Genomic DNA, 144,179 nt, shown 5'->3' on the forward strand with positions numbered 1-144,179 from the left:
AGATTTTATTTATCCAAATTCAATCCCCATCACTGATCTAGAAAACCTGCTTCAGTAGTTTTAAAAGGTGTCATATCATTCCACTCATAATGTTAGATTAAATTAAAATGGCTAGTTTTTTGCTACTGTGCATTTTAGAACTTTGTAAATGTCTTCGCAAATAAAATGAGCAACAACGATCCTGTGTGCTCTCACATGGACTGTGGGTTTGCGCTGCCCCTTTATTTAATACAGTGTTTCCGTACCACTGTGCCGCGGCACACTAGTGTGCTGTGAAAGATTGTCAGGTGTGCCGTGGAAAATTATCAAATTCCACAAAATAAATAAATGCATGAAAAAAAGATATAATTTCAGGGATCCAAGCTCCTCACCTTTCGGAGAAATTCGCAGTTTTGAAAGCATAATCGGTCACTTTTGTTATTGTGAAGAGCAATGAAAGTGGCTGATATTTATACACGTTAAGCAGGGCTGGACTGGAAAGAGAAATCGGCCTGGGATATTACATGGCAACTGGGTTCAGCCTCAAGAACCAAATTAAAAATTCCACGAGAAGTCGTCTGTCCGAGGCAAAGACGCAAAATCTAATGACAATTGCATCAGCATCTTACCCCCTTGATGTTTTTCACTACACACAACGAGCACCCAGTTTAAGTCGATGCGGTCCAGGAGGAAGATTTGAGTTGTTGATTGAGTTCTGTTCAGTTAATTTTTTATGTGTTAATATTTTAATCGTATTTGTTTTTTGTAATATTGCGTTGTTCATATGTCGTGTTTTAGTGGCCTCCCCTGTCACTGCGGGGAGAAAAAAACATTCCTCTGCTTTGTGTGGTGACTCTCTTGTTCAGCTGTACTCTTCATAAATAAATATATGCATAATCTGCTATATGCTCATCCTGTAAATTCATTATTAAAAATGTGAACTAAAATAAAAGCTATTAAATCTGTTATTATCATTAAAATATGAAAATTAAAATGCCAGGTAATAATAGATTATGACAGAATTTGTACGACCCTGTCCGTCAAAATGACGGAGAAAAAAAAACTGGTCATAGACGAATTTCAAACATTACAAGTAAACACGCTACTAAGACAGACAGAAGACATGGACAGGTTCTTGAAAAGGAAAAATATTGATGATAGTTAGCCTATGTGGGATTGTTGTGTGCCGTAAAATAATTTTGTCATAAAAAGTGTGCCGTGGCAGAAAAAAGTTGGGAAACGCTGATTTAATAATAAACTTTTTGCAAAGCCTACATAAAATTTTGACGGCTTCACAAAACAATAAATGCTGAAATGTGCCACCAAACTGTTAAGATCAGATGTAACTGTTAAAAACAATGTTAAAAATAAGCTTCAGTCTTTTATTGCTAACATTGGGATCCTTCAGAAGGATATGTAGAGCTGTAGGTTCTACACAGCCAGAAACTGCTTAAGGAATACTGCGTTTTCACACATTTTACTCTTATCTTGTCGGGCAGGGCGATATATAGAATATTAATGATATAATCGAGATAATTTTGCTGACGATGTAAATTTGACCAATATCATGAAATTCGCTATGATTTTAATGTGCTTTCATCTAAAAGACTTATTCACATAATGTTTATCAAAGCCATGGTTCAGTATTTTAAAGTTTAGTGCAATACAGTATACAAGTATACAGTAGGTGCAATATGTACCAGTATGTGCATGTATAAAACAAAAACAAAAAAAACAAAAAACACATGAAAAAACATGAAAATTCATATTTAATCTACTGCCTCTACAAACCCATACCCATTTAAACATAATTTAATTTGCACATTCCTGTATAAAAACTCTGCATACATACAATATACTATTCGTCTATAAATTAATCTATACAATACAGAAATACAACAGCTAGACACAGAATTACAGGATATATAATCAAAGGCCAGATTGTGTGTGTGTGTGTGTGTGTGTGTGTGTGTGTGAGAGAGAGAGAGAGCGAGCGAGCGAGAGAGAGAGCACATCTGGGCAATAACAATGTGTTTTCTGATGGTATCAGATGGTAATACCATGGTACTTTGATTTACCATATTTATGTATCATTCTGTATTTGCATGGTGCTTGAAAGTACTTCAAGAATACCATGTTACTACCATGGTAAATTGATATATGATTACCATATTCATATAGCTTACCATTGTATTAATATAGTGCATCCAGGTAATGGTGCATGTACCTAAAACCTGGTACTTTTATGTGTGTTTTTGTGTAGGCTAATATGTGTTTTGATACTATTTTGGTTGTAAAATGTATTTACCTGCAGAAGTTATTTACAAGCTGCAAACGTGTTGAACTTTATAAAGACATTCTTCATTACTGGCAAATGATTGGACACATTTGCAGGTTTCCTTTTCAATAATTGTAGATCCACTGCAACCAGCATTATCTTTATTTTCTGTGTTATAAAATACTCTGTGATGGTATTGTAAAGTGAGAGTGTGCACAAATGATTCAGCAGATCATTCAGATTGAGTCGCAAACCAATTCTGACTGCTTTCCTATCACGGGTGACCAATTCATTTTAAAGAACTGACTCAGATGAGCGATTAATTTGTTATAGGACATCTTAGTTTTGAATAAAAACTGCCAAAAGTAAACACCGGGTGCAAGTCATGATGTAGCGGTGTAGCTTTTGTCAACGCTACGACGCTACTTAGTCAGAACTATAGCTTTGCTACTGAAAAGCTACTTGATTTAAAAACTAGCGAAGCTACCACCTCGCTACTCAGAAATGAAGTTAAGCTATTGCTTATCACTGTAGCTTAGTTGTAATAAATGTTCTTTTTCAACATGATCACACAAGTAGTCTGCATGTTGTTCCCAAGAGCTCCTGTCAGACATGATTGTATTGGCTCCAGTGTGTTTATTTTCCCCTGTGGCGTAACTAGAAATGCATTGTGTCAACAGCATGGGAGACCCCGATTCGTATCCTGCATTGAAACCAGGAAGCAATCGTGTTCGCATGATTATTGATTAGCACGAATCAGAGGTTGCATTTTCCCTCTAACATTACATTCTTACTCCACTGATGTTTAGGTTTTGGTTGGGGGCCACAGTTTATAAAATATGCATTTTTCCTCACTGTATTATAGCCAGTAAAGCTAAAAACAGCTCGCTTCAAAAATTGCTTTTGGCGCCTGCTCGTTGACATAACACCTGAAAAATAGAGCTCACACATGCCCATTCGGGCAACATCAGTTACCACTTTGGCCCATGGGGCAGTGTTTTGCATTTTGGTAAGGACAGATTGAATTTAGCTAAAGAAAAGTCAACCTACTGTTTCTGCTTCACTGATTCACTGTCTTTTTTGTACTTATGTTGTCAAAGTTTATGGAAGTCTTGTATTTAAAAAGATAAGAAGAAGTGTAACTTTTCCAGTGGTGAAATACTTTCTCTTACCCCAGCTAAATATGCTGAAACAACTATAAGTAAGCCATTCATGATTAATTTTCTCGAAAATCTATAAACACTGTGTCAAATTCCTCTGTTTTTGTTTTAGTGACCCATCCAGCCCGACACAATAACACTGACTCAACCAATGGCATGAGTTGGGGGCAAGACTAACTATTTCTTTGAACAACATCAAACAGTGACAAATTTGGAAGGTTGTTGGAAAACAAATGTTTCTTTTTGCAATTCCTTTTGGGGGCGCTAGAGGTGCAGAAGTTAGCCTTAAAAAGAAGTTAGAACTTCAGCCTTAAAAGCCCAAGAACCTCTTGCTAATGCCAAATAAAGCTTCCTTTTCATATGATACAGATGGTTATAGATAGAGTACACAGTCCTTACACAACCTAATGTACTACATCAATATCTTTTAGCCTTGTAGGCCACTTTAAACCAACAATAATTTGTGCTAAAGTTCAGCATTGTAAACAAAATATATAATCCGAAGGGCCCAGGATCTTTTAGGTTTCTTTATTGATTACAGATGCACTATAGCGCATGTCCCTATAAACATGGCATCTTTACAACACAAATAAAACTTAAGGAATAAAGTTGCTCTTTTGTGAACTAGTAGATTTGAATTGCCTCAGTTTGACCTTTTATGAGTCTTTGATGAACTGGATTGTTGTAAAAGAGATGAGAATGTCAAATATACCTCACAGCTGGATTGCCAGTTACAGTTCTCTGTACTTTAAGATAGTCCATGTTCATGCTTGTGTCTAAACAATTTAACTAGCTTCCATCAAATGGCAGATAAATATGTGCAAAAATACCATAGAGTTTGATTGGATGCACAAACTCTGACGTCAACAACAAAATATATGTGAACCACTGCCAAAAGACATTCAAGTAGAGGTGTCAACTCCTTCAAGGAAATTATCTTTTACCTCTCATGCATGCTTGTTAGGCCAGACAGCCAGAATACTGCAGCTCTTCTGTTGTCCAGTCCTGCAGAAGGGTTTTCTTTAGATTCTTGGCACGCTGGCCCATGTTTGCATGCTCTGCTGTGCTCTGATGTGTCCGATTTGCCTGCTAACACTAAAGGATGACAGGAGGGGCCTCTGGGGCCTAGCTGGAGAGAGTGCTAGCCTTAGTATTCTGAGACCATCTTCAGAGATCTGAGCAGAAGTAACCGGGATAGCTTGTTTACAATGATGTGATGTTTGCCTGCAGGGTCCAAAATTAACATTTTGCCACAATGGAGAGTGAATTGAGAATTTACCACCCATAAATATTTTTACCAGCATTGAAACTGTATTTCCCCTTCTGTCACTCACTCAACGTTGTATCGATGTAGTGACAATAGTGGTCGCTCTTGAGAGCCCAAAAACACCTCATATCTTTGAGAATTGGAAATGACATGCCACTCCCCTGGACATACCAGTATAAAATGGAGCTGGAATGCGGAGTTCATTCAGATTTTTTCTTCGGAGAGAGCAGTTGTGTATCAGCGAGCTGAATTCCATTGCTGTTCCATTCACCTCTACAGAAGCGATTGCTGAAGGATATACAGTGCATTTCATTGGCTTTCTCTCCATCTGCACAATCAGTGCAGAGTACGCCTCTGGGCATAGAGTGTATTTCTCTAAAGAGTAATGTTATGTCTGCATCGATATGCTATAATAACATATATTGTTCTGTTGTGTTTCAGAGTATACACGAGGGGAAACCGGAGACACGTCTGCACTGTTTATAGACTGGTTTTTAATCGGCACATTGCAACAACAACAACCAAAAGTACGGGGATGCCCTCTAGTGGCCATCAGGTATTGTAACATCAACCCAAATACATTACATCTGTCCCTCCTTAATTCAGTCTAACCCGTGTTTTTCTTTTGAACATAATAACCTCCATTTCTTAAGGAATAACAGTTAGGAGTCCACAATTAGTAGACCACCCTCAAGCAATATTAAGTGACATGTCAACTCAACTACTCACTCACAAGTAACACTTTAAACGCATTCAACTGTGTATAGAACCTTTACACATTTTATAGATCAAGTCTGTTAGGTGGTTTACGGGTTCTAGCAGGAAATCTTCTCACATTTGGGGAAGAAGCAGTAGCTGGCTCAACAAGCTTGGTTACCTGCTGATCTAAAGCATTTGGTTCGGTGTCATTGGATGTTAAAGGCAGTTCTTGCCCCTTAACATCCAGTGTTTGTGATGTACTGTTCTCTGATAACAGTGGTTCTGTGTTTTCTGTAATTTCTGGGTGACAGTCTAACATTTGATCTGCATGTCATTTCCAGCTTTGTGAACCGTCCACCTGAACCGTGTACGACACTGGTCCTGACTGAGAAGAAACAGTACCGGTTTTCCACTTCTCCTCTCCCTGTCGATAATCTCTGACCAGCACTGAATCACCCACCTTGAAGTCTCTGTGTTTGGCGTGGAGCGCACGGTAAGAACATTGAACTTTTTGTGCTTGCTCCACAGTCAGCTTCACACTTTGTTTCAGTAGATCCAGCCGTGTTCTCAATCTGCGATGCAAGAATAACATAGCAGGTGTTTCCTTTGTCGTGCTATGTGGTGTATTCCTGTACTGTAACAAGAAAGAGTCTAATCTCTGCTGTAATGGTACTGGTTCTTTGGATGCTTTCAGTGAATGTTTAAAGGTCTGAACAAAATGCTCAGCCAGCCCGTTGGTGGCTGGGTGAAACGGTGCAGAGCGAACGTGTTTAACACCATTTGTTTTCAGAAAACATCCAAACTCCTCTGAAGTAAATTGTGGGCCATTGTCGCTAACTAGTGTTTCAGGTATACCGTAGCGACTGAATAACCCACGCAGCACTTGAATTGTCTTGAAGTTGTCGAATCCATCACATGAACTTCTGGCCATTTTGAGTGTGCGTCAACAACTACCAGAAACATTCGTGACCAGCAAAGTCGATGTGGATTCGGTGCCAAGGAGCTTCTGGCCATGCCCAGGGATGTAGAGGTGAGAGACATGGAGATTTTTGGATTTTGTTGACAGGACATTCATGTCTTTGATTTTTCCTCAATTTGTGAGTCAATATTTGGCCACCAGATGTAGCTACGTGCTAGAGCCTTCATTTTCACTACACCTGGATGTCCTGTGTGTAAATCCTCCAACACTCGTTGTCTCAGATTTGATGGAACGATAACTCGTTGTCCCCACATCAGACAGTCCTGCATCAGAGAGAGTTCCTCCTTCCTTGTGAGGTATGGTTTTAGTACATTTTCTGAGTCTTTTGCAGATGGAAATGATCCAGTGGATACCATCTCCTTCACACGACAGAGGATTGGGTCTGCTCTGGTTCCTTTACTGATGTCGCTGCTACACACTGGAAGTGCATCCATTTTCTTAATGAGGTAAGCGTCCACTGCATCTTTCCTGTCTCTGTGTTGTACAGGCAGTGGCAATCGCGATAATGCATCTGCATTCCCATGGTCAGTAGCACTTCTATGTTGAATTGTGTAGTTATGTGCAGCCAGCAGAAGTGCCCACCTCTGAAGTCTTGCAGCAGCCATGGATGGAGTTGCTTTATTAGGATGGAGTATGGTGGGAAGTGGACGATGGTCTGTTAATAATGTGAAGTGACGTCCATATAGATAAGTATGAAACTTCCTTACTCCAAAGATGATTCCTAGCGCTTCACGTTCTAGTTGCGCATAGTTTTGCTCAGGTTTACTCAGAGTTCGGGACGCAAAGGCTATGGGTCTTTCCTGCCCATCCGGCATCCTGTGGGAAAGTACGGCTCCCACCCCGTACGGTGAAGCGTCACAGGCTAAATGAACTGGGAGTCTTGGATCATAGTGTGTGAGTACACTGGGTGTTAACAGCTGTGTTTTAGCATCTTGAAACGCTTTCTCACACTCCGGCAACCACTTCCATTTTACATCCTTTTGTAACATTGCATTCAGGGGGTGAAGAACTGTGGCCATATTTGGCACAAATCTTGCATAATAATTAACCAGTCCCAAAAAAGATCGAAGTTGGTTAACATTAACAGGAGCTGGTGCTTCGGCGATGGCACGCAGTTTGTCTGGGGACTTGTGAAGCCCTGATGCATCGATCACATGTCCCAAATACTCCAATGAAATTTTGAAAACTCACTCTTCTCTCTTTTCACACGAAGTCCGCATTTCTCCAGCCGACTCAACACAGCCTCCAGGTTAGCTAAGTGATGAGCATTGTCTTTTCCTGTGACCAGGATATCATCCAAAAAACAATGTACACCCGATAGTCCTTGAAACACTTGTTCCATGACACGTTGAAATATCGATGGAGCTGAAGTGATGCCGAACGGTAATCTGTTGTATACAAACATCCCCTTGTGGGTTGTGATGGTAAGATATTTACGTGAATCTTCATGCACAGGAACCTGCAAGTAGGCATGATCTAGTTTGCTAAATCTCTGTCCCCCAGCCAGTGAAGCAAACAAATCTTCAATTCGGGGTAATGGATAATGTTCTGCACACAGAGCTGGATTCACTGTTATTTTGAAATCGCCACAGATCCTAACATTGCCACCTTTTTTTATTACAGGTACAATCGGGGTTGCCCATTCACTGAATCACACAGGTGAAATGATTCCTTGTTTCAGTAAGCGATCGATTTCTTCTTCTACCTTAGGTCTGATGGCATACGGTACCACTCGAGCTTGGAAAAATCTTGGTTGGATTCCCGGTTTCAGACTTAAGGTAGCTGTATACTTACTGAATGTCCCTAGATCTTCTCTGAATAATTTGGCGTACCTTTTTAAAAGACTGTCAAATGTCCCTTCATTAACTTGATGCACTGCTCGTACAGTTTTGATCTCACGCCAATCTAGACGAATTCTGCGAAGCCATTCTCATACCAACAGAGGAGCTGCGTTTCCTGTAACAACATACAAGGGTAAGCGTACGCTTTGTCTGTTTAGCTTATCACGCACTTTGATGACGCCTTCTGGCGGAATGACTTCGCCTGTATACGTCTTGAGAACAACGTTCGTCCGGCGTAGTCGAACATGACTTAGTTTATCTCTGTACAGTTCACTTGAGATAATGGAAACCGCCGCCCCTGTATCCACTTCCATATCAATTGGCAATCCCACAATTTTTGGTTGTACTTTTATCACCGATGACACTAAATCAGTTCCACTTTTCATTTTGTTCACCCGTGGAGAATTGTGCAGTGTTGCTGTCACTTTGTGTAGTGTCAGTTCCGTATCCGTGTCCGAATTTGTCTCTTCCTCACTCTTTTCCATATTAGCATCCACTCTGTGAATTGGTCTTTTCTTGGTCTGTCCCTTCCATTTTGCACTTTTCCCTTTTACAGTAGTTCTAAGTGTTTTCTCCTCTGTCTTATTACCTTTACACATATGTGAAATGTGGCCTTTCTTCCCACACTTGTGACACACTTGATCTTTGTAAAAGCACTCACTTTGGATATGATTGGACTTTCCACATCTATAACATTTCTCTTTGGACGATTCTGATGACAGAGACATGGCATTTACCTTCAGTGAGTTGCTCAAGTGCTGTGATTCTCTAGATACAGCCTCCATTGACATCGCTATATCCACAGCCTTTTTATACGTGAGCTCTGATTCAGTCAATAGTTTCCTTTGTATTGACTCGCTACTCAGGCCACACACGAATCGGTCTCGCAGTGCGTCATTTAGATTGTCGCCAAACTCACAGTGCTCCGCCAGTTTCTTTAACACTGCCACGTATTGTGCGACACCTTCCCCCTCAGCTTGATTTCGTTTGTGAAATTTGAACCTCTCTGCAATCACAATGGGCCTGGGGGTAAAATGTGCTTGGAGGGTGTTCACAATCGCATCATATTCCATAGTCCCGGGCTTAACTGGTGCAATGAGACTACGCAAAAGTCCATAAGTCGACGCCCCCATTACACTGAGAAAAACTGGTACTCTTTTTTTTTTCTTCGCTAATGTCATTAGCCTCCACAAAGTGTTCAAAACGTTCAACATACGTAGGCCATTGCTCACTTGCCTCGTCGAATGCCTCGACCTGTCCGATGATCGTAGCCATCCTTTTCGCTCGACCCAAATACATTACAAGTAATATTTCATCTTTTAGTTCAAGCACATTGACATGAACGTCTTTTTAAAGATGCATCTTCCGTCTCTGTGCAGTCCTGGGTGTGGTCGTTACCTCTCCACCTCTGACGGCCACGATCATTGCCTCACGTGTCTGGGTCAGAATCACATCGAGGAAGCGTTCATGGATGGTTCATGTTCTCACTGTGAGAACATGACTATGGCATCGTTGTGGTCACGGCTTTCCTTCTTCCGGGGGAAAGCCCCTTCAGCTGACCCCGGTCCTTCTACCTATGGGTATGAGGCCACCACGGTTGACGCTGAAAGGGATTCTGGGTCTTCAATAGGTACGATTCTGATGGGTAATCCCCCATGGGCCACTCATTTCCCAACATGCTAGTTCGCTCCCGTCCAGTTCTGGGATAAGGCATGCAGCTCGTATCAGTGCCGGCCTAATGTCTCTTTCGGAGCTCGCAGTTTGGATGAGATGTCGATTGCTACATCAATCGACATCTCATCCAAATATTAATACTTTTAAATAATACATAATTTAAAGTATTAATATTACTTTAAATATACATTTTTAATATTACATTTACATTTATGCATTTGGCAGATGCTTTTATCCAAAGCGACTTACAGTGCACTTATTACAGGGACAATCCCCCCAGAGCAACCTGGAGTTAAGTGCCTTGCTCAAGGACACAATGGTGGTGGCTGTGGGGTTAGAACCTGCGACCTTCTGATTACCAGCCCTGTGCTTTAACCACTACGCCACCACCACTCCATACATATTAATGTGTAATTTTAACTTGCACATTAGTGACAAACAGCACAGGTGATTAGGCAGTTTGGCATCCTAGAAAAACATTATTTTCTAATTAAGTTCTCGGCCAACTTGCGAGCAACTCTGTTTGGATAAAGCCAGTTATTGCTCACATTTGGTGCTTGGTGAGTTCATGCCAAAAATGTCAGACTACCTATAAGCTAAGTGAGTGGTTTGTCTCCTAATTGTGCTGCTAAACAAAAGCTAATTTTCTTTCAAATTGTTTTTTAAGGAAGTTTAAGGGATCACTGGCATAATTCCGTGTGAAAAAGGCATGTGAAGGCAAGCAAGTTTTAAACCTCCAAACGATCCCTCATTTAAAAAAATAAATTAGGAAAGACCCAAAGCTCACTGTAGGCGTTCTACATTTGTGAGATATTTAAGCTCCCTGCTTAATTTAGTGCAAATATAATTAATCATATTGTCAAACGGATGAGCTAATTGGCATTCTGCAGGCTTATTTCTAAATTTTTACAATGCAGTCAGCAGAGATGAAATGATCTGAATAGGATTGACATCAAAACCATCCCAAAGTGTATTAGCCTTGGTCCGTTGCTAATCTTCACCTCTGGCACGGCAAAGGGGAGGTTCAGTGAATGTTCAGCTGCAAAGCTGATAAAGAGTGTCTGTAATTAGATTGGGCATGTCTGAATTCCAGCAGGGCTGGGAAAAATGTGCATGATGCCTTGTCCTGAACACCACTGACAGTTATTTGAGCATTTACCGTAAAGGGATGATTTTGTGGGATCAATGAAGTGATACAGATTAAATTATCCCTAGAAATCTATTAAACTCAATGACTATAGAATTATAATATCTATACTAATATTTACTCCCCAAAACAAATCTTTTTCTATATGAAGAATAAAATTCTGAGTGTTTTGGTTTCATGTATCTAGGTCAAATGGTCATATCTAGGTCAAACAGAGTTGAATGGAATTAGAATATCACAAACATTTACACTATTTATTTGACAACATATAGAATGTAAATTCCACAAACAGCCTTGTGTCATGAAAGGGATATTTTAAGTTAAAGTTAATTTCAAACTTGCGCTGAGAATGATAACAAAGCAACTGTTTGTCAGATCCAGGTCACAGGACACAGAAGCTCCAATGGTCAAAAATGCAGTGCTTTGCAACACAGACAGGGTGAATTTATAAATGAAAGTGTGAAAATTCTGTTACAAAACGATGTCGTTACTAATACTTGTGATTTTTTTTAAGTGGGTATACTGAAGTCCTTGACCTTTCCTAGTAGGTATACGGCGTATATCTGCATATCACGTAGACTATACCACTGGATGGTACATAGAAACAGAAGAGCTACGTTCACACATTTAGTGTTTGAGATTGACAACCATATTTACTTACAGGTGTGAGTCTTGAAATGTTCCGTTCATACAACAGCGTACAGTAGCAGTTTGTATGCTGTCTGAATGAACGAACAACCGAAGTCACAACTGTATTCTAACACCTGTAACCATAGTGACAGAGACTAAAAGATGCTGACGTCCATAACACGGCATGTCTTACACAACTGCTGCTGTGTTATTAAATAAATTAGTCCAATTGACGTGCTAGTTCATCCATCAGATCATAATTAACCAACAGCAGCTTTTGTGTTGTGCAGCTCACGCCCGTGAACAGCCGGTGGAAGACAGTGGCTGAATCTTCAGAATGCACACAGCCATAGGTGAATTAAAGACTGGGCCAATGTTCAATGCCCTGGGGCCCTTTGCTACCAGGGGCCTGGGGGGGGCCCGGGACTGCAAGTCCTCGTGGCTCATCAACTTTGGAAACAAATGTTTGAATATGCTTAAATATGTGGGCCCCACAGCTTATATTCATATGGTAATGTAATGAGACGATCCGTACAAATGGTAAACGCCCCTGACTGTGCCTTAAAAACATCAAGTTCATTCACTTTTATGCGCGTTTGGAAGATGGAATGATACACTGATTAGGAATAGTCCACATTTTCCTCAGAAGAAGAATGGGACTCTGATGAATGTTTGCATTTTGAAGAAAGACTTGATCCAGCCGAGGATACAATTTCAGATGAGTAAGTCATTTAGTTTATATAAACATGTTCATATTATACTATTGGGACTGTATTCAGACTTGCCAGCCAGGATTCAGAGTATTGACATTTAAAATAGACTTTAGCCATTACTATGTTTTTAAGCAACTGAAAAAAGCCCAAATGTCAAGGCATGTCAAAATTCTCCAGGGCCCAAAACACCCTCAGACTCCATAGGGTTGTGACTATGAGGGGTCTCTGTCCTTTATAGAACCCTTTTTCCTTCCTGTTTCTAATTACATTTTTGAGCCTTTAATCTTATAATATTGCCTGGTGAAAGATGTGTATGTTGCATACTTTTCCATGAAAAAAAAACAAATCGCTTACAGCACATTTAAGCTGCTTTAAGGTGCTCAATTCTTTCTTACTGTTAAACCTGTTAAACTGTTTAAACTTTCAGACACAGTTTTGTCAGACCAACATTAGTTTGTCTCACCAAACTTCATGTATCTAGTTTATCATAAATCTACGTTCTTCTGGAAATAGAAGACCTTGTAAAATAGCTACATTCATATTTTGATGCACATAATTTTATATGTGAAATCTTTGCTGATTTTTATACAGTAAAATTAACAAGATTTATATTGTTACTGATATTTCAAAATGAGTATTTATTAAATTCAACCGTACTTTAAATGTACTTCAAATCATTTTGCTCTTTCTCATAGTGTTGTATTTGAAGCAGATAACTGATGCTATGATTCATAATGTTTGTCAGTTGAGGGTGCTATTGTGCCACTGTTGAATTTTACAGCCACAGGAACAAACAATGCTGCTCTTTTTCTTGTTTTGTTCTCAAAATGATCTTTGGAGGGCGAGTTTTGAATGAGGGGGTGTGGCTAATTCAACGGCTCAGTCACGTGAAAGCTTCATAATGCTAAAATCACTTACAGCACCTTTAAATGGCTTTCATTAATGTTTTGACAGCTGAAATTTGAAATTATGAATATTCAAAAACAGATTTGTAGCTCATTTAAATATTCTGTCAATGTAATGTAGTCTAGGGGATTTTTGGACACTTTGAAAAGGCTTAAGTTATGCCTTATCAGGGCTCTTCGATGAAAGAATAATAATGGTAGCAAAGCTGTAGAGACGTCCCAAACAGAATTTCCCCCAAAATGACCAAATGACCACTATTTTTGAGCCCTACACCTTTCAGCCCTTCAAAGCTCTCACAATGGAGGGTAAAGTCTTTGAAGGAAATAGTAACATGCCCCATCATTCAGATGAGTTAGAAAAGATAAATCAGTGAGAGCCAGAACTGCCTGAACTCTTTGCCAAATTTCACCATAACCCTTGCTTAGATACTGTAGGAGACTATTGTATTTGTTAAATTCATCAAAATTAAGTGTTTGATGAAGATAAAATATTTCATAATTTATTATGGCCCCTTTAAATATATGCATTTTGTATGCATAATTTGTAGTATTTACATTTATTTTACATTATGTATAACAAACGTTAAAATGGTACTGTCTTTTTAACATCAGGGGCTGTTCTGCGACCTTGTATGGGTTGAGTGGTTTCTTTACAACTTCTGTGCTGTGTGTTTGAATTGATCTGACTGTAAATAACAGAACAGGTATTAAAAGAGACTTAAATCAATGAAAATTGAGTGCGTAGATCTAAACTTTTAAAGATAATTGGACCGGGTGGGGGCCCTAAAAGGCCTCGGGGAGATGTGGCCCCTTCCTTCACCAAGAGCATAGTTTGAGTTCCGCAAAGTAAATCAACTTAAACTGCACTCTAAAAATTCTTGTCACTATTAAATTTTTGTTGTAAAACAGCTGCCAAATATCAAAGCTTGGGTCTTAGACTTTGTGGCAGGGCGGAGGGCGGGGCCGGGTCGTGATCCTACACACCCGGTCCCGTATTAGGCTAATCAAGCCTTCGAGAGGCATAAGGGTCGACTGCAGAATATTGTGCAGGAGAGAGAGAATTAAACTATTATTTATATTATCATGCCGGTTCTCGCCTCCTTTCCATTGATCCCTTTACACTGGTGCCAAAACCCGGGAAGGAGGAGAATTACACCGTAGTAGAGTTCTCGCCACTACTGTCCATCCCAACTGAGCGGCAATCTGCCGGGGGACGAGGAGCCCAGCCGCCTGGAAGAGGACGATGGCCGCCGACCGCGAGGGGAGAAGGGGCTCCTAACCGACTGCCTGGAGCAGTCAGGGCCACTGCCAGGGGCACAGGAGTCGCCTACCGGCCGCTGAAACGCACCAGGGTTTGAGACCGCCGACCGCGAGTGGGGAGGGGCACTCTGCCGACCACCTGGAGCGGGAAAACCTCTGACAGGGGCGGGGGAGACCCCTTCTGTTCCCCGAGAAAGCGGCGGGGCGTTCTGTCCGCCAGGGGCTGGAGGTATGCCTCTGATCCGCCCGGAGAGGCGCGGCTGTCATCCGATAGAGGGTGGAGGAGTGGCCGAGGAACAAGCTGCGGCTTATCAGAGAACTGCCGAGTAAGAGTTTTGTTTTTTTTTCATCTCTCTCTCTCTCCTCTCTCTCTCACTGCGGCTCTGCGTTAGCCTTTTCCCTCTCTTTTAAATTTTACAGTGTTTTTTGGGGGGTACTACACTGTTACAGGAAGTTCCCCCAGTTTAATTATTTCTGTTTCCCTCCCCTTGTCCCCTCCCTCATCCAGGTAGACGGGGATGACCTGCCGGCAGACGGGGCTTAGGGCACGCCCTACCCCAGGGAAAGGGGGATGTACATCATGCTGAACCTCCCCAGCCTGAGAGAACGAGGGAGGAATGTGGCAGGGCGGAGGTGATTCTACACACCCGGTCCTGTATTAGGCTAATCAAGCCTTCGAGAGGCATAAGGGTCGACTGCAGAGGATCGTGCGGGAGAGAGAGAGATTACGGACATGTCTGTCATGTGTGTTTGTGTCTTCTGTTTTAGTTTGAAATGAAACTATTATTTATATTATCATGCTGGTTCTCGCCTCCTCCTTTCCATTGATCCCTTTACAGACCTCAAATTATATACAATTTGCTGACTGTAAAATTCAGCAGTAAATGTAAACAAGCATATTTTGTTTCCCTTGTGCGTGCCGAAAGGTTAAAACGTTGCCCCCCAAAACTATCTGCATAATTTTCACACTGGAGGGCACAACTTATCCCTCTCCTGCCTTCTCCTCCCCACCAACCTGCTTGATTTCTTTAACATGAGACCTTGTTTTTTGCTTGCCCCCTGGCTTCCCGAACTTCTGACCCTGTTTTTCAGACCTCTGAATGTTCAAGAGCCGTAAAGCAGAAAACACCTTTCATGCCTCATCAGTCCCAATCTTGCTGATAGGTCATTTAACCACCAGCATTTTATCAGGGCATGAAAAGACATTTTGTTTTACCGTAATTTATTTTTTATGTGTAGTAGCTTCTAGAGGACCAATGTCATGTCAGAAGATTGCAAAACATACAGTACAGTACATAATGCATGTAAAGGAAGAATACTATTACTGTCTAAATACTTAAATAATTAAGAACACACCTTTTATTCCATATGATCAACAATAAATCAGACATAAAATATATATTTTTTCTATACAGAATAGAAATGTTACATTATTTTAGTAGCTCTTTTTATCTGCTGATAAGAGGAATGATGAGCACACAGAAAGATAACCTTTAGAAAAAAAAATGTATCACTGTGACAGCAAAGCAGCTGATGCTGCACAAAAGTACAGTATATACACAATAAATAATCATAAATGATAAAAATATACAGTACAGTATGACAGAAGAGACCCAACAGAGTCACCGCTTAATTCACATGGCCCCCATGCCAAATGAATAGGCTAACTTAACCCTTCCCAATCCTGTAAAATTAGCCTAAAACGCCTAATCAAGGCATACCCAAAGTAAATTTAAAGCTGTTCTTGAACCTTTTGGAGTACATGCATGGTTTTGGTCACATTTGAAAGGGGACACTCTGAAGTTTTTTACCCAGCAGTCAGAATTACTGTAAGTGCTACTGATTTTGAGTAATAGAAGTTTGAACACAATGAAATAGAAGTTTGTTTTTCCGCCTGAAATTTTTTTTTGCATACAGATGCCTGCAGATGACTATAACTTGTAGCTATTAGCTTGAGAACACAATGGGATCACAGCATGAAGCCTTACCTAGTCCAAGTTCAAATGTTATAACAGTACCATAAAAAATGAATATTTTACACATGTTTTTCTAAGGGTACACCCAGGCGTTTTACAAAAGTGCCTTTTGGATACTCCAAAAGGACCCTTTGGTAACCTAGGACAAAAAGGCTACTACTTTTGAACGCTTCAACGTACAGTCATAATTTTGGGCTCTAATGAAAGATGACACTTAGAGCTATCATATTCCATATCCAGATCCACTATTAGTTTTGCTGACACAGAGTAACTGATGCATAAACACATTAGAGTGCCTTTTCCCTTCTTGAAACTAAATGTTGTGCATATAAAAGAGTCAAAACTAGTGCTATGGTGGACAATTTGTTTATATAAAAAATACACAACAAACTATTTACATGAATTTTTACACAAAGTATTTACAAACCATTATAAAATTGTACATGTTTCTAGCAACATGCCAGTCATTGTAGCAGTCACATTTGGGTACAAAGCACAAAGGCACATCACAGGAGGAGTACTTCACTGGTGTCTTTGCATGACACTGCCTGCAATTCAGACGACCAGCGGTGCAAGATTTGGTGATGTGCAACGGCCTGTGATGTGCTCTTCGTGGAGCAGGAGATACGGGTCTGGCTGTGGAGTGAGACCCCAACTCTGCCAGCTCCTCAGCAAGGGTCTCTCTGAAAGCCCTCCTCTCTTGATGAGGTGCTGTCCTGCTGCTCCACTTTATGTGGCCGCTTGCTGAGTGGGGGAGAAGTATCCGGCTCCCAATCGCTATCTGATTCAGTGAGAATAAATAAATGTAATTTACAAAGCTAGACACAACTTTTCCATCTTTTCTGTATTCTATATATATATATATATATATATATATATATATATATATATATATATATTAGTTTTTCTTTTCGACTGTGTAAATATGTATTATTGTATGTATATTTACTGTAAATACTGTATACTTTGCCAATGTACTATGGAACAAATAGATGGGCCTACACCTCCCCCCATGAATTCAGCATTGTAACAAATAGATGGGCCTACACCTCCCACACCTCCCCGCATTGTAACAAATAGACTCTCAAACACAACATATATTCTTATTTTCAACTTATATTTATTGATTTATTTATATATATATTTCAGCATCCATTTATATATATATATATATATATATATATATATATATAAATACATATTTACAGTAAATATACAAAACATCTATATAGCATGTCAATAGATCTGAAACAAACAATGAACTAAAACCTCACACACGCACAAACAAATACAAAAACACGCACAAACGGTTCAAACACTCACTGAGGAAACACACGACAAAGGGTAATTACAAAATTTGTATTCATTATTCAAACTAAAGCTTATTTATGCGGAATATACAGTAATATATGTTGTAAAACACAAGAAAACACTTACTTGTCCAGAGCCATGTCTCATCTCTCCATCTGCCTCTGAATCATCTGTATTGTTTTCAGAAATTTCATCTCCAAACTCAGAATTTTCACAATGAATGCCTTCTTATATCACATCCTGGGGTGAAATCCTGTTTTTTGCATCCGTTTCACCATATTTAAATCTCCAAATGTGTAAACAGTTCCAAAACAACACTTCACCTTTTACGCACGGATGCACAAAACACTCGGTAATGGCAAGGCAACTTTGCGCACACACATTACAGAACCGTGCTCTAATCGTCCCACTAAAGCCGCATATCACTGTTTTCAGAATTTCATTGGCTATACGATGCATCAGTCATTTCCACTCTTCGATGTAATTGGTTTGATCAGTAAACAAAGGAAAGTGGGTATGCCCTTACATTCGACACAGACAGTGGTTGGCTATTGAAGGCTTTGGACAGGACATGGAAGCTCCTATTGGGTCAAATGAGGTGTCAATCAAATGGTCAGAGTGCGTGCTTCCATTTTGATACCGGATATAGGAAATGTTTACATCTGAACTGAAGTTATTACCGATAATATGTGAAAGATTAGGTACAGCTGCCAGGTGCTTTGAAATGATGCAACAAGAGTCTGTGGATATTTATTGATGTAATAATGTGATTTTGACTAAACATTTTCTTGATTTGATCGTTTGGACATTTGACAATGAAACAACACTGTTTTTGTCGGGAAGTTATGGATCAGTGGACTACTATGAGGCTTCATAGGTGAGTTGCATAAATTTTGTTATTGGTTGTTTATATGTTGGTGGTCTGACAAAGATATAGATTGTACCTGCTGTTGTGATTGTATCTTAAAATGGTTTATATCAATAGAAAATCAAGAAATGTAGCTTTCCAAAGATATGTGGCATGTGTACCAATGTACACACAGCAGTTTTGTTTATCGCATACTTTTATTTTGTACATTGAAGGGCCCGTCCGCGGGCTGTCTCAGTCCATAAAGTTAATGATATGATGGAAAAACAGCTCACAACAAAATTATATTGTTGTACAAATAAAATAAAAATAAAGATTTAATCTTATAATAGGTATACTCTCACTTTTATTGACTTGGAACATGCATGTACACTGGAGCTTGCTGATCTGTGACACAGCTGACCCCCAGACTCATCTAGTGATTTCCGCTTCACTAAAATATAATGATTCTCTTTTGCCCTGATGAGAATGTGACCTGTGTTAGCCATGGTACACACAGAAACAATGGGCTGATGTTGTATATTGAAGAAGACACATATTAAAAGCAAATTCTAGGAAAAGTAATCTGTGTCTTGCACTTTGACTATTCCAGGTTAAAGCACATTTGGAGGATATTGGACAAAAAAAGCATTGCTGCATGCAGAAAAAATTTCAATAAAATAACTGCAATCAGCGACTACGGTGCCATCGCCACCTGGTGGCTCTAGGAAAATAAAACATGGTCGGTACATGCATTTGAGATGGTACATATAAGAGGACTATTTCAAAATCACACTAAGTGTCACACTTCCTATTGTCAATTGGTGGTGCTACGGCAGTGACCCACAATAACCACATGAATGCGATTAGCCGATATGACCAAACATACTGCTCAAATTTGAGATGCTAAATCTGTAAATGCACACAAAAGATATGAGACACTTCCTATTTAACTTTTTTCGCCATAAATGTATTGCCTCACCATGGCTACACCATTCGAAGTTAACAAAAATCTGTTCACAATTTAGCATCTAGAATGTCATAGCATCAGGTTGACCAAATTTGGTTAGAATCGTAAGAATCCCCTCAGAGGGGTATTTAAAAGTTCATGGCCTGAAATTTTCAAAAAATACCCATTTGATCCAAAATGGCTGACTTCCTGTGGGGTGGAGCTAATAACTGTAATTTTGAAAGCTTGATGTGAAAAATTGGTGACCATAGAAGAACTGACCCCACCACTTTTGTCAAAAGGTGGTGCTATAGATCTCCCCAGCCATGCCCATGTATTAACTTTTGCCCAGGCGTAATGGCCGACAACTCTGATGTGTGTGCAGAATATCATGACAATTCAAGCATGCCAAGTACCTCAAAAACATTTGAATATTTATAAAAGGAATAATGATATTTAATGCATTGCCATGGCAACAGTATTTAAGATATCAAGAATCCCTTCAGAATTTTAAATCTGCACAAATAAATCTGCAGAATAATGTCTTAACATTATTCTAAAAAACTATAGGGTCTCCACACTTTTAGTTCTTGGGCCCTAATAATCTTTAGAAGAACAATAGGGCCGCTGAACTTTCAGTGCTTGGGCCCTAATAATAAAAGCTGACTGGCATGGTCTTGCCTCAGGAGTCATGAAATCAATATATTTGTATTATTTATTATGATCATGTTGTCTTTTGCCAGTGCAAGATTGTTCCCATTTAGCATCCTGGATTTTCTGAGCCTCATTATGTTCAGTTACTGTCTAATGCATATTATACACAAAAGTGGAAAGCAATTGTGAAATTAGGAAGTTTCAATCATATTGTCTGATGAAAATATCTAAATATACTTAAAACAAGATATATTTTGGTGAGAAGCTAAATTTTATAAGATATAAGTGTCACAATGATGAGTCACAAATCCAAGTGCAAGTGAACAGTTTATTAAAGACTGACAGCACAGGGAAATACTTCAATGGTCATGAGCAGGCGGCTCTAGAAGTGACAATCTCGAGAAAAGATAAGCAGGCTGGAATATAGCGCTGAACTCAGGTCAGCGTCAGGAACCAAACTCCTAGAGGTGTCCTCAGTGGACTGGAGGTAAAGGGAAATCGGGTTGCACCCGTAAGGAACTAGGACACAAGACTGGGTAACAAAGCACAAACATGAATAACGAACCGACACCATGCATGACAATTTCCAGCTAGATAAAGGCAGCTAACAAGCAGTAGTGATTAATAGCAGCTGACGGCAGTGGAGTAATCAGCTGGTGCTAAGCAACAAACAAGCACTACTCACACACACGCACACACATACACCCCGCACCTATAACACCCCAACAGATGACAAAATGAACACACGGATCGATGAACTGTGACAGTACCCCCTCCCCTACGAGTGCCTCCTGGCACTCCCAGGGGAGCTTACCTGACGATTGAAATCCTCGATAAGGGAGCGATCCAGTATGTCCCTAGCAGGAACCCAACTCCTCTCCTCCGGACCGTAACCCTCCCAGTCCACCAAGTACTGGAATCGCGTCCCCTCCGTCTAGAGTCCAGAATACGATTAACTGAATATGTAGGCTCCCGTCTCACGAGTCTCGGTGGTGGGGGAACCGGCATCGGCGGATTAAGGTTAGACCGAAAAACCGGTTTCAATTTGGAGACATGAAAGGCGGGGTGAATTCTCCTGTACACTGGAGGAAGCTTGAGGCGGACTGCCACCGGACTAATGATCTTGGTGACAATGAACGGGCCGATGAATTTGGGAGCTAGTTTATTAGACACGGAACGGAGGGGAATATTCTTAGTAGAAAGCCACACCTTTTGACCCACAACGTACACATGAGGCTTTGACCAGTGGCGATCAGCCTTAGCCTTAGTGCGCGCCCCCACCTGGAGCAGAGTCTCGCGGGCTCTGGTCCAAGTGCGGTGGCACCTCTGGACTAAGGCGTGAGCAGAGGGACCGCGACTTGGATTCCAGACTGGGAAAAATAGGTGGCTGGTACCCTACGCTACCCTCAAATGAAGATAGGCCCGTGGATGACACTGGTAACGAGTTGTGTGTGTACTCCACCCATGAGAGTTTCTGGCTCCAGGAGGAAGGATTCTGAGAAACCAAACATCGCAATACTCTCTCTAAGTCTTGGTTGGCATGCTCGGTCTGCCCGTTGCTCTGAGGGTGAAACCCAGAAGAAAGACTGACTCTCGCCCCCAATAAGCGGCAAAACTCTCTCCAAAATTTGGAAATAAATTGGGGACCCCTGTCAGAGACCACGTCTATCGGGAGGCCATGTAATAGTAAGACGTGATCTATAACAGCAACCGCTGTCTCCTTGGCAGACGGTAATTTAGGCAAGGGAATGAAATGGGCCGCCTTCGAGAACCGGTCCACTACGGTCAAAACGACCGAATTGCCCTGGGAGGGCGGGAGGGCAGTGACAAAATCTAGCGCGATGTGGGACCAGGGTCTAGAAGGGACAGGCAGCGGTTGGAGTAACCCATCTGGTGGACGATTGGAAGTCTTACCACGAGCACAGACCGAACATGCCAATACATAACTCCGAATGTCACGAGCCATAGAGGGCCACCAGAATCGTTGCCTGACCAAAAAACTGGTGCGATTAGCTCCTGGGTGACATGCTATAGTGGAACAATGACCCCACCGGATTACGCCGGACCTTGACCCTTCCGGTACAAATAAGCGACTCGGTGGACAACCGGGCGGAGGTGTTACCCCTTCTAAGGCCGCATGGACCTTCGACTCGATCTCCCAAACGAGTGTGGAGACAATGAGTCTCTCAGGAAAAATGCACTTGGGAGTAGACGGGCGAACGGAGCGATCAAAAATGCGAGATAAAGCATCAGGCTTGATGTTTCTGGAGCCCGGACGATATGACAAGGAAAACTTCGAAGCGACAGAAAAAAGTGCCCATCGAGCCTGCCTGGAGTTGAGTCGTTTAGCTGATCTGATATACTCAAGGTTCTTATGATCAGTCCAGACGATAAAGGGTACCCCTGAACCCTCTAACCAATGATGCCATTGCTCCAACGCTAACTTGACTGCCAGCAGCTCTCTGTTACCAATGTCATAGTTACATTCCACAGGAGACAAACGATGAGAAAAAACGCGCAAGGATGCATCTTGTCGTCCGTGGCGAGCGCTGGGAAAGAACCGCTCCTACCCCCACCTCTGACGCGTCGACCTCCACCACAAACTGACGTGAAGGATCAGGGGCTATAAGAATGGGAGCCGAAACGGCGGCTTTTGAGGTTGGTAAACGTCATATATATATATATATATATATATATATATATATATATATATATATATATATATATATATATATATTAGTTTTTCTTTTCGACTGTGTAAATATGTATTATTGTATGTATATTTAGTGTAAATACTGTATACTTTGCCAATGTACTATGGAACAAATAGATGGGCCTACACCTCCCCCATGAATTCAGCATTGTAACAAATAGATGGGCCTACCCTCCCCCACCTCCCCGCATTGTAACAAATAGACTCTCAAACACAACATATATTCTTATTTTCAACTTATATTTATTGATTTATTTATATATGTATTTCGCGTCCATTTATATATATATAAATACATATTTACAGTAAATATACAAAACATCTATATAGCATGTCAATAGATCTGAAACAAACAATGAACTAAAACCTCACACATGCACAAACAAATACAAAAAACACGCACAAACGGTTCAAACACTCACTGAGGAAACACACGACAAAGGGTAATTACAAAATGTGAATTCATTATTCAAACTAAAGCTTATTTATGCGGAATATACAGTAATATATGTTATAAAACACAAGAAAACACTTACTTGTCCAGAGCAATGTCTCATCTCTCCATAAACATTTCCTCTGCCTCCGAATCACCCGTATTGTTTTCAGAAATTTCATCTCCAAACTCATCATTTTCACAATGAATGCCTTCTTATATCACATCCTGGGGTGAAAATCCTGTTTTTTGCATCCGTTTCACCATATTTAAATCTCCAAATGTGTAAACAGTTCCAAAACAACACTTCACCTTTTACGCACAGACGCACAAAACACTCGGTAATGGCAAGGCAACTTTGCGCACACACATTACAGAACCGTGCTCTAATCGTCCCACTAAAGCCGCATATCACTGTTTTCAGAATTTCATTGGCTGTACGATGCATCAGTCATTTCCACTCTTCGATGTAATTGGTTTGATCAGGGAACAAAGGAAAGGGGGGAGTCCCTTACATTCGACACAGACAGTGGTTGGCTATTGAAGGCTTTGGACAGGACATGGAAGCTCCTATTGGGTCAATTGAGGTGTCAATCAAATGGTCAGAGTGCTTGCTTCCATTTTGATACCGGATATAGGAAATGTTTACATCTGAACTGAAGTTATTACCGATAATATGTGAAAGATTAGGTACAGCTGCCAGGTGCTTTGAAATGATGCAACAAGAGTCTGTGGATATTTATTGATGTAATAATGTGATTTTGACTAAACATTTTCTTGATTTGATCGTTTGGACATTTGACAATGAAACAACACCATTTTTGTCGGGAAGTTATGGATCAGTGGACTACTATGAGGCTTCATAGGTGAGTTGCCTAAATTTTGTTATTGGTTGTTTATATGTTGGTGGTCTGACAAAGATATAGATTGTACCTGCTGTTGTGATTGTATCTTAAAATGGTTTATATCAATAGAAAATCAAGAAATGTAGCTTTCCAAAGATATGTGGCATGTGTACCAATGTACACACAGCAGTTTTGTTTATCGCATACTTTTATTTTGTACATTTAAGGGCCCGTCCGCGGGCTGTCTCAGTCCATAAAGTTAATGATATGATGGAAAAACAGCTCACAACAAAATTATATTGTTGTACAAATAAAATAAAAATAAAGATTTAATCTTATAATAGGTATACTCTCACTTTTATTGACTTGGAACATGCATGTACACTGGAGCTTGCTGATCTGTGACACAGCTGACCCCCAGACTCATCTAGTGATTTCCGCTTCACTGAAATATCATGCCGCGACCCTGTACACAGGATAAGCGGTTGACGATGGATGGATGGATGGATGGATGAAATATCATGATTCTCTTTTGCCCTGATGAGAATGTGACCTGTGTTAGCCATGGTACACACAGAAACAATGGGCTGATGTTGTATATTGAAGAAGACACATATTAAAAGCAAATTCTAGGAAAAGTAATCTGTGTCTTGGACTTTGACTATTCCAGGTTAAAGCACTTTTGGAGGATATTAGACAAAAAAAGCATTGCTGCATGCAGAAAAAATTTCAATAAAATAACTGCAATCAGCGACTACGGTGCCATCGCCACCTGGTGGCTCTAGGAAAATAAAACATGGTCGGTACATGCATTTGAGATGGTACATATAAGAGGACTATTTCAAAATCACACTAAGTGTCACACTTCCTATTTTCAATTGGTGGTGCTACGGCAGTGACCCACAATAACCACATGAATGCGATTAGCCGATATGACCAAACATACTGCTCAAATTTGAGATGCTAAATCTGTAAATGCACACAAAAGATATGAGACACTTCCTATTTAACTTTTTTCGCCATAAATGTATTGCCTCACCATGGCTACACCATTCGAGTTAACAAAAATCTGTTCACAATTTAGCATCTAGAATGTCATAGCATCAGGTTGACCAAATTTGGTTAGAATCGTAAGAATCCCCTCAGAGGGGTATTTAAAAGTTCATGGCCTGAAATTTTCAAAAAATACCCATTTGATCCAAAATGGCTGACTTCCTGTGGGGTGGAGCTAATAACTGTAATTTTGAAAGCTTGATGTGAAAAATTGGTGACCATAGAAGAAACTGACCCCACCACTTTTGTCAAAAGGTGGTGCTATAGATCTCCCCAGCCATGCCCATGTATTAACTTTTGCCCAGGCGTAATGGCCGACAACTCTGATGTGTGTGCAGAATATCATGACAATTCAAGCATGCCAAGTACCTCAAAAACATTTGAATATTTATAAAAGGAATAATGATATTTAATGCATTGCCATGGCAACAGTATTTAAGATATCAAGAATCCCTTCAGAATTTTAAATCTGCACAAATAAATCTGCAGAATAATGTCTTAACATTATTCTAAAAAAACTATAGGGTCTCCACACTTTTAGTTCTTGGGCCCTAATAATCTTTAGAAGAACAATAGGGCCGCTGAACTTTCAGTGCTTGGGCCCTAATAATAAAAGCTGACTGGCATGGTCTTGCCTCAGGAGTCATGAAATCAATATATTTGTATTATTTATTATGATCATGTTGTCTTTTGCCAGTGCAAGATTGTTCCCATTTAGCATCCTGGATTTTCTGAGCCTCATTATGTTCAGTTACTGTCTAATGCATATTATACACAAAAGTGGAAAGCAATTGTGAAATTAGGAAGTTTCAATCATATTGTCTGATGAAAATATCTAAATATACTTAAAACAAGATATATTTTGGTGAGAAGCTAAATTTTATAAGATATAAGTGTCACAATGATGAGTCACAAATCCAAGTGCAAGTGAACAGTTTATTAAAGACTGACAGCACAGGGAAATACTTCAATGGCCGCGAGCAGGCGGGCGCTCTAGAAGTGACAATCTCGAGAAAAGATAAGCAGGCTGGAATATAGCGCGAACTCAGGTCAGCGTCAGGAACCAAACTCCTAGAGGTGTCCTCAGTAGACTGGAGGTAAAGGGGAAATCGGGTTGCACCCGTAAGGAACTAGGACACAAGACTGGGTAACAAAGCACAAACATGAATAACGAACCGACACCATGCATGACAATTTCCAGCTAGATAAAGGCAGCTAACAAGCAGTAGTGATTAATAGCAGCTGACGGCAGTGGAGTAATCAGCTGGTGCTAAGCAACAAACAAGCACTACTCACACACACGCACACACATACACCCCGCACCTATAACACCCCAACAGATGACAAAATGAACACACGGATCGATGAACCGTGACAGTACCCCCTCCCCTACGAGTGCCTCCTGGCACTCCCAGGGGAGCTTACCTGACGATTGAAATCCTCGATAAGGGAGCGATCCAGTATGTCCCTAGCAGGAACCCAACTCCTCTCCTCCGGACCGTAACCCTCCCAGTCCACCAAGTACTGGAATCCGCGTCCCCTCCGTCTAGAGTCCAGAATACGATTAACTGAATATGTAGGCTCCCCGTCTACGAGTCTCGGCGGTGGGGGAACCGGCATCGGCGGATTAAGGTTAGACCGAAAAACCGGTTTCAATTTGGAGACATGAAAGGCGGGGTGAATTCTCCTGTACGCTGGAGGAAGCTTGAGGCGGACTGCCACCGGACTAATGATCTTGGTGACAATGAACGGGCCGATGAATTTGGGAGCTAGTTTATTAGACACGGAACGGAGGGGAATATTCTTAGTAGAAAGCCACACCTTTTGACCCACAACGTACACATGAGGCTTTGACCAGTGGCGATCAGCCTTAGCCTTAGTGCGCGCCCCCACCTGGAGCAGAGTCTCGCGGGCTCTGGTCCAAGTGCGGTGGCACCTCTGGACGAAGGCGTGAGCAGAGGGGACCGCGACTTCGGATTCCAGACTGGGAAAAATAGGTGGCTGGTACCCTACGCTACCCTCAAATGAAGATAGGCCCGTGGATGACACTGGTAACGAGTTGTGTGCGTACTCCACCCATGAGAGTTTCTGGCTCCAGGAGGAAGGATTCTGAGAAACCAAACATCGCAATACTCTCTCTAAGTCTTGGTTGGCATGCTCGGTCTGCCCGTTGCTCTGAGGGTGAAACCCAGAAGAAAGACTGACTCTCGCCCCCTATAAGCGGCAAAACTCTCTCCAAAATTTGGAAATAAATTGGGGACCCCTGTCAGAGACCACGTCTATCGGGAGGCCATGTAATAGTAAGACGTGATCTATAACAGCAACCGCTGTCTCCTTGGCAGACGGTAATTTAGGCAAGGGAATGAAATGGGCCGCCTTCGAGAACCGGTCCACTACGGTCAGAACGACCGAATTGCCCTGGGAGGGCGGGAGGGCAGTGACAAAATCTAGCGCGATGTGGGACCAGGGTCTAGAAGGGACAGGCAGCGGTTGGAGTAACCCATCTGGTGGACGATTGGAAGTCTTACCACGAGCACAGACCGAACATGCCAATACATAACTCCGAATGTCACGAGCCATAGAGGGCCACCAGAATCGTTGCCTGACCAAAAAACTGGTGCGATTAGCTCCTGGGTGACATGCTATAGTGGAACAATGACCCCACCGGATTACGTCGGACCTTGACCCTTCCGGTACAAATAAGCGACTCGGTGGACAACCGGGCGGAGGTGTTACCCCTTCTAAGGCCGCATGGACCTTCGACTCGATCTCCCAAACGAGTGTGGAGACAATGAGTCTCTCAGGAAAAATGCACTTGGGAGTAGACGGGCGAACGGAGCGATCAAAAATGCGAGATAAAGCATCAGGCTTGATGTTTCTGGAGCCCGGACGATATGACAAGGAAAACTCGAAACGACAGAAAAAAAGTGCCCATCGAGCCTGCCTGGAGTTGAGTCGTTTAGCTGATCTGATATACTCAAGGTTCTTATGATCAGTCCAGACGATAAAGGGTACCCCTGAACCCTCTAACCAATGACGCCATTGCTCCAACGCTAACTTGACTGCCAGCAGCTCTCTGTTACCTATGTCATAGTTACATTCCACAGGAGACAAACGATGAGAAAAAAACGCGCAAGGATGCATCTTGTCGTCCGCGGGCGAGCGCTGGGAAAGAACCGCTCCTACCCCCACCTCTGACGCGTCGACCTCCACCACAAACTGACGTGAAGGATCAGGGGCTATAAGAATGGGAGCCGAAACGAAGCGGCTTTTGAGGTTGGTAAACGCAGCTTCAGCTACACCAGACCACCTGAACGTAGTCTTGGAAGAGGTCAAGGTGGTCAGAGGAGCGGCTAGTTGGCTGAAATTGCGAATGAAACGCCGGTAAAAATTGGCGAACCCCAGAAACCTCTGTAGGGCCTTACGGGAATCTGGAGTTGGCCAATCCACCACAGCCTTAACCTTGACGGGATCCATGCGCACCCCCTCGGAGGAGATGATATAACCCAGAAATGGAACCGACTGAGCGTGGAACGAATATTTCTCCACCTTGACAAAAAGCCCATTCTCTAACAGTCTCCGGAGCACTCGCCTGACGTGCTGAACGTGTTCCTGGAGAGAAGAAGAAAATATCAGTATGTCATCCAGGTAGACATATATGAACTGATCTACCATATCTCTCAGCACGTCATTAACGAGTGCCTGGAAAACCGCGAACGGCATGACCAAATATTCAAAATGACCCCTGGGGGTGTTAAAAGCAGTTTTCCATTCATCCCCCTTCCTCATGCGGACCAAATGATAAGCGTTGCGTAAATCCAATTTTGTGAAGATGGATGCTCCCTGCAACCTCTCAAAAGCCGAAGACATCAACGGCAAAGGATAAGTATTCTTTACCGTGATGTTGTTCAACCCTCGGTAGTCAATAGGCCGCAGAGAGCCATCCTTCTTACCCACAAAAAAGAACCCTGCCCCCGCTGGAGAAGAGGAGGGACGGATGAACCCAGAGGCTAGAGAATCAGAAATATACTTCTCCATGTCCTCCCTTTCCAGAATGGAAAGTGAGTATAACTTGCCTTTCGGCGGAGACATACCTGTCAGTAAATCTATGGCACAGTCATAGGGACGATGCGGAGGGAGAGAAGCAGCCCGAGACTTACTGAACACTTCCTTCAGGTCGAGATACTCACGTGGCACATTAGATAAATCCATGTGTTCATCCTGAAACACAACACAAGACACAGGAGAACATGCAGACATTAAACAAGACATGACAATATTCACTCCAAGACAAAACAGAATTCTTGCACCAATTAATATGCGGGTTATGGAGTGCCAGCCAAGGATGGCCAAGTACCACAGGAGTGGAAGGAGAGTGGATTAAGAGAAACTTAATCTCCTCTGAATGGTTACCAGAGGTAACGAGTCTCACTAAGGCCGTGGAATGAGTAACAGAGGGTAACAGTTGGCCGTTAAGCGCTACTACAGAAATGGGTTGAGGGAGTGTCCTCACAGGTATCAAGAGTTTCTGAGCCGAAGTTAAAGTCTAAAAATTACCCTCTGCCCCGAGTCTATCAGAGCTTCACAGTCAACGCTCTGAGCAGAAAGTCTTAAACTGACAGTGAGATGAGTGGCAGAAAAAGGGGATTTAGTCAAAATAGATCCACCCGTCAGTAACCTCTTACCTACTGGCAGGCGCTGGCTTTTACTGGACATTGGAGAGCAATGTGGCCAGCGGCTCCACAATATAAGCACAGTCCTCTCTCTCTCCTTCTCTGCTTCTCCCTTTGCGATAGGCGAGATCTGTCCATCTGCATCGGCTCAGGACCTGAAAAAGAGTCTGCAGTGTCCACCGCAGGAAAAGATACATTAGACTGAGCAGTAACCAGCCAACCTCGCTGTGTTCGTGGTCCCCGTCGTCGTAGTCGCGAGTCCACCAGAATGGCTAGGTCGATGAGTTTATCCACCCCCGTGGGTAAATCCAAGGCATAAATCTCGTCTTTGATGTGCTCAGAGAGTCCGTGTAAGAACATGTCCCATTGAGCCTCCGAATTCCAGCCACACTCCGCAGACAAGGTGCGGAACTCAATGGAATAGTCCGTGACTGGACGATCTCCTTGACGCAACTCCGTGAGAATGCGCGCCGCGTCTCTACCGGAGGCTGCGCGATCAAAGACCTTTCTGAGCTCGTGTGAAAAACTATCAAACGAGTCACAACAAGGAAGTCGCTGTTCCCACACAGTAGTTCCCCAAGTCGCGGCTCTCCCCGATAAAAGTGTGATAACAAAAGCCACCTTAGATTCCTCAGTGGGGAAAGAATAGGGTTGAAGAGAGATGTGTAGTGAACACTTCGCCAGAAAGGATTGAGGCTCACCAGAATAAAACGCTGGAGGTGGAAGACGTGGTTCACTGGCTCGAATGGTCTGCGCGACCGAGGCAGGTGGAGGTGTAGTTGCTTGACTTCGCACTGAAGTCGACTCGGTTCTCAGCTGTTGCAACTGAGTAGTTACCTCGGAGACCTGGGTTACCAGCGCCTGTATAGCGTGACCCGTGGCTACCGCCTGTTGTTGCATACGAGCCTCACTCCTAGACAGAATCTCTGTCAATTCGGTCACACTTTACTGCACACGGCAGTAAAATAATCTGTACTTTTTAGTTATGTGCAGAGTAATTCTGATATCAAATTTATAAACATTTCCTCTCATTTATTTGCTTTCTGTACAAACTTTTGCTGAACTGTATTTTTAATTTGTTTTTATTTGTGTCTGTTCATTGTGTCATCTATTTCAGATTTGTCTGACCCTAAGGGGCATGTAAAACAAGACAAACTATGATTGGTTGTTTACAGGTATATCATTCAGAATGTCACTTCCTGTCTATATGGGCAAAATAAGGTGCAGAATGGACCACACTCGAAGCTGCAATTCCAAAATGTTGCTACATTAGACTAGGGCCAGGGTAAATTACAGAATAGCCATCTTAATTACGCATTTTGATTTTACTATTGTAAATGCAATGTCTATTTTTAATTAGTCTAGATAATTAGGCTTCAAAAACTAGTATGGGATAAGTACTGTAAATAGTAAGTAATCACCTCATGTGGCAAATCCAGGATAATTTTACATTCTTTACAACCAGCTATTGTTAAATTCATCAGAAATAAACAATCACATTCTGATACATATATTTAATTGAGCATTCAAGCCTAAATTGTAGATTATATGTTGGTTAAGTGCTATATAAAAAAAAGAAACACAAGACTTCCATTTAAATGAATATATTCATCAGTTTGTTAATTATGGTGGGGGCTGGTGAAATTATCCATACGACAGTAGACAATAGAAAAGAAGCTGTGAAGGGGAGAGGGAGAGACTAATTTTGTCATTACACTGATAAAAATAATAGGATATTCAAGAGGTGTTGTCATTTTCTTAAGTTAATTTTCACCCCTTTTAGATTGGAATATAAACCTCTGTCGCTGATAGAAACTTCTTTCAATTTAATGCATGGCCAGCTTATAAGGGTTTTAGAAATAGTTAATAAAATATATGAAAATGTATGACTTATGAATACTGATTTCATTTTTACAATAAATGGCAGTTTCATTTGGGCCTGAATAGGACCAATCAAGGGAACAGCATGAATAGACTAACCAATAACTGATACTGCATATCTGTTCAGGCATTTTTTACTTCTGCCTAAAGGATTTATGTGTGTCTTAAAACATGAAGTACACATGGATGTATGAGAATATAGTGTTATGGTATCATATATTACATTCTAATTATAAAGTGCCAATGATTGCTGGGGTTGTCAAGAAATGTCTTGTTTGCACTTTACTGTTTTTCTTTAAAAAAATTAATAATTTATTGGTCTGAATGTAAATCGTGCAAGGAAACAGTTTAACATGTTTCATATGCTCGCAGGGTTTGAACCTACAGCCTTTCAGTTACCAGCACAGAAATCATTAACCACCTGAGACTCAAGCACGACTGCTGTGTGTATTTGTCATTTCTCTTTTTCATTTGTAACTAGCAGCCCGTAATAAACATGCGGAAAATAGAGCAAACAGTTTTTCTAAAAATCTATATCCTCATATGGGAACATCACGACTAAGTTGTGAAATTTTAAATAATACCATATAGAAAGTCACCTTTTTAAAAATCGAATTGTTTATGTTTCCAGCAGTGTTGGTTATTGGTTTTTGAGACATTATAGACATTACAACTGATTTTCTGAAAGCTGCTTTGGAACAATGTTTATTGGGAAAAGCCCAATAAAAATCTATGCAAATACATTTTATTTGACTTGATTTGCCTTTTTTTTTGACAAATATTTCTTTACTTGGCAACAGAATCTCAATGTTCTCTCTTTGCACTGTCAAACAATCAAGTAATAGCCAGTGCTGATTAGCATTATGATACAAGTAATGGCCAGCATCGTCCAATCACTGACAACAATTTAAAAATGACACTTAGCATTATACATTCTGAATCTATGTACTGATTAGAATTTTCCCATGTCTGCCAATCATGTTGAGTGGTGCAAACATCAGCTCTAGCCTGAAACTGAACTTTTGGATGGATGTTATGGGTGCGTTCCATTCAGAAGTGATAATCCCTATGCCCTATAAGTAGTCCTCGTAAGTAGTCATTGTGTTTAACAGCGTGCTGTTTTGTGATTAATTGCTCCAATTTTCAAAATGGCTTACCGAATTAAACTAGAGTCTAGTCTTTTGACTTCAACAGGTTTCAATGCAAAAACTTAATGAGATTTAATTTTAACTAAATGTAGTTTTGTTGGTCTTTCTCCCAAAGACAAACTTCACTGAGATCGGTGCAATTTTTTGTTTTGTCACATGAATCTGTGCATCAAAATTGTAACTCTTTATTGACCACGTTTACATGCATTTAATAAAACAGCTTATTTACAACATGTAAACAAGAATTCCACTATTACAGTGCAATGTTACCGACAGCATTCTACTGCAGGTCGCTAAGGAAAGTGAAGGAAAATACACAGCAACAAAAAACAATAATAAAATGAAATAAAATTTCACATATTAAAAGATGTTATATAGAATTTAGCTACATATTTTAATATAATGTATGTATTTAAATAGGCTTTATATATATATGTGTGTGTGTGTGTGTGTGTGTGTGTGTGTGTGTGTGTGTGTGTGTGTGTGTGTGTGTGTGTGTGTGTATCATGAACCCTCCATGTGTCCCATTTTGAGACTTTCAAAATCTGGTCACTCTATAGAAAATGCACTAGCCGTGCCTGGGACTTCAATTATGACACTTTTAAAACTTTACTGAAATTTTATGTTCATTGTGTTGCCAATGCATGATGTTAAAACAAAGAGAACAGAAACAATATAACATCCTTCAATTTACTCTGACTCTTTATTACTATGACAATGTATTCTCTCTCTCTCTCTCTCTCTCTCTCTCACACACACACACACCATCAATCAGTTATTTGTTTTACATTTCATTTGGAATTGGTATAGAGCATTGTTTGATGTTTAGTTTTCAGAGTCTCCAACAAGAATTACTTTTCTCATGTCAGATGCACTAAAGAGGGCTTTGTAGTTAAAGTTCAATTAAAAAGAAGCTTTCTTTAATCAAAATGATGTGTTTTCTACTGTAAAATCAGTAATGAAATTCAGCTGGTCTTATTAAAATGAAGATTTTAAATATTATAAGTATTATTTACAAACTGTACATTTGGGTGTCCAGCTATACGACCCACATTGCAAAAATGCCTATTTTCCCCATTCTATATGAATCACTTGATATAAAAACTAAAACTAAAATAAAATAAATATGATGAAAAACTTAACTATAAAATATTTTAAAACAAAGACTAAAAAAGTACTAACAAAAAAAAAAAAAAAAAAATTTAAACGAAAGTAAATTGGAGCGAAAAAATTTAAAATGAAATTGAAATAAAAATGAAATAAAACATTTAAATATAACCTACTATCTGGCAACAAGCTGCTTTCTGTTGTCCATGTAAACATAGTCAATGATAGCCCAGAGTGTTCTAAACTGAGTTCAGTCAGTCAGTTAAATTAATTTAAAGTATGCATAGCGTACAGTGAAGACAAAACACAATGACCTTGTAGAAGCACACTGGATCGCATGAGGTTAAAGCCAAAATGTGTCATTTCTGCACTACAATATTGGTTTTATATAATTATAACTGTTTTCAAAACAAATTTCAGAAAATGCATCCCATTTTTCATTGGTTGTCTGGCCCCAAACTCACCTAACTGGTCTAGCCAATGTAGCTGTGTCAGGCTGGATGGGCCACTCAAACCAACAGAGAAATGTTTTAAACAATTTAACGTCAGTTTGAGCCTTTATAAATCTAAATAACTCCTCATTTTTAATCTAAAATCAAATCTGTTGAATACTCCACATTTTAAGATGCCTCATTGCTGATTAAATCAGAATGGCATAATGCAATCTTCAATTTTTAGGATAATGACTCAATGTGTCTTCAAGCATTCACCCCAATTCCGCCATCCGTCTGGTTTTATTTGTGTCTGCATACGTGTCTCTGCCTTTTATTTGCGTGTTTTGTGTATGTGCTTTTTGCACATCTGAGAGTGACAAAATGCAAGTTTGCTGGGGCGCCTCCAACATTTTCGAACAATTAGTTTTAGACTTTATATTCTCACTCACCAGGAGTGGCACAAGCCACAGGCATATGTGACTCACAGTTAGAAGTCTGTGAGCAGACGAATGTGATTATAGCAGGATAACATTATAATATGAGGATATAAACAGAGGCCTAAGACTATTTTCTTTCCTGCCATCAACAGGCTGGAAAACCTACCAAGAAAATGTCTCACTTACTGTCGTAACCTCCATTCCCTGATGGAGAGAATGAGATGTTGTGTCGATTTAGTGATACTAGGGGTCACTCTTGGGAGCCCCAAACACCTCAAAAAGATGCGTCTTTAAAAAGACGTTCAAGTCTATGTGTTTTGCTCTAATAGATTAAATATACTCTTTGGCAGGAATATATACACTTTTAGCGCTGTCAAAGAAACCAGGGGCGTACTCTACACTAATCGTGAAGGAGAGAAACCACTGGAATGCGCTGTATATCCAACAGCATATGCTTATTCTTAGAGGTGAAAGGACTGGCAGTGGAATTCAGCTCGCTGACACACAACTGCTCGGCTCTGAAGAAAAAATCTGAATGAGTGGTTGCGAGTCAGCTCCTTTAATGGGGAGTGACATGCAAATTCCAAAATTGTCATTGGCCTTTTCTCAAAGATCAGAGGTGTTTGGGGCTCCCAAGAGTGACCCCTAGTGTCACTACATCGACACAACTTTTAGTGAGTGACATAAGGGGAACCCTGGATCCTGTACTTCAATTGTAGTGTATGGCAGATATATGTACTATTGAATTGAATTTAGTAAATATCAACATTAGAATGGACAACAGGCTCTAAATGTAATTTTGGTTCCCACTGGGTGCTGTGCTTAACTGAAAGTCTGATAGATCATCATGAGCGCTATTTACATTAAAAAAAGCTTGTTTATGTGAACAAGTAAGTGGCTCTTTTACCTTTAACGTTGATTGTATGAAATGGAAAAGATGCAATGAACATGAAAGTTGTGTTCCATGCAGCACTCGAAGTGCACTGCAATGATGTGACAATGACGTCACAGTACCGGCAAGTATTTTTGCATAGGTGTCCTGCTCCTGCATACGCTAAGGGGGGTGATTCCAGCTAATTGAAACCTCTTCTCTTCTGCTTCATTGGAAATCCCTACCATGCACTGTCAGTGTTCAGGGTGAATTCTATAGTTAGAAGTAGATCAGGGCAGGTCTTTACTTTGACTGTCTGAGATGGGCTGGCATCTAAGTGTTTCCCTGCTTGGAGAGATGTCAGCAAATGCCGCTCTAATGCTGAAAAATGATGGTGCTCTGGCTGATGAAGGCAGCCCAAGTGCTAACTTGCTTCCTCGTTTATCAGGCTTTGCCTACACCCACATGTAGACACACAAGCTGATGAGGAAGACCAGACAATCTTTTGTGTGGCCTCATTAGTGTACCAAGATCTGTTGGGGAAGTTGCTTTAAAACTATAGCGTCTCAAGCTTCAAGCTACTCAGAACTTAAAGTAGTTAAACAAAGCCAAGCTACCCTTTTGAAAAGGATGTTAGCTATGCTACAAGTTTCTAACATAAAGGAGCTTACTACATTGATGCTATGTAAAGAGGCATTCTCTTTTTAACTATATAACTATTATATTACGTTAATAATATGTTTTAAGAGACTTTAGGCACTTATGAGCTGATCAGGCTGAGAGATAGTTGACTGGCTAAACCAGCTGAACGCTAACATGGCAAGGCTGGGAGACCAGCTAGACCAGCTTAAACCAGCTAAGACTAGCAAACCTGCTTGGTTGAAACTTTTTTTTTGCTTATTAACACTGGCTCAAACCACACAAGATAAAGGTTGGCTGAATTCATCATTGTGCTTAGATAATTAATATGTATAGTGTAACTTATGGCAAAGTGGCCACAGATTGGATTAATTAATTATGTCTGCTGCAATGGATGGGCCAGCACTGAAGGTCTGTGCCCTGACTAAAAGTGAAAAACTGAGCTTGCATTGAAATCATAGTCAATAGTATAAGACAGAGTGTTGATTTGCATTGTCTTCTGTTTATAAACACTATTCATTAAAATAAAGAATTCATCCATATAAACAGTCCATCCTCAGTGTTCCCTTGATTTGTTATAAACACTATGGGAGGTTGAAAGATGCCTAATGGCCCAATCACTCATCAACTTCAGTGTAACTTTTCTCCATTTCAGCAGGGCAGCTCCCAATTGAAAGTCACTAACATGTAAAATGGAAAGGTATGGCCTTGCTCCGCCATGCAATGGTATGGGCTCTTAATCTCATCTGATATTTTGACAGAAAAATGTTATCCAAGACGAAAGTAGCCAGCTAATGAACTATATCAGTACACCTTCTCACAATCTCATAGATTCAGAGACACCCCCAACCTTTTCTTCTCTCCCAGTTGAGTTGTTGTCTTAATAAAAAAGCAAACCATAAAAGTCAGTGAAGGAAAACTTCAGTTACTGAATACTCCATGGCTCAATACCTACGTTTTTTTCCATAAGCTATGCTCTTCATACCAGATATAGCAAATAAAAAAACAATTAGCTGATTTATTTAACCCTCATTAGAGACCTGAAAACCCATTTTAATAGTTTTAAAAGCATGCTTGATTGTTAAGTATCAAGTTCTTCATGACTCTTCCTAATCGTATAATTGATTATGAACAAAAATTCAAAAGAAATGAACATTTGAAATGTTAAAATGTTTCAAATAATAACTTGTTTAATTTGACAAAAAAAACGCGTTAAAAAAAATTCATCATGAGAACTGCGTTTTCTGTCTGGGCCGCGCCCACAGACTGTCCTCACCGTGAAGACATGAGTCTCAAGTCACTTCGCTCACAAATCACCCTCAAACTGAGGAACGATTCAACCTCTCGCGCCCTCCCACCTGCCTCTTCTGTGATACCCGAGGATTCACACGAGGAGACAAGGCTGGGCTGTGAGATCGAGCAAGATCAATTTGAGATGGATCTCATGCCAGCACATGCCTGCAAGCCCCTCAATCTCCATGAAGTGCACGTTTCCCAATATGCTAAGTGCGAATTAAACTCCGGCCCTCTGAAGGAGCATGCGGCCTGCCGCTCGTTCGGTGGATCAGATGCTGGAGATGATATGGAGGATAATGAAGATGTCATGTCTCTCGCTGCATCAGGCAAGTAGTGCTACCGCATCTCCACCCAGCAAGGGCAAGGACCGTGTACACGCCACTGACAGGGAGATGCTACGTGTCCTTACAAGGGCGGTCGAATAACTCAAGCTTGAGTGGTCTCCCTCAGAGGAACCTGGGCAGTCTTGCCTTGATGAGTTGTTGTTACAGTCCGGACACCATCAAGAGGCCGCATTCCATAGATCTGCCACTTTTTTCGCGCCCCTCAAAGTACGTACACGCACATTATTCGTACACCTACATGGTCCACGTTCGTGGGGAAAAGAACGCTATGCCCAACTACCCCCTGTGGAGGAGGAGGTAGTGGCACATCTCTGTGCTACGAATAACAGGGCATGGAAATCACACCCCATACATTCTTCTAAGCTGTGTAGACAGATGTCCACACTTGTGGGAAAAGCCTTCTCGGAGGCAGGAATGCTGGATCAGCTCTGACAATGGGAGTGCCCCAGGTATTGCAAGCAAAGCTCCTCAGACAAATGGACGAGCAAGGCTTTGATGCAGAGACTTTCAAAGAGCTACGGGCCACTACAGACTTAGCGCTGCACGCCACGATTGGCTGTTACTGCCACAATCAGAGGCTTTGTTTTGCCAGCACAGAGACTTACTGCTTCAGCATCTAAACATCTTGGGCCTCAATGTAAACTGGGGGAAGAGCACACTCTCCTCCAGCCAACGAATCTCCCTTTTGGGAGTCTACCTCGATTCAATGTGCTAACTAAGCCCTGTACTGGGGTAGGTGCTCCGCATGTGTTGGTTCCCCATAGGTGACCCCATGCGACAAATATAATTCGCTAAATCATTTCCCTGTTGGTAAACTGTGTCTTCCTTGGGCAGAGGCCCCTCTGCTCCAGTCACCATGTTTGAAGAAACTCCTCCCCCATTGGGTAGGACCTACCATGGGACTTCTCCACATGCCATACATCCGACAAGGCTCAGCAAGGCCATGTAACATATTTCTCAAAGATCAGAGGTGTCTCGGGCTCTCAAGAGTGACCCCTAGTGTCACTACACTGACACAATGTCTCGTTCCCTCAATCAGGGAACGGAGGTTACGAAAGTAACCAGGACATAAATGACAGTAACTTGAGTATTTTTAGTTCGTTTCTTTACACCCCTGCGTCTGATGTACCAGTCTGAGAGTCAGAAAAAAGAAAGAGGTGGAGGAAAAGAGGCATGACAGTGCTGACTGGTATATAATCTGTAATGTTTACTGAATTATCCCTTCTAATGAAAAGATTGCCAACGGCTGCGCTAGTCATGATGAGTATTGTTTACATTCACTGCATGTTATTCTCCATACAATTCGTATATAATCGCAACAAAATATACATCATTAGAAAGGCATAATATCCAGATTTGATATCTCACCATTGTTTTATGATATAAATTTTACAGTGAAAGTAATTCCTTAAGTTATATAAGGAGTACAAATCTGACATCCAAAATCTAAATTCAGAAGCCGTCTTTTTTTTTTTTTTTTTGCCTAGGGCCCCCAGAGTCCCTAGGATTGGCTCTGTCAGCAGGGAAGGTACTGAATGATTTAAAGGGTTAGAGAGAGGGCTGGGTAACTTGTCAATGTAATATCCCTGAGTGCAGTTTGGGTGAGTGGATATGACACCCTGTCATTCAGTCCATGCCGTGTGGGTCTGCAAACCCCAAAATATCCATCCTCTCGCTCCGTTATACATATGTTTGTTCATGGCGTGGTTGAGGAACTATTATAATATGGAATATTATAATGGCCAGTTTTCAACTATCCAATGAAAGAAGGGAATCTCAATGTAGTAGGTGAATTGTGTAAAGTGATTGAAAAATGCCCATCCCGGTTTGAAAACACCTACTGATTGGAAATGTTTTGTTCTGCAGAGACACACGTCTCAAAACATAAGATAGAAATATGTCAGAGTCAGAAATATCTAATTAAGTGTCCTAACACATAAATGACCAAGCAAAGTCATGACTTGAGTTGATAAGCCCAGCTTATGTTGACATTAAAGATGATGGAAAGCAATGATTTAGTAAAATTGTTTTAATTTCAGTGCTTTGTTTCAATAATATTATTTTGTTTTATGACAGATCATATAGTCAACTAATGTAAAGCCGATGACCATGCATTAAGCAACACCCTAGCAACCACATAGCAACATGCTAAAACTCCGACTGGCTTAACTCAGATTCTTTTCTTCCAGTTTGCAGGTTCCAATGTGTTTGACAGAGTCCCATCTTTCAAAAACAGACCAACTAAAGTTTTTTTGAGGCTTGTAGCCATGTTGAAAATGTGTTGATCTCACTGATGTTTGTGAAAGAGGCATGAGTTAACCAATTAATGTCAGAAGATATGTAAACATTTAATTCACATCTGTATGGATGTGTTAAAAATTATGATCATCCATCCATCCATCCATCCATCCATCCATCCATCCATCCATCCATCCATCGTCAACCGCTTATCCTGTGTACAGGGTCGCGGGGGGCTGGAGCCTATCCCAGCTAACATTGGGCGAAAGGCAGGGAAAAATTATGATCACATCCATATAAATATTTCAGGCAAAAAGGCCAAAATAACACATACTACCATCTGTCAAGGAAAACATACAGGATAGCTAGATGCTATTACCTATCATAATCATAACCCTAAAGGCTGTTGTGCTTTAAAAGGATAGTTCACCAAAACATGAAAATTCTGTCATCGTTTACTCACCTTGATCCAATCCCATATGACCACTATTGATTTTCTTCTGTGGAGCACAAAAGGAGATGTTAGACAGTGTTAGTTTCAGTCACCATTCACTTTAAATGCATCTTTTTCATTCAATGAAAGCGAATGATGACTGACACTAACATTGTTTCTAACACCTCCTCTTATTGTTCCACTGAAGAGAGAAAGTCGTACAGGTTTAGAACAACATGACGGTAAGTAAATGTTGACAGAATATTCATTTTTGGGATAACTTAAATGTGCGCTCGTTCTACAGTTCATGCAAGGATCTGCTCTCCTATGCCTGACCTAGTCTCCTGGGCTGCTTTCACAGACTGAGTGAACTTTTCAACCACTCTGTAGTTACTGTGTGGCTTGTATTCTGGTCAGCTGGCATGTGGAGAGCTCCTTCAGGGTTTTTCATTCAGATCATAACTCTTTCAAATCCCTTCACATCTGTGGCATAATGCATTGTGTTTGTGTGTGTTCAGCCAAGCATAGTGGAAAATGAGCCGAGGGTATCCGGGTGAATTGCAATAAACCTGGCAAGAACTCAACACACCATGGTCTTGTTTCACCTCAAAATCAATAGAAAGAAATAGGAAAATATATTGTGTAAAATGAAGCCTATTTTAAAGGACTGTTAAGATTTTGAGCATTGTTACATTATTTTATATAATTAAGACTGAAATTGTGGCATGATGTTGAATACCATAATAATTCCTTTAGACTTTTTAAAAAAAGTTGAATTCGCGGTTACTGTGAGGCACGTGAAATGGAAGTGAATGGGGACATTTTTTAGAGGGTTTAAAAGAAATGTGAAGCTTATACATTTCTATCAGCACTTACACTGTTAAAACTTGTGTATTATTTGAGCAGTGAAGTTTAAATGGTCACTTTTGCAAGATTACAGCATTACGTGTTCATGGCAATAAAGTTGTAAAGTGTAATGTATTTATTTTGGTAATCTTTCTTTCTTTCTTACTTATACTACTAATTGAATGGATGAATGAATATCTGAATTGGCAAAACATAAATCATGGTTACTGCTCTCTAATACAACTGTATTTCTGAACAGAACATCTAGTACTTCCCCTTTGCTTCCAGCTGTATAATAAACTGGGTCATATCTTTATTATGATCTCCTAAGAGGCAATCATAGAGATATCTGATGCTAATACACATTTTAAATCTACAGTTGCCTTGAGAAGCCATTGGGACTGCATTCTTATTTAAGGCAGCAGGCACATGTTTGCAATAGCATACTGCAATGGCCGTTCAGACACTATTATACTGATTGTTAAACTTAACTCAGGATTTTTATGGATAGCTCAAGGATGCACTGTTATGACTAAAATCACCAGAGCAGGTACAATCTGTTTTATAAATTAACTGAATTTATACTTGAGGGAAACAATTGTCCTTTTTATTTTCCAAACAGCACTATTGCATCCATGCATGCCGGTTTTAAACATCTTTTAAACTTATTGGTTTATGGCAGTAATGGATATTAAAAGGAATAGTTCATACCAAAATATATAATAATACAGTTGATAATAATTTAGCAATAATCCAACCTCATAATTACTGTAATTTCCGCCATGAAACACAAAAGGGGATCTTAGGTAGAATGTCTTAGCTGCTCTTTACAGTAGAGGAAAAGTGTATGGTGATGTATACTATCAGACTCCAAAAAGGACATAAATGCACCATTAAAATAACAAAGTAGTACAAACTATATGAATACTATATTCCAATTCTTTTGTGGCCATATGATAACTTTGTATGATGAATAGACTGTGATTTAATTTGTTAGCGGAACGAGATGCTGCGCAGAACTTTGGGAACTGTTTAGCTGGCGCGACCTCAGGTTGATTAACTAATTTAATTCTGTAGCCCTTTCCTACTGTCTTTAGGACCCACATAGAACTACCCAGCAGTAGCCTCCACGCTGCCAGGTTCTCTGAAATGGGTACCAATTTTGATACTTCCCATTGTAGGGGATGAAGCAACGGAACACCCAACATTTCCCTAGAAACTGCTGCCCACTGAAACACCAGAGGTGGTGGCGATGGAGAGGTTTCGTGGGTGTGTCGGGAAGGAGCAGGTAGATGTTTTGCGCACCCCGTCCCGAGGGGGGCTACCCTCACAATGCTGGGTGCAAGACCCCCAGGACTTCTTTTTGGAAATAATGGTCCTGAGGTCTTGCTTTGGAGGCTGCTGAGGGCGACGAAGTGGTCCCTAATCTTTTCGAGGGGGAGCGCAACTTGCCACACTTTGTTTTTGAGCCTCTCTTCTAGAAGGACTGGGGACAGCCCCTCTCCTAAGTGCGACGAGGAAGGAATTGCACAAAGGCTTCCTCAAGTTTTTTCACCTCACGAAACCTGGTGAGGACTGTATTCACCGAGTCGCCAAACAGGCCGGAAGGTGAGACCGGGACATCAAGTAGGAACACTATGTCCTCATCCTTGAAGCCCGTGAGGTTTAGCCACAGATACCTCTCCATGCTGACCAAAGCAGCCATTGAATGGCCAATAGCGCAAGCCGTTTGCTTGGTTGCACGGAGAGATAACTCTTCATTGATTGTACTTCCCACACTCAGGTCCTTCAACAAATCAGCCTGGTATGCCTGTAATACCGCCATGGTGTGTAGCATGGAACAAGCCTGACCTGCTGCTCGATAAGCTTTCCCCACAAGCTTTGAGGTGGTTCTACACGGCTTTGTGGAGAGATTTGTTTTTTCAATGATGATGCCGAACCAGGTGAGAGAGAGCCCGCGAGCATCTCTTCTACCTGTGGCATCATCATAAACCCCCGTGCCTTAACACCCATGATAGTCGAATATGTCAACGTCGAAGTCACAGATACAGGAAGTAAAAGGTTTCCCCCATGAATGAGTTAACTCGTCATGGAATTCTTCAGAGGGGAGAGACTGATATTTTGTCTTCCCCTGGCCACCAGACGGAAATCTGTCGATCGTTTGGCGGTCTCTTGTTCGTGTGGCCAGTCTAGCTGTAATCTGGCCACCGCACAAGTAAAGACCTTGAGTAATTTCCTCAACCGCTTTGTCATAACATGAGGAATGCTCAGAGGTAGGCAACTCAAAGTCCGCAGACCCAAGGGCCTCATCATCATGAACCGAAGTGGCGCCGGGGCGCGTTATTAAGAGAGCGAGTGATAGGGACTCTCCATTACGCGAGCCCCACAATGGAATGTTGGGTGCTGGCTCTTGGAAGTAAGCGCTACGAGCGCACAGCGTCTTCACTGTAAACAACTCACAATGCTCACACTCACCTGACTCCAACGCAAGAGCAGCGTGCTCTTCCCCCAAACAAACAAAGCAAAACTGGTGTGTGTCCGATTCAGAGATAGGACGTAAGCATGGAAACACACACCATTTGCTTTGTTGATTGCTAATTTTTTATTTACATTTTTTTCACACAAAATTACAGAAAAAGAAAAGATTTCTGCACTCTGCCTGACAAATCTAGCTCCTATTAGAAGAGAAAAGAGAGCTTGAGTAGCACAAACACATTACAGAGTGGTCTGAAGACAAAAGACCTGATAATGCACCTGTGGCACATCTATTTATTTGCACATATATTCTCAGCTGGTCACTCCTAAAGACGTTCACAAAGCGCTGAATCAAGTGCAGCATTAAGTGTAGCTTTTGACAGGGAACCAATTGTTTTTGGTATCAGTGATGTTAAATCTAGCACACATCTGAAGATGCCATTACAAACAAGCACAAATGAGATTTGTGAAGATTACCTTCGAATAATTTTTCTTTTGGTATTATTCTTTCAGAAGATAATACAGTAGCACACAAGGCGTACTGTATGGACCACTCGTATGAGACTTTTATGGTGTTTTTGGTCCTTTTGGAGCTTGGCAGTATACAGAAGAAAGAAATTAATATTTTTTGATAAGGACATGAAGGTGAGTAAATGATGACAACATTTCCAGTTTTGGTGAGCAATTCCTTTATATATGCAGTGCAATGAGATAATCAATACATTTCTCTCTTATCTTTATCCATTACTTTTGAGATTTGTCCTTGGACTACAAAGTGTTACAATTCTTCATCCGTCTCACCATGCCTCCCAGTAGGTATTGACAATTGTCTTGGGCATTTATGAGTTACAGGATGAGGTATTCAAATCAAACTATATCCCTTTATTGTAACTCAACCATATACACAAGTGCAACAGTGGGTGAAAGTCTTGGGTGCAGTTCCAAGCAACATAGCAGTATGACAATTACAATAAACATCTGATTTACACATAACACAATTTACACATCTTGTTACACAACACCATATACACCTAATAATATATATTATAAAGTATACACAAAATGAGAAGACTGTACATGATAAAAATACACTTTTTATCATGTACAGTCCCCCCCCCCAATTGCTTGTGGGAAGAAGCTGCCATGAAGTTGGCTGGAGCGAGTCCTGATGCTGCGATACCGCCTGTCTGATGGTAGCAGTGAGAACAGCCCATGGCTCGGGTGGCTGGAGTCTCTGATGATCCTCCGAGCTTTTTTCACACACCGCCTGGTATAGATGTCCTGGAGGGAGGGTGTCACGATTCCCTGTTGTCTGCCCTGTGTTTCTCACTTGTCATCTGTCCCGGACTACACTTCCCATAATTCCCTGCCCTCATCACTGCCAGCTTCATTGTTTTCACCTGTGTTTAAACCCTGTTGTTTTATCAATCGTTGTCAGTTGTTAAATGTAATGTATGTTCTTGACTCTGTTCCTTAATGGATCCAGCAGTTTGCCTAGCAGCCTACAGAATTCTCTTCCTCAGGCAAGAGGACCGTCCACTGGAGGATCACGTTCGTGAGTTTCTTGAGCTGGCAAATGTAGCGGACTACCCAGAATATTCCTTGGTGGTGTTCTTCAGGACAAGTCTCAATAGTTCGCTAAGGGAGCTGTTGCCACCGGCGACTCCTCGCTGGACACTCCTCGACTTCGTTCACTGTGGGTGTAGAGGAAGAGGGCTTTACCTCTCCTCCCACAGTGGTCACCCCCCAGCCTTCCATGGCTCGTCCCTCCACGCCTGCCACGGCCAACGAGCCAACGCCCACTCCTGCCACGGCCAACGAGTTGGAAATCGCGTCCGTCCAAGAGCCAGCGTTGCCAGCCTCGTCCATCCCAGATTCAGCGTGCTCACCCTCGTCCGCCCGGAGGAGGAGGAGAAGAGGAAAGACTTCTGCTCTCCAGCCTCTGCCTTCCATGGCTCCGTCCTCAAAACCTTCCTTCGACCGTCAGCGAGCCAGCGCCTGTAGCCTTGACCGTCCCAGAGCCAGCGCCTGTAGCCTCGACCGTACCAGAGTCAGCGCCCGTAGCCTTGACCTTCCCAGAGCCAGCGCCTGTAGCCTCTCACAGCCTCCCACACTTTGCAGTGCTGTTGCCATACCAGGCAGTGATGAAGTGAGTCAGGATGCTCTCTACAGTGCTGGGGCCATGTTGGGATGATGTGGTTCATTCTAATTTTTATCCCTTTTTACCTGTTGAATTGATTACACAATGCTTTGTGGGGGGCACAATTAGTATTATCTATAATTATCCTTCTCACCAGGTTTCTCTATGTGAAAAGAACTGGCTGTGTACAAAACTGGTGTATTACTTAATTAAACAGTATTTAAAGGCATCATGCAGTCCTGATGCAAAGGCTGTATCACGTTGATTATAAATATACTTGCAATTCATTCGTTACCATGGAGTATTGTTTAAAATAGTTCATTCATATTAAAATAGACTATTTTCATCCATCTGTCCAACCAACCACTAACTTGTTGGAACGGAGCAGCTGTTTGAACTAATATTCAGCAGGAAGTCAGGTTTCCCACCTGTCTTTTCTCAAGAAAACTCCAGGACTAAGCAACTTCCTTCACGGACAGTAAAGCAGAAAAAGTCTCCTCATTGTGTGAAAATCAATTTAGAATCTGCTTCAGAAGATACTCCATTTGATAAGGAGAATGCAGTTTCCTTGAACTTAAAGAGATGTAGTGTTATACACTAGCACAACTGCCAAAAAAATAGAGAGACATCTTGTCAATGCTGAAGTCAGAGCAACAAACCAGACACACATCGACATGTCTTCAATGAGAGGAGACTGTGTGAGAGAAGAATGAGTGACATATGCCAGAACTACTCCTCTAAATGAAACCCCTTGCAGTGTTTTGTACGACTTGCTTTTAACAAAAGAAATCTAAGACATGAAGGCTTTGCCGACTTCAAAGGAAACAGTACATCCCTTAGGGTCTATGCACTATAAAAAACATGATGGTGAGGAAGTTTTCATCCCGCAAGGTCCAGTAGATTGCTTCTGCAATGGCCAACATCAGCTTCTTGCAGTGTGAATACCATAGATTTGTGAGTATCTGGAAGTTCAGAGGTCAATTTTATAATGATTCAACAATGTCATTGTTGTGAACAGAAGGCAGTGAAGGCAGACGAGGAGACTGGATCTAAGCGCAAGCTTACTTTATTTAACAAAATCAAACAAACACAAAGGAAAACCCTCAATAGGGAAATAACCACACCACTGGGAAAACGGGCAGGGAAAACACACCGGGCTAACAACGTTCAACGAAAGACAAGGACTGAAACAAAAACCAGGATATAAATACATGAACACAGGAACAAGGGACCAATGAACAGACAGAACTCCAACAAGATGACGAGGGAATAAACAGAGGCAAAGGGCAAGTTAACGAGGGACAGGTGAAAACAATGACAGAGAACACCAACGCTGACAAGGAGACTATGGAACAAAACAAGGGACAAAAGTGAAAACTATGGAATGAAAAAAGGGACAAAAAAGGTAAACAAAGGGGCAACGGTAAAACAAGACAAGGTATATGTAACAGTCATGAGGAAGTTTATCATGTAAGATCATTTTAAGGTTAGAATTTAACACGTTTTTGTAGCATCAATGAGTTTAAAGATATTAAATCGTATTTGACTACTGAATTTCTCAATGCATGTTTCTGTTCATATTATGCTCAATAAATCAGTGCACAATATTCAAAAGAAAAGAAAGAAATTATTTATTTTCCAATTTTTGGACTCTTTTGGACCATTGGCATTTATTGCAAGGTGTATATATACAGTGTGTATATATATAAAACTTAATTTTGATCTGGGGGCCTCTAGTTTAGTTGACACAGAACAAGCCTACTATTTAAAATATATTTTAATATTTATTTGCTAACAGCTTAGAACAAATATTTAATATTACAAATTGACTCGTGGCCTGTATTTGTTTAGACAAATAGTCCTAATCCAGCTCCAAATCCATTGGTTGAGCCAGAAGTTAACATGTACTTTCATTACAATATTTTGAAAGCGTAACAAAGCCTTAGTTTTTGCAAGCTGCAGGAAATTGACCTACGAATGGTTAACTTCATATTGTCGCTTTGCACTTTAAACTGGAATAGGAGAAAGTGTTTTAACATCTTACTTGCGTCTCTGTGTCTTTTAAAAGATAATCAGTTCTATTTAGTCAGTTATTCAGTGAGCAGGAGGAGAGAACCGGCTTGACGATATAAACAATACTTTAATAAGGAACTTAAACAAAACTTCTTCCGCAAATGAAGATGTATATTTAACGTTTAAGGAAATTTAGCAAACTTATCCAGATGAAAGACGTAACATATAATGATATGACTGCATTTAGGGACAAAGAGCATGCATTGCTTATGGTCAGTGCCATTGGCCAAAGTCTAAATACCATGCATCTCAGAGCATTGCTAATCCCCAGTCTCAGCATTGGATTTCACACAGAGTGAATGACTCGCATGATATTAAGGAGGAGATTCAGGGCTTTAGCTGGAGGGAGAATCTGTGAGAACTCATGGGAAATGACTCATTATCATTTTAATATAGGCTTACAGTTTCAGCTGTAAATATCTGTATAGACAGACAGCAAGAGATACATCCATTCCTGATTATATCCTTCTAGCTCTCTGCTCACTATTTATCAGCCCTTCCAAAGAATATCTCTACACTTAAGTCAAAATTTTGCCAGATGTTACATTTGGGTTTAAAGATTTCTGTAAGCCTTTCCTGAGAAAGGACCTCATATAACAATAATTCAATAAATAATGTTGAAATATTTATACATAGTTATCTTTAAATATTAAATAGATATATATATTATGGCAGAAGCATTACTCATTGATAAGACAATACAAAAGGCTTTAGAATACAATGTATTGTTTACTACCATATTATTGATCATAAGTCAATCATTGGCATATAGTTCACATCAATCCATTACGCAATTGAATTTGTCTATCAGTTCGCGATTTATTAAGGACTTTATTAAGGGCTTGATAAGGACCGTCGATGTACAGCTGCATCAGACATGCTTGTGTAGTGTCTCGGGTGCATTGCATCATAAACATAAAATTTTTAGGTCACTGTGTCAAGTTAAATATAATTTAATACTTAGAACACATCTTGAGATCTCTTAGTTCAAATTTGTGCTCCATCAAGTGTTTTGAACGCAAGAACGTAACGCATGTTTGTGTTTTGTTGTCTGCCGGATGTTGTTTTCTTCACTGTATAAACTGTGCATTGCCCATACAGCTGAAGTTTCACTTACTGCCCTCTGGAGTAAACAGGTGGTACTACAAGCTTGTATTTCTCATAGGAAGGGATCTTCCTTATTACGGTCCGAGGTTATTGTGATGAATTGCATACATTTTTTTACTGTGTTATTTTTTATAAAATTAATTGCACGGAATTAACACGTTAAATCGACATCCCTAATAAATATACATAATATATACATAATAAATATTATTTAATATGGCTAAATCAAAATGACTAAATTATGTTACAGTAACAAAAGTAATTTTTATTGGTCAGATCAGGTAGAAATATCTTGTTAAGGTCACAACTGCACATTTTTACTTACATTGTATTCCAATTTTCTGAGGTTCCAAAAAAGCTTTGTGTGAAGACCAAAACTAAAGTTTATAAACTATTGTAGGTTGAAACATCATGAGAGTGAATGAATAACACCTCATATTTATTTTTGGGTGAACTATTCCTTTAGTAAATATCATAAATGTGGGACAAAATATGTTTCTGAGTGGAAAAAAAGCAGTGCCAAAGCTGTTAAATCTCATTTGCATCTAATTCAAACATGTGAGGGTGCAAGTTTCACCTTCCGATTATCCGATTGTCATTTACATCAAACCTGGCGCTACTATATATACTATATTTTTGGGGGGTAAACTGTCCTTTTTATTTCCTTCCAGAGGTTCAGACCTGAAGGTCATGCATATCTGTTGTTTTTTCATAACTTTCATGGATAAACGTCAATTATTTTCCAAGGCATCATAGCAGTATTTGAGGATAGAACTCTCTCTGAGGTCCCTGAGGAAAAGCAGATTACACTGGGTCATAAACTTTAGCAGCCATATCTCTTTAGCAGAGTCAACCTAAAGCCTTTTTTTGTTGTTTTTACTAACCTTCAAATTGCTATTTGTACCTTGTACTGGCTGACTGGCCACATTATTATATACCCCCCTGCAAGTTTAATTACGCCTTCCTAAATGAGCATAGCATAAAAAACACTACTTTCCCCCCAATTAATTTCACATATATTAGAATAGTCCTCCCAGATGCATACTTGCTCGTTTATGAGCAATATCCAGCATATTTCATTGTTGTGAGAAAAACACAAGAGTGTGAAAAAGTATAATGGTGATATGGCAATACAGACTGGAAATAAAATGGAATGGTGCAGAATGCTTTTTATTAAGCAAAGCAATAGCTGAAAAGTTCTCAACTTGCCACATTTTGAGAGTAAGACCACCAGGGAGAACTTCTGTAAAAAAATATTTTTAACAAAACGTATACAATGTAAAACTTATGGGGTTACAAGGGGAATTGCTGGGGTTAAATTTAGGACAAATTATTGTTGGAAGTCTGACTTAATATTTCTATTTTACTGCAAATTTTTGAATAAGAAGTTGGAAATTCAAACTTTCCAAATTGAATGTAATGCAGCATTAGTGACGACATTGAGCAGCACATTTTTCTAATGATCTATTAAACGTAATAAAATAATGCTTGTTAATGTTAAGCAGCAATGTTCAGCCATGCAACTCTGTGTGATAACTGAAGCTGATAGGTTCTTTGAGCTTGTTCACTGTCCGCTGTGTGAGAGCGGATGAGCGAGGAAGTCGGTTTCGGTTAGTGAATGGTTCCCTCCACAACTTCGTCAGCTCATCATGCACCATTGGGTAAAAAGGAAGTGAGCTGCGCAATAAACCCAGGAACCAATTATCTAGCCACGAGGAATGAGGGGAGGACACAGGGTTCCAATCCAGCCCCACAATAGTGGCGGCCCGGGCAAGCATAGCAGACAGCTCGACGTCGGCCTCAGACTGGGCTGGCATACCCGAAGGCATTAGCCCAGTCAAGTCCTCAGCGTCGTAGTCCGCCAAGATGCTCTCCGATGCAGGGGTGAAACTCTCATCTGGCTCAGGGGTCACAAAGAGACAACAGACTGGCTGTAAGGTGAGCCGAACTCATCTCGGGATCGGACGGGGCAGAAGAGCTTGCCGGGGGAATGGGTGGTCCACAGGGATTTACCGTTGAGCCGTTAAATTCCCACAATTGCCTCAATGTATATAGGGCCGTGCCGGCCCTATACCCGTGGGTAGAAAGCCTGACGCGGGGGGGGGTGGCAAGAGTGGCTTTCCCCCGGAAGATGGAAAGCTGTGACCGCAACTTTGCCATGTTCATGTTCTCGCAGTGAGAACATGAACCATCCACAAATGCTGCCTCGGTGTGATCTCTGCCCAGACATGTGAGGCAGTGACCGTGGCTGTCAGAAGCGGAGAAGTAACGACCGCATCCAGAAATGACAAATACGGAAGGGCATCTTGAGAAAGATGCGTCTTTAAAAAGACGTTCAATGTCAATGTACTTACTTAAAAAAAAATATATACTCTTTTTAGAGGGCTGTTGATGCGCCCAGGTGCGTAGTTTGCACTGGCATGCAGAAGAAGAGAAAAGTAGCTGAAATGTGCCATATCTCCAACAGCATATGCTCTTTAGAGGTGAGTGGAACAGCAGTGGGTTTTACTCAGCTCGCTGAAACAAAACTACTAATGAAAAATCTGTCTGAACAGATGGACGCTTCCCTCTCTTTATACCCGTATGTCCGGGGGAGGGGCGTGCAAATTCTGTTCGCCAATTCTCATTGGCCTTTTCTTAAAGATAAGAGGTAAACAAGGCTTTCAAGAGAGACCCCTAGTGTCACTACATCGACAAAACGTTGAGTGAGTGACAGAGGGGGAACTTTTAGTAACATTACTGACTGGCACTTAAGTCCTTAGAGAGCTTCTTTAAGTGGCCATCTTGTGTGTGCTGTACTATTTACACTCCCTAGCATAAACAACAGCATCCACAGCCTGTCCAGTGTGTATCCACTTAAGTGCTGGACCCACAAGCACAAGACTGATAAAAGACCACTAATCTCCTGCTCCCTGATGTGTCTGGACTCTGCCTACATCTGTCTCTCCACTGCGGCCCCTGGGAGTTAATTACATTTTGACAAGCCTTATGCTTTGCTTTAAAAATAAGGTTAACTTAATTATAGTCAGAAAAGTCACCATCAAATCCCACCTAGAATCCCAAAGAGCAGTTATATTCTCCTGTTAGGATGTGACTAGGTGCTTCACTTCATGAGATGGGAGAGGCTGTCTAGGTGTCTCCAGAAACATGGTCCATTGAGGATTCTCCTTCAGTCATCAGAGCTCCTCCGTTCTACCCCCTCTTAAAAAATCAAAATGTCAGCTCTTGTCTTATCTTTCAAATTGTTACCCCGCAATGAGAGACAGCAGCACTCATGATGACAGGAAACCGGGACAGGAAAATCTGCTTCTTTTACCCTCAGTGGAGTTACGTTTTTTAGGATAGAACCCCTACCAACTCCCCAAAGTAAACCAAGGGTTAATTTTCATAAAATCCAGTTCTGTTTTTTGTTTTTAATCTCAGCAATTGGGGATGCTCTGGAATATATGGAATATAATGGCTCACAAAATGCAACTTGGTCTATGGGATTTGTAATGTCTAAAAAAACTGTAATGCATTTTCAGTCATTACAGAGCATCCTCTAAGACTCAATTAGATTTATAGACATCCTGATGCAACCAAACCTTAAAATATTTTAATGGGAGGGATAGAAAGAGCTGGAGAGAGGACTAGAAAAATAACCTGAATTGAGGACAATATATTTAAATTAGAAAACATTTATAGAAAAACATATTTGCATTTATTGGAATATATCTTCCAATAAATGCAAATAAAGGCCAAAGTATACTTTTATTTGTCCACTTGTTGCTACGTCTCATGCACAGTGACACCAATTCCGTGAAGTATTCCTTAATTCTAAATAGATCTCAACAGTCTGGTTCCGGAAGTAAAAATCCCTTTTCCAAAGTTGATCTTAACTATAACAACCTTAAAATGAATTTACCTTTAACTATAACTTATAATCTTTAAACACAGACCTATACCACGAAGTTGTTAGTCGATGGTATATACTTCTGTTGAAGCCATCAGTCCATGTTATATACTATATAATAGTAAGAGTAATAACTGAATTTCTGGTGAAGAACTTCACAATCTGTGATGCTGATAGGGGAAATTCCACCAATCAAAGAATCGAAGTTAACAAACTTTGGCAAACAAGCTATTTTTCTATGATTATAATGAACAACTTTAAAACTATTTTTTATATTTTTCCTTCATTTTTTATTTGATTTCGTCATTTGCAATGCTTCATGGGATTGTAGTTCATTCCTTCACGAAAGACGTTAGGAACATAGTCTTTTGGTCCAGTTCTCAAATACTTTTCTTTTTCATGGCTTAGAACTCTTTTATTAATGATTTTATTAAAAAAAATTAATGGGGGAAACAATGGGGAAAATACGGCAACCAAGACAGCTGTAAAGGTGAGCAAGCACTGTTGCACTCTATAGGGAGGAGCTCTATAGGTACAGTATATGTAAACCCTCCATTTAGCTTCGATTTAAGAATAACATGTCATTTAAGAAATGTCCCTGTGGTTTTATGTGACTAGACAAAGCTACATCTATTATTAAACATTTCGTTAGGCCTTGTTATAGAGTCTGTGTATCTTTTCACTGCTGTATATGTATTACACAAGGAAAACAAATAATTGGTTAGAGTGCATTTCTGGCACTGTGGAGCAATTGTTGTTGAGTTATGTCTTCATTATCCCCACTGTCTTTGGTTATGCAACCAGATTCTGTCTGGACCTCTCTAACAATTATGGATTTGAATTGATGGGTTAGTGACTATGCTGTACAACAGCCTCATTGTTAATATGTTTAGTAATGCATATAACGACTTAAAGTGTATTTACTAGATACATTTTATTAGTTTCAGTGTTCCCTGGGAATTAAACCCATGACCTTGGAGTTACCAGCATCAATTCGATAGTTGAGCTACAATATCGTGTTGTGGACAGAATCTTTCTCGTTTGTTTGAGTTTTCAAGGTTTTCAAAACTTCATCTTACTTTTCAAGACAACAGCAAAGGTTATTTGTGAATAATGACTGTTGTGTGTTGTTAATTTCTGATGTTATGAAACCGGTCCATGATTTTGTTGTCAAGTATCCCATCCTATTCCATGTTTGGAAAGCTTCTTGAACTTTTTTGCACCATTACCTATGGGAATTTAACTTTGCATATGCCTGTAATTGATAGTGTATTTGTTGTAAGCTTTTGTGTTCCTCATTGTGCCTATTGGAATGTGTGGAATACTTCAGTAAATTCTTGACAAACACTCGATTGCAACTCTGATTCTGGGTGTTTGTTGGATTACATTGGTTTCTCTGATGGATAACCCTGTTTGCTGTCTGATCTCCAGCAATTCAACAATTCAGCTTTTTGACTGAGTTAACTCCAGCCTGGCTCCTGAAACTCTGTGGGGTTTAAGTTCCATACGTATGCTATGCCGAGGGCTGTTTGTTATTTTGTTGGGCAAAAATCTTTTGACCAAAAATAACACCATTCACATTTGCACATGAGCCCAGTTTGATGACAATAAGAGGTAATGAGGCCATGTTAACATACAAATCAACAATTGTTTTTGTATCTCGCTGTGATCTAATAAGCTTTTCATAATTTCACCAACATCTGGATCTCAAACCACTTACAGAAAGCATTAACATTGGTAGAACATGTGTCTGTACTCAAACATATGGCAGAAGAGGACATGTGCCCCATGTCAAAGTTAAAGTCAAAGTTTTAGTTCACCCAAAAATGAAAATAATATGATTATTTAATCACCCACATGCCGTTCCAAATCCATGTGACTTTCTTTCTACTGTGGATCACAAATAAAATGTTAGGCTTCAGTCGTTCACTTTCAATGCATCTTTTTTTCTTAAAAGATTCTTATCAATATACAAAGTTCTCACTTGAAAGTACAATGCAAACAGCGACTGTGTGAACGTAACCTTAGTAAACCACTGGAATTAACCAGAGAGGAAACTGACAATGGAAAGCCCTGTAAGTTTAAGTCATTATAAGTCACTCAGAATGAGTGTGTCTGCTAGGCAATTAAGTGATTAATTAATAATGAATGGGATGTCATGTGCATGCCCCCCCTGTCTTGCTCCACGCCACGGGCAGTCTGTCGAGATGGAGCGTACGGTCGGCAGTGAGCTCAGTGCTGATTGTAATGTGCTTCACGTTCCCCACTCACTCAAGCTCACAATCCAGCTGCTACAAAGATCAAAGGCTCCATTCCCTCTCGCAGGAGTGGAAAAATAGAGGTGAGATACATTTCAATGAATATTTCTCTTTAATCTGAGATACGTGGCCCTGCTCCTGTGTAGACAGAGCGACATAAATGAGGATCCCTCATGCTATTATGGTGAGAGTCTAATGGGCCAAGACACAAACCTGCTACCACAACTCTTTTGCCTCTTTTCCACCAACAGAGGGTTTTTGGTGGGGATGCCCAATTTGGAATCATTCTTCATATTTCCAATGCAGTAAAACATAAAAATACTTGCTCCGGTCAAGCGAATTGGCTCAAACCAGGAACCACTAACATCAAAGGGCCACCTCAATTAAAGTTTTCAAAATAACAACACAGTATGTCAATTCAGACATAGCTATATTAGAATGATAATCTCATTATAATCAAAAAAGCTATTTACATGGAAGCAATAGATGTGATGCGTTCAGTTGACAAACATCCCGTCGTATATTGTATTACAGAGTCACTTTATTTTCCTCACCAAAATTGATGATGGGGGGCATATTTTTCTCTTAAAGTTCCTGTGTATATACAGTACGTCAGACATATGAGATATTGTTCGAAAGCTTAGAATCTGAACTTTTCAGAGAATACCGTCATTTTTGCATTTATTTTAAACAAAATAAAAAAATAAGGCCTGAAAACATTTTCGTGCAAATTAGCGCCCCTAGAGGTAATGGGGTTGATATATTAATTTGAATATAAAAGACTTTCACTTGGCACTTAAATGGAAAATTCATATATCACATGAAAGCTCTCATTCTCAGGAACGTGACTGTTCAGTTTATTTTGTAGAACCTAATACCACAGTTTGAAATATTTTCAAAAGAATCACAAATTTAAATATGACTTCTGTGAATCATCAAATTCATAGGTCTCATTTATGCACAGATTATTGCTGCTGTAAGCCCCATATGGCTACAAACTTTATATCTGCTTTTACCTTAGGCAGTTTTTAATTAGCCCTTTTTTACTTGTTTGTGAGATTGCTTGGATGTTATATCTTAGATGTCCAGAACAAAATGTGCCTTCCAGCAGGAAAAGTTTGCTAAACAAATAATCATAAAAATATATTTTGACTATTGATGATCAAATGTAATATATCATCGCAAAGATGATGATATAAGCTAGATTGAGCTTTTAGTCCACTCAGAGGCAAATATATTCAATGAAACAATGAAGGTGGTGCATAAACTAAAAATTAGACTGAATTTCTATGAATAAGCAAATCTGTGAAGGCTAAAATGCATTAGAGCACCGCCTACATTTCTGATATTGTGATGAAATGTGATAGAGAAAAAACGTCCTTGGGCAAGACACTGAACCCCAAGTTGCTCCCAATGGCAGGCTAGCACCTTGCATGGCAGCTCTGCCGCCATTGGTGTATGAGTGTGTGTGTGTGAATGGGTGATTGGGACACAATGTAAAGCACTTTAGTAACCACTAATGTGCTATATAAGTGCAGACCATTTACCATCTAATGTAAAAAGTGGGAAATATATATAAGTAGTTGGTTATTATTGCAAAAGTAAACCCTTCAGAGTGAAACAAGTCCCCTCTGTGGTTTATTTTGCCATAATGACTGGCTGACTTTAGATTATCCCTTAATGGTCATATATTTAAATAATGAATGGCTGTTGCATCAAAAGCTGCTTGTAATGTCATAAAGATGTTGAATCAAATTACTCTGGATGTTAAAATGTTTATAATACTTGTAAGACTTATAAAAAAAGACTTTGATGTGGCACGTTTATTGTGGGTAGTAATGTAGTCAGTTATGTAATTTTTCAGTACTCAAGACAGTGGAAGCACACACCGATTCTAAGAGTGGTTTGCCAAACCCCAGGTTGAGCAACGGTAAAGAATACCAGTATACCAGGTGGAAAGGGGCTATTTGATGAAAAATTTAAAATTGGTTCCATTGGGTTAGTATGTGTGGCAAGCATTGACTTGGGGAACGCAGCTCGTCTGGTGCCTAATTCACCAACTGTGGATTTGTACACAGCAGTGATCCTTCTTTAATCCGTTTAAAACCAAATTAAGAACAGTATCATGAGTCAAATGGATTATGGAAATGGAATTCAAATCCCACTTGAACACCGTCAAATGTGCTCTGTGACTAATAAATATTTGTTGATAAGAGACTTGACCATTATGCTTGGGCATTGAAACGTATTTATTTTTGTCATTTTTTTCTTTTTTCAAACCCTTAAAGGTTCAGCCAAAAATCATCGCCATTATGGATTCCAAACCCATTACTTTCTTCTGTGGGACTAAAAAACAAGACAGTCAAATTTCTTTCGAGAAAGAAAACATTGTCAAATAATTTCTGTTGAAACAGAAAGTTGGGGTGGGACATAATGAGAGACTTTATGTCTTTATGTGAAAAATTTGGTCCGTTTTCCTAGACAGAAAGAATGTATATTTTAATTCCATACAGTATTTGCTAAAATTTATATTTGTCAACTTTTAAGAGTCCATTAGCAACAAAGATGGCCTCAAATGGACTAAAAGCCATAAACCCCAATTTTGATTTCACATGCCTTTAATAGCTGATACAAATATTTATTTGCTATGCTAACTAAGCATGATTATGTGTTAAGCTGCATTACTGTATTGCAATATTCTGTAGTGTACCATGGCCATGATGACCATTGTGTGAATAAATCTTTTAGATATTTTATCTATGATGGTATGCTCATGTGTATCTGGTTGAAAAAAATGAAGGAGCTTAAATGTATCAAGCTACTTTTAGCTTTTAGCTTGTGGTGTAAATAGCTACTTTCTCCAAAGTGTAGCTTTCAGCTTAAATGAACATTCCTGGTTTAATACAAGTTAAGCTCAATCAACCGCATTTGTGGTATAATATTGATTACCAGAAAAATTTGTTTCGACTTGCCCATAATTTTCTTTAAAAAATAGAAATAATCTGGATTGCAGTGAGGCACTTACAATAGAAGTCACTGGGAACCATTTTTTGAGCATTACAATACAAATTTTTTCAAACGTATAGCAACAAGACGTAAACAATATGTGTTTTAACACAATTTTAGTGTGATGACATCACTTACTAACCTTTTCTGTGCAAAGTTATAATCAATTTTACAACTTCGTTGCATTGGCAATGTAATGTCAACAAACCCTAAAACCTTGAAACGCCTGTAAAAATGATGATTTAAACAACTTTACAGCTCAAATAATACATGAGAGGGATTAATGTAAGTACTTTTCTAAAATAATCAGCTTCACATTTCTGCCTTTAAACCCTAAAAAAATATGGCCCCCACTTCCATTATAAGTGCCTCGCTTTTTTTTAAGAAAAGTAGGGATGTTGAAATAATTTTTTTGTGGTAATCAACATTATGCCACAAATCCTGTCGATTGAGCTTAATTTGTATTGAACCTGGAATATTTTCATGTCAAATAGTTGGTAGCTTAGCTAGCTACTTTTTTGGAGTAGCTTGCTCAACACTGCTTATATTCGAAGCTCTGCTTTCTCAAGTCTAAACACAGAAGGCAGAGTTATGATTTTGCATGACAGCAGAATCACAGATTCAGGAAACCCTACGGACATCATCATGCTGTTTCTGGCCACACTGTGTCTCGCTTGCATGACCGTGCCTGCCCCAGCCCTCTTCTGTCAGTCCTCCGAGAGAGCGCTTGTTCCGGATTTGCTCAAGCATCACTCAGCGCTTTCACTGGTTGGTTCTTATAGAGCACGGCATGATGGGAGAAGATATATCATATATTCAGCCAGTCACGCTAATAGAATTTCTGCAGTACACACAGCTAGCACTACTGCACGGGCCACTGTGAACTGTGGCGCCAGTCTTATATAATGTTTGACTGGATTGGGCTGTGAATACCTTGTTGCCATGTGAATTAGTAGCATGTAGCTGCCAAAATAGCTGAAAGTACTAAAGCTGTAGAAAATCACAGCAGAAGTTAAATGACATATGTTTGGTTATGGAGGTTCATCTTGGTTTTGGCACAGCAAAGTCTCCCAGATCCTGCATTACGCAAGTAGTTTTGGAGGTTTGCTGTTTTTGCTAGTACTTTCGGCTTGTAATCAAAACAATGCTGGTTCGATCCACGCAAGAAGTTAGTTAAAAGCCATCACCATTTCGCACTCGAACCTGAAATAAGTATTATATATAAGTATTATATTAGCCAAGACATCTTGTATTTTGTCCGAAATATTTAAGCGTTGAAATGCTTAAAGGGATAGTTCACCAAAAATGGAAATTCTCATATCATTAATTCAACAAAAAATAAGATTTTTGGAAGAATATCTCAGCTCTGTACATCCATACAATGCAAGTGAATGGTGATCAGACCTTTGTAGCTCCAAAAATCACAAAGGAACATAAAAGTAATCCATAAGACCCCAATAGTTAAATCCATATCTTCAGAAGTGATAGGCCTGGGTGAGAAATAGAAGAATTTTCAAATCCTTTTTTGCTTCAACTGAAAAACTTAAGCTACATGGTTAATTACAAGTTAAACCCAATCAACAGCATTTGCAGCCCAAGGTTGATTGCCACAAAACATTATTTAGACTTTTAGGACAAAAAAAATAAATAAAATAAAAGTGAGGCACATACAATGGAAGAGAATAGGGCCAATTTTTGGAGTATTTAAATGCAGAAATGTGAAGCTAATAATTTCTATAAAAGCAATACCTGTACACCCTATCATCATAGATCCTCCCATGAGTGATCTACACACAGTCTGCCTTTTTTTTCCCTCGCTGGAGCAGATACAATGAGAAGAACAATGTCTCAGCTTTGTAAGCATCATAAATGTTCTGTTGTTGGCGGTAAAAATGAACATAAGAGTCTTCATGTACTTCAGAGCCACTGAAGACGCAGTGGACAAGTTTTGTTTTTGGAGGAAATGTGCCCCAAAACATACATAAATGTGTGTTTATTTGTGCAAATTATTTTAAACCGGACTGCATTGTGAATGAATATCAATATAAAGCAGGATTTAAAAAAAAAATTTGATTCTCAAGCAGGATCAGTACCATCTGTTCGTAAAATCGCCTTTCCGAATGTTCTTGTTAGCTGATTCCACGGCTAATGAAGCTAAAGTTACCACTGCCTCTGATTGTATTCACGGAGACCAGAGCTATGTTGTTATTTTTTAGCTTACTGTCTGTATAATTCCTAACTGTACCTTTATTATGCACAATACAGTAAGGTGATTATCTTTTTGAAAACTATGTATGCTTTCTGTGAACATAAGAGAGTTGTACAAAAAGTGGAATGTTTACTTGCAAAGGTCAGCACTTCTGCACAACCTATCAGTACCATGAGGGATGTTTGTTGCCAGACTGACTCACCACAGCTGTGTAGTGTCAACTAACCATTCAGAAACATCCTGGTTTATTTTTTCACTTGTGACTTCTGCCAGAGTCTCTCCTTCATCATTGTCTGACTCTGGTTCATACATATATGGCTGAACTCTGGTATTTACGCTGTCAGTCATATGGTATGTATGCTATAGTATATGTAGTATGCTATAGTGACCGTGTAGAGAGCGAGCCTCTTATTTTTTATAAACTTTTTTTGGCAGTTTCTGTGAAACTTGCTAAATAAACATTAGCTTGCAATACTATGTACATTTTGTAATTAAATATCAATAACCTTTTTTGCCCATTTTGTCGCCTGTGAAAAATCCTCCTGAAGTAATGTGAGGTAGAGAGCCTCAAAATGTTTTAAATGCACCACAATACATTTTTTTAAATCATGCTTGATTACAATGGTTCATCGGGTTTTGCAAAACAATTGCTGGAATCAATTCCAGCTTGAGTGCATGTTGTTATTGAATCCATAGTAATAATAATAATAATAATAATAATAATAATAATAAATAAATACATAAATAAAATAAATTTTGAGACTTCTGTAAATATTTCAATTAAATGTTTTCAATCAAAATGTTAAGCCAGTAAAACAAAACTGAATAAAAAAAGTGGTAATAAATAAAAAAAATGCAAAAAAGACCCCTTTGCTTTTTTCCAATATGTCAGAGCATAGTTACTGCTTTGGCATCCTTTATATAATGATTCTAATCCTATTTACATGCATACATAATGAGTGCAAGTGTCCTCAAGAAAAAGTCTACTTCTACAAATGATTTAGAACTTTATTGAAACCGAATTTCTTTGGTGCATGTTTCTTTCCCTTCAAGCTATTAAAGTGCCTGAGTTATGGCTTATTTTAGGAGTTTCGGTTGAATACTTTTCTAGATTTAAGTCTGACGAAGCCAGCAACCATTTTAGGTTGGACGCTGATATTTAATTTATATGTCCTGATGATGTTTAGTGTGGTGAATCCATTCCCAGAGCTTGCCAAGGAACCCTACTTGAAAATATGAGTTAGGGCATCAGCAGAAAGATAAGGAGAGAAGTGTATGTGTGTGTCTGTGTGTGTGTGTGTGTGTAGAGAGAGAGAGAGAGAGAGAGAGAGAGATAGAGACTAGAAACATTGACACGTCTGCTCATGTGACAAAGAGTGTTTAGCACTAATTGCATGTACTGAGAATTGAACAAACATATATAATAAACTTGCTTAGTTGTATATGATTTTTAAAAAGTTAGTTTTGTTTTTTGAGAAACTTTTAGGGATAGATTTGCAATGTTCACTGGAGGCTCTTGTCCTGGTGTTTGCTTGCCCAAGATCACAACAAAGCGATAGTTTGAGAGCCCACTGCTTTGTTTTCCTTTTGTAGTCAGCTCACAAAATCTCTTTTTCCACCCCTCCCCTCTCTCTCTCTGTGCTGTGGGATGGCATTTTCTTGATTAGTGATTAATGGTCTCTCTAATACATTGTGTTAAGTTTGAATGCAGGTCTTCAGGTTTTAATGGAACATGACATTGTTTGGTCTCAGAACCTGTAGAATAAAATACATTGCCAAAAACTGCGGTTACATTAAGGCACGTACTGTACAATGGAAGGGATTTTCAAATGCTGCCGATTGAGCTTCATTTGGATTGAACCCGGACTATTCCTTTTATGGTAAGCACATCTCATTCTGAGCATATATTTGGCAGAAACTCGCTCTGAATATGTGAAGACAATGGCTACTGTTTTCAACCGGTGAATTAATTACTCAAGATGCAATGCATCCCACTTGTAGTGGCAGAAAACAAGGTCCAGCTAGAGTGGCAATGTCTTCATGATAGTGGAATTTACAATTACATTACACTTTACATGAATACCCAAAACACACAGAAGTCTTTATACTGATCAGAACTCATCATTGGAGTAATTATGACTGCACATTCCTCCATATGCAGGAAGTAGGAAGTTAGCTGTAAGGAGAACTAGAGAAATATTCTGTTCTTGCACGCTCATTTCTCAGTTCGAATGTCAACCTTGCCAATCAGCTGTGCCTCATCTTTTAATTACAATTCTGTGGTCGTTTGGCAGGAGGTTAATGAAAAGATTCTACATTTTAAATGAACAACCACTTCTAAATTGTCTGACATGCTTCGATAAATTATTCAAAGATCATTTTTTACCTCCAGGGCAGTTTTATAGAAAACTGCAATTAAGAACGAGCTAGAGTGGTGCATGAGTTTAGGATGTAGGGACAGGAGTTAAGTGTGCAATGTTATTTTTCATCCTTTACATTGTTTTTTGTCAGATCGTACTATATAAGCTAGTTGAGATCTAGGATATACATCTTAGGTTACTATTAACGTTGACATTGTGTAACATTCAGTTATGTAAACATTTACATAACAAATGGATATTGTACCATACAAACCCACACAAGCCCTAATATTGCATTATATATATATATATATATATATATATATATATATATATATATATATATATATTGGAAGATAGAATGTTTGCATTCTGTCTTGATTAGCATGAGTGGGAATTTGTGGAGTGTTCATTTTGGTACAATAAGCCATCTTTTTTTAATGGTCAATGACATGATGTTTATTTTTTGTGCCGATCTATTAAAAACACATTAACAATGCAATTTACACAATACAATTACTTAAATACACCTCTACTATGATAAACATATTTTCAATTTCTGAGCTAAAAGTCATTTTGATATTGTCAGAAAAAGTTGTTTAAAGTCAAAGTTTTCCAAGTACTGTAACATTCAGAGACTGTAAAATAAATAAGTGCATAAAGAAAAATATAATAATTAAATGTCTCGTTAAAAGCTGAAATTCTTGAAAAATTAGGTAGCACTATACAATAATGTTCCATTCTTTAACATTTGTTCAGGGGTTCTCCATGGGGTCATTCAAAGGCTGCCAGAGGGGGCTGAGAGCAAATTAGCTTTAAGAAGTCATAATAATCAAATCTATCATCAAGTTCTCTTTGCATTATAATTGAAGTATATCAATTTGTTCTCAATTATATGGGTTGGCATGCATTTGTACCGTGGTTCATCTGATTCTGAAGTTTATGACGCATCTGAAGTATCTGGTTTAGCAGCGTCAAATAAACATGTGGAGGCACAACCTCTGCTAATGCACCTGAATGGCTCTGTAGATGGATATGGATTAATGGACAGAGAAGGGTGAGGCAAAGAAGGTGCGTTTATACTCACAGACCGGGAATGAAGTGTGTGTTTGTGTGTGTGTGTGCGTTTTAAAAATGTATTAATATGTTACAATAAAATTGAAATAAGATTAATAAATGCTGTTCATTGTTAGGTCATGTTAACTAATGTTGTTAACTAATGTTAACAAAAAACCTTATTGTAGAAATATTTGCACAAGTAGTTTGGGAAAGTATTTTATTATCATTTAAAAAATAAACAGTGGAACAATCTTGTCTCATTAAACATGATTAATATTTGAAAAAACATTTGTCCAACAAATCAAAGTCAACTGGTGTAACCAATATGCAGGTAGCCATTCTGTTGGGTCAACAGAAAACTTTTTTGAAATTATGTTTTGAAACAATCATTTGTTACAATCAAGGAAAGTTTGCTAATACCTTTTACTTGATGGTTACATATATTACACACACACAAACACATACACACACACACACACACACACACACACACACACACACACACACACACACACACACACACACACACACACACACACACACACACACACACACACACACACACACATGTTGGTCTACCTATCATTATGAGGACTTTCCATAGACATAATGATTTTTATACTGTACAAACAATAGATTATATCCTCTAAACCTAAACCTCACAAAAAATTTTCTGCATTTTTACATTTTCAATAAAACATCGTTTTTTAAGGCTATTTAAATTATGAGGACACTATAAATATCCCCATAAACCACATTTATAGCATAATACCCTTGTACTTAACAGTTTGTAACCTAAAGAATTGTCCTTGTAGACCACATAAACATGCCCACACATACACATTAATAATATTTGTAATCTTATATATTCTGTAGATAATCCTAAATGTTTTAAAAATGTATGAAACCAGCATATATACAAAGATTGCATTTGTTGTTTTTATCTAATTTTTTGAAATATTACTAATTGTTATCACCTTGGACTGCCTGATTTTAATTCCAAAAACATGTCTCAGTCATAGCCAAAATGGTGTGCTTCAGGCTCTAGAAAATGAAACCTTCAATGGTGATGCTCAACAGAAACATGCTTCTCCGAAGTACCATAGGTGCTTCGTTTATATCTTGACTCTATGTGCATTGAGTATGTGTTTGCACAGCATGCTGAAAACATGAACACAACTGAAATGTAAATGCTGCAGTGCAGCACCTTGCACACTATGAAAACATAACAAGCAGATCATCAGGAGATGTTATAGGCTTTGTGGACGGCCCCTGGCTAGTATTCCAAACTTGCAAAATAAACTCCTAAATGGTATATGCAGAAGATAGCTGTTCTCAGAAAATTTCACACCGTTTCAGATGTGGGACATGCTTTTATAAGTTACACCAGCTGTATGTGACTGACACAGAAAGCAACATGCTCACTGTGGACTGATGATATGGGTACTGTCACAGTCAAAAATATCCTCAGTACTCTGTGTACCCATTTACTCTGGAACTGGGATTTGCAATGTCCAGGTGTATAGACTATAACTTCATAAGGATGATTCTTTTTTGAGGGTATTTTAACTGCTCGGAATCTAATCATTCATATTTTAAAACTATTTGAAATATTTTTAATTTCCATGATCTGATCAGCTTTTTCATACTATGATCTTATGTAATGTTAAACGCTAGTTTTCCCCAAAAATTTAATTATGTAATAATTTACTTATAACATATATATGACATAATTTTTTAATAGATTAATTACAGTATAATTAACTGTAAGCCTTTCTACTCACTGCAGGAGTTTTCCTTGTTTATTCTGGTGTTTATATCGTGCCAAACGTGTGTGTGAATGCAGCGCTGCAACAGTTGGCTGATTAAAACACAAATAATACCCAGACTTTGTTATTATTATTCTTGGGGATTTTAACAAAGCACAGCTCACCCGTATACTGCCCAAATGCAAACAGCACATTACATGCCCAAGCAGAGACAGAAATATACTGTATCACTGCTACACAACAATAAAGGATGCATATCGCTCTGTCCCTAGAGCAGCTTTTGGACTCTCTGATCACTGTCTGGTTCATCTTCTTCCAACCTACAGACAGAAACAAAAATCTGCTAAGCCTGTAGTGAGGACTGAAAAAGATGGACCAATGAAGCAGCGCTGTACAAGCCTGCTTTGACTGCACTGATTGGTGTGTTTTTGACTGACCTGGACGAGCTCACATATACTGTGACATCATATATCAGTTTCTGTTAGGAGATATGCATTCCTACTAGGACTTATTTAATGTTCAACAATGACAAACCATGGTTTACTTCATCAAGCCAAAGAGGATGTTTACAGAACTGGGGATAAAGTCTTATAAAATCAGGCGAGGAACACACTGAACAAGGAAATCAGAATGGCTAAATAAAGACAATCTGAGAAGCTGAAAAACAAGTTTTCAGCTAACAACATCTGTGGTCATGAAATCATTTGAGAGGCTGGTTTTGGCCCATCTGAAGAACATCGCTGGACCTTTTCTAGATCCCTTTTAATTTGCTTATCGAGCAAACATGTCAGTGGAGGATGCAGTCAACATGGGATTGCATCATATCCTGCAACATCTGGACAGATCAGGGACATATGCAAGGACAAAAAAACAAAACAAATTCTCTCTAACGAGAGACTTTTTTTATTTCAGATAGGAATTGTAATAAAAATAGCCTATGATAGAAGGAACAGAGTCTTACAGGAGTGAGACTGAAAATTTTGTGCAGATTACCACCTGCAGGCTTTTGCGGTCGCGAGAGGGACAAAATATTACATATTTTCTCTCTGGACCTGGTCTAAAAAATCCATCCCGCACAGACCTCTACTTTATAATTCAGGTCCAAAACTTCATGAACACCCGCAGTGCGTTTTTGGGTTGCTAATGAGGAGGGAGAGGAAGATATTTGATAAGAGGGAGCCTGTGATACATTGACCGCATGGTCACTGCACACTGAGACAGCACCAGGCTTCTAAATGGGCACTAAAAACCTATACATTGCACAAAAATATCTCTTATTACCTCTGACTCTCTGGATTGCAGCAGCCACTTCTTGAGAGTATTGTTGCTTATGGCCAATGACAAAAATAAAAAAACACTACACATTTCTGGTGCTGTTTTGTGATTGGCTGGTCAGTCTATAGCCCACCCTCAGTGTCTGCAACACCTGCCCCCTATTGCTTTTAACCAATGCACACATTTTTTATTTCATTTTATTTAAAACGGTTTCAAATGTTTGATTGGGTGGACAAGACTCACGTTTGGGTGGGCTCAGCCCACCCCTGCCCATGCCTACATCCGGCCCCATATATATATATATATATATATATATATATATATATATATATATATATATATATATTATTCAATATTTGATTTTGTATTATTTTTGTTATTTAGTCTTGTTACTGTTTTGTATTGTTGTGCACTGAAAGCTCCTAAAACTAAGACGAAGTCCTTGTATGTGTAAGCATTCTTGACAATAAATCTGATTCTGATTCAATATAGTGGGGAAGCTAAAACGTCGAAACGTATATAATGTCGAAATTACAAGAAATAAAGTCACAATGGTAACTTTATATGTCACAATTGCGTGTTTATATTGCATATCTTGCAATTTTCAGAAATTAAGTCATAATTGTGAAATATAAAGTCATAATTTACATTTTGTAATTCGTGGTTCTGGCTTTCATAACTCATAACTCTTAAAAGAAGTCTAAACTCTTAAAAAGAAAGAGAAAATAGTGACACAATAAAAAAATAATAGACCTATTATAACCTATCCTATAAAACTAGAATTTTACTGAAAAGTTCATTCAAGAATCACCACACAATGTCTTTCTTGAAGTTTCTCCATTTACAGTAACTGCAAGATCTATATGTGTCATTCATCTTGTGATTATTATAGATTGGGACTGAAGATGCCTTGCCACTCTAACACCCCTAGCATATGTTTTGTGAGTCCCTTGCATGACTGTGGAGGTGTGGAGTTTCTAAGAGTTTCCAACAGGTTTCCCCATCGCTTTTGAATAAAACATCTTTGTTTGTGAATTACAAAAGCAGTCCACCTGCTGACTGAATGAAAGCTCTTGTTGAAAACAAAAATTCAACTGACGTAGACAACCATCACCCTGCAGTTTATTAAAATAAAATGTTTGAAAAACAACTGAATGACTTTCATTTGTGCAAACCCAGTAACCGTATGCTTTCATGAAATATGAATGCAGATACTGCACAAATGATAATGAAGTTAAAAGAAGCCTTTGTTATTTATGTGTAAATTAGATATATTATATATTTAGTAATTAAAGAGATAGTTCACTCATAAAATGAAAATTCTGTCATCATTTTCTCACCCTAATTTTGTTTCAAACCTGTATTACTGTATTTCCTCTATGGCAGGTGTGGGGAGCCTTTTTCCTATTAAGGGCCATTGCAATATTTACAAAATTATTCATGGGCCATAAAATAGCAATTTCTGATTGTGGGTTGAAATTAATGTACACATTCTGCTACGTGCTCACGCACAAAGAAATAGAAATAAAAAGTAATATTTTTGTTGCATTGCATATTGCATTGCTTTTATTTTAATCATTAATATTATTCTTTTTGGTGTGTCTTTAACTGTACGGTTTTGGTGAGCCTGTGCCCACTGCAGCCTCAGCTTTCTGTTCTTGATACTGTTCGGAGTACTGTGGTAAAGAAAGAACATCATTAACCATTCTTTATTAAAAACCAGAAAAAAAAAAAATATTTAATCAAGGCATTTTTTGGTTTCAAATAATTTATCGAATGCCTCGGCCCTTGTTAAAATGGTCTTGCAAGCTTTATATGGCCTTGAGGCCTTACAGTCCACACCCCTGCTCTATAAAACATAAAAGGAAACTCTAATTGCATATTTCTCTGTGAATGGACACTGAGGTTGTCATTCTGCTTTTGTCAACAACAAAAAAAGTCTTACAGGTTTGGAACAATATGAAAGTGAATTAATTATTTTCAATTTTACTCACAAAGCAAACTCTATTGTACAAGGACAATTGTTATTACAGGGGAAAAATACCACACGGGAAGCACAGCTTCCCTTAATATTTCATAAGAATGCAGCAATCAAAATCAAATCACTTTATTGTCACACAACCATATACACAAGTGCAACAGTGGTTGAAAGACTTGTGTGCAGTTTCGAGCAACACAGCAGTCATGACAGTGGCGAGACATATACCAATTACAATAAACAACATATTTACACAACACAATTTACATATCAAATGTACACATAATTACACAACACAATAATAATATACAATGTACAGTAAACAATACACACAATATAAAATACACATATAAATAGTATATAAAAAATATATATACAGTAGTTGTATTGTGAAGAGAATATAATTAGGACAGTCCAATGTAAGATGAATAAAGTGCAGTGCTGATGTATATTGATCATGAGAGATCAAGTGTTCATAAGTCTGATTGCTTGGGGGAAGATGCTGTCATGTAGTCAGCTGGTGCGGGTCCTGATGCTGCGATACCGCCTGCCTGATGATAGCAGTGAGAGCAGCCCATGGCTTGGGTGGCTGGAGTCTATGACGACCCTCCCAGCTTTTTTCACATACCGCCTGGTATATATGTCCTGGAGGGAGGGAAGCTCACCTCCGATGATGTGTCTGGCAGTTCGCACCACCCTTTGCAATGATGTTCGCACTGCTAATTTAAGTAACACAATCAGCTTTTTCTTCATGAATGTGTCCATAGAAGATAGTGAAAGCACGACTCATACAGCGCTACTGAAGCTGTTTCTGTGGGAGACTATGGCAGATACCTGTACAATATAAATCAATGCTGTAAAAGATCAATGTGCATTGGACGTGAGACTCATGTCATTTTAAGTTCCAACCTTGACAAGGTGCTTCTCCATGGGAGCTTCATGAGGGCTCTTTACATTGAATCTGCATTTGATTACCCATAGCACATTAGGCTTCCAATCAATGTATTTTTGTTCCAAGTGGAAGTCCGGCTTCTCTAATGATGATAGGCTGAGCTCTAAAATAGGTAATACATCACAACAAATGGACAATAATTGAAACAGTGATGCACGTTATTGGTAAAAAATGTAAAAAATATTGGTAAAAGCACCGTTGTTGAGTGCAGAGTGTTTGGCATTTCGGAGGTACATGCGCAGTTGTTTGCAGTCTGATGTAACACATTTAAGTGTTCATAATTGGATAAAACCTGTTTTGAGCTTAGTTATATTTTCTTAAAAAATTTCACTGTTTAAATTGTAGTTTAAGATGTAGTTTGACACCAGAAACTATAGTCTGCGCTTCCCCATTTTTGAAAGCATCCACTGCTTTTGAAGTCTCTTCAACTCATCCCAAACACTAAGACTATGGTACTTTTTAATGGTTCATGCAACACATACAGCATAGTGAAGAGACTAAAGCTATTCAACAACAGGAATCAAGAGCTTTTGTCAAGGAAACTCAGCTCACAGATAACATGGTTCAAAGATTACCCTGGAATAGATCTTCCTAAATCAGAAACTTTAAGGGAACATGCAAACGTCTCCCAGGGGATTTCGAAGAAGGAGAATTTTGCTGTGCCTGAAATTGTGTTCCTCTGTTCAGTCTATTTCTTACCAAAATAAGCCTTCAACACCAGTGATTTCCTTTGAAATCTCACCTCACTCTATTCGTTATTTGTTTGGGACACTATAAAATATAGATGACTCAGAGGTTTAAAACCCAGCATGAGACTCTCTGCAGACCCATTGTTTTTCAAGACAACAGCACTCCCTGCACACAGTATATGTCCTTGTTTATTAGAGACTCTGCGTCACCTAAGGAGAGCTGTCATCATTTTAAAATAGAGACAGAACCTTTTGGTACATTAATTTTTTAAAAGGCTGCTGCTTTTCCACCTCACCTTTCTACTGAGATCCATCCAGGCATTTGGCTCGAGTAAGACCAGCCTTGCACTGGAATTGGAGTCACAGCGGTGAGGAATTGGTGTATACCTACACCCTAAGGAGATCATTTCATCTGTAAACTAACCTCAATGGCTTCACCAGCTTGACCAAAATGTTGTTCTGTTCTGTAGTTGCCAAGAAATCAGATCTTGCAGTCATAGGAAAACAACACCAGGGCTTTTATTCTGATTCAGCACTATGGACAGTTCCCAGTGTACAGCTGCTATAGGCAAATGAGCAGCAGCTGTTGAAAGTGCTGAGGTTTTTCAAGGAGAATGCAAGATTTTTTGACTAGTGAGTGGTTATGTGTCTCAGATATGCAAAAAAGACTACATGGAAGAAAGGATTCTGATGTTGAAAAAGTAGCCTGTCCTTTTTGCATAGAGGGGAAGTCTATTTTGGTTCTAGCTGTTTTAGTTAATGGTTTGTTTTCAAAGGAATATCCTTTTGTGAAAGTTTCTTCAAATAAAAAAAAAGCTTGATTGAGCCCAGATCTGTAGATTTGATAACATCCATTCTTAATCAAGGGATGTTTCATTATCTGAGAATTATTCTGGTGGGGAAAATCTTACCATTTGCAGTGAATAGTATGATAAAGTTTGGGCTGATTATCAGTTTCTACTTCACATGCTATATCAGCAAATTTCTTTTTGTAACATCCACACTTTTAAAGTTTCAAACTACAGTATCTCACCTTCAACAAGCAAGAACCAACATACACTCAGTGACAACTTTGTGAGGTACACCTATACACCTACTTACTCATGTGATTATCTAATAAGCCAATTGTGTGACAGCAGTGCAATATATAAAATCAGGCAGATTGCATGATTGTTGGTGCCAGACGGGCTGTTTGAGTATTTCTGTAGCTGCTGATCCCCTGGAATTTTCACAAACAACAGTCTCTTGAGTTTACTTAGAATGATGGCAAAAACTAAAAACATCCAGTGAGCAGCAGTTCTGCAGACGGAAATGCCTTGTTGATGAGTGAGACCAACTGATAATGGCCAGGCTGAATGGAGCTGACATAAAGGCTATATTAACTCAGATAACCCCTCTGTACAATTGTAGTGAGCAGAATTGCATCTCGGAATGCACAACATGTCGAACATTGAGGCTGATGGGCTATAACAGTAGAAGACCACATCACGTTCAACTTAAATTGCTTAAATTCAACTGTCCACGAACAACAGAAAGCTGAGGCTGCATTGGGCCCACCATCTGTGTACCTCAGCAGAAATTGAGGTTCATCAGACCAGGCTATGTTTTCCCAGTCTTTAACTGTCCAGTTTTGGTGAGCCTGTGCTCACTGCAGCCTCAGCTTTCTGTTCTTGGCTGGTATATCACCCGGAGTACTGTGATAAAAAAGAACATCATTAACAATTCATTACAAACTGGAAAATAAATAAATAAATAATAATCTCTGCCACTTTTGCAAGACTGCTCCATCCAACAGCAAATTTCTAAAGTCCTTTATCTCGCAATGTTCATTTTTGTAGACTTGTACCAGCTCAGACAGGAGGCGTGCCACCAAGTGACTCAATCTTCATTAACGGCCTCCATATCTGCCTGCTGTTTATGCCCTTTTCTTTGCTTGATTCCCCATCCTCTTCCTCTTAAATACCTGCAGAGGTAAAGGCTAAGTGATTGGATAACTGATACCTCTTTTGCAATCACGACAGGCCATTTTCAGCATCAGACGCTCTCCCTAATCAGAGCTGGGTATTGTTCTCAGTTGTTCAGCAGGCTGGGGACAGTGATTGCTCTTTGATTTAGTCTGCAGCTGCAGTTGGATGCAGAATTACGCTGACTGACTCAATCCTTGCAGAAACTCAATAGTTCATGTATATTAAGCTTGATTTTCTTCTCATTTAGAATTTTTCAGACGTTTTCTTGCTTCTTTTCAATGCACATGTGCGTATGTGTTTATGGTCTGTTCTTAGACTATTTCTTGTATGCATGAAAGTAGATGGGAACATGTTAGTCTCTGCAGGCTACACAGGTTTTTAACAATCTGCCATGAAAAGCAAGGTCTGTTTTGCTTTAAAAGGACAGTTCACCCAGAAATGAAAACCCTGATATCATGTTACTCACTCATGTTGTTCCCGTATGACTTTCTATGATGTCATTTTTATATCACCAGAACTTGAATTTGAAAAAGCCTCTGAATTCATTATCTTGAAAAAAGACTGGGTGTAATTTGATGTTATTGAACATTTTTGCTGTTAATTTTAAATATTTTAAAATGTTTTGTGTGAATTCACCCCAGAAAATAAATAAAAATCAGGTTGTGAAATTCAAGTTTGAGATTTGGTGGATTTCAGGTTGTGAAATTCAGGTCTCAATATTCATGTTGTTGAATACATGTTGAAAAATTCAGATGGCAAAATTTGAGGATGACATCCGGGAATACAAGGAAGAGCAAATGAGCGTGAACTGTGACAACAACATTGTGAAAGAACAAAAAGGTATACTTTAGGGATACTTATAATGTTTCATTAATGTAATTTGAAGAGAATATCTAATAAATCATTAAATTGGATCCTTCACCTAACAGCAAGTTTAATCAAGAACCTAATTTCATAATCATATAGGCAAAAGAACATTTACCAGTGGAAACCAATAATCAAACTACCTAATTTTAACTGCAAGTCTGAAAAAAAAACAAAAAAAAAAACATTGTTGTCGAGAAGTATTAAATAATAAATCTAATAAATCTAAGAAAAAGATACCTGAGAAATGCAAACTTGTAGTACCACCTGTTTACTCCAGAGGGCAGTAAGTGAAATTTCAGCTGTATGAGCAACGCACAGTTTATACAGTGAAGAAAACACTTCACTGAGAAGAACAACGCAAACATGCATTACATTCTTACTTCAAAACACTTGAAGGAGTGCAAATGCGAACTAAGGGATCTCAAGATGTGTTTAGAGATTGAGTGTTAAACTATATTTAACTTGAAACAGTGAACTAAACATTTTATGTTTATGATGCAACGCACCCCAGACTCTACACAAGCATGTCTGACGTAGGTGTAGATTGACAGGCTCTTAGACAAGACCTCATAATAAATCTCAAACTGATTGATAAATTCAAATGTGTAATGGATTGCTGTGAACTGTGTGCCAATGATTGACTTATGATCAATAATATGGTAGTAAACAATACATTGTATTCTAAAGCCGCTTTTTGTATTGTCTTATCAATGATTAACTCTTCTGCTACAAGAATGTAATGCATTTTAATTATCTGAATATTTTTATTATATATATATATATATAATTTTTAAATATTTAAAGATAACTATGTATAATTATATATTGATATAAATATGTATAATCTTTATATATTTAATTATTGTTATATGAGGGGCTTTCTCATCAAATATTTGTATATACGATTAATTAATCGGGACACCATGTAATTAATTTGAATAAAATTTGTTATCGATTGACAGCCCTAAGATATATATATATATATATATATATATATATATATATATATATATATATATATATATATATATATATATATACTGTATATATTCTCTCTGCCTTTAGAGAACAACTGAGTGTGTTTAATCATTACCCTACATCCAAGGTAATATGAATCGGGTAGATATCTACGTCTTGTTGTTACTGTAAATAAGTTAAATAATACAGACCTATGGCTGACCGAAACAACAGCCACCTTTACCCAATTTGTTAGTGCGTTGCATGTCTTGGCTGTTTGATAATATTTATATATATTTATTATATTTCACCTTCTCTTGCACATATGTTCTTGTGTTGAAAGAAAATATAGTGAATTTTGAATGTACAACACACAGTTAGTTAGCATGCCATCTCATTTTTTTAATATTTGCATCAGAATTCTGGATAGTCTAACCTCATATGTAGATTTGAAGACTACTGATGATTTGTCGGTGTCTTATTTATTCTGTTTATTTTCATGCAGACCACGTTACCTTTATGATAATACAATCCATCTGTATACTTTAGAGAAGTGTTCTGTAATATGTGCATTTGCATTATACCCCATCAAAAGTGATAAATATATATATATTTTTGTGTGTGTGTGAAAGTAAAAACTTCATCACTGGAAACATGTCAGGTCAGTATATGTTAGAATAAAGTGCCTCCAAAAACTGTGAGTGTAAATATAAAATGGGAGAGTCCAAACAGAATTTGCTTCTTGTGAGAACATCCAAAACCAGCCTTCTCATCTGAACTTGGATTTGCTCAGCAGTTAAAACCCTTGACAGCTTGTAAAATGAGTTCAGAGGATTTTACTTCCAGCATTAAAGCAATTCTGAAGTGAACAAGGGCTAAGTGTCTTGGCTGTTGGCAGATGTGAGTGGTTAAAGGACAATACTGGATGGAGGCACATCTTCCACAGAGGCAGGTTTGACAAATGTCGTTGATAGGGGACAGAGTGTCAAAATGACATATGTACCTACACACAAATCTCACGGTTGAAGTAAAGAGTGATAATGCACTTGTCTATAGTTGGCAATATACACAAAGGTGTGTTATTTTAATTAATAGGTGTTTTAGCGTGTTGTATTTTTCAATTAAAAGCTCTAATTGAAGCCGAAGACAGTTTCACCTTTGACCAATATTTTGCAAGTTTATGTAAAAAAAAACATACCTACAAAAACTAATACGATCACTCTAGAGTCTCAAATATGATATACGTTATGATATGATACATAACATTAACCCGAAAGGTCAGAGAGTAAATAGTAAATGGCAGAGGCTATTTACACTAAGCACAACAAAAAGCATCTTATTTGCACCAAGTGCAAATAGTGTTAGTTGCCATTTGCTCTCCTAATTAATTGGCTGTGCGTGCACACACGCAATCGTGCTATTTGGCCCTACATCAGCACTGCTGTGATTCGGTTGTAGGTAATTATAGCAGTGGTGATGTAGGGCCATATAGCACGATTGTGTGTGTGTGATATTGCTTATACACAACAGTTCAATGAACAAGTCAATTTAAAAAAATTAGGAAAAACCAAGTATTCATAAAAACACATTTGTTCATGGGACAACTTTCTTACACGATGGATCAGAATCTGCCGTTGCTGGTCTCATGCCTACGACCGAATCACAGCAGTGCTGATGTAGGGCCATATCGCACTCTTGCTCGTGTGATATTGCTTAAATAATAATCTTTATCATGAAAGAATGTATTGCTGTCTTATTCCAAGCCTTTGTTCTCTGAGGCACTTCACTGAATATATACCTAGAAATAATAAAATGTACTCAATATCAATAATTTTTGTCATTAATGTAAACATTTATTTGTGTTCCTTTGCTTAGAAAGATAACTGACACCAAAAAGGCATGTTTTGTTTTATAAAATCAGTCTATAAAGTTCTGTTCCTTAGGGCATTTGTACACCAAAGGGATCCAGATTAATAGAAGTGGCCTGTCTCTGCTAAATAGTCTCTGGAATAGCTCATTAGGAATCCATTGTTTCGATTCAAAATGTTAACAATTCACGTTTGATGTGCTCAGCACACCAACCTTTTTTAGACCATAAACATTTTGGTTCCACCCAAATGTTACATTATAAACCTGAAGTGACATTATTCAGATAGTGACAGGTAAAAAAAAAATATATTAGAATTTGTGTTTATGTTTTGAACTGTATTGAAGTAAGGTCAAGCTTAAAAACTCATCCCAGTCACATGAAATTAAGATGTTAAATCAGTACTTTTCAAAATGATATTTTCAACCATAAATATAAAGAATGTATTCATTTCATACAATCTGTGTGGTCTCTGTCCTACACCACATGGGAAACGGCGGCCATTGTGACCAATTCACGCACAACCCTATCACATTTTTTCACTATCAACCTTTGAAAGTGTTAAACTATTTACTACATTTATGAATATATGAATATTCAATATATTTTACTTTACAAATACTATCCATTTACTTGAATGAAACATGGTGTTATAAATATGAGTGCAAGTAGCCTAGTGGTTGGAGAAGTGTGATGGGGTTGAGATGAGAGTAACAATATTGGGTAATTAAAATGGTAACATTATTAAACATCTATGTATTGTTTACTGGACACAGAATGCCATGTTAAGGATTAGCACAAACAAAGTTGTGGTTTTAGTAAAAAAAATCTTTTTTGAAAACATTTGAACAAAAATAATGAGACCACAGACACACAATTTGCCTATTTATATCTTCATCACATAAAAATGAGAAAACTGTCATGAATTTTAAATTGGAATTCATTAAATAGTTATGAGTGACACATAGGTAGATGTTTATTTTATAACCAGTATTGTGTTTTATCAATGGTTTATTCAAACCATTTCCATTATGTCCGTGACGGGGTTGAGAACAAAAAGTTTCCAAAGCAGAATTATTTTTGAAAATAATAAAAGGGCTTTGATGCTTGAGGTGGTAAAATATGATTGGTTGAAGGTTTAATATGTGTCTAATTTTGTATTCAGACAATGAATCAAATTAAGTAAAAAAATAGAAATAAATAAATCAAGGTAAAATTGAAGGACAGAACCTTGTTTGTAGCCACTTGGTTGGAAATTTTGGTTCTAATCCATAGACAATCATACATTTTTAAGTACTTTTTGGGGCCTTTTTTATAGTGGCAAATTCTCAGGGCCAGCAAAGCCTTCTCTGCTGGCCTTACATGGCTAATAAATACAACATTACATTTTTAATCCTTTCATTCTCATTCACCTGTTTGCCTATGCAATTTAACTTTATTTTGTATTAATTTGTTTTTATTTTTATCCCCTTTTCTCCCCAAGCAGATCACTGATTGGTCAGAGAGAATCGTCACTACTGGCATCACTGGATTTGCACCACAGGACATCAACACCATAGTTTTAAAGTTAGCAACATCAATGGCAGTATCATTTGTTCACGCAACTTTCGAATTGTAAAAAGAAATGGCTGTGCTCAAAACCACGCCATGGTCAATAAACGAGGTGCAGACATTCCTGTCGTTAGCGATGAACGAAACGACATGAAACAAAAAAGTCTTTCAGGAAGTGTCTCAGCCTGTTGGCCGCACAAGGCCACCACTGGACCTAACAACAGTGTAGGGAAAAGTTTTAAATAAAATAAATAAAAATTACTACAGAACCATCATGGACCAGATTGGTTCAAACAGAAGAAAGTGGAAGTAATTCGACCAAATGGACGCTATCTATGGCAATGGGAGGGAGAGTGCCCTGGACTTGGCCACGGCGTTATTGGGGTCCATGATGGAGGATGGTATGTTTTGTTACATTGACTCTATATACTGCTTGAAGGCTTCACTTTAGTTGACAAGCTACAGCTTGCTTATAAAACAACCAGGCCAATTTAACTGTTACACTTGTGTAAAATCACCATGCAACAACTGCTTTATGCAGCACAATTAGCTAGTAGCTAACAGCTAGCTAACAGTTATTGTTTATTTTCAGTAATGTTTGTTTCGTGTTTATAATGATGTCACGGCAGTACAGACAGCGCAATTATGACAATCAGCCTATAATCCCACCCACGTTGAGGAGGCACTAAACTGCAGTGGAAAAGCAAGCTCAGAAAAGTAAATCGAGTAAAATGTAGTCAAATCAAACCGTAACGTGCAGTGGAAAAGTGCCATTAGTAGGTCCTCGTGGTGGCGTGGTTACTCACCTCAGTCCGGGTGCCAGAGAACAAGTCTCAGTTGCCTCCACTTCTGGGACAGTCAATCCACGCATCTTATCATGTGGCTAATTGTGCATGACACCGCAGACCATGAGGACCATGAGGAAGTTACCCCATGTGACTCTACCCTCTCTAGCAACCGGGCCAATTTGGTAGCTTAGGATACCTAAGTAGCTGGAGTCACTCGTACACACTGGATTCGAACTCGTGTCTTTAGGGGTGTAGTCAGCGTCAATACTCGCTGAGCTACCCAGGCCCCCTCTGCCTATGTATTACAATTAATTAATCTACAATCGGATAGCAAAAAAAGAAATGTTTATCAAATCAGAATTTATTCCTTGATTTTTACAAGCAATTTGTGACAGCTGTTTCACAAATCGCATGCCCCGAAGCTGTGCTTGTTACCTGAAGCTGCGCGTGAGTCTGAGCGCCACCCTATGAAGCCTTCAACATTTCCACTGAATCCCTCGACAGTGCAATAAATGGGCATCTAATGTCAGATTGTCATTCAGTGTCCTTTCAAGATTTGGCTTTTGTTCATGGATGAGTTTTTAAAATGCCAATTGGTATTATTAGTTGGATGCAATGTAATGTATGATGTCCATAAGGTGTCTTAATCATTGTGAAACAATGTTTTCTTAATGGTATGGATCGCACTGAAGGCCTAGACTTAAAATGCATGGGCCACCACTGCACTTTTATATTGAATTTCTTCTGAGCGATGAAACAATCACATCATCATGCAGTCACATCACATCAGTATGAATTAATGATGGCTAGTTTTTTCCCTAATGATATCAAGCAGTTCATGCCTGCTTTAGCAAATCTTCAACAGTGTTCATCATCACTTAAAGACTCTATTGCAAAAGCAAAGAAATTTTAATGAATAATCTACAGTAAACTCGCCAAATTCAAATCCAACTGGACATCTCATTTGAGCTGTATATATGAAGAGGGACATTTCTCAATTTTGCAACTTGATTATGTCATCAATTCTTTTAGTAGATTTTTCTGGCTGCATTTTGCGGCCGTCTTGATTAAATGTCAGAATGGCACACACTGATTTAGCAAAGTGAAGCTGGGCACGCACATGTAACTGATTGGCTGCGCGAAAGTGGGTTATATTTGAGTGTGTGGGTGTTAAGATGGAATGTTCAAAGCTCCTCTAAGCACACTGCAAGCTTTCTAATATTTCAATAATTCATCTGCGTGCCAGCATCAAGCCAATTTTAAGAAATACACATCTCTCTCTTATGCATATTGATGTGCACACTCAAAAAGTACATGCATGTAATTGTATGTAAATGCACATAGGCACTCATATGTGCTTTGGTTTTTCTAACATGCTGGGAACTTTCCATTTACATCTGTTGTTTTTATACTGAAGTAATGATCATTTTCATTTAATTTATCAAGATAATTTAATTAAGCCTTTTTCATCACAGTGATTGTTGGCTACTCCCCACAATGTAGGTGATTTCAGGTTTTCCTATCCTTGAGAGGACATTTGCTCCTTACACTGTAGGATAAACCTGACACACACACACACATACAGATAATATGACAGCACATAACCACAGTGATGGTTTGAAAATACAACTCCTTATCATCTAGACTCTGGAAAGCTTCCTGCCATCTTTTACCACACTCTATAAAAGGAAACACAATTCCCTTTCCACCGAGTAAACAGCTTCCCGAACAGCGTGATCACCTGTAAGGTCAAGGACACTTGAAATGCATTTGCAGTATTCCAGACACAAACAAACAGATATGCCCACGGATATTCACTGTCTGCAACTGTCACCTCCATGGAAACAGTATTTATAAGGTTCAATAACTGTAAAATCTCAGGATTGCTGGTTAAATCTTTGGTCTCTCAAAGGAATTTTTATCCTGAACATTCCCGTTTACCCAAGGGCAGAGTCCTTAAGCCTTAGTTGCTCCAGAGGTGTTGTAACATCACGTGTCTTCCAAACAAACATACTTTTTTTGCCCCTTAAAGGCATACTTCCTCAAAATTGCCTTCAAATTAATAAGGTGCAACCTATGGTTAAATAATTTGTTTATTTACAATTGACAACTGTAAACAGATTGTGCACAATAATTTTCTTGTGTCCCTATTGATGCTCTGTCGAATTGTGGTCCTGCTTTGGGATTTTGCTGAATTACAGGTTTGAAATCTTTCTGTCCCACAACAAGCGAATTAATTCCTGCCTGAAAGGGTTTGGAGACTCCTTTATCCCCTCTCCCTATGGCTGCAGAGCCAGCAGGATATATATTCATCCAGGATAAAGCTGCCTGATTCGGCTCCCTTCAGGCCCAGTTTGTTTCAGAGAGGTGCCAGGATGCCACAAGGTCAAACAGACATGGAAAAACACCTACTGTAACCCCAAATTATGGATATGTTCATATTAATACAGTGCAAGGCACACGCCCACAGGGCCTCCCTTCAGGAATGGGAGACATTAAAGTCCCATTTTAATTCCATAATGTGACGTAATTCTGAGATAAACATAATATTCTAGATCAGAGGTTTCAAAATTTTGAAATCAAGGACCCCTAAATATAATGATCCTTTTGTGTGGGACATATTTGCATGTATAAAGACCCATTTACTGTACAGATTGATCCTACTTTGAATTTGCAGACTTAAGGTTGAAAATTCTACAGTTGAAATTTGTCTGTGCTTACCAAAATTCAAAGCACTGACCACAGTGTCAAAGCTGGTGTCATGATCCCCTGTTGTCTGCCCCGTGTCTCACTTGTCAGTTGTCATGCACAACACTTCCCATGATTCCCGGCCCTCATCACTGCCAGCCCTGTGTCATTGTGCTCACCTGATTGTCGTTTGTCATCATCATGTCTCCTGTGTATTTAAACCCTGCTGTTTCTCCATTTCCCTGTTGATCGTTGATGTTTGTGGATGTTGATGCTATGTCCTGTTAACCCTGTTCATCCTGTTCGTGGTCCCTTGATGTTTTCGTGCTTTTGTTTCAATTTTCCCATCGTGGATGTTTCGTTTGTTCCTGTCTGTAAAATACCACTGCAAGTAGGTCCTCGTCCCTCGTCTGCCTTCACCTACATTTGTTCCAGCTGGAATTGTTGTTGAATGGATGGGCACATGTAAGCTCCACTTTCTGGTGGAATTGTCCACAAAGTGGCGCCAAAAGCCAGTTGTAATTGTAAATGATGTAATATTGTCAACAGGAATGCATATTTTATTAATCATATGCCTTAACTCAAACCCCAACCATTAAACTAACTGTCAGTGAAGTAAATATGTCATTTTAGAGGAACAAGGAAACTCTGAATCACACTATTAGTAGTGCCACAGGAACTGGTAAACACATTTGAATTTATGCAAAAATGTCTGATGGGAGATGACACTTGTCAGTAACTCAGCAGAATGGGGTTGATGTCTGGATACCGAAATCCCAGCATCTATTTGTTTTAGATTTCATTTCTATTTGCATATTTATTCATCAGATTCACTCTCTGTATTTTTGTGAAGCTACTGTTTATTTGCTTATTACTATGTGTTGAAGTTCACATTATCCTTTCCACACTATTGGATATATGAGTTTACCATTTTAAATTCCAGTAAAAACTCTCCTGATATGAATCTGCTTGTGGTTAGGCTTTATCTCATCTTGCTGGCAATGGCTGAGGTTTAGGGGTGTCATTTAAAACTGTAGGATGATGGATCTCCGTTATGCTTCAATCTCAGACTCTAGTGAATCCCTCATCTATTGAGACACATGACACTTATGTCAATTTGATCTGATATATGGCAGCTGCTGCTTCATATTGCCTCTGGAAGTTCACTTTTCTATGCCTTCACAGACTACTTAAATAATTTTTTCATATATCTCTCTTGGTCTGTCTGTCTGTCTATCTATCTCTCCATCTAGCTAATCTGTCTGCATGTCTGTCTGTCTGCCTGTCCATTGATCTTGAGATTCCAATTGATAGCACAAGAGACAACTGGGAGTAAGACTTGTGTTGTGATATAAACATATTATAGCCTGCAATAAAGATGAATTTGATGAGATCTGAGAGCAATTTTATTCAAGAACATGTACTTAACTGCCACATTGACCTGTGCATTAAATTATACCACAAATTATACACTATTTCTGCATGTTATTACAGCCATAAGAACAAAGACAGGAGCAGGAGGCCATTTACATTTTTTAAATATTATAATGCATTCAAATACAGTTGCAGCTTTGGGACCATAACGCCCTTTCTCTGAGCAAGATGTGATACTATCACTGTCTAAGGGTGTCTACACATTAGAGAAAGCTCTGACGGAGCGTTTGATGGAAAGAAATGCATAAGGATGCCTAAACAATAGAGTTTATGCTGTGTCAGAGAATACTGTGAATCATCATTATTCTAGGACGTAGAGGAAAAATTTAAAGATTTGCAAAAGTGTTGTTCTGTCATGCTACCCCATATACATCCACCATATATCTGTGTAAATTTTGCTGTAATGTGGATTTTTTGACCAATGAGGATTTCAGACAGAAGGATTCATCTGTGCCTTTGGAAGTCTGCAGTTTTCCAACTTGATTTCAAACTGACATGACCTTTTCTACAGCATCAAAAGCAAGAGCGTTGACCTCAAACATGATGAAATAGCTGGATTTATTTTGAAATCAAGAGGTTATACAGCAAATTGGATTTCTGAGAGCACAACCGGATCCGCCTTTCTGAGATTCTCATTACAAATGTCGGAATGTGTTGCAGAAAAAGTTCTCATCATGTTCTCACTTTTACGTTGACATCATAGCGATGCATCAACTTTAATGAAATCAATAGGTTTCAACAGCATAAGCTCTAGTGTGTTGGTGGCCTTAAGGGGTCATACACAAAGAATATGTCTGCGTCCACCTGTGCTTTTTATTTAATTTTATTGTTAGTCTATGTTGACATGCCAAGTGGACATCTAATAGCTTAGATAGTTCACCCAAACATTAAAATTATCTCATATTTTTTTTATCTCATCCCTTATCTCAACAATAGATGTTAGGCAGAATATTAGGGACTGACAGCCTCAGTCACAATTCTATTTCATTTTAGATAATAAAAAAAAGAGCTGTCAGCATGTTAACTGTTGTGTGCACAGAAGAATGTCATATGTGTTTAGATCAACATGAGGGTGAGTAAATTATTACATAATTTTCATTTTTAGTTGAACTATCCCTTTTTAACATGCATTATATGTTTCATTCTGCAGCTTTGTGTCTAGCAATGTTTGAGCATATCATATCGCAAGAATGCAAAGGCAAAGTTAGAAAGCCACATACAACCAGGAATTTATAGCCTTTTCTAAGAATGGTGTGGAGGTGGAAAACATAGAAAAACACCAACAGATCTTCACACTGAGTGTCTTTCCAGATCTCTGAGCTGTGTAGAAAGACAGTTGTGGCCCCAATTACAATGTGGTTTGGGAGAAACCATAAGGGCCTGAATGTTCACATGGATGGACTATAGCTGAATTCCAATTACTGTTGCATTGCACCATAACAGCAACAACAACCCCGAAAGCCTCTGCTAAGGGCATCTATGACTGAGCTATTGAAAAATAAATCATTTCAGGACCTTCAGGGATCTTGAAAATCAAAGTTTTCTTGTGATGGACTGAAAGGTTAATCCCCATGCATGCAAGCAAAGATTGGAGCCGGGTTACAATCTCAGAGCCATTTTGAGTCGGATAAGACAAACAAATCATTAGTGATATGGACCAAACACTAACAGCTGTGTTTTTATCTTGTAATAGATTCATACCTGTGGTAGATACTGTGGCATACTTTACTGACATTTCTAAACTGATAGCATACCGACTCAAATCCTTACAAATGTTCCTTTGACATCAAAGGAGAAGCGGCCCAAAGGACATCTAGCGCTGAAAAATATCCACTCTCCCATGTTACAGGTAGTATTTGAAATCTCTCAGAGATCTTGAGGGTTACGGCATGATGAATAGTTGTATAAATTAAAAATATTATTTTCTAATTCAACAACAGAACATACCGAGTTCTCTAACAAATGATTTGCTTTCCCTCCATCTATCTCACAATAGATTTATCAATCCCTTATTAAAAAATTAACCATGATTTTACAACAGCAACTATTGAACTTTGGTATTTCTTGTAAAACCATAATAAACACAAAATGTACCATGGTTCTACAACAGTGGCCATATGTTAACCATTATATACTTAGTAAAACTAGAGTAACGGGAAAATAAAAATGTGGCAATAAAAAGTCTGCAAAAAAATAAATAAACAGAAAAATAAGAAAATTAACGATGGTTTTACTATAGTAAACCTATAAACCTGTAGTAACCATGACAGTAGTAACCTTTTTTGTTTAATTTTTTCGTAAGAACCATGGTTAAAAACCACTGACCATATACCATAAAGTAACCATGATGTTAGCCTTCAGAGCCTTCTACGGCTCCGCCTCCTGAGCGTTCTATGGTTCCGCCTCCTGAGCCTTCCATGACTCCGCCTTCCACGGCTCTGCCCCCAGAGTTCTCCATGGCTCCGCCTACCACGGCATTGTCTCCGGAACCCTCTGAAACTTTGGTTTGAATATGAATATCATGGAGGTTACAAGTTTATACATGGTGGATTTTGTTGTTATGGTTTTACTACAAATTCCACAGTTTTACTATAGCTACTGTAGTAAAACCATGGTACATTTTGTGGTTACTACAAATACTATATCATCATGATTATACTTAAAATAGCATAGTTCAACTGTGGTTACTGTAGTACCCTATGGAAATGAACCATGGTGTTATGGACAAAGGTATTGTGAGGGAACCCAAAATAATTTTGAGGGAACGCAATGTAAAGGAATGTAAAAGTCATTGCGAAATAACAGTGAACTATTGCGAGGTAGCGCAAAACTTATTTGAGGTAACACAAAACTTGTTGTGAAAAAATGCAAACTAGGACCTCATCAAACATACCACCCTACCCCACAAACCATCCTTAATTTGAACACTAGTTACAGTTCTGTCATACTCTTACTAGTCCTTCTTTTATATTTCCCCCTCTCTTTCTTTTATTCAACCTCATTTCTCTTTTTCCTAAAAAATAATATTAATTTTTAGCCCAACCTTTACACTGGCCGCATAGAGCTTGTTGGAAGAGGGCAGACTGAACAAAACCAATTTCCAAAAGCTTGATATTGACAAGGAAGCCCCACAGATGAATGGCTAAAAGTCATTCATTTAAATATTTCTGCAAAACAAAAATATTTCTAGTCAAGCATCTTCAATATTCTCCTCCAGCTTTAAAATAAAGGTGAAGCTCCCTTCTGTATGCGCATCAGGGCATCCCATATTAAGCAGGCTTCTGTCTCACATTAAACTCAATCAGAGTGGTGCTTGATCCAGGTTGCTGAACAAACACAGTACACAGATGGAGCCACATTCATCATATAACTAAAAGATGTATATAACCACATGGTCAAAAGCTGGAATTGCATCTGGGAAACTCTCCCCATCTCATAAGCCCTGTTTACACCTGGTATTAACATCTTCTTGGGTGATCCGCTAAATACATTTGTAAATAGGGTCCAAAACGTTTTGTGATCCAAAAATTTAAAGAATAGTTCTGCTGAAATTAAAAATCTGTCATTTGATACTTAACTCTATGCTGCCCAAAACTGCATGGCTTGCTTTCTTCAATGGAACAAAAAAACCAGTATAAAACCCACTGTATATGTCATCGATGTGACTCATGCACTATATTCCAAGTCTTCTGAAGTGATAAAATCACTTTGTGTGATGAACAGAACAAAAATTAAGTAATTTACTCTTAAATCAAATCATAATAACATCATAACATCAAAACTCATTGGTTCCCATCGCATCTTGTTACCAAACGTATGCCTTTTTTATTTTTTTACTTCATAAATACGATATGATTTCAGAGTGAATAATGAACATTTAAAACATTTTTAAAAAAGGATCATGTTTGGGTGAATCATTCTTTTAAACCACATTTATCGGTAGTTAGAAACGCATGTTACCACATTGCATTTGTAGACAGCAGCGATTTACCACTGATTTATCAACCATAAATTAAGCAGTTTAAATGTATTGATTACAGGAAGCTTTAAAATACAACCATTTGATTATAAACTTTGAAAAAGCATATATATATATATATATATATATATATATATATATATATATATATATATATACACACACACACACATGCACAAGACTGCAATAATCATGTTCGTAACAAGGACATTATTTTTCTCCAATTTTCAACAAAATTCCTATGACTTCATAAAAAAGGCAACTCTTACTGACAACGACAGTATTCACTCTTTTATTTATGAAACCACATTATTAATAAGTCTTTTACTTTTTACCTCTCCCTGTTTCTTTCTATCATCTTCAGATGGAAACACAATGAGGTGCCTACAATGGTAACAAAAAGATTTGAAAAGCATGTTCTCCACCCCAAAGCACCATTTCAGTTTTTTAGGGGTATATAAAAAACCTGTCTTTTTTGGGTGGTTTATGTATCCTCTTCTACACTGTAGGCTATTAATAGAGCTCAGAAACGGCAGCGATAAATGGGTCATGGTAAGACGGCAGCACATCCAATCACGTTCCTCTACAGCTCTAAAACCTTTGCTATTAGTTTAGGTTAATTAGGTAGGGTGATACCGGAGTAATGGTTTAACACCACTGCTTAAAGCAATTCTGTCAGGAATGCCGTCAGACAATATGCTTGACCAGAGAAAGAGATAGTGATGGGGAGTATGAGATTAAGGGTGAGACAAGATCCCAAAGATCAGAGGCCAAAACATTTAAAGCCAAGGTATTGCAAGGACAGCGTGTCATAAATAATCCATAGAGTAATCACAAATGTAAGGACTACATGTTATAAATAATCCCTAAAATAATCACAAATGCAAGGAATGTGGTTTATAAGTGATTCAAAAATAATCACAAAAGCATTGGTTCAGTCTGCCAACTGACAACCAACAAAATCTGGAGATCGCTGATTGGAGAATTTACACTTGGACTGGGTTTGTTTTTCTCTGAGAAAACAATAATAGGAAAATCACATAGAATGAATTGCACCTGGTTTTAATTTTTAAACAGTTTTTTGTCTTTGTCATAGTTTTAATCTTTTGACGAAAATGTCATTTAAAAATAGTCCATACTTCATGTCATTTTCATGTAGTGCGATGTCAAGTTATGCATTCAGACTAGCACATGCCTTGTTCAAGTTCACCTGTTCAAATTCTTAAATGTCTGTGCAGATGCAAGTTAAAATATTACACAAATGTTATGGATATAGTGATTAATTGCATGTATAAATATGAATTTTGGCTGGTAATTAAGCCAGTAATTAAAACAGTTTTTCTGCTGGTGTTCAGCTCTTTCTTTTTATGCAGCTCAAATTGGGAAATTGCCAACAGATGTAACAGTAGATTAGATTCATCAATTCTTTTTAGATGGTTTCTCATCTAAAAGCAGATTTTTCTTATTTTTTTTTCAAATAGTTATATTATTGTCATGATGCAATTTTTCCATGTCTTCTTCATTATCATTGACCAAAACAATTTATAAATAATAATAATTGCCAAGGAACATTTTCGGCAGTAATTTTGCTATTGAGATTGAAAACTGATTGTGATTGTGTGTATTTTTACACACTGTCTACGATGTTTTAGCATGTGATTCACTAAAGGAATCGTGCAAATCAGGTATCTATGCAAACATGCCCCAAAAAATTATTGTTGAACTCAATTCCAATCACAATTTACTTGTTTGGAGGCCAGTTGAGAGTACATGATGCAGTACACTGTCAGGTATAAGTACAATCAGATTTTAATGGGGTTTTAGGTACAGAAAAACTGAAGAGTACTTCAATAAAACAAGTAGGGACCGACTGTGATGTAATCGCCTGAAAGAATAGTGAGATCTTATGCAACGTATTTGATCCAAAACTGTTTAATATTAAACACATGCCTGGTTGGCATGTGTAATTGTAGCCAGCTGGGACGTGATAGCTGTGCAGTGTGTGTAAACCTCACTACCCTGGCCTCAAGAGGCGCACTAGTAATTGGCGCTAGGGGATGTAGACTTTAGCCTCAATGTTAGCATGTCCGACTCCCATGCCGGAGACTCTGGTTCAAATTCTGCTTGGAGTGAGTCAAGGAGGACGGGTTACGGTGGTGCTGTGACTTGAATGGGAGTGAGGTTTAGGGGTGAGTGTAACGGTAGCCAGCTGGTACGTGATAGCTGTGCAGTGTGTGTAAACGTCAATCCCCTGGCCTCAAGAGGGGCATTAGCGACTGACACGAGGGGCTGTAGATCTTCATTTGAGTGCCCGCCTCCCATGCCAGAGACCATGGTTCGATTCCCGCTCCAAGCGGGTCGAGAAGCCCGTTTACACATGACTACACAGTCACAGACTAAAGGCATCGATCAGCCATTCCTGTCCTGCTAGAGAATAAAAAGCACTGCATGGTAACAGTACTGATATTCATACTGCTCTGTATTGTAGAAACTATTTTGGTCTTTAAAAAGTTGTCTTTGTCTTACCTTGTTTTAACCAAGTACTAAAGTAATTTTCAATTTAATCTGTTTTGTATATGTATCAAATGACTCTGTTGACTGAGGTTTGTTACCACCAAATTAACGTAAGAACAGAGCCTGATTTCATGAAAATTGTGTCTGTGGCAAAAATTCTGCTAAATTATTTTACATGGCTGCTTATGTGTATTGAAATGTCTATGTGGCATTAAAGTGAGTAAAATGTTCTACCAAACAGATGAGGTTTCTAAATATTTTTTTTACATTTGGCTCTTGTGTCGACTTGTGCGTTCTCCAGGACTCATACCCACGTCCTTTACATCGCAAGTGCAACATTGTATCAGTTGGACTACAGCACAATTTGACCATTTTTGAACAAGCTTCTAAATGATTTTAAATAAATAAATAATAATAATAACAACAATAATAAATACATATTAATAATTAATAACTAAATAAATTAAAACAGAAAATGCTGTCATATTTTAATCACCTTCATGCCATCCCAGACTTGGATCACTTCTTTCCTTAGCAGAATACAAATGAACAAATTTCATTTAATCAAATTACAAATTTGTAGCTCCAAAAATAATATAAAAGAAACATAGAAGTAATCCATATGACTCCAGTGTTTACATCCATATCTTTAAAAGTGATGTAACAGGTGTGGGTGAGAAATAGTGCAATATTTAAGTCCTTTTTTACTCTAAATATCCACTTTATCTTCCACTATCAGACGTGAAAATGAAATTAAACAGACACCACATGTGACTTTCAGATGTAAAAGTGAAAGTGGAGATTTAGATTCTGTTGATCTGTTTCTCACCCACACTATATTACTATATGCTATATTGCTTTTGAAGATATGGATGTAAACACTGAAGTCATATGGTTTACTTCTAAGTTTCCTTTATGTGATTTTTGGAGCTACAAATGTACATATACGTATTATAGTGCTTCTAAAGTTATGGACTAACCACTGGAGTCTGATAGATTTCTTATGTGCCCTGAGTGGGTTTTGAACCGGCATCAGCCGGCATGGGAGGTGGTCATGCTAACAAGGAGGCTAAATCCTCTAGTGTCAGACCCTAGTGTGCCTCTTGAGGCCAGGGAAGGGTTGCACCAGCTGTGCGTAAGGTCCCACTTAAGTTGAGACTTGAAGTTCACACTAAGTGATTAGTAACTGCTGGTTCGTTTGTAACTAAGTCAGTGCTTAAATTGGTTGAACCACCTGTTCTTAAGGCAAGACTAATAGGTCATAATCTCTCTGTAAAGTAATGCGTTTACTTATATTGTTCCAGTAAGAAGCCTTGAAATGTGAACACAGAAGTTGTACACAGAAATTTTACGGTTTATGTTCAAACATTGTATGCTCACGTAACTGTCAGCTGTAATAAATGATATCCCCCATTGAAATATGATACATAAGAAAACAAGATTTCATTAATGGTAAATAACAATATTCATTAACTGTATCTGAAATTAATAAAAGGTAATAAATAAATATATACTAACACAACAGGCTGGAATAATAGACATTTATTCATTTTAATTTCTTATATATTTTGTATATGTTGAAACTTAAAACTGGGTGTCATTCACAGGAAAGTGCACCATTAGAGCTGGTATCAGGTTGAAGAAATATGTTTTTTACATAATGTTTTCTCCCGTAAATGTAAACGAGTGTAAATGCCAACATCATCATATATGTCGAAAGGACTGAAGCCTGTCAACCAAAACATGAGCTCATTGATGTCATTAAATTAGTCTGCTTTTTTATTCCATCCGTTACTCCTGGTTGGAGGCTTCCGTAAATATGTAGGGTTACATTCTACCTAAGTTTAATGGTGTAACGCTCACATATTTAGTAGTGGGTAAATTGTGACTTAGTCCCCATTTACGCCACAAAGGGCTAAGTTGTAACTTATGTATAGCTGGTTTACACATGCAGCACAGCTATCACATATTAGCTCCTTTGTTCCAAAAGTCAGATTTCTTTGCTTCCATTGGAGCACAAATAAAGCTGAATAACACATAACTTATGGAGTCCATGGCATGTTGAGTGCATGCTGTCATCAAAGCAAAAGTGGGACATATCAAATATTGCAAGATTATGGTACTAAGTCTTGGACAATACAAATCAATGTACATTTTTCAATTCAACTTTACACTCACATACATTTTCTGATAATCTAGTTCTAATTGACAAGAAATTAAATTAAAGAAGAAGGACTTGCAATGCATCAGCCAAGAATTTGATTCGGTGTACTTGCTTACAGTAATATTATGGTTTAAAGTATTCTCACCATGTCCAGGCCCAGCTCCATGTAGGTGGAGTCGGATTGTTTCGTGCAAATCAGGAAATCTCAGCAACATAAGCAGTTCCTACAGTCTTTCATCTCCATCACCTCTGTGTAATAGGCAACACTTCAATAGACCTGCCTAGACTTTTTTGAAGCTCATATGTTGGACTCTAGATTGTTTTTGAGCAACAAAAAAAAAGATATTGGAAAATTTGCAGTCAATCCGTGTGGAATGCAGTTGCTTACCTCAAAGAGCAAAACACGAGTTATGTGATTCATGAGAGCAAACAAAAATAAATATTTCCATGGCAAACAGTTCAATGATTGGAGAAGTCAAGTTTCTTGAGGCTAATGCCAACTAGGTGAGTACCGCAATGATCATATAGGCTAGGGAATGGGTTGAGGTATTACTAATGCATAAGAATGGTTGCTTGGTTTGAAGGCAGGGTGGTAGTGGAGATGTTAGTGTGAACAGAAAACAGTGTTGGGTCAAGCTTGGATTGAGGGCTTTAGGTTGTGTACTGATTTGGTGTGCATAACGGGGTAAGCTGTTTTTCGTATGCAGGTCACATCGGCATGTGTTTCCTGTGGGTAATCAATGCAGAAGCCTGTTATGAACCGCCCAGCATTAAGTGTTGGCAGATTGATTGTTGCTGGAAATCAGAGATGACTGTGCTTGCACTTATCCTGAAGAATAAAATAACGTTTCTCATCACAATGGATAATCTCCCAGTTATCCTTTCCCCCTCAGAGCATTGCAGATTTTCGGCAGTGACAAGGAACAATCTACTGTGGCATAAAGAAGGCGGTAGAGGAGGACAGAAGGAGGGTAAGCAGAGGTATGAAAGAGAATGTATATTGCACTTTGACCATCTTATAGGTATAGTTCGTTAAAAATTGTTATTCTTTTATTTACCAATCCTAATGTTATTCCAAACATACATGGTTTTGTCTTCCATGGATCAAAATCGGAGATGTTAGGCCATGCCCACACTAATTAGTTTAAGTTTAACCCTTCTATGGTATTAAAAAAAGGCACCTTTCTTTGGTATTCATGTAATTTCTGACCGGAAGGTAACCCTTGTTTTTTGATGATAATACTGATACCCTTATGTAAAGGGATCAGTGGAAAGGAGGAGGCGAGAACCGGCTTGACGATATAAATAATAGTTTTAATGATAAACTTAAAAGACAACATCAACACACACATGACGGACATGTCCATTAACGATCTCTCTCTCCCGCACGATCCCCTGCAGTCGACCTTTAACCCTCATGGAGGCTTAATTAGCCTAATACGGGACCGGGTGTGTAGGATAACGACCTGGCCCCACCCTCTGCCCTGCCACACCTTATTTCTTCCCTGAAGAAAGAAAATATATTATAAAATAATGCATTTCTTTTGGGATTTTATACAATTTTGTTCTTATTTACAAGTACATTTCTAAATGTTACCATTAATTTTTATATACAAACAAGCACATTTTTGGAAAATTTGAAGTGTCAGTTTTTGCAGTTAATGTCATTATGCTTGCAATCAAACCAGACCACAACCAAGACACAGAATAAGCATTTTTCTACCAATAATTTATTTCAAACATAAAAATGCATAATAATGCCAAGAAAATGAACATCAAGAAACAGAAATGAACAGATTCGGATTGAACCCTTTCAAAGCAATTACAATTTCAAACTTTCTATAGTAAAAATGTTGTTTGCAAACGTGTGTGTGTGTGTTTTGTAATGAGGATGTTTTAGAGTTTCACCTTGTAATTTCTGTCAGGTTTTTTTTCTTTTTTATTTATTGATTGTATTGTACAGATAAAAAATTGCTCTGTTGGTCTTTCCCATTCATTTTCAATGGTCAGACAGTTTTGACCATGAATTCCAAAGGTGTCCAAAAAAATTTTTCAAGCCCAATTTTGTTTGTATGTTCTCCAAGCCTTGTACTGCTCAGATAAAGGAAACCATTTTTATTATATTATAAAAATGTATTTCGGTCAAAAATAATAGGAGAGTCAAACCTCCATTTTTTTCATTATGTGGTTATGGAGAGGGCTTTCGTAACTCTCAGTTTTTGGTCGAGGAAAACCCCTTTCTTGTGTGGATTAGAGTTGTAATTTTAGCATAATTATTGCAATTTCAAATGAATGACAGCTACTATTCAGTTTAATTGTAAGGAAAAATTAAAGTGAATGGTGACTGAGAGCCCTATGGTCTTATATGGTCTTACATACAGTATATGGAATATACTGTATGTAAATATTTTCTATGTCAAATAGATTCATATAGGTAGTACTAAATAAAACATAGGTAATACTTTACAATAAGGTTATATTCTTTAACATTAGTTGCATGTGGGATATCATTCATTACAACTAATGCATTAACATTAATGAATTAACAATGAACAATGATTTTATAAAGCATTTATTAATCTTAGTTGATGTCAATTCATCAAAATGCGATTGTTTATTGTTAGTTCATGTTAGTTAATAATGCATTAACTAATGTTAAAATATAGAACTTTAAATGTAAAACATGTATTAAATGCTGTAAAAGTATTACATATTATTAACGTAGTTCATGTTAACTATTGCATTAACTTATGTTAATGAATATAACCTCATTGTAAAGTGTTAACCAAAAATTTTAAAATAAAGAAATTGTTAATAAAATTATTCTATACATCTTTCAGATTCTATAAACAGAACTTTACTATAAATGTTTCATATTAAACATCATCATATGATAAACTACCAATCTGAATGACTCAATTGTTCTGTTTGTATTGATGTTGCTGGGTGTTCCAAATGATTAAATGACTTCAAGTGAAGTGAACTTCGACAAATATCCCCTGTTCAGTATGTTAAATAGTGTATAAACACACTCTGTTGTCCTCAGTGTGTGAACACTACATACTGAAGGGACCCTGTGAATCGGAACACAGCTTGAGTCTTTGTTGCAGGAGAAAGAAAAAACAAGAGAGAGAGAGGACATGTGAGAGACATTCTGAAGGTCTCGGCATGATCTGCCTCTGAAGCAGGTGGACGGGAGAGAGCCGTGTCCTCGCCGCTTCATACGTCGTTTAGGCTGACTGTCAGTCTGCTCAGCAGAACAGAAGACTAACTGTAATTGCGTTGTCTGGTAAATAAAGAACTGCATTCAATTTGTCAATGCAGAAGAAGGGAAAACAGTGTTAAGCATTGTACCTGATTGAGCTTAACCCTTGTAGAGTTAATTATCAGAGAATTAAAGAGATAGGGTCTCTTATATTGGACATTTATGGCAAACCTTTTGAATGAATACAATGACAGTTTGGTTACAGTTTAAGAGGCTGTTCAAACAGAACATAGTTGTGTTTTAAAAGCTAGATGTAGCACAACAAAAATGGAGACTTTCGAAAACGCTCTCCATTACCAAATACTTTGGAAAATGGATGAATATAGGAAACTGAAAACACAGTTTTAAAATGTTGATGGTTGCGTTACCTGCTACAAAAAAACATGATATATGAGCCTGCTTGTCTCTTTGTAAAGACAAAAAATAAAGACCCTTAGAGATTTTATTCCTCATATTTCTATTTATTTTTTATAAAAAAAAAATTGTTTAATGTGAAGAATATTCCACATACTGCACTGTACATTATGTGTTGTCAAGTGGAGTTCTGGCAAAGTCGTCTTTAGGACAAGCTACCCAAACTTCTGATTGAGTTAAATGTTTTTAGATGTGTAAGAGGAAGTTGCTGCAGTTTTCTTTAGTAGATGGTTTGATTCAAAGACTCATGTCACTTACATTTACAAGGGTCAGGCTGTGGATTGGTGGTGGTGGCGTAGTGGGCTAAGGCACACAACTGTTAATCAGAAGGTCACTAGTTCGATCCCCACAGCCACCACCATTGTGTTCTTGAGCAAGGCACTTAAATCCAGGTTGCTCTGGGGGGATTGTTCCTGTAATAAGTGCACTGTAAGTCGCTTTGGATAAAACGTCTGCTAAATGCATGAATGTAAATGTAATTATTACATTTTAATTTCAACCATGTGTTTATGTTGCAGTAGTAAATTTACCAATGAACTGGCATGTAACACGGTTTCATTTAATTGACAAAGGCAATTTGTACTCGTATTTGGAGCCTGGCAAGTGTTAATTATGTACCCTGGTGGCATGTATTCAAGTTGTCTTTCTCTGATTCAGATGCCAAATAAAAAATGGCAACACATGAGATGGTAATGTCCCTACAATCTTATCCATGCTGTTTTTTGGTCACCGAACAGAAATGTAATAGCTTACAATGAAATTTGTTGCAATAAACCTGGTCTCATTTCAGTTACTGAGGTTACATGGACACCAGCAAGCAGCTTATTGTGAGAAAGTGGGTTATTGCGAGAAAATAGTATTCCCGTTTACATGCACTGTATAAGCACCATACTCTTTACTCCCGTATACATGCGGCTCATTCAGTAAGCAGATTTTTCCGCAGCAACATAGTTGTCCCACAACACAGGGCATCCGAGGAAGACTTCACTATTTTACTCTGTTGATTCTCTTTATTTCCAAACATTCCATCCTTAACTTACTATCGTGACCTGCTGGTGAATTGCGATGCATTATTGGAGGTTTCCCTCTTACATAAAACTCCAGGATTCCCCCAAAGTATGAGCACATATATGCAGACGTTAGGGACAGTCGATATTTTACATTTGTGTGTATAAATGGTTATAGTATATAGCAGTGTTTCCCAACTAGTTTTATGACTAAAAAGCTCTATGGCACACCACTATCCCGCATAGGCTAACCATCATCAATATTTTTGTCCATCTTAGTATTGTGTTAAAAAATATAAAAAAATAACTAAATATTTGCTTCTTTTCTAATTTGTGGATTTGTTTTTGCAATGCCACAGCAAACTACAGGAATGCAAACTCATGAGGGGCGAAAAAGGTAAGACAATCACTGGTCCACGAAAATCTTTTCAGGGGATATTTTTTTTAAGAATAAGTTAAAAGCACCAATTCCAGCTATTTTAGTGATTAAAGTTTATTCAAATTTCATAGACTTCAATGTATTCTTCAATGTATTCTGCAGCGCTGACACGAGTCATGTGAAAGACCCTTAACGTGTATAAATAATAGTCACTTTTGCACATTGCTCTTCACAATCACAAAAGTGACCAATTATGGTTTCAAAACAACTAGTTTCGAAATTCACTTTTGGCAATCTTGGTCATTTCACATAGAAAAAAGCTCACACTTGCCCATACACCCAACAACACACTTTGCGTTGGCCACTGGAGGCAGTGTTTTAAACCAGACCAATTTAAGCTAAAGAAAAGTCAGGCTAACGTCATAGGATAGAGCCTAACATGTTAACACTGCGGAAAGAATTCAACAAGTGCAGTAGGAAAATCAAATATACTATAAATCAGTGTTTCCCAACCACTGCCACTGGGGACACAACCTCCAAATCACACTCTGCACTGATTATCCAAACATGATTACTTTTTGGTTTCAACGTGGGATGCTAACACGGGTCTCCCATGCTGCTGACAACACACACGTCAGATTGTGCCACAAGGGAAGGTAATCATGCTTGTGCTAATGCAAAAATGTCTGATTGGAGATGGCATGTATCAGTGAGTAGGCATAATGTGGCCGATCGTAGGGTAGTGGAACTCACGAAAAACTGCCGACTTCCTGTGTGATCATGTCTTCAAAAATGAACGTTTTCTACACAAAAGGAGATTTTAGGCTGTGATATTAGCCTTAGTAACCAGTCACTTTCAATATATGGAAAAAAGATTTAAATGAAAATCAATGATGACTGAAGCGATTCCAATTTACATCCCCATTTGTGTTTGTGTTTGTATCTCAGATTGTAAAAACAACCAAAAATCAATGAAAGTCTATTGGGGTAAAGCATTTCTGAGGGTTTAAAAGCAGAAATTTGCCACTCATATTTTTTATTTAAAGAGATAGTTCACACAAAAATGAAAAATTTCTCATCATTTACTCACATTCATGCCATCCCAGGTGTATATGAATTTCTTTCCTCACCAGAACACATTTGAAGAAAAATATCTCAGCTCAGTTGGGCCTTAAAATTGATCTGACTTTTGAAGCTCCAAACAGAACACACAGTCAGTATAAATGTCATATAAAAGTATAAGCAGTTATATGAATGTCTTCTAAAGTGATACAAAAAAGATAAATATTGAAGTACTTTTTAACTATAAACCATCGCTTCCAGTAAGCTTCACGAGAGTGCTGAGTTAACGTGGTCGCTGCGGAGGTTGGGGACATTGAACCGGAGTGGGCAATGTTCAAAGCTTCCATTGCCGTGGTTAATGAGCGAGTTAACGCTCGTGTGATGTATTCGCATTGCCATGTTACGGCCATGTTTAATCTCACGTTATCCTCTCGGTTGAGACAGAATAAGCACATAAATGCACAATTGTGAGTAAAGAAACAGATACAAATATAGATCTAAACTAAAACCAACTAAGCTTCTGTACAGTGTTCCTCCTCACTTGTAAAGAGCGCTACTCTTCTGGGCGTGTCTTACGTGCGTCAGTTCTCGCGTGACTGTTCTTTTTGGAGCTTTAATGTCGGATCACCATCCACTTGCATTTTAAGGACCTACTGAGACAAGATCATTTCTATTTTTCTTTAAATGTGTTCTGGGGAAGAAAGAAAGTCATCCGCACCTGGTATATCATGAGGGTGAGTAAATGATGAGAGAATTTTCATTTTTGGGTGAACTAACCCTTTAATTGTTACTGTCAAAACTTTGTGTAATTTGAGCTGTCAAGTTGTGTAAATTGTCGTATTAGTGGTGGAACAACAATTCTAAGTAAAAAAACGTTTGGTTACCGAAGTAGTTTCTGCATATCGTCGCTGTCTGATGAAAAGCACACATCTCCCCAATTTTTTTTTTTAAGAGAATGGGAAAACTCTTTTTCTCATTAACAGTCTTGAAAAATGAATCTAAAATAACATAATTAGTCACCTTTAGCACCATAAATACAATTCTATTGTTACACATCTGTTAGTGAACTGTTCGATGTTATCATGGGTTCCAATAGTGTATATTCAGTTACAGACTTGAGTTGGCAGGATATTGATTGCTAGAGAATTTATTTTTGAATACAATCTGAGCTTTCACGTACAATTTTAGATCGAAATCAGTTTTATGACTAGGGTTTCTTGTCTGGTTGTGGAGTGAACAGTTTGATTTAGAGACATTTTTTCCAGATTAGTTGTCAGAATTAGCTTTGACTCACAATTTAGCCAAGATGGAAATCTGGCAACTGTATATGGCTTTGGTTTTCAGGGAAACCACAGAGCCAACATGATGGCGACAGTCTCTTCAAGTACTCCGTACTTGACGTAGTGGATCTAATCCCATTCAGTTTCCATTCAGAATACCAAAACATCCACAACGTTACCAAAATTCAATATGGAGAGGATTCGATCCACTACGTCATCGAGCTACAGTCTGCAGCGTGGAGCCTCTCAATCTCGTCTTAAAAAACAAAGATCAAGTCATGCCAGCTTTAAATAGAATTAAAGCCTTTTCTATTGCCTCTGGACTCGAACTTCATTTATTTAAATGTGAAATAATTTGCTTATACAAAACTCCAGGAACCCATATTGACAGTATACTGATTAAAAATGATGTGAAATACCTAGGAATTCATATAACAAAGAATCTGATCAGCAGACAGCATTTACATTTTTTATCTCGATTCATTAAAACTAAAAGCATATTTAACAACTGTCTTTTCAAGAGATTTATCAATCAGTCTTTTTGTCCAAGTCAGATGGATTATACAGATTTGTGTATCCATCCTTATCTTTATATGTTGACAACAAAAATCTCAAAATAAATAAATAGAGTATTCCTTGTTGATGATATTAACAACACATTCAAAGTTAACTGGTTGAAAATGTGTTTACATGGCAATGACTCTTTATGGTATTATATTCCCAATAATATCTTTTAAAAAAATGGTGGCCTCTCTTTTCTAATTAAATGTAACTATTGTATAGGCAAATTACCTCTCAAACTGGCTCAAATTCACCAGCAAACCTTTGTTAGCTTGGAAGTTATTGTCACAACTAGACTATTTTTGTAATAATGGCAATATCAAGACTAAAAACAGGCCACCTCAGGAGTCGGGTGTGCTGCCATATTGGTGGCAGTGAAGGCCGTGGTCTCGACGGACCAGACACGGGTGGCAAAGGCTAGCTCTAGGGACGTGGAACCTCACTGGGAGGGAAGGAGCCGGAACTGGTGAGGGAGGTGGAGCGATACCAGTTGGATCTGGTGGGGCTTACTTCGACTCACAGTTTTGGCTCTGGATCCATACTCCTGGATAGGGGATGGACTCTATTCTTCTCTGTAGTTTCCCAAGGTGTGAGGCAACGGGCGGGTGTGGGGATACTCACGAGTCCCCGGCTGAGCGCTGCTACATTGGAGTTTACCCCGGTGGATGAGAGGGTTGCCTCCCTAAGCCTACAGGTTGGGGGGGGATATGACTGTTATCTGTGCATATGCACCGAACAGCAGTTCAGAGTATTCGGCCTTCTTGGAGACACTGAATGGAGTCCTGAATAGGGCCGCAGTGGAGAGCTGCGGCCTCAAGGTTTTAGGTGCCGCAAGGGGTGGTAACCCTCGAACACCGTGGTGGACACTGGTGGTCAGGGAAGCCGTCCAACTGAAGAAAGAGGCCTTCCAGGATTTGTTGTCCCGGCTGTCTCCAGAGTTAGTTGCAAGGTACCGACAGGCCCGAAGGGCTGCGGTCTCTGCTGTGAGGGAGGCAAAGCAGTTGGTGTGGGAAAAGTTCGGAGAAGCCATGGAGAAGGACTTTCGGTTCACACCAAATTGCTTCTGGAAAACCGTCCGCCACCTTAGGAGTGGGAAACGGGAAACCATCCAAGCTGTATACAGCAAAGATGGGATGCTGTTGACCTCAACCGAGGAGGTTATTGGGCGGTGGAAGGAACACTTTGAAGAACTCCTAAATCCCAACACGCTCGATGGGAGTACGCCCATCCGGTCTACATGTGTTTTGTGGATCTGGAGAAGGCGTATGACCGGGTCCCCCAGGAGAGACTGTGGGAGGTGCTGCGGGAGTACGGGGTGGGGGGAGTCCCTTCTTAGGGCGATCCAATCCCTGTACCTCCAAAGCGAGAGTTGTGCCCGGGTCCTCGGCAAGAACTCAACTTTGTTCCATGTGGGGGCTGGTCTCCGCCAGGGCTGCGCTTTGTCACCAATCCTGTTTGTGATATTCATGGACAGGATATCGAGGCGTATTCGGGGTGGGGAAGGTGTGTAGATCGGTGGGCTGGGGATCTCATTGCTGCTTTTTGCAGATGTAGTCGTCTTCATGTCATCATCGGCCCGCGACCTTCAGCTTTCACTGGATCGCTTGCCCCAAGTGAAGGAGTTCAAGTACCTCGGGGCCTTTTAACAAAGTTTTTTTCATCAAATTCAATTAATTGAGTAATTACTATTTTTCTAAAGTAAAATTAAGCAATAATTTAAATTTTAAAAATATAATTTGCTATTATGAAAACAAAAACAAAACTTTGGAATCTAATAAAATCAGTTAATTTTCTGATTTGTTTAGCAAACATTACATTCATAATCAAATGTTTTTTTAGAAAACATACCTAGAATTGCAGAATTTAATCAATCTTTGAGGGTAATAAATAATAGAAAAAAAAAGAAAACATATTTTCTTATGTGCTATGATGTGATCACTGATTTTGTTTTTGTTTGTTATTGATTTCTGTATTCCATGTGTCATTGAGTGAATTTATGCCGATGTACAGAATGTTCAAACTGCACAATGTTTACATGTTGTGTAAATGTGCATTGTTAATGTTTTGCCTTAAAAGCAAAAAAAATAAAATAATAAATAATTAAAAAAAGACCCCTTCAATCTCTTCACTACACTTGAGGTAAATTATTTGATGCTCCTCAAAAAATGAGGGCTGGACATACTCGGTTTTGATGGACACTTCTCTAGGCCAATGGAGATACTTGTTAAACAGATCGCCTGATTAAACATCTTTTCATTGTTTAATTCATTGCTCAATTCAAACTGTATGAAGAGGTAATGCGTTCAATTCTAAATTGCCAACAGTGGAGACACGTGGTTTTCATTGGACAAATTATACTGTTATCTCAGATTTGTTTAGTGTGGAGAAAATGTGCTTTAAATAACCCCAATGTATTAGGGAAAATTTTCTACAATGAGCTAGATTAAAATTCTGTCTGCGTGTGTGATTGTGTGTGTGTGTGTGTGTACTGGACTGGACTGCAGTGGGAACTACAGGCCTGTTAATGTATGGTAATTCTACAGCTGCTCACTAACAGAGGCACCAGTATTACCCAGCAATACCTATGAACTCCCAACATCATACCAGATGCATAATTAAGAGCAAAATAGCTACATTTACATATGCAGTAAACAGTAATTATGGTTCCCTTCTTAGTCACTTACACTCTTAATCATCTCACTCACCTCTGGTGAGCACCACGGTCTCTCTATCTGTTTTTCTTCTTTTAAAGGGGTAGTCCTCCCCAAATGAAACTTCTGTCATCATTTACTCACTCTTAAATAAGAGAGTCTTACGGGGTTGCAGTGACATGAAGGGTGAGTAAATGATGCCAGAATTTTCATTTTTGGGTGAACTATTCCTTTAAATACAAGCATTTGTGTGTTGGCTACAATTTCACTGGATCCCTTCATCTCTGACATTCCTATTTCCTTTCAAGAGCACACACTCTAAAACACACACACATACGCAAACTGAGCTCCATTAGTTTCACTAATGAGGGGCCCTCACACGGCCACCGTTATGGCCCATAATCGCCCCATCAATGTGTGGCAGTGAGAGGCAGAGATAATAAGCCAGTGACCACCGGGAGTGGGGGTCTCTTCATACCCTTCAGGCCTGAAAAGCAACACCCTGGGGTCAAAAAACCTTTTCACACGTCCCCTCCATTCCATTCATCCACTGCTTTAAAACTCCATCCATTCTCTCATGTTTGTAGTGTCTCAAGAGAGGAAGAATGTAGGAAAAGTGCAGCGACTGACATTTGCTTGTGAGTGAAGTATTTCCATATAGAGCACATTTGTTTTTTAAACACACAGTCTACACTGAGAGCGAGTGATGCAGAATGTGGCAAACTAGAATGCTTTTGACATTGTGTGCTTGCAGTTTAGATAGGTTTGTTAATTAAAACGTTTGATCAAAACATTTGCCTGCAGTGTAGACATTTTTAACAGAATTCTAAATGTTATTTCCCTGCTGAACATATTAAACCAGCCTATGCAGCTTTGCTGATCTGGTCTTTTGGCTGGTTTTAGAGGAGTTTTGGGCAGAATGAAACTGGCAAGGCTGGGAGATCAGCTTAAAGGAATTTACCAGTTTAAAGGTTAACCTGGGATATATGAGGGTGAGTAAATAATGAGAGAATTTTCATTTTTGAACGAACTATACCTTTAAGTACAAGTTAAGCTCAGTCGACAGCATCTATGGCATAATGTTGATTGCCAAAAAAATAATTTCGCCCCTCCTTTTCTTTCAATAGAAATGATTGAGGCCAATTTTTGGAGGGTCTACAGCAGAAATGTGAAGCTTATACTTTTAATGAAAGCGCTTACACTAATTTTTCTGTTAAAACTCATGTATTGTTTGAGCTGTAAATTTGTTTGAATCATAGTTTTTACAGGGAATTACTGTTCTAGACACTTTTAGATATTTGTTACTAATGGTACAGTACATCATTATTGCAACAAAGTTGCAAAATACAGTAACATCACACAAACAAGAGTGCTGTATGGCCCTATATCAGCACAGCTGTGATTTGGAGGCCGGCAGAGTGCCATAGGTAATCACAGCTGTGCTGATTTAGGGCCATACAGAACTCTTGCTAGTGTGATATTGCTTTTAATCAACTGTTCAGCAAACAAGTAAATAAAAATATGAAGAAAAACTAAGGCCTGTCACAAAAAATGCACTTGTAAAAATTAAGAAACTACTTTCTTACCCCACGGATCAGGATATTCCGTTGATAGTTCAAAATATGTGCCCTAAGCCTCTGTCACTAATTAAAAAATGTCACTTTACAACTAGTAAGGATGGCTTTAGCTGTTTCTAACAAGTTATTGGAAAAAAGCAATGATGCGTTGCATGTGTTTGAGTATGTGCATTTGAGAGAGAGTCATTTCTGTGTCGCCGTCACCATGATTCCCGTCCTTCATCACTATCATTGTTCGCACCTGATTGTCGTCTTTTATCATCATGTGTCTGTGTATTTAAACCCCGCTGTTCCTCCATTCCCTTGTCGTTCGTTGTTTTGATGTTTTGAGGTCCTGACTTAGTGATGTTCTGACTGTTTTGCCCATGTCCTGATGTTTGCTCTCATGCCTGTCTTGCCGAGTTCATCCTGCCGTGTTTTTCCAGTTCGTGTACCCTTGAATGTTTTCGTTGTTTTAGTTTCGGTTTACCCATCGTGGTTATTTCCTTTGTTCCTGTCTGTTTATTCTCACCTTTGTTAAATAAACCCGCTTGTAGATCCTCACTCCCCCGTCTGCCTTCGTCTGAGTCATTACAGATGGAGTGTGTGCAAACCACATCCGAGTAGGGATGTCGCGATTAACCGATTTCACAATTAACCACGATTAAAATGTCACGGTTATTCAACCATAAGAATTTGGAAGTTACGATTAAAAACTGGAATAAACAACTATGTTGTCTATTTTAAATAACCAGTCTTTAAGTGTAGGTCTACTTGTGCCACGCGTGCGCCCTGCCCTCTGCCTGGGTGGTCTGTGAGGCTGTTACTATGGAAACAGAGTTCACAAGATGATTGTCTATGTAAGGCGGGGCGCATGCAGAATGTGAACTTTCAGCGCAAGTGAATATCTCAAAATGAAAACATGGTGGAACAACGCAATCTCCCGGAGTTGTATCCGCTGAAGAAGCAAGTTAAATCAGCTATTTGGGAGCATTTTGTCTATCTAATAAAATGATAGGAGTTGTTGAAGATGAGTATCCAGTATGCAAAATGTGCAGATGAAAAGTGTCAGCAAAAGCGGTAAACACATCTAATCTAGAGATTCATGCCCAGATGAAGGTAATCATTTTACAAACACAGCAAATATTATATGAAGTAGTACCTTAAATTTTGGTAAAGTCAAACACTGAATTGAAACTGTAAATCCGAAGAGTTGTATATTTTAAGTTTAAAAGAGGAGGGGGTCCAGCTTTATATTGTGAATGCGATGCTTCCAAATAGTTTTCCACCTTGAATAAGATTTCAGTGAGTGTAAAAGTGCTGTGATTATCCGGCTGATCGTTAGATTACTGAATAAAGAAAGAAGGTTCTCCTAGCCTGACATAGTTTTATTTTAAACATATGGTTATAGTTGTTTTTGGTTATTTAGTTTTTATTTATATTTAATTTAATTTGTATTTATTGAAAGAGTATACATACTTTTTTGTTGAAAAGGTACAGTACGTTTTGGTGTCAGAGGGCAGATAGAGAAAATTGCATCTGCTTACATACAAGTACTTTACCTAATTGTTTTCAACTTAGAAGTAAGGATATGTTAACTGAATGTCCTAATGAATGCTGCAATAAAACTTAAGATGTGATATGTTTGTGGATTGTTTTATTGTTGCATAATAGGTATATTTGCAGATAAAATCGTGAAATCGTGATTTTTAATCAGAAAATAATCGTACCATCAAAAATTCACATCGTGACATTCCTAAACCCGAGTCCCCTTGAAAAGGTGGTCGTGGGTATGGTTCCTGTGAACTTGTAGTTCACGTGATGTTTGTTAATGTGTCTTTGCACTTGTAGTTTGGTTCTCTTGGTCCGGACCAAAAAAGAAAATGATACATTTATTCCTGGTTCGCTTAGCGTTCACACTGGCATTTTTAACACTGAACCTAAAAATACAAAACAAAAGGCATCAGGAAAAAGTCACACCTGATTGGACAGATTTATGATGTATATTTTGTGACTGAACTTGCCGAACATCCAAAACAATGCTGGCTGCTGGGCTATATGCGCTCATTGGATTTATATATGTATATATGGTGGTATTTTTACCAGCTGAGAACAAACGAAGAGCTAATAAAATGTGTGAAGGAGTCAAAACAGTGCCAGAAATTCTTCCGTTGTACACACAAACAAAGAAATGCTGCAAGGACAGCTGACGGGTGGTTCCGACACCTGTATCGAACTATAATAGGCAACATAGCTCCTATGATGAGAAGAACCAGGTATGCTTGTGGTCATTATTAGGCAAATTACTTCCTGTGTTTGGTCCGTTTAGACATCTTTGGTCCATGTTGCGTTCATATATCAATCGAACCGCGCCAGAGTTCGTTTGGAAGCGGACCGAGACCCACTATTCAGGCGGTGTAGCTCTGTCGCTTGTTTGGTACACTTATTCACATCTCTTTCAATACATCAAATGGCTCGCGGCGGACAAACGCTAATATTCTTCACATCATTGCACATTCAATGCATCTGCGGGAGACAAACATAATTGTCATTTTGTGGATGTAAAGTTTTGGTGGTAAATCCAAAGAGATGAATACTTCAATAAGTCTTCTTGAGTTGTTGCCCAGTTACAGTGGTAAACAGCTGATTCTTGTTTTCGTGATGATGAAGTAATAAGACTGTGGTTCACACCAAAAATATGATGTGAACAGAGACCAGCGGGGACAGGGGTAGGGGGAAGGAAATTATCTCGGAATCTGTCCAAGCAATCGAATTAAGTGTGAAAGCACCCTTAAAGTCATCCTGAATTGCCTTGACTAGCACAGTTTGCTTTGGCCTGTTGATGTATTACATACAGTCAATAGGCTTTAGTTTACACAGCAGTGCCCAGCAAACACACATACACCCCTGCTGCTTCTCATGCCAGATCATTCAGCCAGGGAAATCAAGAAGCGATCTCAATACAGAGTCCGACCACTTTTCCACTGACTTGAGAGCCGAACAACGATTTAACTGTATCATCTAAAACATTTTGTTATTAGCTGTGTCACAATCACAATGTATTTTCAGGGACCGAATCCAAGAAACATTCTGAAAAATTGCCTTTCTTCTTAACAATTTTGTTTCTTATTTTCTAACTTAAGAAAAAAGTTTGAATTTTGAATGTAGAAAAGAAGTACAAGAAGTACAGGCTGGACTGTAAACCTCCGTCCCCCCCTCATAACTACTCGATCAGTTCCTCAGTGCAAAATCCTGACTGGCACTCGCTGCCCCGCTTCCCTTTATACACGTATGTCCGGGGCGGGGCATGCAAATTCTGTCTGCCAACTTGACATTGGCCTTTTCTCAGGTTCAGAGGTATGTTTGGGTCCCAGGAAGACCCCTTGTGTCACTTCATTCGACACAACGTCTCGTTCCTTCCCTCGGGGAACGGAGGTTACAACAGTAACCATGACGTTTTAATCCGTAATAAATACTAAATTGTGAACCATGCTAGCAATGGGTTTACGGAGCGATTGCTTTGAAAATGAACTGCAATCATGAATGTGTGGACACAGTGGAAATAAAGAGAAATATGGTTAGTGTTTCATTTTGATACATGACTACTGCTTCTTCTGATACATACATTGATTAAATGGTTTGAACTGCATTACATGTTAAGATTATGGAGAGATCAAGGGGTATTATAGTCAAACCATCCCCCACTCAAAAATATTATATAATTAAAAAGGCTCTCATTGCCTGTGTTATGCATGCAATTAGCAGCAACATAGTAGCCACTGAATATACTGTAAATGCAAAGCAGCAAACAGACATGCTATGGGGAATCTGGAGTGGCTCATACACATTGATTGAAATGTTCAATCTTAGCCATCTATTGTAATGTTGTTTTTTTATTTTTTTTTTATTTTTTTCATGAAATGGCACATCTCATTAATGAGATTTGTTCCTCATCATAAGAGAAGCTTTTGTCATTTTACTAGCAATTTATTTCATCCTTTTTTCTCCAATATTAGTTCCACAAATTATAAATTGGGTTGTTCTTGCCATGCTCCATCTCACTACTGAGAAAATCATTGTAAATCAAACCCAGTGATGTATGAGGGATAATTTTGCTTTTCAAAATGCATACCTTTGTTTACATTCGGTTGTTTATTCTGAAATAAGATACATTTTTTGAGAAGATTACGGTTTAATTTAGTCAAGTCATTTTTATTTGTACAGCACTTTTCACAACACACATTTCAAAACAGCTTTACAGGAAATCATTAAATGCATTAAAAACATATATATTTGAAATTTTGTATAAAAAATACATAATTAAATCATTGTATTTAGAGCCCCTGTGAGCAAGCTGAAGGTGACTGTGGCAAGGAACACAAAACTCCATAAAATGTTGGTTAATGCAGAAAAATAACCTTGGGAGAAACCAGACTCACTGTGGGGGCCAGTTCCCCTGTGACTAAACAACATGAATATAATGCCAATATTAGTTATTTGTTTAAGTAAGTGTTTAAAAACAAATATTTTTTATGAACTTTAAGATTAATGACTAATGTCTTTGAAGTCCATCCTAGAATAACTGCAGAAGTTAACATAGATGAAATTGTCCTTTGTTAATTGGCTGATGAAGGCTTTGTTGGCAATTAAATAATAGTCTATGCACTCCATTTCAAGAGTGCAGTCCATCAAAAGACAAAGGTGATGCAGGCAGAGATCAATGAGGTGTATTGCAGTTCAACCGGCAGGACATTTCGGTGAGTTTCGTTGGGGTCCATCCAAAATCCAAGGTTCAGGCAGTGGCATATAAAGTTTTTGATGTCTTACAGTTGCAGTTGGCATCAGTTCATCCACTGAATCAAAAGACTGAATTGATGTCTGGCTAGCAACGGCTGTAGTTTATCATCATCACTCAGCGACATGTAGCAGTGGAGTCCAACACCAAGCAGGAACGGAGCTGGATCTGGCCAGTGTGTCTGCATTCCTAACAATGTTAGGGACACTATTCCATAGTTTAGGAGCCAAATATGAAAATGATCTACCTCTTTTTGTGGATTTTGATATTCTTGGAATTATTAACGAGCCAGAATTTTGTGATCGTAATGAACGTGAGATTGCAAGGAAATCAGGACTAAACTGAATGTGTGTATTGCGTTAATATATGTTTTTTTTTGTTGTCATATGCCAGTAAACAATGTAAAGAGTTGGAACCCAGTACCGGGCCGTGGAAGAGTTGCTACCGGGTCACAAGAATGTTCTGGGCAAAATATCTGTGCAGCACTGATATATGCCCTTTGCCCTTTATGAAGCACTATCCAAATTTACATAAAAGGTGTGATTTCAGAAAACATCGGTTCCACTCTTCCTATAGATGAAGTCACTGTTTACAAACAAACGCTCCGTTCTGCCCTTTCCTGGTTCTTTTGCCCAGGAAAGAACTGCTGTCTCTGGGCGCTTCACTCAAATTGCACTGAAACTGCCCAAAAAGTGCTGCTTTTGGGGTTTAAACATCCTGTTTGCCACAGATTACTGGAGGTTAGGCCACCAGATCATTACATCAGGAAAAACACAGAATTTTATATAAATTATGATATTTTATGGGTCAGCATCATTGTTATCGTGTCTGCTCTATTTGACACAACTGACCCGCAGCAAACGGCTGTTTTTAATTTCCAAATTTGTGACAGATAATAGGAAAATATGATCTAACGATTATATGATTAAGACCACCATATACAATATAACAGGAGGAACAGATCCTGTCTCCACCAGCGCAGAACATGGACTACTGTTTGTGAAAGGATAAGTGAATAAAAATTATGTCATACTGTGAAAATTATGTCTTTGCATTTATTTTGAATCAAGTAAATAATATTGTTCAATCAAAATGGCTGTAATTACATTTTGATATGGAATATACTTAAGTAAGAATATTATTATTTATTGTATATGGGTTAATAATTTAAGCAGTATAGACACATATTGCATGTCTAGTGGTAATTGTTAATTTGAAATATCACATTTCTTAGGCTTTAGAAGCATGTTAAACATGATGATTTGTATTCATTAACCTGTTACATGTCCAACATAATCATACAGGCTCACAGATTAAACTTGTTTTGCTGATATATATAAGAACCAACATACTTCTTCACTTTAAACCATATATATACATTTTTACATTCTATTAAACTTAAAAGATTATTTAAACTGCAGCGCTGCCTATTTCCACCATTGAAATGCTCGTAAAAAACGTGGTTTCCTGCGGTGTGACGTCAGAGTAATATCATCTATAGCCAATGTTAGCATGAGGGTGAAACTAACGTAAGATAAAAGGCTTTATTGTGTCAGTGCTTCATTGGCTCTTTAAAACTAAAGATTTTAGTTTTGTATTTTTAGAAGCTGTCATCAAACTGAAACCATAATCTGTCTTTTATGTAAATTTTCACTTTTTATGCAAAAACCTCTAACCTTACTGATGCATGGGAAATGGGAGCATAAAAAAAATAAGTCTTTAAAAAAACAAAGTTATATATTCTTATTTTTGAAAAGAAAGGTTTGGTGACCGATACTTCTCGATACCACAAAATGAAAGAACGATGTCATGGAAGCGTATCAGAGCCACAGTATTTGCCCTCTTGGGTATCAACCTACAAATGGCATTTTGTAGTTGTTCGTGCACATTTAGCTGGGATTAGAGAGTGCATTTTAACTTTGGAAAAATTACAAACTTCACCTTTAAACTTTTGTGCTTGTTTGACGATTGGTGCATTACTGTATAGCCAGAATACCCACAGAGAAGCTGATAGGACCAGAGACCTCCTGGTGTGAATCTCAGGGCCAGTACACCAATAACAACCCTCACGTTTGATCTTGACTCCATGAGCTTTTGATTGATACCTTAACCAACACCTGAGAGATAACATGTAAAATTGAAACAAAACTCTAATGAGAATTTGGGGCCATGGAACATCACATGCTTAGAATGTAAATCATTCTGTGAGTGACAGGGAAATTAGAGGAGCATTACTCTGAATCTGCAAAACTTCATGTTTTCAAAATTGAATAGCCTGTGGGTTGCCTGAACGACTAGTCGAATAATTATCTTTTATCTTATGGAAGCCCTCTATAATTAGAGCATGATTGCACATGTTTTTATGGAGGCGTTCACATATGATGCGTTCTTGTGTTCAAAAACAGACAGATTGCAACAGAATGGAATCAGCTGTAGGGGTCTCGGAGTGAAAGTATTTTTATCTTCACAAGCCTTCTTGAAAACAACACTCTTGACATGAAGCTCAATAGCAGTGCATGATGCAATGGCCAAACTTGACCGTCTGAATGTGGAAATTATGGCTGTTGTATTGGTGCTTTAAAGGAGATTGATTTAAATACATAATTTTTCCATGAGGATTTTATGGTGTAAACCTTTTACTATTTAAAGAAATGTTACAGGTTCAGTACAAATTAAGCTCAATTGTCAGCATTTGTGGCACAATTTTGATCAGTACAAAAAATTATTTAATCTTGTGCCTTATATACTGTATATATATACAGTATATAAGGCACAAGATTAAATATATATATATATATATATATATATATATATATATATATATATATATATATATATATATGGCAGATCCATATTCCGTGGAGTAAGAAAGCAGTTCCTTGCGCAAATGTGTTTTTTTTCAGTCCCTTACAAAAAGCTAAACTTATGATGCTGTGCTGACTTAGCGCTTTAGGAACAAATTTAGGTGTCCAGCTGTGAATATGTGTGCAAAACGTCAATGAACATTGACCGAAATTTTATAGCCTCTGCCGGTGACATCATTGGATGCACCTGTAGCAGGGCTATAAATAGATGCACAGGTGCATCATCAGATCTTTTGTCTTCAGATCACACTGTGTGTGTGCTTCATGAGCCTGTCAGAAACGTTCTACTTTCCTCTGTTAGATTTGTTAGCCAGTGCGCAGAAACCTTTCTCTTTCTCTTTTCTTTAAAAAAAAAAGAAGAAAAAGAATGACGGATAAACAAAGCAAGCGGTTTTGTTTTGTGTGTTTGGGGGATGAGCATGCTGCTCTTGCGTTGCGGCTAGGCGGGTCGTGTCACAACTCTTTCGTCGTGAGGCTCTCGCATAGATCTGGCTGAGGAGCGAGAGACGGGTCCGTCCCTATCGCTCGCTCTCTCCCCAGATCCAGCTGATCCTTCTCGTAAGCCTGAAGCGCGCCTTGGCGCCTCTTCGGTTCACGAGGGGGACACTGAACCTCTGTACATTCCACGCACAATAATAAAGCGGCTGAGCAATTACTCGACACGAACAAGAGACCCTCCAAACGCTCCAAACTAGTCTGTCTGGTGGCCAAAAATAAATAAATTTAAAAAATAAAATAAGGGAAGGGAACGCTCTATCAGTCCCTTCCTTTCTTCTATGACCTCCATAATGAGCATTCTCATTCATGGAGGAATCCTTATAATTCCCATGTCTTCGTGCCCTCGACGTTGACATATTCGACTATCGTGGGTGCTGAGGCTTGGGAGTATTAGGTGATGCCGCCGGTAGAAGAGACACTTGCGGGTTATCTCTCGCCTGGCTCGGCATCATCGCTAAAGAGACCCACTCTCCCCACAAAGCTGTGCAGGACCACCTCCACGCTTGTGGGGAAGGCTTATCAGGCAGCAGGTCAGGCTGGTGCTGCCCTGTACACTATGGCAGTTTTACAGGCATACTAGGCTAATCTGTGAAGGACCTGAGTGCGGGCACCACGGTCGACAAAGAGGCTTTCTCTGAGCTTCGTCGAGCCACGGATCTGTCTCTCTGCACGACCAAGCAGACGGCCCGTGCCATTGGCTGGTCTATGTCTGCTTTAGTCAGCACGGAGAGACACTTATGGCTTAACCTATCGGGCATCAGAGACAAGGACAAAACTTTCCTTCTCGATACCCCGGTTTCGCCTTCTGGCTTATTTGGTGACGCTATGAATATAGTTATCACCAGGTTCCAGGAGGCAAAAAGTCACAAGGAAGCCTTCGGGCACACTCAGTGCATGTCTGAATGTGCTCAGGGGGAGGGGCCAGAGCCACCCAGCCCCGCCCCGGTCCTTCTAGACGGGTGGCTCAAAAACAACAAATTGGTTGTAGAAATTACATCAACCATCATGGCCTATCCTTAAGCATTACCCCTCAAATTTCCTCCTTGCACAAATTTACATGTGCTTTGTAACCAAGGTGACAGAGGAATCATGACAGCAGTGCTTCAGACTGTGACTAAATTGGTTGCAAAAGCAACCAAAAATAATTGATTGCGACAACGATTTAAAATCTAGTCAACTTTGGTGATAGTCGGGTGTGCGCTCATAATGCGATTTCATCAGATATCATCTTGTGAATTATTGAATCCATGTTTAGAATACGCACCAGTGTGTCTCACGTCTCTTTTCACCCATTCTATTGTGATGAGATCGCTGCACTCATGGAGCTATAAAATACCTGGAAAGAGCTATCTGTTGGCATCCCCATTCATCTCTATGACTGTGCAGTGTTCCCAGAAAGCTAGCGAAATGGAGGCTGTCATCTTTGCTCATGGGTGAACAGTTGCGGGACTGGTTGTAACGTGACTGATCACTTGTCAATGGAAATAGATAGGGAAAAATATAAATACATTTCACGCTGTTAAGAGCCATTCAAAAACAAAATGTCACCGGATGACGATGTGCTATAGTGTAATGAAATCATTTAAAATTGAAATGGTTATTGGAAAAAAAAAAAGTTATTTTGTCATAAAACAAGGCTACTTTTGAATGGTTGCCTATGGAGACACATGCTTTTTGCCATCGGGTGGTGTAGATCCAGTATCTACCAGCAGGTGCCAAAAGGGACCTGCTAACCAGCCAATTCCTGACCCCTAATCTGCCATACTCAACAACAAACCCAACATGAGAGAGTCGTGAACAAATGACTCTTTTGAACCGGGTCTTTTTCACGAATCACCTGAAAAGAACTGAGGGTGTGAGATCAGGTTAGCAGTTTGAATCAGTCACTTTCTCAACAAATCATCCATCAGTGAGCTCACAACTGGGAGTGCAGATATTTCAAAATAAGAGCCCCATGTTTGTTTCGGGTATCTTTACAATGAAAAGTCCCACACCACTATATATAAGGGGAATGCAAACTAGCGTTTCTTCTCAACTATATATATATATATATATATATATATATATATATATATATATATATATATATATATATATATGTTAAACCTCTGATTAATGGGTTATCGGCGTCTTCCTTTTCTTCTGCTTTCTATCTTGTTTCTGAACAACAATCTACATCAAGAAATTATATGATTTGGTGACTGAAAACAGCCATTCGGCTCCTTAATGTTTTAGTTAAGAAGCCATTGCCTCGTAAGTCTTTTTTTTTTTTTTTTTTTTTTTGGAGCCCTGGACAGTAATATTAAAGAATACTGCCTTATGACATGCAAGTTGAATCAAACCTAAATTGACTTTAAATTAATGACTAATTTCCCAAGGTATTCACTAATAGAACATATTAGATTGTTTGATAAATGAATCACTCGTTGATTAAAATGAGCTCATCAAAATGCAGAAAACCCACACACACTCTCTAACATAGACACACTGATCATTTTTTGTTATAGACTTAAAATTACTCAGCTTAAACGAACACCGCCTCTAATGAGCATGAACTTTAAGGGTTATTTTCAATTGATTTCTTCAGTATTCTTGTTAACACTCAAGGGATGTTAACTGGATATTCTACACTCTTTGTGATTCAGGAAATGTCATTTTTCAACGACATCAGTGATTCTTGCAAAGAGGTTTGACTCCTAGAAAAACAATTAACAGCGCGTGAAGGGAAGTAGCTTTGTGACTTAAAATATTCATTACATCTGGATGGAAACTTGACAAAACTTGTAGAGTTCCTGTCACTACCTGACTGTCAAGTAGGGCTAAATTAAACAGATTTTCAGTAGTAACTTAATCTTAATAGCACTTGCATATCGTATGATTAAAGTGGAATTATTACATTTGAAAATGGGTTTGTGGGTCTGTCATGCGAGGTTCTATTCAAAAGCAAATTTGAAGAGGAGTTTATTCTTACTGCTGAAACAATTGACTTGTATTCTGAGATAAGTACAATCTATTTGCTGACAAATATTTGTAGCCACAAGGACGCACTCATTTCAAGGACATCAATTTCAAAAATTATGCGTTCATTTTCCCAGTTGTACACACATTCAGACGTGCACTGAACTGCTGATTATTTCTATTCATTTTGAGGATATGTCAGCATCTGTGCACATTACGAATGTTTTTGTAGAGGCTTTTTGCATGCTAATTGCATTCGAAGAAACTTTATGAAAATATTTACTTGGAGAAACATAATTTGTCCTTACGGTTAGCATCCTCATCAAAACAATTTTGATTGTTAGTATAAAGGCACACGAAAAGCAGATTAGTGTTTTTGTTGTGTTTTTCTTTACAGATATGGAAATGGAGAAATATCTTGTACTCTAAAGGAGCAGACAGATCTGATAATAAGCTTTACTGATGTTGTTTTATTTACAGGCCAGGCCATACCATCTTAGAGAAGACAAGAATTGTATAGTGTAGTGAAAAGAAAATCTCTCTCTCTCTCTCTCTCTCTCTCTCTCTCTCTCTCTCTCTCTATATATATATATATATATTCACAATCATGTGTCAAAAGGTCCCTGGTGGAGCTATACTGATGTAGTGTAGATATACTGAGACAAACATGGCACTATATGCAATATTGTGATGTATCAAGGCATTTGAGGTAACATTTCTGTACATATATATATATATTCCAAATAAACTGTTCCACAAAAGATGTAAAATATAATTTTTATTACAGTCACTTTTTGCATTTTATAACAACTCTATTTCTGTTTTTTTTTTTTTTCGGTGTATATCTTCAAACATGTGTTTAGAAGAGTGTGGTTGTGTTTTTTGGTGATAATCAGTTTTATATTTAGTCTTTATTTTTAAAATTTTTATTTAGGTGAGAAATTGTTATTGTTGTGCCCCAATAATATATAGAGCTTTAAAATAGAAAAGTCTCATGTAGAATTCAAATGGGTCACATGAGGTTTGTTATGCCTTGATATCAATGGAAGCCCAGTTTAATTGCGTGTGTAATCCTCTCTGCACTATGCTGTCACCTGAGTTCTTATTTTGAATGAAGCCTGGTTAACGCATGCACACCTGTGTGCTCCAGTACACTAGTAGGATAGAGAAGAGCGCACCACTTGAGTGCAAGATTCTCGGTGGATCATGCGACAATCAAGCAAAACCAGTCTTTAATTACAAAATAGTGTAAATAGTGTAACCAAAGTTTACTGAATTAACATAACATTACATTTACATATTACATATAATCAATTTTACTTTTCTGCCAAGGATCTCACATTTTCATTCACATGTACCTTGTTATAAACTTTGAATTGTAAATCCTGTAGTTCAATTAAATCGGCACAGTTTTTTGAGAAAATTAAAGGCAAAAACACTCAAAAATTCTAAGTGAATCCTTGCACTTTTTTCATATTTATTAATGCAAAATCAAATAATTTGTATAATGTTTCACGGTCTTAGAAAAAATTTGTGACAGAAATAAAATGTGATCTTGATTTCACACCTTTACCATATTTTAGTCTAGGCTGTAAAACACAATCAAAACATATAATATTTAAAATGATCTTTTATCAAAAGTAAGGTTTAAATACCGCAGTGACACGTTTAAATGTTTAGACAAATTTCAAATAATACTAAAATAACATGCTTTCTTCTACATTATTGCTCTCTGAGCTACCCCATGTAGCATTCACTACATCTTCACTGGCATCTGAAACATTGCCAGACCTGATCATTACTAATTCTACACATATAGGATGATACCACTCTTGGCATTTAGAGCACTGGACCATGAGCTCATTGTAATGAGCTGATCTGCAAATACAGTAGACTTGTATTGCAGTTTTGGTCACGTTTGCCTCAGCTTCATTCTCTATGGTCTTCATTCCAAATATGATGGTGTTTTTGGTTAATAATGTATACAGTTGTGCCCTTAGCTTGCTTTCATTAAATATGCATAGCTCTGGTGGATGACCCTTGCATATGCAAATGGAAAATACCCCACAATTACTAAGATTTGTTTGCTGCTGAACAGCTGGTTGCAGAACATCAAAATGGTCTGACTGTGGCCTTACTTGGTCCGAATTGGTCGGACTGTGGTCTGTAGGGTTCTTGGGTCCAGAGGGGTACATTTGCTCTCATACACAGAGAGCTGATTTTCATCACTAAAGACAATGCTAACAGTGATCCAGTGGCTTTGCCGAATGTTCAATATCTGAACAAACGTTTTTTCAAACAATCCCTCCATGTGCAAAAGCACTAAAAGGCAGAACTGACTGAAACTCGTAAATGTGCATATTATCCTTTGCCATGAAGTAGCTGGCCAGGTCGATGGTATCACTGGTCAACCAGTAATCCTGGTGAAGGATTTGTTCCAGTGTATGCAATTTTGGTAGTCTGGATAGTCTTTTAGGAGCATTTATTTCTGATGGGCTTGACTTCTTCTCGACTTCGGTGGCCGCCGAAACATTTTCATAGCAGAAAAAACCCTGTCAATTAGAGCCACACTAGTATTTGTAAAGGTTGGTTAGCTTTATTACCAGCTACTAAAAAAATTAACACATACCTTCTTTATAAAATATATAAAGAAGTAGAAAACATACAGGAGTGACAAACAGCATCATGCTGGAACAGCAGAATTTAAAGCATGCATTGAATGTAAACAACAGCGTTCACACCGCTGCCTGCCATTTTTGAAGCTGAAGAGGTAAACTTACTATTACTGCAAAGAAGTAAAATGCCACATAGTGACTCTGAAAAGAATCAGTGAATAATTTTTAACCGTCTGAATGAAAACTAAAGAAAGAGATGTGTTAAACTAGAAGTGGATTTTTAAAAACATCAAGCAAACTTAAGATGACCTCGTGTCTCTATAACTTTGAATAACATGCGTTGACATGCTCCAAGCATGAATTCTAACTGAATACACAGAAGAATAGGTCAAGGTCAATGATAATGGATGCTCATGATATTGAGAAGGTAGCTTTTAGAGAAGCTTTATCATCTTTTCATTGGCATTTCTCTGAACAGCACGTATGCATTGCATTACAAAGTGAAAGACTGTGAACAATATGAACAGAAGACTTAAAACATGTCATAAAAATCATGTGGACTACTTTTATATGTGGTCCTTTTTTAAGTTGTTCATGCCCAAAAGGGTTTTCAAGCGGGGATCACCAAGCTAGATTGTGCAGCCTTAAACAGGGCACCCTCGGGCAATCAAGGGCCCCTAGGCACTGGCCTCAATGGCCCGGTTGGTAATCTGTCTCTGTGTCCAAGGTAACCAATCCAACCTTTTGTTTACAAAAGGACTGAAACAAAATGCACCTGAATAATTAAACATTTGGATTTCTCAGTTTTACTTCTATTGAAATGAATTTGATGTTCAAAGCCCCATGAGCTGCTGTAAATGTCAGTCATCAATATCTTGATGTCTCCATACTCCATCTATCTTACACTCGATCTAATGTGCTGCATCTAAAGCAATACTTTCAAGACACATGCATCATACTCATTGACCTACAGTACAGTGCCCTGAGGGTCCAACAAGGTACTTTAGATAGAATGAGACAGCATCTGTCATGTGTAGTCACCTATATATTGTGAGAAGAGAAATAAGATAGCAAAAGATGCAAAGAAAAGGTTAACAGCTCTTTTAGTGAAAATGCATCAGCAACAAATCAATTTGAATGTTTATTAAGAACAAGATGTAAGCATCTCTGCAGCTTTACAGACATGCAATTGTCCCCTGGCGGACAATAAAATGAGTGAAAAGAAATCTCATAGACTTAAATTGAAGAAGGGATCCTAGCCATATAGGGACGAGAATATCATTGAGACATGGAGGTGTGCTCTTTTGTCTTGGGGAAAGTAAGCAATAACCCAAAACACAACATATGCAATTCCTTAGCAACCACAAAGAATACCCTAGCAACTGCAATGCAATGCAATAAAAACACTCAGAACAACCGTAGCATCATGGTTGAAACACAAGTGCAGTGTTCATTTTTGATTTTTGTTTATTTTAGTCATATTATTTGCCTTTTGATGAAAATGTCCTTTTAAATTTAGTCAATATTTTGTAATGTCATTAATTTGAGTTAATTTTACTCTGACTAAAATGGTATTTATTTTTAGTTTATGAAAAATTTTTTGGGACGATAATGTGCAAAATGACAAAAGCATGTATCAGACTGTAATACTAACCTTTAATTGAACAATATTTTGAAAAATTTATAAACTACTTACAAATATTTAACTGCATCAAACATTAAAAAGATTGCACTATAAAATTCTAGTCTTCTCTAAGATGGTATGGCCTGGCCTGTGTATAAAACAACATAAATAAAGCTTATTATCAGACCTGTCCACTCATGAAATTATAGAATATAATGAATATAGGTAACTAAAATATTAGCTATATTCTGAAGTTTCTCTGTTGTGAACTCCTCACATTTAGACAGTTTAGGATATTGCGTTTCATATTGCATGTTTTTAAGGAAATGGCAAATTCACAACGCAAGTTACGCATTCTTACAATCTATGACTGGTTTATTTGAATCAATGCTTTCTTGATTATATATATATATATATATATATATATATATATATATATATATATATATATATATATAAAATTTATTAAGAAAAAACAAAATTGCAATAAGTTTCAAGTTAGTCCTGATGTCATGTGAAAAGAACCAGTATGGCAAAAAAATTTAAGTAATTTATATTTCTGTTTAATATGCCGTTTTATTATGCCATTGTTAACCATAGCACTTTCTTTGTTCTTAAATATTTAGCAACAATGTATGGAGGTCAATTAATGAAGTGATATACTGTATGTTATTCTGTTAAGAATAATAAAGCCATTCTGGCATAATGAGTATTGCCATAGAAAATAATATCTTCCGAAGTCCCAGGTTGTGAGTACAACTTTTGAGTTGCCATCTCATAATTACAGTAATTCTGACATGACAACTGTGAGTGCAACAACTGTGTTGCATAATAGAAATATCTCCTGCCTTACAGTTTATAGCAACCATACAATTATTAACATGTAATGTTTGGCATTGTGAGTGCGCAAAGCTCCATCAGCTGGCTAACAGAGTGGTCTAAAAAATAGGATTAACTGACAGTATGTTCATCATGCTGCCCATGCTCTAATAGTAACCTAATCATTCTGTTTTCAAATGATCACATGATCTATTTTTAACCAATATCTTTAGATTATTGTCATATAATAAAAAAAAAATAATTAGCTTGATACTGAAAAAAAAAAAAAAGCTGCGCCAATTAAAAAACATATGCTACATGTTATTGATAATGTTTTATCACTTCTTAGCTACTCCCCAACACTGGATTTATGCTTAAAATACATTTTGCTCAAAGTATGCATGATTGTATGTTTAGACATTTTTTTAAATTTTATTTTGCCTTTATTGTTTATAGTGTTATGAAAGTCATCACAATACTTTGTAAATCTACTGTCTGTAAACGGTCATAATGTCTGATATATTTAATCAATACAGGCAGTCTGTCAGTGGATGGATGTTTGGTATATCTGTTATTGCCTGCAAATTATTAGTAATGAGTCAGCCAGTCTGAGGTACCAACCACTCGAAGGTGTAATAATGGATTAGCCGCAAGCTGTTTCTGATTTAATTGCAAAGTGCATCATTCCAAATGTGTTATATTACCCTTCACTTTGCCTTCACTTCTGTTCATAAGTGGCATTAAGTTCCATGCAGTGGCATAGGAATTATGTAAACTGTACCAACCTCAAAATTTCCTAGAAAGGCTTAAAAAATGTAGAGCTGCCAAGTGCAGTTTTTTCAGTGTTAACCACAGTTGTGTAAATAAACTTCTATGCCAGCTTAATATGCAGAGACAACTGTAAGCAAGCCAATTACAGGTTTGTTTGCCAGAAAAGTGTAATATTGTGGTTCTGTGCTATCAAAATAGGGCACTGTTTGTTTGAGCATCCCATCTAGAATGACACGACAACATTGGCATAACCAATGGCAGGGCTTTGTGGTGGGACTATCTGTTTATATACCATAAATTATTATTTTTTATTTTTCTGAAATAAACATTGTGAAATATATAGGATCACATTATGCATATTGTTGTAGACTCAGGGTTGACATGCGTTTGTCTGTGGAATTCATCTTTGTATAATCCTGTTCAGTGTTTTATATATATATATATATATATATATATATATATATATATATATATATATATATATATTTTATTTATTTTTTTTTTTAAATAGATTTTTATATTTTAAAAATAGATTTAATCTATTTTTAAAATTCCCAGTTGCTCCTAGGTTGTGATTTTCTCATGGATTTCAAATGATGCAGTTTTGTTACCAAGCTTTTTATAATTAGACCTTTTGAATAATAGAGAAAATGATTATGTTGAAAGCTCTGGGAACAACTGAACATCAAGTAACCTTCAGTTGAGCTGATGGGAAGCTATGGCCTTTGAGCTCCACCAGGCCCCTTATCTGATGAAAAGAAAATGAGGATGTCCCAATGACAGAGAGGCAATATCAATTATTTAGAGAGAAAGATTTTCACCTATATTAAATGAATGTCCTAAATAAAGGAAAGAGGAAAGATCTACAATTGATAGATCCAATATCAATGATTAGTCAGGAATTATTTAACACACTTATAATCCCCTGGGCAAAAAACAGGTCCCTGAAACTCAGGGGATGATTGGGGGTTCCAGTGAGACTTATGGGAGTGTCTTGTGAGCTCTGGGAGAGAAATAAGATTGATATAAAATCAGTACTGAAGCAGAATCTTTGGACAGACTGCAGTCTTGAACGCATGAGATTCCCCCAATACCAATGCTATACTGGATGGGGGGTTTCAGACTCATGCTAACAGTTGCTATAGATTAAATGACACTGACATCACACCGCAGGAAACCCTGTTTCTGGGTTCTTATGAGCAGCAGATTTCAATGGTGGAAATAAGCAGCGCTGCAGTTTATATAATCTTTTAAACTTAATAGAATGTACAAATTGATTTAATGTTAATAAAAGTTATTATAAAGGAATATATATATATATATATATATATATATATATATATATATATATATATATATATATATATGGTTTACAGTGAAGAATGTATGTGGGTTCTTTTATGTAATATCGTCTAAACAAGTTTAAACTTGGTTCAATGAGCCTGTATGATTATGTCGGACATGTAACAGGCTGATGAATACACATCCTCACATGTTTAACACACTTATAAAGCCTAAGAAATTTGATATTTAAAAATAAAAACTACCACTAGACATGCTATGTGTCTATACTGCTTAAATAATTATTTAAGCAGTATAGACACATATTGCATGTCTAGTGGTAGTTTTTATTTAGGTAGTTTTTACCCACATACAATAAATAATAATAATCTTCAGTATGATCATATTCCATTTCAATACATAATAACAGCTGTTTCGATTGAACAATATTATTTACTTATTTCTAAATAAATGCTAAGACATAATTTTCACAGTATGACATAATTTGTATTCACTTATCCTTTCACAAACAGTAGTCCATGTTCTGCGCTGGTGGAGACGGGATCTTTTCCTCCTGTCTTGATCATCGTTAGATAATATTTGACCTCATATCTGTCACAATGACAGCACTTTGGATATTGGATAAAACAGACTTATCTTTAACAATTTAATCTCTTAATGAACGAATCCACTAGAACCATTTTTTATTATTATTACGAAATCTCTCTGCAGTTGCAATTCAATAGGAGAGTTTTTAAAGAGCTTTTAAAATTTGTATACATTATTCCTCAACACAACTATCAAAACCTCCGAATGATGATTGGTGAGTGAAAATATTCAGGGTTCTGCATGCACAGTATATGTGGTGTTCTATTTACAACAATCTGTGACAACCTTGATGCTACAGCATATTGAGTCAGACTGCAATATTTAGCATTATGATGTAATTTTCCTTATCTCACCTCTGAATTGTTCTTCCTCTACTCTTGCACATTTATCATTTCTTTTCCATCACATTTATATACAGTACACCAATATTTTGTTCTTCATGAAACATTAATGAGACAACAATGTATTTTATTCATGTCCTGGTGGCTGAAAACAAGAAGTTTTTTTTTCTTTTTCATTTTAGATGTGGTTTGGAGAATAAGAGAAAAAGTTGTTCTCTGAACAAGATATGTCATCAGACGCAGTTTAGCATACATAATCAATTTCTGAACAAAGGAGGGGCAGGCATTACAAAAATGAGTTAGGATTATTTTTCCATTGTCCTGTTAATGCAAAAACATTTCTTTTAAACTTTAAAAACAAATTAAAAAGTAATTTCTGTCCAGTATTTTTTTAAACTACTGTTTATTATGTTTTTATTCAGCAATTAACATTCATCTTTGATTGTACATGTATTTAAAACTGATTTTTGTAATGTTTTGTTGAGAAAATGAACTATGATTATCATTTCTGTAGGGTTAGTGGACTTTCAAGGCTTAGCCAAGACCTTTGTGAATTAGCATAGTTTCATTTGTTGATGAAATACTGGAATATGATTTCTATCAGGAAGACTCGCAGACTTGAGTGAAATTTAAGATGACACTTATTTGATGAATATAAAACAGAAAAGTAATGTCTCTCTTTGGTGAAGGCCCCATCTGGTGGTCCGAAGAAGTTGTACTCTAAACCGTCACATCCTGCCGGAGATAGGAGGCAGGGGCGAGGAGCCTACCCCTGTGCAGGACGGGACTCAACTGGTGGTGGTGGGGTGAAGGAGGTTGCCGTGTTAGCACACTGAAACAGAAATGTGATTGTGAGCAGACTTATAAAGCAACAGCTTACATGTGATTGGCACTGAATTACCCAGCTTATGGTGAGATGATGTACAGCTGATAGTCGCTGAAATGTTAAATCTGTTAGGATTTATTCTTATTGAATTAATCTTTCAATACTACTGGATGTATAACTAGAAGGTCCCAGTGCTTAAGCTGTGATGTCAAAGGCAGCAGACAGTAAAATATCAGTCCATTTCACGCTTTAAGTGTCCTCCCAAATATTTGGTCATTGGTAAACATTTACTATTTACATTTTTTTTTTTTTTTTGTGATTTATAAGTTGCTTGCAAACATTATATTTAGTCATAATAAATGGCTACTTCTGAATGTCTGTCAATGGATAAAGAAGGGTTTTGATCAGCCTGGTCTTATACTGTACAATCTTGTTTTTATACCTATTTTTTATTTTTTTTTAATGATGTTTACATGGCCAACACATGAGTCAAAAGGGTCGTGGAAGAACCACAAAATGACAGGTTGCTTCAGCAATTGCCTCTCTTATCTTACATTTGCTTTTCATGACACTATCTATGTTTAGGTTCAAGGTTTATAGTAGGGAGGTAGGTTTGGTTTAAATCTTGATAGACAATTAACCTTAACCTCATGTCCTTAGGAGAACATTTAACTCACTTTTAGAGCAAAACAGTGGACATTTCACATCAGAACTTCCACGATCCGTGCAAGGAAGCATTCATTCATTCTGCAAAAATGTCACAGCAGTCACACAATTTTTGTGAGATCAGGCTGGTTTTGACCCATAAATGTAGTTACAGCATCTACTAGTAGGGGTTAACTAGACCATGCTAACAACCCAATCTTTGACAGCTGAGCGACAGATATGATCGCAGATTATACATTTCTGACTCTTTACAGAAGTGAGCATGAGCTTTCCTCTTTCTCAAGCATTTTATTTCTGCTTGTTCGATTGGTGACTCATGTCCTCTCTTGCTCTTTTTCTGTCTTTCCTCCCTGCTTTTCACCTTTTCTCCTGTCAAACTTGATTGGAGGTGCCCATGTAGCCAGTCTCCAAAATGCTTCTCTTTAGAACCTAACATTATCCGAACAGAAAGACTGCTAATTGAAAAGCTCTCTCCTCTTGCTCACTCCTGTAGATGTGCGACACAGTGAAGCCATGCTGGAACATGAATATTTATGATTTGTTTTTGCCATTTCTGAAAGTGTCAGGAGAAAGCAGAGCTTATCAGCCTCTGCTTTTTCCAAAAAAGAGCAGGGGAACGTAATAAGTGTGTGATACAGAGTAAAGAAATGGCAAAAGGTGAAAAAAGAGAGGGCACAGGAGCTCACAGTCATGCCACACATCCGTAAAGATCTCAAATTTAATCAGACGCACTAAGAAAGGCTCCCAAGAAAGAGAGTATCTCACTGCAATCACATAAAAATAAACTTCTCCCTTTGAAAAATGGAATGTATACCAACTCCAAGGACATGTTTGACATTTCTGAAGTTATTTCTGATACGTTCAGTTGAAGCACTGAAAATAAATTGGATTCCGGGTTGCCACTGGTGGGATTTTTGTACACCGAGTTGTTACATACTGTAATCCATTAAATGGAATAGACATAATATCAACAAGTCCATTTGGTGAGTTGAAATGAAAGCTTACCCTTTAGACTGGACTTTTGAGGCGTCTTCTTTAGAGAAATATCAATCAGCCGTGAACTCTTGTCCCAAAGGGACCGTTATGTGAGGGAGAGAGTGAAACGAGAGGGGATAAGATGAAGGGAAGCAGACATTGTGCTCTAACTGAGCATGATACATTCAAGGAGTGTAACTAGGATGTGGGAACATTGGTAGCTTGTGGCTTAGAGACACAGCCTAAGAAAGGTCCTGAGAGTCTTCTCAAAGGAATAAAAGGCTTGCTTGAGACGATGCAATGAAATTTGACTCGAATATTAAAAGTAAAGAACAACTATAGCTTTAGAAGCTGAAAGAGCAGTCCATATTTATTTGTATTTTTTTATTTGAGTACATTAAAACATATTATTAATATAGAAAACCCCTCTTTAAACATTCTGTTTGTGAGGAAATTCCAAACATTTTCATTTAGGTTCAGACAGACCCGGAAGAATACATTACATATATAGCACACCTCCTTTTCATTACAAAAAGAACATTGCAACACTCTCATAACGATGCATCATTATAGCAATTTTAAATCCTACATCACCAATAAATCCCCATTGATCTGTAATTCAGATGTCTCTGATGATGCATTTAACTAACTCAATACCTTGCTCAAGGCTTCATATTAAAATGAAATGAATTAAAAACTGTGTAATTACATTTTTATTTTGATTGCTGTAGGTGTAACATTGGGTTATTGGAGTGGAAGAGGAATAGAGGAGATGCAGGGGTAAATACTTAAAATCCTTTAATAACAATCGCTGGAGTAGAACAAACACCGGAGTGGTGCAAACACAACGTAACACTTCAAGGACTGACAAAGGAATGGGTGAAACTAGATGATATTAAGACAAAAGTAGCTAAATGAGGGAATGGAAGACAGGTGAGGATGATAAGGAACAGATGGAAGTGATGAGGGCAGTGAACTATGGGAGATGTAGTCTGGGGGAAGATTTCAAAATAAGAGTCCTAGAAAGACATGAGGGAGCCAGACTGTGACATTAGGACACAAAAGGAGTTTTCCAAATGTCTGATCTGCAGCTCAAATGATGAGAAAAGCACCATGATCATAAAGTATTTTTTATTAGTTTTTTGTATTCCGGAACTTATGAGGATGTGTGATGGCTTTGTGTGAGGAACAGATACAAATATAAGTATTTATTGAATGATCAGCACTCAGTTAAACATTCAAACAGTGCTGCATCAGGAAGCATTGCAACAGCTTGGACTTTGGATGTGACTGCCTTCACAGAGTGGGGAGATTTTCAGAGATTAAACCCTTCAGTTTCACTCTGTTCCTCACACTGAACAATCATATGTTTTGAGAAGACTTTAAATGCAGCATGGGTCTTTTGGTATAAGTGTGTTTTTTTTGTTTGTTTGTTTTTTCATTTTTTGGGGATAAATTACTTCTATCAGCTTGTTATGTTTTTTATATTGTTTAGAATTGGTTAGGTTTAGGTGTAAGGGTGGGGTTAGGTTTTTAATGTATGTACAGAATATTATAGTGTAATTTAACAATTTATTGTGAATTTATCTGGCTGTTATATGTTTTTAAATTGATTTTCAATGTAGAAGGAATTTAGAACATTAGTTCTGTACGGTAAGGGTAAATGGCACCTTATTTCTGTATTTAGATGCGTGTTTTATGTTCAGAGCTTGTTATCTTTTGTCCATGAGAAAGTTGATGTGCTGTGTACATGTGCAGAGATGCGCTCCAGTAGTAACACACGCACGCACGTGATTTACACGTAACACGGATGTTTACATGGACTTATACAGTAGGCACTGATATATTTCAGCTCTGATATAAAAATGTATACTAAGAAACTGATGTCATAAGAGCTCATAGTTACAGAATCATCCTGAAAATGACCATCACCACAACACAGACAAGCTCACGTTCTCACAGTTGCCAAAACTCACCGCAACAAGTTTTCTTAAGTTGGAGTTGCAATTCTAATCTTGAAATATCAAAGGCGTTGTGTGACGAAAGTGTTTGTTTGGTGTGCTTGCTGCTGCAGCCATGAACTCGACTCCAATGTTGGGATGGGCGGATCGATACTAAAGTATCAATACTTCCGATACTGATGTTGTATCAAGAATATCGATCCTCACATAAAGAAATTTATTCTGAAGGTTTGTTTTTTTAACAAGTGATGTTATTATTTAGATTACATGAATATTAATGCATTTCATAAGCTTCGATGTGGAAAAATTATTATATGAGTGAATTGTTGCATGGCAACAATTCTATTGAACTATTTTTTCATTTAAAAATGAAAAAAATACACTAGCAGTCAGACAGTGCTCACCCTTTTTCACAATAAGTAATGACAAACCTAGATATAATGGGCTTGTTTGACCATTTTTATTGGTTTATTTAAATTCATATTTATTAAAAAATAGACAATTATTTGTAATCCTCATTAATAAATGATACCCTTATGAAAACTTACCATGTATTTCCTGTAGCAATATTTTATTAACCATGACTGGTAACCACAACTGTAGTAACCATATTATTTTTCATTCTTTTTGTAGTAACTAATGTTTTGATACAATTAACTATGGTTTTACTACAGCATTACTGTAGTATCCATATGGTAACATGGTTTTAGTAATAGTAACCATATAATAATATCTATGGTTAAATTTAAAGTTTCATATGTGGCTTATACTAACACATTTTTAAAGGCTAAACAAAGAACCCTAATAATTTGCTATTTAGGCCCATATATATATATATATATATATATATATATATATATATATATATATATATATATATATATACAATTAAGTAATAATAAAGTTACTAATTTTATCCAAAGAATTCATAAAAATTCAATTTAATAGAGGTATCAGTATTATTATCGTTATCGATATTGGCCTAAAAGTACTTGGTATCGGATCGAAAATTAATACACTATTAAACCTACTCTTAAAAGTAATTTTCTGCCTGGTTTTCTCCAAAAATGCGTTACTACCCACCTCTGATTGGTTGGTGGGTGATACAAATTTTGTTGCAGGGATTTGGCTTTGTCTGAAGTGCAAAAACTACACAAAAGTGTTTGTCCTACTTTTTGTTGTTAAAATAGCCACATCTTTCGGATATTTCTGTTTTTCTTTGCAGGAATGACTGAACTATTGAAACAGGGCTTTGCTTTCCCCAATGAGTGGGCGGGGCCTCCTTGCTGACTGTATCTATGGTATACTGTCATTAAAATAACCACATCGACAACACTCGAATACAGCAAGGAAAAGGCATTGAAAGCACACTGAGTGTGAATTTTGTGTGGTGTTCAATGGACACAGACTCTAAGTGACTGATATTGGTAATTCAGGCCACAAAACATATTTATAAATAAATACACATTATGATAAGTATACTACTTAAGCACATAGGCCTAAACTGATATATAAATACTTTATTAGGTACTTCCCATTAGGAGCGACTTCTGAATGAAGGAAAAGACCCCTCAAGAATGCACAAACCAGCTTTCGAGGGAGCCTCCCTATTGCATTCAGAAGCTCTAGCACCACCCTAGATCCCCCTTAATTCACTCCATTTCCAAGGTGATTGTTTGAAGATTCAGTGAAGGGCAAGTAAATGATTACAATCAAAACCACTTGCACAAGGACGACGAATGCCATTAAAGCTTGAAGTCCAACTAACAGATTATTAATTGCTAACCTTTTCAAAGATACACACAAATCTCTTAACGGGATAGTTTTTGTCCCTTTAACTGGTGATAGAAAGCTGGTTAAAAGCGGTGGCAGAAATGACCTTGGTTTCTTTGAGAATGGCATCTTGTATGTATGTATGTCTTGATGTGATCACAGATACGTTAGTGAGCAGATTGACAGACTCATCCAAATGAAGATTTTCTGAACAGTAACAGGCAGCACAACAGTTTAAATTTGTGAAATGTACTCTTTTGAAGACTACCTTTCATGGACATTTCCATTTCTTGGCAAGTAGTTCTTAAATATTGTTGCAATGATGTTGACTGGAGTTGAGAGGGCACATTAAGGTCCTTCAGTTGAATTTAACAAATGTCTGCATCTTCGTTTGGAGAACAGAATGGGATGCAGAGAAACCGAAAGCAGCATTACCATTTAGATGCATTCCCATGTGTCTCTGCAAACTTTTTTTTTTAATAGTAATGGCACAATATATTCTAAAATCCATCCTGCTGAAAAGATCATCATAGACATGATGGTCCATCAACTGGTTGATGCTGGTCTGGCTGGTGGATGAGCGAAGCCTTACTTGGTTGCATTTACCTCTGCACCGTGATATACATCAGGTGAAGAAGTCGTGGCTGAATTTTAAGCAATGTGAAACCAGAAAAACTAATTGTAAAACAGCCTCATTTTTAATGCTGCTCTTAACACTCTGGGAGGGTGAAGTTCTAAGGAAACTATAAATGATAAAATGATATCCTTGTCCATTGCGAATATTCAAAGAATATTCATATTAGTTAAGTTGCCTGATTGGTATATGGCCTAATTAACATTGTTCACTCATTAAAAAAAAAACATAGTTTTAGTGCCAGAAATGTGTTGTTGAAATGTGTCCAGATATATATTTACTGTATATATCTGGATAGCCCCCTTAAGAAGATTAGATGTAGTTAGCATCTTTTTGCACAAATCTCTTTTTTTGTTATAGAAAGAGTAGCTTGAATGTAGTATGGAAATTATTAGAAGCTTGTAGCCTGATAAGCCATAGCTAAAAGTAGCTTCCACAACACTGATTGAGAAGCATTGCTGGCTTGACCTGACCATGTTATCCACACAACCAGATAAGAAACAAATAAACCAGTCTATGATGCATTGCTGGTTTTAGCTGATCTCCTACCCTGGCCAGCCTGCTTTTAGAGGGATTTTGGCAAAATGTCAGCTTTTCAGCTATGACAGCAAACCATCTAAGGCTGATTTGTGTGTGTGTGTGTGTGTGTGTGTGTGTGTGTGTGTGTGTGTGTGTGTGTGTGTGTGTGTGTGTGTGTGTCCTCAATAGGAAAGGCATTGAAAGACAGAGAATATATAATTAAATATTTAGTGAGATAATTTTCTCTATTTGAGCTTCTTATTTTCATAGCCTAAGTACAAAGATATAGAAAGAGCTCATAATTATCAGAAGATGTAACAATTTCTGTATATACTTTGGAGGTGAGAAAAAGGTTGGTGTCCATCCCTGCAGCCGGGTGTCCATTGTTCATTGGAAAAAGAGCCAGACTGTTTCAGTGAGATTGCAGAGTGAGCTTGGAGAATCCACCCATAAGGAGTGTACTTTTAACCCAGCTCCTCTTAGAAACAAGAGTTCTTTGCAACATTGATCAAAGTCAACATACCTCTATTTTAGCACTGAATAAATATTTGCAGTAGAATGAGAGTCTAGCTAGTCTGCACTAACTCATAACCTCAATAGCCAGCGAGCTCATGACCCCATTATTTGATATTCGGAGGTGTGTGTGCCGTTGTACTTTGTGCCAACCTTCGATTCACTTATGCATGCCTCTCTCTGGTTCCCTCTGCCAGTTCTATTCTCCCAGGCACTATTCCCATTCCAGAAAATGTGTGATACTCATATCAACATCATTACAATGCAGCTCGAGTTTGTCCTCATCCTTGCTGGTGCTCAGACCTCTGCCTTTGACACCTGGAATGCTCTGGAGTATTTTCCCTCTCATCAAAGTCCATGTGAAAGAGAGTATTGTGGCAAACACATGTGTTCTGGTCCTAGTGAGCTGCCTACAGAGGTAACATTTTAAGGTATCTTAGGTGTGCTCCCAATGCAAAGGTTGTTTCAAAAGGTAGGTCATTTGATTATGCTGCCTCTTAAAGGGATAGTTCACCCCAAATGAAAATTCATAATTAATCCATGTACATGTTGTTCTAGTCTTGTATGGTAATAATAAAAAGTGCCAATTAATAAAAAGTACTGTAGGCTACTCATAAACAATTGTTCTGTTTAATTAAAAATGTATAATTTTCCCCCCTTTCCGAGGCATTGCCCTTCTGGCTGCACCTGCCAGACTGCAAAAACTTGGGAGGGAGACAAGGGGAGGGAAAAGGGGAGAGGGAAAGAGCGAGGTGGAGCGACAGCGAGAGAGAGAGGAAAGAGAGAAAAAAAATTGCTCGCCGGTTCCCAGACATGCCGTCGCCTGGTTCTCAACCACTTCTCCACCCTCTGGCGGATAACCGGAGCGAGTCCTCCGACCCCAGGCAGATGGAACACCCCTCCATGTTCTGGCGGCCGGCAGCGAGCCCCTCCTCCCCTTGCAGACGGTGGCCATTCCTCCGGATCCATTCTGCCAGCACCGTTTCCTCCATCCCCCGGCGGACGTCCACGGCTGCTCTTTGGGCGGACGGATGTGGCGAGGACTCCACAACAGTGCATCCTTCCTCCTTCCCAGGTTTTGGCACCAATGTAACACGGTTCAAAGGGGAAAGGAGGCGGCGGGAACCGGCTGTTTGTTTCAACCGGCAGCGGCGTGTAACTCTCTCTTTCCCAAACTGCCACATCTGGCTCGGCCTTATCCCTCTCCTCAGCCGATTAGCCCGATTGGGGGCCGGTTGTATGGACTCACGGCCTGGTTCCACCCTCCTCCTCATCACAAGGCCATGTTCAAACTTATACATTTTCAGTTTCCCAACATCATAGTTTTCAAAAGTTTGCGGTGATGGATAATTTTTTCAGAAATATCCATCTATTGTGGAGGAAATATATATATTTTTTATGTGGATGAGAGGTCACTTATGCGGTTTCTTAACGGTTAGGATGCCGCCCTAAAAGGCAGCTGCCTAGGTAGTTCAATAGGTCTTGGTACAGAGCTTTGGACTGTAGCTTCTGTTGTATCACCTTCTCTCTATCTCTCTCTCTCTCTCTCTCTCTCTCATTCTCTCATTCTCTGGTTGTCCAAACACGAGTCCTGCTGAGACAGAACATTAATCCTAAAAACAAACAGACTCTGTCTGCAATGCAGCTTCCCCTCTCTCTCTTGCTCAGCACACATTGGTGCATCCCTGGAGTGCCAACTAGCCCTGCCGTTTCAATTTGTGCATGCCCAAGAGCAGCTGATGTGACCCTGTTCTTGGCATGGACCATGGATGCTGCTTAATAATTTGGTCAAAACAAGGTATCTTAGCAGGCAAAACCTACCTTTAAATCGGACACTGTAAATTCTAATATGTTCAGTTTAATTAAAAAAAAAAAAGTTTGGAAACTGGTTGCCTTATTTTTGTAAAGCAAACTGTGGAGCGGAGGGGGGCGGGGCCGGGATATCGCGCGCCCGGTCCCCAATCGGCCTGATGAGGTGCGCTAGGGATAAAGGCGGCCGGTGACGATTGTTCGAGAGAGAGAGAATTACGGGCATGTCCGCATGTGTGTTTGTTTATGGTTTTGGTTTGAGTTTTCATTAAATTATTATTTATGTAAGCCGGTTCTTGCCTCCTCCTTGCCCATCCTTTAACTGTTTTACACAAACCTAAAGGTACAATTTAAAGTTAGCTGAATATGTCCATTTTAGTTAATATACTCAAGAATATATACTAATCTTACTTAAGACTTGGTAGTAAATAGTAATATTAAATTTAAACCTGCGGTGACTAGAAAAACCTTTTGCAATCGATTTCCTGCCTTTAAGTGAATATCTTTTTTACTAAAACTAATACAGAATGCACTTAACACAAGTTTGAAATTCTCAACAGTTTATTTTTCTATATATAAAAGCTAGACAGCTCTTGAATGACCACTGAGGGCATGTGGAGTCTGGGCAGTCATGTCTTCTGGGACAACACCAATCTGAAGTCTGTATCTGAATCCTTAGAGAAAAGTTTATTTTTTCCAAGTCATGTGGACTACTTTTATGGTGCCTTTTTGTAGCTTGACAGCTCCAGGTCAGCATGTACTTTATTGTTATGGAAAACAGCAGCAAGAACAGCTAAACATCTCTTTTTGTGTGTTCCATGAAAGAAATACAGTCTTATGATGTTCCCAATCCATATGACTTTATTTCGTTTGTGGAACACAATCAGTTGATTTTTGAAGAATATCGTGCACTGTTAGACCTCACTGTGCTTTTTTACAGTAACATACAGGCAACACTTTTGCCAGATTTTTAATGTTCAAATCTGATTACAGTAAGCTACTGCAATTGCTATGTACAGTAATTTACAGATTACTGTAATTGGTAGCTGAGGTACTGTGTATTACTGTAAACAAATATACAGTAACTAGCTGTAATTATGTCATGCATTATGACTTTTTAAGTATTTTTATCATTAAGTATATATAATTTATTATTAATAATAATAAAAAACATAGATTGATTGATTGATTGATTTTTCCTAAATCACCTTTAACTATGTGGTCAGTCACATAATGTGTTCTTTTGCCCAAAACCAGACAGCTAACTTTACACATATGGAACGGGCAATAACCAGTTTAAGCAGAATATCAATTGCTTTGAATAACATATGCAGTCAAAACGCATTTGCAAATGTAAGTTTCTGTAACATCCAACTAAATCAACCAACTAAATACGTTCCACCATATGACATGCATTCTACAACATGTGGGAAATAGAACACTAATTAAGACTAGCAAACAATACCGTCAGTAAATTATGTGATATTAAAAGAGCTTACTTTAATTTTGCAGATGCGCTCTGCATTATATAGTGTCTTTTAAAAATGCCTCTCACTTGTGTCATGTGCTTCAGCAAGGTTTGGGTGGGGGAGGGGAAATGTTGTTACAGTACATGCCTTGACACAATGTCTTAGACATTGTGAGTAGTTTTACTTAAATTCTTTTAGTTCTGCCAACTATTTGTTCTAATATTTTAACAACTGTTGAAATAGTTTTATAGTTAGTATTATATATACATACTGTAACGGTTACCTTGTCTTGTTTTTTCCGTTGCCCTTTGTTTGTCATTTTTGTCACTTTTGTAGTTCCTTAGTTTTCACTTTTGGCACCCTTGTAGCTCCTTAGTCTTGTTTTCCCTCGTGTTCACTGTTCATTGTTTTCACCTGCCCTTGTTAATTTGCCTTTGGTTTCTGTTATGAATGAGGCAGCGAAGGCAGACGAGGAGATGCGGTTCCAAATGCAGTTCAACTTTTATTGATAACAAAACAAACAAGGCAGGTACACGGAAAATACGGGAATAAAGGAAAAACCCTCAATGGGGAAATAAACACAAGACTGAGGGGAAAAACACAGGCAGGGGAAACATTCCAGGCTAACAACAACATTCACAAACAACGACCGACAGAGACTGAACAAACAACCAGGGTTTAAATACAGAAAGGAACAAACAAGGGAATGAGGGACACCTGGGGAAACAATCAGGGAAGGAGGAACAATCAGGGGAAAACCAATCATAAAAAGAAACAACAAAGGACTACAAAACCCAAACAGGAACTAAACTAAACTTCAACATAAAAGCACAAAAACAAAAGACAACAGTGAACATGACACATACACTATACAGTGAATGTATAGTGTTTATCACATAGTGACTCGCAGTTGCATCCATTGTAGACATGGTGTAAATAGGAGGTGATTTCTGTTAATACTTAAGAGGTAAAGAGTGGAAAATAAACATACAAAATTAAATCAGAAACTATCCTTGCATCTCAGACTGCAAGTCTGCAGACCAAAAAAAACAAAAAAAGAGACATTTTTTGTCAAAAGTGACAAGTCATTACCAAAAACGTTCTTCTGAGACACAGGAACACAGTGTCTGAGAGGAGCAACAGACAATTCATTCTTTGCTCATCAGTTTTCATCACAAGTCTATGTACAACAGTGGCAAAAAAAGATTTGGGAGGTTCGCCTCATTATCTTTATTTCGTGCTGATTTGATCATCTTGGAGTTCCTGCATCCTGGAATAGTTGGTAGCCCACTTGTTACAAAGGTACAAAGCCCCATGCTGACTATGTGCTAGATATTTTCAACACGTCTCATGTGAATCTATTTTAGATTTATTTATGAAAATACAATGTGCACTGCTTCAATCAAAACCTTAACCAAACACTGTGATTTTCATGTATCATTCTAATTCCACCTTGGAAAAACCACAGTCTGTTATTTTCCCAAGGAATTTGTAATAGTTGATTTATTAATTGAAACCATATTGTTTCATCTGTGAAATACATCTAAAATAAACAAAATGACAAGTTTCGAGTATTGCATGTGCTCAAAAAGACATGTCAGTAAGACATGTCGGTTCATAAATAAATTTCAAGTTGTAGGGCTGGGCTTTATGACACGCCAACCGGTTCAGATTTTGCTATACTGTTTATACTGCGGAAGATATTTTTGCAGAGATATCATTGGGAAGTAATTCTTTACAGTTTTTTTGACGTTATTTATGTTTCACATTCCTTGGAAACATTAAGTAATGTGACAAATTCAAAGCAGCCAATTTAAGAGGAGGACGATTTTGTTATTAAGGGAATTTAACACAACATAAAGTGAAATTTAGTTGTTTATGGTTGCTGAGCAATGTTGCTACCTGCCTCGTTAATATAGAATTCGTATGTGGCTCATCCATTAAAAATATAAACTATTAATTTTATAATATTATTACTGTTAAGAGTCTTTTACTTTTTAAAGTGTTAAAACAAAGCTGTTTTTACACTGATCATATCATTCATTTATGAATAGACCATTTTAAGATGGCCTAAGGTAGTGACATCTTTTTGTTCCTTGAACATTTTCTGCTAGTAGTACGCTCCAATTCGGATAAATCACCCTCCGAAGGGTACTTTAAAGTGAGAAAAATCATGATAGTCATGCTGTAAGTTCGCTTCAAACTGAATTTCCAATACAAATTACTTCTGAAAGACCTGAATATTAGAGCCCAACACCTTATAGCCTTTCAAAGCCCTCACAATGAATGTTAAAGTCTTCGGAGGGCATAGGGATTATTACTTCTGAATAGAACACACCCTCTTTCAAAACAGCAGAGTGAGGCGGTTCACTCCTAGAGACTTTAACATGATTGCTAAGCTCCGCAAGTCATTTAATTTCACATATAGTCATTTAGCAAATGCATTTCCAGAAAATAGAGACATGAAAAGTATTTTAGTCATTTAAAAAATAAATCCTTACCTTGTCCGCAGGTCATACAGACAGCTTCATTGAACGGCTTAATCATCACCTTAGACTATTTAGCAGAGACAGGCAGAGGTGGGTAGTAATGCACTACATTTACTTGAGTAACAAAATTACGTTTAGAGTATGTTTACATACTGTCACTGGCTGTCATTCAAGCCAAGTCCATCACTGCTGCTGTATCAAGCTCTTCAAACAAAGTGAAACAATTTCTTCGTTCCGCACAATGAAAAAATAATTGTTTTGTCATGCAATGCCTTCATTTAACACCAAGACAAGTGGATAGTTCAAGATTAAAATTGCAGCTCCAACTTAAGACAGCACTCTGAGTTAAGTTGTGGCTCTAATGCTAATGCAGGCTTTTCTGTGACATGGTGATGGTCATTTTCAGGGTGATTCTGTAATTATGGGTTCTTATGACATCAGTTTTTAATGTACATTTTTAAATCAGTGCAGCAATATATCAGTGCTCTTTGTCCCACGTCCTGCATATCATGAATAGTATTTACGCATGTACCCTGCAACCTCACGAAGGTACTGGAAACTATTGCAGCTGCTTCGGGCTGATTAGTGCAAAGAAACATCCTTAACATGTGGATTAACATGTACAAACTATTGATCTGTTTCTCATCATATAACTTCCGAAGATATGGATTTAACTACTGGAGTCATATGGATTACTTCCTTTATTTGCTTTTTGGAGCATCAACATTTCGGCACCCATTCACTTGCATTGTACTGACCAACAGAGCTTAAATATTCTTCTAAAAACCTTAATTTGTTTTCTGCAGAACAAAGGAAGTCATACACATCTGGGATTGCATGAGGTTGAGTAAATGATGAGAGAATTTTCATTTTTGGGTGAACTGTTCCTTTAAAGTGATAGCTCATTTTTAAAATAATTGTACTTGTAATAACTTTTACTTGAGTACAGTTTTTGGCTACTCTACCCACCTCTGGAGGTTGGTCACTACTCTTAAAATTAATGGGATGAATTGGAACAGGTAAATGAGCCAATCACCTTCAAGATGCAGACATCATCTGTCAATCAACTCGAGAATGTGCATGTACTATACAAACCGGGAAAAAATATTGTTTCACTGAGCTAAAGAAGCACAATTTATGGTACCATTGTTGTTAGATTTAAATCCTGATTTGAAATATGTTCTTTAATAGTTATCTTGGATGGACTGGCGACCTGTCCAGGGTGTCCCCCGCCTTTCGCCCAATGTTAGCTGGGATAGGCTCCAGCCCCCCGCGACCCTGTACACAGGATAAGCAGTTGACGATGGATGGATGGATGGATAGTTATCTTGACCAACTGTTTTGACCAAGTTATCTTGACCTCCCTCTCGAGGGCTACCATCTCTAAGGCCACAGAGACCACCTGCCTCCATGATTTTAGGAGGTCAAGGTGGTAAACTTGATGTGCTCTGCCCCTGTCCGTTCAGCTTAACCGCATAATCGAGATCTCAGATTCACCATGTGACCTCAAAGGGCCCTTGCCACTTGACGAATAATTTAGAGCTTGGGGTGAGCAATAATACAAGCACTTTATCTCCTGGTTTGAATTTCCCTAGTTGAGTGCCCCTGTCATACAGCCGGCTGTGATGTTCCTGAGCTTGGAATAAATTCTCTTGTGTAAATCAACCCAAAGTGTGGAGTTTTACTCTAAGATCAAAAACATAATGAATTAGATTTTTACTGTTTGGAGGTCCCTCCTCCCAAGCTTCCCATATGATGTTGAGCATGTAGCGCGGCCAATGCCAATACATCATCTTGAATGGGGCGGCAGACAGCATCTGTGCAGGCTTGCGGGACCTCTCACACTGCAAATTACAGGGGTTCGAACCACATATCCCAATTTCTAGTGTCCTCGTGCATTACTAATCATATTTTTTAAGGTTTTATTATATAGTTCAACCAAACCAACAGTTTGTAGGTGATAAACACTGGTGAATATTTATTTAATACCTAACAATTCGTATAGTTCAGGTAGTGTTCCTGACATAAAGGTAGTGCCTTGATCAGTGAGGATTTCTTTTCAAATCCCCACTCAGGAGATTATTCTGAAGAGTGCCTCCGCAGCACTATATGCTGAGATATCACGCTGCATATTCCACTAGAACTAATACAAAGTGATGCCTGTGCGAGGCCCGATGAGGTCTATGCCAATTCTCTCGAATGGGACCTCGATCAGCGGTAGAGGGTGCAATGGTGCTTTTGGGGTGGCCGATGGATTCACCAGCTGACATTCACAGCACGCTGCTCCCACTTGAGAACGTCCCTGTGAATACCCAGCCAAAACAATGGGCCATTATACAGTTCAGTGTTTTCTCGTGACCTAAATGGCCAGCCACTGAATTATAGTGAGTCGCCTGGAATAGGGTTTCCTGCTCTTCGAAACTAATAACTGGATTGTATTTTCTTTTGTTTGAGTGTACAACCAATCTTTAATAATCCAAAAATATGGGTAAGTGAATGCGAAGCCAGGCTGGAGCTGTTGACCATAGATGACTCTCACTTGGTCAAATGCGTGTTTGAGGGACTCGTCACGTGAATGCTCCAGAGGGAAATGCCCCCCAGAGAACCCCATGAGTACGGGAACTCCTTCTCTTGAGTGTAGCAGTTGTGGACAGCCCTGACACATTTTGGTAATAGCACACATAATATGTTACAATCTGTCTAGGTTTCATTATTGTTTCATATTAGAAACTTATGTTTTTCAGAAATTTAGCCAACTTATCGACAAAGAAAGTAGAGTTATGGATCTGATTATGGTGTCCATGGACTGGCCACAAGATTCCCACTTGACTGCAGATCCTCTCTGGCCAGTGCTTAGCATAAATGGGCTGAGGTCAGGCTTGCATGGAGGATTACAGTTTGTGACAGGCTAGATAGATAGATTACATTCAATGTTACAATGTCGATTACATTCTCTCTATTGTATTAGTATACTTTTTTCACTTAGATTATTAATTAGTTTATTGCTCTGTAATCTTTATAAATTCACAGTCTCAGTGAATTAATCCTTTTTTTGTTCTGAATAACTGTCCTAATGAGTCTGCTTCCGAAGAATGCCTATGCAGTGCGGTTCAGGGGTTAATAAAGTTTATACTGTAAATATGGTCCCGAATGTGTGCTGATATATACCTTGTGTTTTTGACTGCTTATATATAATGCATACAATATTGATGCTGTTTACCAAAATTGCATTGAAGTGCATATATCTTTCCAGTGTCCAATATCTGCTGTGACATTGTGCATTATTAAAATACTTGACTGTGGTGAAGTGCTTAAACTGAGACAGTTAAGGACTGACACAGCATATCTGTATTGTGATTCATAAAAATGTGCTGTTGTCAGTCCTGGCGCTGAAACCATTTTATCAGAAACACTTGTTATAACATCTTACTATGCTAAATGTCAATGCATTATTTTTTATTATTGTATAAAAATTCCATTAATTGAGCCTTTTATATAATTACTTTAATATTCTTTAAATGAAATATAAAATATAATATCCTTAATATCCTAAGATCCTTAAAAGACCATGTGGAATCAAAATTGACCATGTTTAATTTTTTATTTCCCTATAATGCTTGATTCATCGTTTAATGTAATGCTAAAGAAACTTTTATCAAATTATAATAACTTTCTCCACCTCATGCAACTTTTTTTCAGATGATGTAACAAAGTCTGTACAGGGTGGGGAAAATTAACCAATATTATCATAGCTTTACCCCTTTCCACTTTTCATGATCCACTCAAATTCCAAAGAAACAAGTCCCATCCTATGTTCTTTCGCTCTGAATATTTTTTCACATTTGGTTTTGCATAAGTTAAATGTTTTGCAGATGTTGTCTTTAAAGGTTAAATATGCGTTATACACTTGCTGTAAAGGCTGTTTTCCATTATGCCAATTTGATCACATATAAATATGTTTAAGGTCATATTCTGTGAGTTAATGATCAAATAAATAAAACAGAGGAACAGCAGTTTTCATTTGCTCTCACATAAAGATGCCAGATAATTGCCAGTAAAGATGTATCACTTCTCACTGCAAGCAGACATAATCACTGAAGCATTGCTGAGTCATATTTCTGAGTGACTGAGCACTCATAATGCTTTCAATACAGACTTAACCTACAGACACCAGATATTGCATTATGCTTCTATATATTTCAAAATCACATGACTTCTGCTTGCTCACTCACAGAGACCTGACCGTAAAACTTGAGGTACTCTACTGTCCAGAGTGCAGCTGTCCATTCACTTGGCTGACTGAGAGAGCTAATCAGCTTTTTGGCATGGCAGAGGCTGGCAGCTAAAAAAGCTGGGCAAAGGACCCAGTCTTTGGTAAAGTTATCTGGCCTGCAGGAAAGCACTTGTCAGCACTAGTGTGCAAATTATACAGTGATCTTCATTTTGTTTTTGTTTTTTATATATATATATATATATATATATATATATATATATATATATATATATATATATATATATATATATATATAAATATAAAATGTGTTGGAATTTTTCTGGCTGCAATGTGCTGAAATTTACACAAGGCACATTTTAAATTGGCGCCGCACAGTTAGCTAAATGGATAGAGTTTAGATCTGTTTAGAAAATCAAAAATCATTTATCTAAAAGACTTTTATTCAAAAATCTATTATCTTAACTACTTTTAAACAAAACATTTACATTTTATGCATTTGGCAGACGCTTTTATCCAAAGTGACTTACAGCGCACTTGTTACAGGGACAATCCCCCCGGAGCAACCTTGGTGGTGCTGGGGTTTGAACCCCCAACCTTCTGGTCAGTAACCCTGGGCCTCAACCACTGAGCCACCACTGCCTCGTAAAAAGCGTTTTTCAATGAATCAGAAATAAATGATTTGCACTACATTTAAACAACAAAAAAACGTTTTTCAAGTAATCAAAAATCAATTAAATAAACTTATAAACAAAACACTTTTTTCAATTATTCTATTTTCTAAACTAATTATAAACAAAACACTATCATTTTTAAATGCATCCAAAATCTATTATCTAGACAAAGCTTTGATTCTATTTTCTAAACTACTTTTACAAAAAAACAGTAAACATTTTTCTATTAATTGAAAATCACTCAACTAAACTGCTTTTAAACATAACTGTGGCAGGGCTGAGGGCGGGGCTGGGTCGTGATCCTACAATCAAGCCTCTGAGGTATAAAGGTCGACTGCAGGGGAACGTTCGGGAGAGTGTTTCATTAAACCATTATTTATATTGAAAAGCCGGTTCTCGCCTCCTCCTTTCAAATGATCACGTTACACTGGTGCCGAAGCCCGGGAAGGAGGAGCCGTCATGTGTGTGTTTGTGTCTTCTTTTAAGTTTATCATTAAACCATTATTTATATTGAAAAGCCGGTTCTCGCCTCCTCCTTCCCGGGCTTCGGCACCAGTGGAACGTGATCATTTGAAAGGAGGAGGCGAGAACCGGCTTTTCAATATAAATAATGGTTTAATGATAAACTTAAAAGAAGACACAAACACACACATGACGGCCATGTTCGTAAACGATCTCTTTCTCCCGCACGATCCCCTGCAGTCGACCTTTATACCTCAGAGGTTTGATTACACTAATACGGGACCGGGTATGTAGGATCACGACCCGGCCCCGCCCTCAGCCCTGCCACAACAACACTTACATTTTTCTTTGAATCAAAACATAATTATTGTTAAAGATTTATTTGAGATATATTTGTGATTGTGATGTAAATCTATAATTAAGTGATTTATACTGACAACCCGATACAGACTGCATTTGTGTGCAAGCAGCGTACTGATGCTTTGGTTTTCTCCACAGGTGAACAATTTCTGTTTGCTAGCCTTTTTCTGGCAACAAGTGAAAATATGTGCTCTAACTTCTACCTTTTGTCACACAGACTGTCACACAGACTGTCTCCCAATTCAGCACTTGGTTAAAGGAGAGAGTGGGAGCATCTAGCTCGATGTGGGAAGACCAGGGTGAATGTGAAACAGTCAACAATGCCTCCCTACACTAACGTTTTACTATTTACAGTCTTTCAAAGGGGGCCATAAAATTCCTCTCTTTGTCCAACACACACTTGTGCTTCCTTTTGTCTCTGGCTTTTCCTCTGTCTCTTACATTTTCTTTAATCCCCATGGGATGCCATAAAACAAAATCCCATAATCGCATTTCCAACATGCATCGTTAACATCATCTAAAGCTCAAGATGCCTGGACTGAAAACAAACAAAAGCTTTAAAAGCAATCATTGTCATACATTTTTTTTTATTAAAGATTCTTGCATTCGTCATACCATTTCAGATGGTACTCCCATATTATACGTGTTTTCCTGAGAATTACATTGTCATTCTTAAGTACATTGCAATGTACTGTATTCATCCAAAAACCAGAGCAACACTCTTAGTATACGTAGATTTCATGGTGACAATGGGACAAATGTGTAGAACATGTCCCCTTTAATCTAAATTGTATTTTTGAGAGTGCTGATATTTGTTGGGTGCTACTGTCACCAGTGAGGTGAGAATCAGAACTGGGAGCCCCTAAAGTACTGTGTCACAGGTAAAGTTATTTTCAGTATGTCCCTATGATAAAGGGCAACTGCTGATATCCTGTCTGCTCTCCCCTGTTGTGTGTTTTACTGTCGCACAAGGGCATGCACTTTTTTTATTTATTGCTTGGTTTCACAAGCTTACAAATTAGTGACAGTCTCTCAGTAGGTGAGACAGCAGCTGTTTCACACCTTCCTCTGCCAGTCTGTGTGAGACACACATAAACATAACCTCAAAAAATCCAGAAAGCGAACAGAAAAGTCAGCATAGCTGAGCCTCCTTCAGAAATCAGTCTTTATATCTAGACACCATTTGCAGGTGATAATGTCCACTTTGTATGTTGGGAGAGTATAAATATTACAGTACAGTACCATGAAAATTGCTATGTTTACAAGTATATAACTTTGTTTCCTTTACATGCAACTGAAATGAACGTCTCAAAGTCTAGCAATAAAACCAATGTTGCTTTCAAGGCAAGTCAGTCCACTCTGCGGCCATTTTTGGAATGCTCCCAGGCAGCCTTTTTTTTAAAGTACAGCTCTTATCTATTTGAATGGGGAGAGATCAAAATCTCCAAAACGGTTGGTCAAGATTCCGATCATAGAACACATTTCAAATAAGGAGTTAAATCTTACAACAATGGTACAATATATTGTGCTTCCTTAAGTCAGGTCACATTAAAAAGCGCTATGTTTCAGGCTGGACCAGCACATTTTCTAGTTGACTAAAAGTTGATTGTCTCTTTTAGCTGTAAAATGGGGCTTTATTTTCTAAATTCGCCATATTGGGCCTCCCAGTTGTGGTACGTCTAGGGCTAAACAGTCTTTGCTAAAACCAACTGAGAATTTACTTGTGTGACCTACTCTGCTGGATTTAAGCTCTAAAGAAACTGTTTCTGTTTCAGTTGCAGCTGGTGTTT

This window comes from Xyrauchen texanus, chromosome 22, assembly GCF_025860055.1.
Source record: "Xyrauchen texanus isolate HMW12.3.18 chromosome 22, RBS_HiC_50CHRs, whole genome shotgun sequence".
NCBI classification, from domain to species: domain Eukaryota; kingdom Metazoa; phylum Chordata; class Actinopteri; order Cypriniformes; family Catostomidae; genus Xyrauchen; species Xyrauchen texanus.